This window comes from Hyperoodon ampullatus (assembly GCF_949752795.1).
Source record: "Hyperoodon ampullatus genome assembly, chromosome: 6".
Lineage (NCBI taxonomy): Eukaryota > Metazoa > Chordata > Mammalia > Artiodactyla > Ziphiidae > Hyperoodon > Hyperoodon ampullatus.
Window position 1 is genome coordinate 13,785,677 of NC_136919.1, and position 132,970 is coordinate 13,918,646.

At 42.9% G+C, this 132,970-nt stretch overlaps 2 protein-coding genes across 2 annotated transcripts; both read left to right on the forward strand.

Annotated features, from left to right (window-relative positions):
* Positions 1-1,553: 1,553 nt before the first annotated feature.
* C5 (complement C5) lies at positions 1,554-80,748 on the forward strand (the record flags this gene model as incomplete). Its single annotated transcript, XM_079706669.1, has 41 exons — positions 1,554-1,618; positions 5,949-6,141; positions 7,634-7,796; positions 13,199-13,269; positions 14,498-14,589; positions 17,279-17,361; positions 19,688-19,778; positions 21,778-21,892; positions 23,475-23,601; positions 25,796-25,911; positions 27,472-27,657; positions 28,861-29,064; positions 30,347-30,556; positions 30,678-30,827; positions 31,898-32,027; positions 33,002-33,064; positions 34,171-34,368; positions 36,328-36,418; positions 37,888-37,961; positions 38,858-38,997; positions 42,536-42,763; positions 43,952-44,012; positions 49,275-49,364; positions 50,391-50,603; positions 51,070-51,145; positions 53,731-53,890; positions 55,582-55,677; positions 56,965-57,136; positions 58,963-59,168; positions 60,783-60,935; positions 61,163-61,228; positions 62,342-62,423; positions 63,426-63,474; positions 69,013-69,115; positions 69,482-69,556; positions 69,872-69,977; positions 71,081-71,164; positions 72,086-72,175; positions 74,479-74,562; positions 79,907-80,045; positions 80,610-80,748. 41 exons carry the CDS (start codon positions 1,554-1,556, stop codon positions 80,746-80,748), a joined length of 5,034 nt encoding a protein of 1,677 aa, XP_079562795.1.
* Positions 80,749-103,162: 22,414 nt separating this feature from the next.
* Positions 103,163-122,087, forward strand: TRAF1 (TNF receptor associated factor 1; the record flags this gene model as incomplete). The annotated part of the gene is given in 9 exon segments (XM_079707246.1): positions 103,163-103,302; positions 104,095-104,101; positions 104,103-104,170; positions 105,241-105,325; positions 115,028-115,093; positions 115,593-116,003; positions 117,487-117,664; positions 119,650-119,798; positions 121,869-122,087. Coding segments are annotated over 9 exon segments (1,323 nt in total).
* Positions 122,088-132,970: the final 10,883 nt, after the last annotated feature.

Below are 132,970 nucleotides of genomic sequence, written 5' to 3' on the forward strand. Positions count from 1 at the left end.
GTTGTTGAACTTCAGTTCTATTGAGAACCTTTGAGATCCATCGTTTTTTAAATGTTTTCTATCAGAGAAACATGCCGATGGTTAGTGATTGATACCACCTATCAGTATTGACTCCATAATACAAGCAAGTAAGTGTCCTTCACTTCAGATATTATCTATGATCGTTTGAGTGTTCTCGCTTTCTCCTAAGTATCTTTTCCCGAAAATGATGGCAAAAGTACTTTGTTTGTTTTAACTTGACCCATCTTTCGTAACCCAGTTTAATTATTTTACAAATTTCCTTCTGCAACAACTAGGTCAGATTGTGACCTATTTGTCACAATAGTGGCAGATTTTTGCCATTTCAATAACATATGTAGAGGCACTGTTAGTGAAATTTGTATATCAGATTTTCCTTTGTGTGCCTTTTTTCCCAATAAACTCAATACGAAAGTGGTGGTAAAATAGAACCTTATTAATTCAGAAGGATTGCCAATGTGACCATAAAACATCTGAATTATAGTAAAATGTTTAGAGAAATCTGTTTTACTATTTTAAAATAGAGTACTTATTATATACTAGGCTAGAAATTAGTGCTAATAAAAGGAAGGTAGTAAATAAAAACTTTCTAGTAAGCATAAAGTATCATAAAAATCTTAAAGATAAAATTTTTATTTCATTCTAAATTAATTACTAAACTCATTTGACATAGGAAGCTTTGTTTTTCTTGCGCTCTTATATTAAAATAATTTAAAACCTCACTGAAAAGTAAGTTTATTTTTTAGAAAATAAAAATATTCTGTGCCTGAATGAATGCAAATTTTGAATTTGTGCTGTATGAATTAATAGATATTGCAGGATATCCATTCCCCACTAAAAACTAAAGTATTTGATTGGTCATTTATTCCCTAGAGAATGAGGCAGCATCCTCAACATGATGTTTTCGTTGCCAGTCACAATCTTTTCTCTACCTAACATTCAGCTTCTTCTCTAGACTGGGACAGACCAAGGAATTATTCCATAGGCTTCCTTTGCAGATCTGTCTTCTCCTTCCACCATTTCCAGTGCCAATGACACTACTGTTCAGGTCTTCTCTAGAAAGACACCTCATAAGCCCTCTCTAAACCAGGCCCATTCTAAAATCACCTCAGTGTGAAACTGAATCCAGGTGGGTCTCCATCTGTATCAGAGTGCCTCCAGAGGCATGCTCACAGATGATAAAACATCAGAGCAATTGCCTGGTCAAGAGATGAAAGGCCAATGACAATGCAACTTACTGATTTCTAATTTTGAGCCATTCATTGCAGTGCTAAACTCTTATGTTAGAATCCTTTTATTTGTATTAATCAAAATATATTATCTAGGTGTAGGACTCTATAAAAAAATCTCCTAGTTTTATACCTGGGCAGTAAAGGTGTTTCAGTTCCAATTTTACTTTTCCTACTTTGAAGTCCCTCTTCTTGACATTAATAATTAACCAGTAAACCAATTTACCCAAGTTCTTCAATCTCGGTTTATTTAAAAGGAGAGTAACTTCAGGAGGGTTATATCCATGGTTTACTGCTACCTCCAGCATGGGCCTGTGGGGCATACTTTGTTTTTTAATCTTCGTGGGGAAAAGTTGGGGACAGGAACAAACGTAAGTAAAACAACCCATCTTTATTTTTCAATGTATCTTATTAATGTGATGAGTGAAAAAGTAAATTCAACAGACTGTGTTAATTTGCAAATAACTTTCTACTTCTGGGAACACTAAGTGAATAGTCTCACCTCTGAATAAGAAAGTCATGTAGCATTTTGATTTGATGAGTGGCTAACGACATGACAGTTTTAGGGGATTGTTACTTATAAAAATTTACATAAGTGATTATTCAAATTCCTCTTCAAAACAGCACCAACTAAACTCAAGATAATAAACTTTCTTGGTGTTTCTGGCTTGTTTCTATCTGGTGCAGTTTTCTTTGTGTTTTCCGTGTACTGTACATAGTAAAGCAAGGGTTACTTGGGGTTCAATTCTAAGCCTGTGGTTTGAAAAATCTATTGTTATAATTACTTCCAAATTTATGAGCTAATGCTTCATAAATTTTAGTGTTATTATTGAAATAATATGTATTTTAAACTAAATCTTTAAAATATTGATATCATATCTAGAAATAACATTTTAGTACTGATAAGTAACTGGAGAGTATCTAATCAAACCTACTCATTTCCTGTAAGGATAAGTCCAGACAGAGGAAGTAACTTGCCAAAGGTCACACCACTAAGAGAAACAGAAGTAGGACTTGTATTAAGGACTCCTCTTTACCGCTTCAATGTTTTCCCATTTTGTTATAAATGTATACTTTAAATATGTAAAATATATTATAAATATAAATGTATACTTAGGATGTCATAAATTTATAGCACTCTCCCAACCCTAATCTGATTTGCTCACATGGCCACAATCACTCCATTTCCTGGATAGTTTTCGTTTATTCCTTCTTGAAAGACAGCCGACTGACGTTCAGAGAGATTGGATTAAATGACTTCAACTTAGTGGTAGAACTAGGACTAGAACCTGGGTCCCATGATACTTAATTTTTTCTACTACACTGTACTGGCCCTTAATAAACATCTTCTCGGGGCTTCCCTGGTGGCGCAGTGGTTGAGAGTCCGCCTGCCGATGCAGGGGACACGGGTTCGTGCCCCGGTCCGGGAAGGTCCCACGTGCCGTGGAGCGGCTGGGCCCGTGAGCCATGGCCGCTGAGCCTGCGCGTCCGGAGCCTGTGCTCTGCAACAGGAGAGGCCACAACAGTGAGAGGCCCGCGTACCAAAAAAAAAATAATAAATAAATAAATAAATAAACATCTCTCTTTCTCTGAAAAAGTGAGAGTACGCCATTTACAACATGGGAATCGATACATTTAATTGATTGATTCAACAAAAATTTTTTGAGCACCTACTATGTGCTAGGCACTGAGGATATAGTAGATGATACAGAGCTTGCATTCAAGTGGGAGAAGAAAATGATGAACCAATGAGTGAATGAGTAAATAAATAAGGTCCAGTAGTTATTGGTACCATGAAGGAAAAAAATAAAGGAGAGTAAGAAGATAAAGAAATGATGGGGCACTATTTAAAAGCGTAGACAGGGAAGGTTCTCTAAGGAGGTGACACTCAAACGGAGCTTGAAGGAAGTAACAGAGCAAACCATGCAAATATCTGGAGAAAGAACATTCCAGGTAGAGACCAAACTAGAATTTGTGCCTCTCTGCAAGCTCAGTGGCCATATTCTCTACAACTATTGAAAGAAAATAAGAAAAGTATGAAATACTTTGTAGCTACTAATGTATCAGTAAGGACGAAAGTCTGTATGAATGAGTGGTTCCAGAGCTGTCTTTTAGGGACCTGAAACATGAATTATTTTATATTTCACCACCACCACCACATAGACCATCAAAAGTAAAACAATAGTAAACTGAAAAATATAAAACTTCTAACAATACCAAAATTAAAATAGCTTTTTTTTTCTAAATTTCTCTTGCAAAAATTCTTGATAAATTCAGTTTAGCCTAGCAATTGAAAGTGTTAATTCAGGAAATGGGCTGCTCGGGTTCAATTCCTAATTCTGTAATTTAATAGCTATGTGACCTTGGGGAAGTCAATTATCAGTTTCCTCCTCTGTAAAATCCGAGTAATAGTAAGACGTTTTTCATAGAGGGGTTGTCACAACACAGTGAGTCTCTCTCTCTCTCTATATATATATATATGTCTTAAAATAGTGCCTAACACTGAGTATGATTTCAGTAACTGTACCTTATTATCATGAAAGCTGAACATTCCTCATTTTCTGCTGTTCCTGGGTAAGCACATGGGGAATTGAGAAGATGGCTGGAAATCTGGAGATTCTTTTCCCCCTTTAACAATTTTTCTGTGAATGGTTCCAAATTAGTTGTCATGTAGGAGAATTGCCAGTTGCTTTAAACTATTCAATTGCTTCCAAATTAATTTCATTGTTATTAAAGACGATGATTTAAAAAGACTTTTTAAATGTCATAGTGTTGTCTGAGACTGCAGTAATTCTGCCAGGTGTGCTGGCCAGTGCCCTCCAGGCCTGTTCGGCCAATTGAATTATTCAATCACCTTTTGGGTTGAAGCACACTTCTTCTTTTAATAGCATATGTAGCTTTCACTATTCCAATTAACTATTTTGTGATATATAATTAATAACCTAGTTTATATTTGTAACTTTTCTTTTAATAAAACAATGAAAATTCACCCATTTTAAGATTTCTATTTCAAAAACTTACATTGATTCATGTCCATTCTTTAAAAATCACATAAAAAATAAAACTGGGGGGACAGCTCACAGTTAGGAACATAGTTTGTAACCTTGACCTCAATTATACATGTAACAGAGAGTGAGGCCTGACTATAAAGACCTGCTTCATTGGGCTTCCCTGGTGGCACGGTGGTTAAGAATCTGCCTGCCAATGCAGGGCACATGGGTTGGAGCCCTGTTCCAGGAAGATCCCACATGCCATGGAGCAACTAAGCCCGTGTGCCACAACTACTGAGCCTGCGCTCTAGAACCCACAGGCCACAACTGCTGAAGCCTGCAGCCTAGAGCCCATGCTTTGCAACAAGAGAAGCCACCGCAATGAGAAGCCTGTGCACCGCAACTAAGAGTAGCCCCCGCTCACTGCAACTAGAGAAAGCCCGTGCACAGCAACGAAGACCCAACGCAGCCAAAAAAAAGATCTGCCTCATTCACTTACAAGCCATGTGACCTTGGTCAAATTATCCTCTTGTCACTTATCAATGATGTAAAATCTACATCACTGGCCTGTTGTAAATATTAAAAGACTTGTATGTAAAGCCCTAATACAGCCTCTCAGTTAATGTTATAATCATTATTGTTGTATGATTGTTATCATTTGTTCTTCAGGGACCTCCATCATTACTTTCATTTCTAAATGCATTCCCTAGTTCACTGATAATTATTCTATCCTTTTCTTTATCCACTCACTACGATAACACAATAATTCTAAGATTACTTCCTTTCAACTTATTCAGTGAACTTAATTAATCATAACATTTATTGACTACTGAGCATGATAGGTGCTTTCAGATAGGTATTCTCATCTCATCCTTAGCACCCTGGTAAAGAAGGTGATATTTTCCCAGGTAAATTATTTAACTCTCAGAGAGGGTTAATGACTTTACCATGGTCACTCACCCAGCAGATGGCAGAGCTGGAATTCAATCTCTGGTACCTATGTTGCTTTTTTCTTCATTGGGCAAAAATATTGACCCTCTTTACCATTAAAAGTCTTCCTTTGCTGCAGTAGCTCAGGGAAGGTGCTATTACTACCTTTCTAAATGTTAACTAAATCTTCGGTCTATTTCTCAAGTCTTAATTCCAAGCTACTTCTTCTTGGAAACTGTGCTGAAATTATCATAGACCACAAATAAATGTTGATTTAAAAATATCATTTTAAGTTGAGAAAATGTGCCTATTTTATTTATTTTTATTTTATTTTATTTTTTATTTTTTGGCTGCATTGGGTCTTCGTTGCTGCGGGTGTACTTTCTCTAGTTGTGGTGAGCAGGGGCTACTCCCCGTTGCAGCGTGCGAGCTTCTCCTTGCGGTGGCCTCTCCTATTGCAGAGCACGGGCTCTAGGCACATGGGCTTCAGCAGTTGCAGCACGTGGGCTCAGCAGTTGTGGCTTGCAGGCTCTAGAGTGCAGGCTCAGTTGCTGTGGCGCACGGGCCTTGTTGCTCCGCGGCATGTGGGATCTTCCCGGACCAGGGCTCGAACCATGTCCCCTGCATCGGCAGGAGGATTTTTAAACACTGCACCACCAGGGAAGGCCCCAAATGTGCCTATTTTAAATTGAATCTCTCAAGTGATATTTTAAAAAAATCAGAAGTATAACAAAAAATGTCACATAAATATACTGATCCTTCTCTTTTCCTATTTCAACAGGTATGTCATTTCAGCACCAAAAGTATTCTGTGTTGGAGCATCTGAAAATATTGTAATTCAAGTTTATGGATACACTGAAGAATTTGATGCAACAATCTCTATCAAAAGTTATCCTGACAAAAAATTTACTTATTCTTCAGGCCATGTTATTTTATCCACAGTAAATAAATTCCAAAATTCTGCACTCTTAACAGTATGTATTTATCCTTCAGTTTCTTTATACATATAGAATATTCTCAGTAAAATGTGTACCAAGTTTGAGTATTGATAACATAGAGATTTGATCATTTATACCACTCTACCACTGCGTGATTATTAGATAATGTCAGTCACTAATGAGTCATAAGCACAAGAATATTATACTTACTTTTAGGTTTGTACATATTTAAGTAACATTGTACTAAAAATAGTTTTTATTATGTTGCAAATAATAAAAAGTCAACACTGAGAGTCCTCCAAAACATTTTATCCTTTAAAAGGGATCTGTGTATTACTCAGGTTTGAGAAACACTGATCTAAATAAATTCTAACCAAATGTAGGAATTCTTTGATTAACATTCTTGATGGTAAATGCTCTAACCTCTTAACAAATACTTCCACTTTTTAGGTTTATTAACAAATAAAATTCATTTCCCAAAAGTAGACACTCTTATCTGATGCCATTAGCCACACACATGTGGCTGTTACCTTTAAATTTAAATCAATGAAATGTAACTAAAATAAAAAATTCAGTTCATCACTCATACTAGCCACCTTTCAAGTGCTTAAATAGCTACAGGTAACTGGTGGCACCATACTGAACAGCCCTCCCTTATCACATAGAGCTCTGTTGAGCAGTTCTAACTCAGATAGCTAATTGGAAAAGTAAATTAGGGTGGGGAAATCATAAAACTGATGCATATCTTAAGCATTTAACTTTATCTTAACATTACAATGTATCTTTATTTGCTAATCGTTAAATGTTGTGCCCAGGTCTTTTCCTGGGTCCACTGGTTGGAGCAGAGGTTCTTATTGATAACGTGTCACAGCTTTAACGAGTCATTTGTTCTACAGTTTCTATTTCCTTAAAGTAGAGAAAGAACTTAGATACTTGCAAAGCAATCTGAGTGCAGAATCTTTATAGATTTTTACCATTTTCCAAACTTTTACAGTACTCTCACATATCTAATTCAACATGGTTTGTTTTAGTGATTAACTTTTATCTCATGTTTTCAAAGCCGGAGTTTTCATAAAAACACTTTTCTTTCTTCTGTTACTTTCTGTGTATTAAATGTGCATAGCATGCAGTGTAAAGTGGATCATTACAATTACATAGACAAACTGGAAAGCACATTGCTCAACCCGTGGAAGCAGAAGGATGTAGATAGAATACAAGTGTTCTGAACATCAGTCAGGATGTTGAACTGAGGGGATGGAGAACATGAGCTAATCCAATGAGCTGATGAAATGAAAGTTTAAGAGAGCTCCTATAGTAGTAGTTTTTACTAAATGCATGTAAAATTTGGGAAGCACAGAACCAAAAAGGTTTTTAATTGCTTAAAGCTGAATGTTGATTATGACATTTGATATTGAAGGGCTTTGGGCAAAATTTATTTACTACTTTGGCTCCTATACTACTTTTTAAATAACATGTTTTATATCCTTAAAATTATTATACTCTTTTCCATCAACATTGTCTTTTACAGATACAACCCAAACAATTGTCTGGAGGACAAGACCCAGTTTCACATGTGTATTTGGATGTTGTATCAAAGCATTTTTCAAAATCAAAAAAAATGCCAATAACCTATGACAATGGATTCCTCTTCATTCATACAGACAAACCTATTTACACTCCACACCAGTCAGGTAGATTATAAGATGCTTCTGTCTCTGGTGGGGGGCGGGGAGTGGGATTGGGATTGACACTATACTGTAGAGGTTTTGGGGTTTTTTTTTTCAAGCTTGAGCAGCTGGGTAAATGATGATGGCATTTATTTAAACTGAACTTTAGATGTGGGGAAGAGTTTTTATTTATTTATTTTTAATTTGTATTTTATATTGGAGTATAGTTGATTTACAATGTTGTGTTAGTTTCAAGTGTACAGCAAAATGATTCAGTTATACCTATACATATAACTATTCTTTTTCAAATTCTTTTCCCATTGAGGTTATTACAGAATATTGAGCAGAGGGCCCTGTGCTATACAGTAGGTCCTTGTTGGTTATCTATTTTAAATATAGTAGTGTGAACACTCCCAAACTCATTCTATGAGGCCACCATCACCCTGATACCAAAACCAGACAAAGATACCACAAAAAAAGTAAATTACTGGCCAATATCACTGTAGAGCTTTTTAAAACTTGAATTTAAGTAGAGATAGGTTTCCAACTTGCTCAAAAGAGTCTCAATTCCCAGTGATTTTTACACTTATAAATATCATTTTAACTTTAAATTCATACAGAAATTGTTAAACAATTAAATGGAATTTAATTTTAAATTTAAATTTGATTTTAAATATAAATCTTAAATTCATATGGAAATGAAAAAAATTAACAATTATATTATCTACCTCATCAGTTATTCCCATGTAGAAAAAAAGCTATTTAAGAATTGTGGGGCTTCCCTGGTGGCGCAGTGGTTGAGAGGCCACCTGCCGATGCAGGGGACACGGGTTCGTGCCCCGGCCTGGGAAGATCCCACATGCCGCGGAGCAGCTGGGCCCGTGAGCCATGGCTGCTGAGCCTGCGCATCTGGAGCCTGTGCTCTGCAATGGGAGGGGCCGTGATGGTGAGAGGCCTGCGTACCGCAAAAAAAAAAAAAAAAAAAAAAAAAAAAAGAATTGTGAAATGTAGTGTTAAGTCTTATTATTAAACAAGTTTAAGATGTAACTGCAAATACAATTTTGGCAATGAGAAGATAATTTATTATAAAGCAGTGATCATAAAAAAAGGTCTATTACTTTGGAGCTAATCCTCAAATTCAGAAAACAAATCAAACCCTAAGAATCAGATGTTTCAGCAAAAAATAAACTAAATCACAGATATATATGGATATTAATTTTCTAAGGGGATCTGCCTAAAGAAAGTTCCTATTAGAACACTGTTTTGTATTCTTGGTTTATCTGTTAGAGGGGGAAAGGGCAGGATAGCCAGTCAAAACTCTGGGATTGACGATTGACTGGATTTATTCCCAAGGAAGCAACAAAAAACACAGAAAAGTGTGAATGCTGACCACATATGTTCATGTGTCTGCAAAACCTTCGATTCCTCCATCACTTCCTGTTACCAGAATTAACTTTTAAGCACATCAGAGATGGAATTATGAGAGAACTGTATGTGGAAGGGGGAGGTTATGGAGTTTCAATAATGACATTATTGGTGAAGGAAAGAGGAAGGGAGGCAGGACCAGCCAGCTTTGTTGAAAACATTTCAGGTAGTACGTACCTGCTACATATTGGTTGATGTTGATAGTATGGGGTAGAACAGGCCTGCACCACTACCTTTTTAGCAGGAGCTCCTGTTATGACCAGCTCAGAAAGGAAAGGCCTAGAGAGGGTGGGGTATTGCTTTCGGCTTGGACAGAATATCATAGCCAGAATAGTACTCTCTTGACTCCAAGATGACTTGGTGTACATGGAGATAGTCGCTGCCCGTAAAGCTTGGGCCCTTTTTAAACATCATACCCAGAAACAAATATACCCATACCCTTGTGTTCCTCCTATGTTAGAGGAAGCTTCATTAATTGGGTCCTGTTGACACTGCCTACTATTTAGCATCCTCATCTTTGTCCAACGAGTAGTCTGATACCCAGAGCCTGGGACCTCTCTTAGCTATCAAGGCTTTCCTTAAGAACAGCCTTGGGACTTCCGCAGTGGTACAGTGGTTAAGAATCTGGCTTGCAATGCAGGGGATGTGGGTTCGATCCCTGGTCGGGGAGCTAAGATCCCACATGCCTCGTGGCCAAAACACCAAAACATAAAACAGAAGCAGTATTATAACAGATTCAATGAAGACTTTAAAAATGGTCCGGGCTTCCCTGGTGGCGCAGTGGTTGACAGTCCGCCTGCCGATGCAGGGGACATGGGTTCGTGCCCCGGTCCGGGAAGATCCCACATGCCGCGGAGCGACTAGGCCCGTGAGCCATGGCCGCTGAGCCTGCGCGTCCGGAGCCTGTGCTCCGCAATGGGAGAGGCCACAACAGTGAGAGGCCCACGTACCACCAAAAAAAAAAAAAAAGGTCCACATCAGAAAAGTCTTTAAAAAAAAATTAAGAACAGCCTCATATGTTATTTCTTTGTCGGAACTTTAGATTCTAATCATAGAGGAGAACTAGAGAACTTTCTTCTAAATTTCTTTTTTTAATAAATTTATTTATTTATTTTTGGTTGTGTTGGGTCTTCGTTGCTGTGTGCGGGCTTTCTCTAGTTGTGGCGAGTGGGGGCTACTCTTCGTTGTGGTGCACGGTGGCTTCTCATTGCAGAGCATGGGCTCTAGGCACGTGGGCTTCAGTAGTTGTGGCACACAGGCTCAGTAATTGTGGCTCGCAGGCTTAGTTGCTCTGCAGCATGTGGGATCTTCCCGGACCAGGGCTCAAACCAGTGTCTCCTGCATTGGCAAGCAGATTCTTAACCACTGCACCACGAGGAAAGCCACTCCTCTAAATATTGACTCATTGGGACTTCCCTGGTGGTCCAGTGGGTAAGACTCTGCGCTCCCAATTCAGGGGCCCGGGGTTTGATCCCTGGTCAGGGAACAAGATCCTGCATGCCGCAACTAAGAATTAGCATGCTGCAACTAAAATCCTGCATGCCACAACAAAGATCCTGGGTGCTGTGACTAAGACCCAGTGCAGCCAAAATAAATAAATAAATAGATTTTAAAAAGTAAATAAATCTTTAAAAATAAATAAATAAATATTGACTCATTAGTGAGAAGTAGTGAAGTATAGTGGTTAAAAGCAGACTCTGGAGCCAAATTGTCGAGTTCAAATCCCAGCTTGGGCTCTTATTAGCTCTGTGACCCTGTGTGAGTTAATATTTCTGAGCCCCATTTTCCTCATCTGTATAATGGAAATAAAAATAGAACTTACCTCATAGAGTTGTTGTGAGAGTTAAGTGACTTCATATGTGTCAATACTCCAAACACTGCCTACCACAGAGTAAGCACTAGGAAAGTATTTCCCATTATCATTTAATCTATGGAATAGCATAAAACCTTATTTACACAGAAGAAAAAGAATTACTGAGAAGTAAATCTTTTAAAATTGATTACATCTTGTTGTTTATAGCTCTAATGTCCCAATGCACACATTTAATCTGAAGATCGTTGAGGGATTTTTCTTATAAGCATCTTTAGGATAGAGACTTAAATCTTCAAGGCTTTATAGGACAAAGGCCTTCAGAGTATTGACCAAATCCTTCAATTTCACATAGCCTGTGTCCTGCCTTCCCCTCCAACCTTATCACCCACCATGTTCCCCTTCATCGGTGGACACCAGCCAAGCTGACCTCTTTTCAGTTTCTTTCTCACACCATTTTCCCATCCACAGTAAAGCTTGTGTACCTCTTCCTAGTATATTCATGCCCCTTACTTGCCTTCTTAACTCCTACTCAACCCTTACGTGCCATCCCATAAAGGGCAGCCTTCTCTGCTTCAAAGCTCCCTCTTCCACACTCAGAAAGCCAGGGAGTGTCTTTTATAGCACTTCCTATCCCTGGAATTTTACATTTACTTGTGTCATCTTGTGTTTGCCTCTCTCCTCCACTCCATTAGAGGAATTCCATGTCTGATTTGTCACCACCATATCTCTGTGCCTAGCATAGTGTCTGCACATAGAAGGCATTCAATATACATTTTAAAATTAATAAGCTATATCTTTGGTTCAAAAAAATTATTGATCTTGCCTTTGATACACCATTGCTATGAAAACAAGATTAATTTTCTAACCTAACACAAAATGGGTTAGAAAGTGGACAAGTAGTAGCCGTAGAAATAATATAAAATAAAAATAATAAATATTTATTGATTAGTTATTATGTGCCGGGTTATGCAAAAGCTTTGTCTCATTTAGGCTCACATACTATGAAGCAGATACTAGCAGTCCTATTTTACAGATGCGGGAACTAAGGTGTAGAGGGATTAGGTATCCTGCTCTGGGTCACATTAGAAAGTGGCAGAGGCAGGAGTGAAACCCAAGTTTTGAACTTGAGGGCCTGAGCTCTTAACTTTTATGGCATACTGCCTCTGGCAGCATCCCAGTGATGCTCAGGCCTGGACCAGGTATGTTCATAAAGCAGGAGGGAGGACTCGAGGAGGGAGACAGGGGTGAGGGGACAGCAGAGTGGAGGGATTTACTGAGCATTTTGCTTTGATCTTATGGTATAGTGAAACCAATTTTAGAGCGCTTACCACGTGGCTTCTTGTGTAGAACTTTGCATAATACCGACCCTTTAAAAGGTTTATGACATCGGCTCAATTTTATTTTGTGGTTAAAGTTTTGGCCATGAAATGATTTGAGCATCAGTAAAACCCTAGAGAAATTATATCATGTCATTGGAAGGAACTAGATCAGCATGTCTCAAGCAGCTATGAGTTAAAAGCTAAGCAGATGCTTTTGTTTAAAAGGTGGGGATCTATTAACTGACAGAAAGAAGTGGAAGAGAACTAATTGTTATTGAGCCCCTGCCATTATTTTTTTAACAATGAGAGAACAATTGTAGGATCTGGCTCAATAAATATAACAAAACCATAGAATTCAGTGCTATCTTTAGTAACAATAAGAGACAATTTGGGGCCTTGTTGTAAGACTGTATAATGTCTGACAAACTACTTAATTTTCCATTAAAATCTTCAACTTTAATATGAGACAATTTATTATACTCCCATATAACCATATGGTAGACCTCACTATTTTGCTACTATGAAATTCTTTATAAACAGTGGCCTAATTACAGATATAACTAATTTTGTACTATATATTTGTTCCCAAAAAGATGTATGTAAATATATTTTAATAAAGTGAACTGTACTTTAAATTCACTGGAAAGTAGCTCTTTAAAGGAATCCAAAAGGGTTCTCTTTAAAAGAAAAAAATTATTGGTATGTATATGTCTACAAACTAACTTTTTCTTTCTGTTAAATATGGATTTTCATGTATGACTGTGTATTGAATTTTTAAAATGAAGCTCATCTCTTTTAAGGGTGATTACTGTAAAAAATCAAAATACTGTGCTTAGCAAAGTTTTTGATGATATCAATTATTCTTGCAGTAAAGGTTAGAGTTTATTCACTGAATGATGACTTGAAGCCAGCCAAAAGAGAAACTGTCTTAACTTTCATAGTAAGTATGTTATTTATTTGGATGAGATACTCTGTTCCATAATCCTGCCCTCACACCATATTAACTCATTCAGTGTTCAGGAAATGGTTATTGAACACCTTCTGTGAGTATAAAATTGTAGGTCTATACCTCTACAATATGTAAAAACCTCATGAATATGAAATCTCAACAAGTTATGTTTTTGAATTAAATCATTTAAATATATCCCTCATGATTTATTTCTTGAAGAACACTGATCAATCACTAAGAATTAATTGAATGCCTATTATGTATGAGATTTTTTATTTGTGCAATATACTTGAGCAGTTTAGGCTTTAGTAACTAACATACTAACACATGAAAAATAGTGCTAACCCATGAGATAAAGATCAGCTGTTATCAGCTTTTCATCAGCCATGACATATGTAACAGATGATATGCATGTGTGAAATAAACTCCCATGGTCTTCCCAATTCGTGTTACAACCCTACAAATTTTTGTGGGGAAATAACTTCTCACCTATTAACAGTAGGTGTACTAGTAATTGGTCCTTCACTATAGGTTGCAGCACCTTTCCTCCTACTCAAAAAACTAAAAACCCGAAAACCTTAACAGAACACAAATGAAAAAGAGGATTGTATAGGAGTAACCTTGAATCCTTCATAACTTACAAAAATCATAAAAATTTCACAAACTTTAACATCTGACTATTTTATAATGAATTACTTGAGAAGCATCCAGAGTGTTCCAAGATTGTGGTAGATAACTATTGACATAGACTGCAAACTTACAAAATGTCTACCTAATAAATGCATTTTACAGCATATTTGCTTTGGAAAGCTTCAGATGAACACATAAAAATTTAAATTCAGGTATCTGTAAAGCATGTAAGTTCATATTTCATTCATTATAATATCAGTTTTTGTCATACTTCTTTTTTTTTTAAGTCGTACAATAGAGAGTTGAATCTCTTTTAGATAACTGAGACTAGGATACCCTGGACACTGATTTACTTTTTTTTTTTTTTCTGGTGAGGCAGGAGATGGAACAGGGTCCAAAAAGAGGGAGGGAAGTGGCTTAAATTAACCATATTTGCATTTCACAACATTTAAATGATTTTCCTCCTTCATATTTAATTTGAAGACATGGATATTTGTTAGTAAATATTTCTGTAGATCAAAGACAATATAATCAGTTAATTTTTAAAATGTGATTTATGTGATTTGAAGTTGTTTGTTTTTATTCAAAGGATCCTGAAGGATCAGAAGTTGACATGGTAGAAGAAAATGATTATACTGGAATTATCTCTTTTCCTGACTTCAAGATTCCATCTAATCCTAAGTATTTTAAAGTATTTGTTAATAAAGTTTTATCTAAAAAGCGCATCTGGGGCTTCCCTGGTGGCGCAGTGGTTGAGAGTCCGCCTGCCGATGCAGGGGACGTGGGTTCGTGCCCCGGTCCGGGAAGATCCCACGTGCCACGGAGAGGCTGGGCCCGTGAGCCATGGCCGCTGAGCCTGCGCGTCCGGAGCCTGTGCTCCGCAACGGGAGAGGCCACAACAGTGAGAGGCCCGCGTACTGCAAAAAAAAAAAAAAAAACAAAAGCGCATCTGGAACTTTTGGTTGTGAGGTAGATAACCAGTCAAATGGAGCCACCTAGTGTTAACAAAGAGTAGGTGTGAAGGAAATGAGGATATGCAAACTCTTTTCAAGTCTAATTAGAAGCTAGGCTCAGGTTCTGGCAAAACAAACAAACCACTCCCAATGCTTCCTACCAATCCTCTTTACATATAGAAATTAAAATTTGGAAGAGGCAAAAAACAGTCCCCAGGCCTTTTTTTTTTCTTCCCATCAAAACCGTCAACCCTCCACCCTTCAAGGAATCTAATAGACTATCAGTCTAAAAGGCTGGTATTATCCCATGCCTAGCTCTGAGAGTTATAAAAATATTGGTCCCCTGTAGTCTTTACTGCACAGAACACCAGAAGACAGATTTCAAGAGGGAGGGTGTTATTAATTTCCTCCATTTGGCCACATGCTAAAGGATTAAGAACAGAACCCAATGTGAAAAAAATTTAGTGAACACATTCCTGGTATATGCAAAGTACAATGGGAATGAGAAATTCAAAACAGAAATAAAGAATCCACAGTCCCTGTCTCCAAGGAACTTAGAGGAGGACAAATAAGATAAGTGCACCTATAAAATGGCAACAATATCACTTTAAAGCAAAATCTTTTTATGGTCATTTTTGTCTGCCCTCTAGAATGGAGTTTGCAGTTAATTCACTGTACTGAAGATTTTCTAGAAATTTGGATGAAATTGGGGAACTTAAATAATTTGGATAATTTTTTTTTTTTTTTTTTTTTTTTTGCGATACACGGGCCTCTCACTGTCGTGACCTCTCCCGTTGCGGAGCACAGGCTCCGGACACGCAGGCTCAGCGGCCATGGCTCAGGGGCCCAGCCGCTCCACAGCATGTGGGATCTTCCCGGACCGGGGCATGAACCCGTGCCCCCTGCATCGGCAGGCGGACTCTCAACCACTGCGCCACCAGGGAAGCCCAATTTGGATAATTTTTAAATTTTGTACTTCTTTGAAAATATTACACGCTCCATAGCACAGAATTTATCCAATTATTTTATAATTATTATCATTTCTCCAACTTCATCTTATGTCATTTGCTCCATGACAGATTATGTCAGCTATGACCAGTACTGTCTTACCCCAGTACATTTGCACATGTTGTCCCCTCTGCTTAGAATGTACTTCACCTTGCTCTTTACAAGGCTGGCTTCCTTTCATTCTTTAGGACACAGGGTAAATGCTCCCTTTTCAAAGAGGCTATCCCTGGATGCATGATCTAATGTAGTCTCTCTCTTCCTTTTACTCTCTTGTTTATTTTCTTCATGGCACTTATCTCAGTTTTGTAAGTAATTATTTATTAATTTACTTGCCTTTTATTCCCCACTAGACTGTAAACTCCTTGAGGACAGGGGTCTTGTCCGTATTGGTCACTTTTGAATCACTAGCACCTCAACATAACAGGCACTTGATAAATGTTCTTTGTGTAAATGATGATGATAACCATAATATTAAACTTTATTGATTGCATAACCAATGTGCAAGATAGATTTTATTTTTCCCATTTCACAAATGAATCTAAGTAATTTGCTCAAGTCCAATCTGCTACTAAACGTAAAAGTGGGAATTTGGACTCCCATGGACTAGTAACTCTGGGAAGACAGGGTCTCTTCTATCTTGTTCATTTTTTATCTCCAGTGCTTAATCCAGTTCTCAATTTTTTTTTTTTTTTTTGCGATATGCGGGCCTCTCACTGCTGTGGCCCCTCCCACTGCGGAGCACAGGCTCCGGACGCACAGGCTCAGCGGCCGTGGCTCACAGGCCCAGCCGCTCCGCGGCACGTGGGATCCTCCCGGACCCCACGGGCACAAACCTGCGTCCCCTGCATCAGCAGCATCGGCAGGCGGACTCTCAACCACTGCGCCACCAGGGAAGCCCTCAGTCAATATTTTTGAATGAAGGTTGTTAAACTCAGATCATTTTCCTCTTTAAACAAACCATATTTTGTCCCCAACCAAAATTTCATTTATGTGAAGTGTGAATTTTATCATCTGGATAGGCTTGACCTGTATTATATGTTTCTAGAGACATTGTTATGGATTTTCTACTACAGGGTGGATTTTAGTATTATGTTAGTATAATTAAGCTCCAGGATTAGTAAATTTTCAAGTATCATAAGCTCTTCAAATCAAAGCTATTATATTGAGATAAAAATACCTGAAAAAAAATCACAATGTATGAAAACTAATTACTAAATAATTTCTATTATCTTGAAAATGCTCAGTTATTTCTGTTTATTGCTTTAAAATCTGTCATCGAAAAAAAGTACATAGGCTATATACATCTTTACTTACCTCTCCCTCTTTAAAATGGGAATTGATTAGATTTTCTTTGGGTGAATTAAAACCATTTGATGACTTCTGTAATTATAAATATTTTGCTTCCATAGATATGGTGTATGGACAATTCGAGCTAAATATAAAGAAGACTTTTCAACAACTGGAACCGCATATTTTGAAATTAAAGAATATGGTAATTTCTGACAATTAAAAGTTTACCTATAAAGAGTTAGTATTTTTGCAATAATTCTTTTCATGAATGAACTTAATGCAAAATCACTCCCAGATGAAGATGAGGCCACTTGCTGGTATGGTTAGAAGTACTGCTCAAGGGGGTGGGAAGAGTTGTCCAAATGCCTAGGCTCTAGTTCTAGCTGCCCTTGGTAACCCTGAACAAGCACACCAGTCTCTCTGGACTTGTCTTCCTCTTTATAGAGCCTCAAGAGATGTAGTCCCCTGAGGAACTTGACTAGTTAAGGTCCTTTCCAGAATTATGATTTTAGGAGAAACTTAAACAATCAGAGTTGAGGTGAACAGAACCTGGTTAAGACTAATAGATGATTTACTCAATTCATTACAACCAGTTAGTGACAGAACAAGAACATTTGGATTTCCTTATCCCTAGTCCAGTGCTATTTTCCTTCTAGCTCACAAATTCCTAATACATTGATCCAAAAATTTAAGATATTCTTATTTTGAAGTCAATCATATTAATGGACTAATAATTAACATATAAACAGCTTAACCATTCCATTTCTTGTGGTTGTTTACTAGAGTATTTGTGTGCTCTGATATCAAATTTAACTTTCTTTTTCTTGAAGTCATTTTTTTATTCCCCAGGAGACTCATAATAATGTGGCAAATAAACAACATGAATTTTAACAATTAACAAATGGTGACAAAGCAAATTTATTATAATGAAACTCAACTTTAAAGAGTATAGGCTCTAAATAACATATAATCTTGACTGATCCCCCTTCCTCCAAGTGTTTTTGCTGCTTCTTGTAGATATCTAAGATTCATCCACCTCTTATTATCTGCAGCCACTCATTGATTTTACCACCAGGCTCCCTCCTGGTCTACTGCAACCCCCACTAATTGCTATCTCTGCTTCAAAGATATTCTCGCTTGGTATTAGCCAAAATAACCTTGAAATGCAAACTTTGTCATGTTATTTCTCTATTGAAAAGTTCCCAGTATCTCCTCATTCCCACCTCCCTTTCAGCCTCATTTATACCACTCAGGAATGGTGACTTTGCATTTGATGTTTCACCTGCCTGCAACACCCTCCCTCTCCCTCTTGCCTAGCCAACTGCTGCTCACCTTTCAAGTCTCAGTTGAAAAGCCATTTATTCAGTGAAGTTTTCCCTAAATTCTCTTTCCTGGGAAGGATTCCCTGTACTTATTTATATCAGTTTTCATAACTGTCATCTGTCATTTAGGTGTTTGTGTAATTCTTTGCTTATGCCTGTCTTCCTTGCTTGACTGTGAGCTCATCAAGGGCAGGGTTTGTGTCCTGTTCATTGGTATATCACTGTTGGCAGGAGTATTCAGGCTACATGGCACCTAGGTACTGGATGAAAGGATGAAATATTTTCCTCTACTTCATATCCTGGGGAGAACACATCTGCCTTGATCTTTAATAACATAGGAATGCAGCCCAGAGCAACAAATTGCATTGCTCTTTTTCTTCTGTTTTTCACCATCTAGAAAACACATAAGCCATATCTGAAGCCAACTATCTCACTTACTCTCCTGTGTCAGTCTTTGTCTACAATATCAAGGTCATACAATCAACCAATTTTCTACTAGCTGTTGTGCAGGTTAATAGAATTAGAATCTGTAAGCCTCAGTACACAGTCTGAGTTAGTATAAAGAGAAGACAGTGCCATTTTGACAGGTGAAATTGTTTTCTCTTGGGCAATCACGATACCAAAGAGAGGAAAAAACCCTCCTTCCTTTCTACCCTAATTTTTATTCTTTTACGAAGGTTCTTTCATGTAGCTAATTGTAAGCTCTCTCTTCTTGACTAAAGTGAGAGTTTTATGTTGGAATTTAGAGATTGGATGGATTTTTCTACTAGACAAAAGAAGGAAATATTAAATAAGCAAGAAATTTCTTTTTCCATTTTGAATGTAATAAACATTTGTTGAGCACATACTATATTTGCGATTCATGAGAAGGATGAGAGGGGGAGACATACAAAGATAAAGAGAGAATAGTCTTTTTTGTTTCAATGAGCCAATACTCTAGTGGAGGAAATAATTGATTGCCTATAATAAGTGCTGAAATCAAAGTATAAGTGAAGGGCTTCCAGTACATAGAGGATGGATTGACCTCTGATTGGTAGAACGGGAGGCTCCCCAAAGATAGTGCTGTTGTTGATGATAATGATGACAGGGTGGATGTTGTGCTGATGTAACAGCTTATCCAACTAATCCAGAAATACAGTTGGTTGCTATGATTTAAAGACTACTCTCAATTAAATGGTAATGTTGCCTTTTTGTTTTTATTTTCAGTGCTGCCACACTTTTCTATCTCAATAGAAACAGAAAATAATTTCATTGGTTATAAGGACTTTAATAATTTTGAAATTACTATAAAAGCAAGGTAAGAAAGTTTGTTTTTTTTTTTTTCAGATTATCTAGCTAAACTGAGTTCCAACTCTGGTGACAGTTGACCAGAGTGAGATGTGTGATCTTTTTCCAGTTTTATTGAGATATAATTGACATAAACATTGTGCAAGTTTAAGGTGTACAATGTGTTGAGTTGATAAATTTATATATCGCTGAGATCTGTGATTTAGTGGCAATGTCTTCCATGACTTTGAAACCGACTGATTGAGAAGACACCATGCCTATAGTTTATTAGCTCATACTGACTTTAGCTGATTCTGATTGTAGTTTTGTTGGTTATTCACCAGATGGGGGGGAAAAATCCTAAAGATTTAAGTTCAATGTGTATGTTTAGGAACCAGCATGACTTAGGATATTGGGACTGAGATATGAAACCTTCACTTCTTGTCATTTTTAATGGCTTAATCAGCCAGCTAATGCTGCATAACTACTCTAAGATCCAATGCCTTAAAACCATAGCCATTTACGAGTCAACTGGGCAGTTCTGCTGATCTGGGCCAGGCCAACATCAGTGGGGCTCGCCCCTGTGCCTGCAGTCAGTTGGCAGGTCAGCTGGGGGCCAGCTGGTTTAGGGAGGTCTTACTCACATGCCTGGCAGCTGGCTAGCAGTTGACTGAAGCTACAAGGATGATTGGGCCATGTGTGTTTCTCATCAACCAACTGGCTAGCCTGTAGCAGCAGCAATGCTCAAAGAGAGAAAATGGGAGCATAAAAGTCCTCTTGAGGTTTACGCTTTGGGACTGGCACACCATCACTTCCAACACATTCTTTTGACCAAAGCAAATTACAAGACCAGCACAAAGGAAATAAACTCCATTCACACCCAAGGAGCTGCAAAAGTGGTGGATACATGGGGAGGTGGAGAATTGGGGTTATTTTTGCAAGCAATCTACCACAAAAGCTTAGGTCATTTAAAAATGACGATATATAACTATATGTGTCAGGCAGTTTTTTTTTTTTTTTTTTTTTTTTTGCGGTACGCGGACCTCTCACTGTTGTGGCCTCTCCCGTTGTGGAGCACAGGCTCCGGACGCGCAGGCTCAGCGACCATGGCTCACGGGCCCAACCGCTCCGCGGCATGTGGGATCTTCCCGGACCGTGACACGAACCCGTGTCCCCTGCATTGGCAGGCAGACTCTCAACCACTGCGCCACCAGGGAAGCCCGTGCCAGGCACTTTTGAAAGCACTCTGTACATATTAGCTCATTTAAGCTTTACGAAAACTCTATGAGGTAGATACTGTTACTATCCCCACATTGCAAATGGAAAAACAGAGGTACATAAATGTTAAGTAATTTGCCCAAGATCATACAGCTAGTAAGTCACTTGGCCTGTCGTTCCAGAATCCATGCCCTCAAATGCTACCCTATACTGCCTCTCTTACTAGCATTTGTTCCTCAAATAGAGTGTTTGTCCCTTAATCTAAACCAGCATAAAAGGCTCACTTGACAGAGAATTGTGGAAATTGACTTCTTTTAATGGAGAGACTTACTTTTTTTGTTCAAACTATGACTAAGGAAAGTTAGCTCTTGCTATAGTATTTGCTGTGCAGAAAGTTTTCTTTATTATTACTTTAATTCTAAACTAAAAAAGGAAATATGCAGTTAGAATTTTAAAGAAGAACATATAACTCTGAGATCGGACATGCTGCTTTTAAAGACATAAAAGAAGATAAAGAGCAGCTCTGCACTGGTATCAAAATCATTGAGGAAGTGATGTGTCCTGTAAGAAAGGGGCCCAGACCTGACTCTTTTGATCTCCTCAAGATCAGTTTTTTTCATCTAGCACATAGTAATAAAAATCTGTACTTTGGCTTTATTATTGTAGCTTTATGAGATGAAATATAACAGTGGATGGAAGGCACTTTAAAGTGTATCAAGTGCTTTATGTAATTTTGAATTGTTATATTTTATCCAGATTTTATTATTGTAACCCTGTTAGCAAAACAATTTTATGGTATGATTGTTTGACAGATATTTTTATAATAAAGTCATCAACGAGGCTGACGTTTATATCTCTTTTGGAATAAGAGAAGACTTAAAAGATAATCAAAAAGAAATGATGCAAAAAGCAATGCAAAGCACAGTGGTAAGAGGTTCACTTGTACCTAAAGATCCGTCATGAATGCTAGAGGGGGAAGGTGACTTCAGAATCATCTAGTCCAATCTCTCATTTTATAGAGGTGTGGAAATTGAAACTTAAAATCCTTCGTTGGTTTCTCACTATCCTTAAGATAAAGTTCACTGTCCTTGGCATTAGCTCCCCTCGCCAGCCCATCTCTCCCTTTCTTCTCCCTTGCACTGGTCACTCCAGTTTCTCAAAATTACCCTAGTCTCTCTTGCCTCCAGGTCTTTGAAGAGCTGCTCCTTCTGCTTGAGAATGCTCTTTCCCTTTGTCCCCTCCTGCCTCTTCTTTGCCCAGCTAATTCCTTCTCATTCTTTGTCTCAATGTGGACACACTTTCTACTCCCTCAGGCCTTGAGTCACTCTCAGTGGAGCACGTTTCACACTTTATTGCAGTGGTTCTCAACCAGGGATGACTTTTACCCCCAAGGGGACATTTGGTAATGTCCAGAGACATTTGTGGTTGTCACAACTGGGGAAGAGGATCATTCGGGCACTTAGTGGGTAGAGGCCAGGGTTGCTGTGAAACTCCTTCAGGGCAGTGCCCCACAACAAAGAATTATCCTGTCCAAATGATGTCAGTAGTGCTGAGAAACCCTTCTTATTGTATGGTTTATTTACTTCCCTATCATTCTCTACACAAAGCTCTCTGGGGGTCTGAATCATTCCCATTGTATGCCCAGAGCCAGCCTGGTTCCTGGCAAAACATAGGTGCTCTATGAAAATTTATAAGTGAATGAATGAACTCACTGGGAAGTTATTGGTCCATGGTCAAGGGCTAGTGGTTGCTGGAGCTCAGAGTAGAGCCCTGGTCCCCTTTTCTCTAGTTCAGTGTTCTTTACATTATACTGTGGATGGTAAGGGTTCATGTCATTTTGCTCACTGCTGCATATTCACATAGTTTGTATCATCAGTAATTTAGCCCTTGTTCTTTCAAAATACAGTTTTATTTCTTTAAGATATAAATTAAATGCCTCTTTTTAATGCAAGATTCTATGCTAGACCCTGAGATTTAAAGTTACATAAGACAAAATTCCTGGCCTCATAACACTCAATTTCAGAAGAAAAAAGAAGGCAAAATCTATTTTACTGTTGTGGTTAATAATTAAATAATATCATGTGACTTAACCCCATATCCCATTACCCATTGTGTGTTTTTAAATTAGCGTTTCAATATGTAAGCAGCAAAGTACAAAGTAAATATCATAAAACCCCATAAACTCTCAGTTAAGAGCAAAAGTAAGCTGAGAGGTCTAGAAAGATGATGACTCAGTGATTGGAAGAAGTCATCTTTGCCAGCTAGTACAAAAAAGGCCTGTGGAATCAAATGATGTTTAAGACGCTTCCGTGTCAAAATTCTAAACAAATAGATTAGAAAATAACATTCTGGGCTTAACTGTGGACTCATTTACTCACTTTAGTGGTGACAATAAAGCATTCCTCTGACATTTGTCTTCAATTGAGAGGCTAGTAAAGGCACATTTTGTTCATTTTTTCCTTATAAATTCTTCTGTGAAATAACTCTTTCATTTTCCCCCTTTAAACAGTTGATAAATGGAATTGCTCGAGTCACATTTGACTCTGAAACAGCAATTAAAGAATTGTCCTATGGCAGTCTAGAAGATTTAAACAACAAGTACCTTTATATTGGTGTGACAGTCATAGAGTCTACAGGTGAGTTTGGTTTTTTTTAAACTTTCTCTTGGGAAATATTTAGACAGCATATTCAAGGTATAAATAATTTCTACAGTTCTTTCACAGTTTACTTCCTTTTATAGTTAAGTTTTATTTTTTACATCATTAAAAACTGGGATTAGAGTATAGCTCTGCCACCCCCTAGTCACTGGGTCTCTATTGCCTCACTGGCAAGAATGGGATAACACCTGCCCATTTGGTATTCCAAGTGGGTCTGCAACTTATCTGGCGTGAACATCTGGCACCCCGATTTTCTCACCCAGTAAGAATCAAAATCAAAGAGATTATGTGTGTAAAAACATTAAATAAATTATCATGGAAATGAAAGTTATTACTATGATCATTGTTTTCGTCCCCTTAGCTGTACAATGATGGAGTTGAACAAAGTGCATCCTAAAGCCCTTTTCTTCTGTAATAGTCAGTAATTCTATTTAAAATTGGAGGTAATGTTTCTAAAATAGATCCAACAATAGTAGTATATCCCTCATAGGGTTATGGTGAGGATCAAAGAGTCAGTATATGCAAAGCACTTAAAACAGCACCTCTTCTTCCTCCTCCTCCTCATCCTCCCCCTCCCCCTTCCCCTTCCCTCCTCCTCCTTTTTGTCCTCCCCCTCCTCCCTCTTCCTCTTCCTCTCCTCCTCTGCCTCTTCCTTCCTTCTCCTCCCCCTCCTTCTCCTCCTCCTTCTTTTCTCCACCTACTTCTTTCTTAGTATTCTTAACACCTTGTCTAGTACTCTTAATCCCCACTCCAATGGTTTTAATAGTTATTAATTATTACTCCAAGTTGGGTTACTTTTCTTACTTCTGATATGTCTTGATTATTTATGTAACTTATATTTTCAGGTCTATATTGAATCCCCAACCAACCTTGAACAAATAATTTAACCACAGTGAGGCCACTTTTTTTTTCAATAAAATGACTGTTAGATCAAATTATTCCTAAGTCCCCTTCCACCTCTTTAAATTTGTCCTTCTGGGTAGCAGAATGAAGAATTGAGGTAATTATCAAGTTTTTAAGCACTTTGTATGCATCTGATGCTCAATAGATGTGGGAGAATGATGATAACTTTATACTCCCTGCCCTGGCTGTGTTTTTGACATTGTTTTAATGTTTCTTTCTTACTTTTATTTTTCTCAGTTTATTACAAACGAATTCAGTTTAAGCAGTATTTATTAGATATGCAAAGAGTGCTGCTAAATATGCAGGCTTACAAATATTAATGATGCGTAATCCCAGTACTCAAGTGGCTTACAAACAAGCTTTATCTATAAGGCAAGTAAACAAAAACTCTGAACAAGAAGGAATTCCATATGTGCTCTAAGAAAAGTGCTTAATGCTACTGACCTTCAGAAGAAGATGAGCTCCTAGGTGATTGCTGAGCAACCAAGAACGGTGTCCTGAAGATGATTGGTCTTGTCTTGAAAGATAAGTAGGGTTTTGAGGCAGGGATAACAGCCAGGATGAAGTGGGGCACCCTTCACAGAGTGAACATACCAAGAGTGGGAGGTGAAGCTTGATCTTTGAGAATAGCAGATTATTCCTTTCGCTGAAGTATAGGATATATATGTAGGGGTATTAGGGATGTAATACTGGAAAGGAGTTTGGGGATACTAGAGCTTTGTATATCATTCTTAATAGTTTAGCTTAAGTTTTAGCTAATGGGTAACAAACACTATTGGGGTTTTTCCAGTAGACCCTCTGGGTTCTCTCTACCTCAAGCTCTCCTTTTATGTCTTCTCCACTTCTCTCCATATCCCTGCTCTCTAAAGGTGAATGCCCTGTAAGGCTTAGTCTCTGGCCTACCCTTTCTTCTCTCCTTAATGCCTTATACATATTTAACTGATACTCAGGCCACTGGTGAAAAGTGGTGTCCCTTCCTCGAATTCTTCCTTGGTCCAATCCTATTGCTCTACTTCCACAAGGACCATCTCTGCCCACAAGCCTTGTGTGTAAGGCTTTGGAAACTCCTGAGAAGAGTTTAGACTTTTCTGTGCACTGCCCCTCTGAACCAAGACCCATATCCTACTTGCTGTTGGTAAATGAATGAGTGCAGGAATGGAGTGAATGAATGAATGAGTAGGTCTGTGGAGACATATGAACACAAAATAGCTCCCCACACAGATCAGTACACTCCTAAAAAAGGTCAACATAATCCTTGTCATTTCTTTAGGTGGATTTTCTGAAGAAGCAGAAATCCCTGGCATCAAATATGTCCTTTCTCCCTACAAACTGAATTTGGTTGCTACTCCTCTTTTTGTGAAGCCTGGGATTCCATTTTCTGTCAAGGTAGATGATGGGGGGTAACTGCTAAATGTGATTATCTTTTTCTAAAAATATGGGGGTGACAAATGAAAGAAGGATGATGGAGAGGCAAATCACAGAGGGAACTCATTCTGTGTGTGAAATCTGCCCCTCTGACTATGTGGTGGGTGGTGGGAAACTGCAGGCCAGCTTCAGCCTTGGGGATGATAACAACCCTTAGGGCAGTATCACTATTTAGTAAGATAGCCTGTGTTAAGCATTCCCTAAATGAGCATTGCATTAAATGATATGTAAATAAAACCCCATAAGTCTATAGTTCAAAAAACACTAAAGTTTAAAATTATTTGGCAACGTGCTCTTTAAAAGTCTTAAGACAGAGATAGCATTCCTTGAAAATAAACCCCTCTCTCTCACCATTTTTTACTTCCTGTGTGTCTCTGAGGGCACATTTCTGTGCTTTTCACTCTGCATTCTCTTTGTACATAACTCTGTCTGATCTCATCTCTCTGTATTGTTCTCCATCCTTTCCATCTTGACAATTTCTGTCTGTCCCTGACTCTTTTCTCTGTTTTTTTTTTCTCCTTTACAATATTTTCTCTCCTTCCTCCACTTTTCCTTTTTAAAATGCTGATAGTATGGAGTTAAAACATTCATTTGACCTTTTAATTATATTTTATTGTAGATTAGTGTTCTATATCTTATTATATATAAAACATGCTCTATTACATATATGTTTTATTATATTTATAAAATGGAAATTTTTATTCCCTATCCTTTACAAAGCTAGAGTAGAAATTTTTTATTCTTTGAAGATGTGTTGCTTTTAAAAATCAACTTTAGGATAATTAAAATGGGTTATTTATTACTTACCGTAGGTCACTGGCCTTTAAGAGCAAAAAATTTACTAGACCACAAGCAAGCTTTGGACATGCTTATAACTTCTTAGTATATATACAACATATTTAATAATATATAACATATTACTATATAATGCATATGGTAATTTATAATATATTATGGAGTATATTAATATAATATATAATACAAGATCACAAAATATGTCACTATATAGAATTTATTATTTTAAAATATATTTTATATATTTCATATCACATATACAGATAAATAATATAAAATATATCTTTGTGGAAATTCTATATGTCCATATGCATGGCAATGAGAGGTAGAGTTTGAGAAAAAAGAAGATGCATTTATTGTTTCTCATATCCAAGAGAATCATTCCCAGAAGTGATTGCCTCATTTTTTCCTTTATCCAGTTCTCAACCAGTTGAACACACACAGAAATTAGATAGCAGAAGACCTTATCACATCTACGTGGCAGACCTAATGTGATGATATTTATATTCTGAGTCTTCTCGATATACAGGGGAATCCATTCAAGAATGATTTAACTAAATAAGATTAAACCTTTCTATATATAAGCTGAGAACATGCTTCTTTTTCCTGAATTGAATATGAATAATTTATACATTGGTGAGGAGGAGGGAAAATTATTTCAGAATTGTTATGCTTTAAAAGAAGTGATGAGCTCTTGAAATGAATTTGGACTGTTCTGACAAACAGGTGCAGGTTAAGGATTCACTTGACCATTTGGTAGGAGGGGTCCCGGTGACCCTGAGTGCACAAATGCTCGATGTAAACCAGGAGATATGCGACTCGGAGTCAAAGCAAAGTGTAACACGTTCCAGTGATGGAGTAGCTTCTTTTGTGGTGAATCTCCCATCTGAAGTGATGGTGCTGGAGTTTAAAGTGAGCTGAATTCTTCTGTTAAATTTTCTGGGACAGTGTGTACTTTTGACTGTGTGTTTTGGCCAATGTGCAGAACAAATGCGGCAGATTTTATACATGAGTCCAGTGAACAGTTCCACAATTCTGCATCCAAAAAAAGAAAAGAAAAGCACCAGAGGCAATCTGCAAATTCATTGAATGGTCCTTGAGGAAGATAAATCTATCAGTTTTTTATTTGGGGTGAATTATTTTCTCTTATGTGTGTAAGACTGTATTAGAATCTAGAAGTATCAAAATAGGTATAGCAGTGGAAATCAGTGATAGAAATATTCTCTGTTTCCCACCTCCCAAATTTTTATCTCTTTTCAGGGCCACAAAAAAGCCAAATGTGGAAGCCTCTCTTTTGTCCAGCTGTATGAGTCACTCTACCTTAGAGCTCACTTAATAGTCTTCTCTCCCAGCAAATAATATTTAGGTTTCCAATCCCAAATAAAAAATGAGTAAGTTAGTAATGCATGTCAATGACCCCAGCATGCATAGATTCACTATCATCTACTGAGCCCGTATGAAGTGCTAGGCATTGTGCTAACCATTTTGCAGCTGAGGAAACAGAGGCTTTTAACCTTTCTTATGGTTAAATAACTTATCCAGACAATAAATGATGGTACTCAAGAGGCAAACCAATGCCTATCTCACTCCCGAGCATGGGCTATTAACCAACCCCTCTGCTGTCGAAGGCCGATATTGGTGCCATGATATCATTTCTGCCCCACTCTGTTTGTAAGCCCTTCTCTGTGCCACGACTTCACAATGAAACTGGGCCAGAGAGTCTGTGTGATGTCCATTCACAACTCCTGTCCCCAGTCCTCAGGACCTCCCCACTGCTACCCTTCCAACCCATAGGAAAAGGAGTTCCCAACTCACCATGACACTTCAGGAAGGGTGCCAATATTCCAGGAGCATCTTTCTCTCTTCACTTCACCAGACTTTCCCACCATAGCCCACAATCCCATATTATCCCAATTATTGTCCATAGCCTTTGTAAAGTTACTTGATACCACAGCTGTACAAACACTTTGGAGTAATGGATTTCTTTTTTCTCTAGAATTTGGTGTTGTGAATTTTAGAAATTTATAAAGCAAAGAAAGGAATTGAAAAGGTATGTTTCACAGAAAACATTACATCACAGTCCGTGTATCTTTTTTCACTTTTTTTCCTTTTCAGGTCAGGACCAAGGACCCAGACCTTCCAGAAGAAAATCAGGCCAGCGAAGATTACCGAGCAATAGCATATTCATCTCTCAGCCAAAGTTATCTTTATATTGACTGGACTGAAAACTATAAACTTTTGCTTGTGGGAGAACATCTGAATATTGTTGTTACCCCCAGAAGTCCATATATTGACAAAATAACTCACTATAATTACTTGGTAAGTATAATAATGATAGATTTATATCTATTCCCCCACCTGATTTTCCTTTGCTTATAGAAAAGCGTTAGAATGATCCCTTACATATATTCTTACAAAGCACTTTCAAAAGCATCATCTAATTTGATAATCAGTTTTTCAAAAGCCTTTGAGACAGGGCATGATTTTCATGACTACTTCACAGATGAGGAAACTGAGGGACAAAGAGGTTAAAGACTCACTACAGTCACTCAGTTGGGAAGAGGAAGGTTGTAATTAGATTAGATCTGGGAACCTCTGACTCTGTGTTATATGCCTTTCACCAAAGACAGCCTGATTCCTCCATAGAGAGAGCCTGATTAAATTCTCACATTACCTCTGCTCTACTTCATGGCCAAAGATTACATGCCTAGACCCATTGAAAATATGTGCATTTCATTGGAAAAAAGAGGGGACCCAAATCCTGTTCTTAAGGGTTGAGTCATATCATACTTGCTCCAGCAACATCCCTGTTACATCACTTAAATTAAACGGAGGTGTCAGTCAAGGCTGGCAGTGAAAGGTAGGAAAGAATGTAAAAAAAATGTTAAGGGCTTCCTGACAATTACCCAAGAAATGGAATTAATTATTCTGATGATCAGGCCAAACAGGTGATGATGATTTTTTTCAACAGTTTTGAAGAAGAAATTTAAAAATAAATGAGGACCATACTGACTGATGAATAATTAGGGGGCTTGCTTAGGGACTACATACCAAAACCACATATACAGTCCTGTTCTCTAAGGACAATTTAAGGGATCTTTGAGGACATTTTGGCTTCATATGATTTTTAGGGTGGTTTTTTTTTAACCTCACACCTCCAATTTAGTACCTAATCTCTGGCTTTAAAACTTAAGGCCAGAAATTAGGGAAAAAGAAGATGCACTCTACCTCCTCATCTATATTTTTTAATCAACTAAACAAGGAGATGTTAATGACAGTGTGATGACTTTAAACAGATTTGAGGTCAAATTTTAGCTCTCTGAATTCGTAGCTAGGTGGTTTTGAACTGAAATCAGTATGACATTTAGTTAATTCCTGAACCTCAGTCCCTTTATCTGCACAATGGAGATAGTATTCCTATGCTTCTGGTTATTATGGGAACTAAAAGAGTTAATTAAATGTAAAGTTCCTGGCACATAGTAGGCCCATACAATGTTAACTTTCTTTTTCTTTAACGTAATTTCTACTCCAGCTCCAAGCTCCATCCTGAAGCAAATGTTTTGTTTTTGTAATTACCGTTGCTACTGCTGTTTATTTTTAGATTTTATCCAAGGGCAAAATCGTTCACTTTGGCACAAGGGATAAACTTTCAGATTCAGATTATCAAAGTATAAACATTCCAGTGACACAGAACATGGTTCCTTCAGCTCGTCTCCTGGTCTATTACATTGTTACAGGAGAACAGACCGCAGAATTAGTGTCTGACTCAGTCTGGTTAAATATTGAAGAAAAGTGTGGCAACCAGCTCCAGGTAAGCCACAAACTGTAAGTCACAATCCAACTTTCTTCTGAATAAAGAGGCTGTAAATGCAGCTATCTGTGAAGTTTTTGTGTCATACAAATGATATTTTCTTTTTCAAATGACCTTATAGGTTCATCTGTCTCCAAGTGCAGATACATATTCCCCTGGCCAACATGTATCTCTTAATATGGCAACTGAGTTGTATTCCTGGGTGGCTTTAATGGCAGTGGACAGTGCTATATACGGGGTGCAAAGGACAGCCAAGAAACCCCTGGAAAGAGTTAAGTAGTGCATGGCCTTGGTTACTGGGGTGGTCCTATGCAGTACTTCACAAAGTGTGGCCATTAGGGTAAGTGGTGGGGGAAGAATTAAGGGAAGACTAGACCTGCTTTTCTATAGTCTACTCAAAACAGTGACTCTTAGGAAGGTAAGTCGTCCTCACGTTAGTCTCTAAAGCCCAGGTCTATCCATTTTTACTTTTCCAAGTATGGAATTAAGCACTTTAAAAACATATGCCATGATAGCAATTACATTCATGGGCAAAGTGCCATTGATTGGGAGGGTTTGGAGATTTGGGAGCAGGGAGTTTATAGTAGCAGCAACAGAGAAGAATGAATAGGCAACCACTGGGGGTTTTTTGGGTTTTGTGTCCTTTTTCTTACTCATTAAAATCTGTGGCCCAGAAGAATCTGAAAATGATTCACTTCCCCTAAGTTCCCATTTATCTCCCCTAAGCTCTGCTTCTATTTTCTAGGCTTGAATTTCTTTGAAGGAGGAAGAAAGAACTGAGAAACTATTAAGTTAAAAACATTCAGAAAGGAAAAAACATTTGGGGTCAAAATTAAAACTGGAAAAAGCCTCCCCCCGCAAACAAGTTCTCACCCACTTACAACCTAGAGCCCTCTTCCCCAAAATGCAAGAGATTGTGCTCTTTTTTCTATTAGCGACTTAAAAATTACCTTGTTTATTAATTCACTTATTCATATATTCACTCATTTATTCTTTTTTGGACACTATATTGATTGCAGTATGCATCCTGTGTACAACACAGCATGGGGTCAATTTGAAAGAATCACCTCATCAAAGCTTAAGACTTAGTTCCTGATTTAATTTTGAATAGATAAGTATTTCTAAATACAAAAGGACAAACTAAAGGAATGAAGTTGGGAAATTTGGTCTTTGCCCATCTGATAAATGAGTGGGCTGTGCATTTCACAGATTTGTTAGAACCATGTAACAACTTGTACCTTTAGTTTTTCAGAGGAATGATTTCCACATCTGAATAGGCTCACCATTTTGCCTTTTGTTAATTCCTAAGAATTATTAAATTAACTAACTACCTCTGGACAGGTATTTCAAACTTTAGAGAAGAGTGACCTGGGCTGCGGGGCAGGTGGTGGCCGCAACAATGCAGATGTATTCCACCTGGCTGGACTCACCTTCCTCACCAACGCAAATGCAGATGACTCCCAAGAAAATGGTAAAACACTCAGTACTTTTTGTTTATTCTTCAAATTGATTCCTGAAATTTACATGGATGATTTGCCTCCCAGACCTCAGTTTTGTCCCTCCTCCAGAATATTCTCTACACTGATCTTATAATGACATGACTAGGTAACTCCTCTGTATAAAATGTTTCATTAGCCTTCAAGATAAAGTACAAATTCTTTACTGTAATACTCAAGGCCTTCCATGATCCTCTCTCCAGCTCTTTCCAGCTGTTTCTCATCTCACTCTACATGACCTTATGTCTAAGCCATACAGAACCAAGTTAGTTATGGGTGGCACTATTTTACATCTTTGGGCCTTTCCTTATTAGGACTGCTTTCCCTTTTATTAGCCTGGAGAAGCTAGAAGAAGAATCATCTCCTTAATTTGGCCTCTTCCCCATATAGAATTGATCATTACCTCCTCCTTTAATAGGGGGAATACCATAGGGAGGACTAGATCTATTTATAGCAGTGCATCATTGTACGTTCTTACACTTAATTACACACCTTGTCTCAGTCACTGCACTGGGAGCTCTTTAAGGGCAAGGACCACATCTTAATCATCTTCTTTCTGTGGTTTTAAAATTGTTCATAATTATACGTGATACTATTATTTGTAGTAATATAAACACCAAAAATAATTAAAATACCATACCTAACAGAAACATGGCTCACTCTAAAAGCTTAGATATTTCCTTGTAATCAGTGGATCAAAAAGGTTGCAGGATTAAAAACCAAATTCAGATCAAACAAGTCAAACTGTGTGACAATAGATTGTGAGCCCCTCTAAAAACAAGTCATATTGAGATGTGTAGTGTGCGGTGCTTAGTCGAAAGCAGGTTCTCAATATTTGTTGAATGAATGACGTGAATGTTTTAAAAAGTTAAACAATTTCACGGAATTTTGTGGTTTTTGAGATTTTATCTCCTTTTTCCCCTTCTTTTTCTTTATCTTTTTAAAACAGATGAACCTTGTAAAGAAATTCTCAGGCCAAAAAGAACGCTGCAAAAGAAGATAGAGGAGGAAGGTACTCTAAAAGTTTCATGTGATTGCCAAAAGGTTATGATTGTGTCATTCAAAAGGTGGAGAAAAGTAAACATTATCTAATTTCTCCTAATTCAAATAGAATGGGTGAAAAGAAAGATATGTACAGACATCTAGCTCACCTCCCCTGGAAAGGTTAATCCAAATTAATCCAATAGTTCATTTGCCATAACCTTAATCTGAGGGAAATAAGTCTTTGTTATTTCTATCTCTAAAATATAAAAGATTAACTTTTATTTGTCACAAATATTTCCTCTCTGCAAACTTCATCTAGTAATTAAAATCATATTCTTCCATTTTATTCTAACAAAATCCATGATTTAAGTAACTTTGAGACATACCTGGAAGTCTATCTCTTCTTGCATACACTTAACAGTTAAGAGTATTTTAGATTATTTGGGGGGGGGGATAATCCCAACAGAAATTATTTTTAAGTATTATTCAAAACAGAGATATGATAATTGGCAATGCTATAATAGAAAGAACATTGAACCAGGAGTCAGTGCCCTGAGCTCAACTAATAAAGATGTTTATAGTAGTACAATAATACTTTCCATCTTTATATGAGTCATTTTAATTCTAACCTTCATTCTAAGTTTTAATGATATGAAAAGAGAGATACTGATTAATCGAAGCACTTATGATGAGGAAAGATGCCACTGGTGAAGAAATGTTTGAAACCACAAACCACAAGAAACGTTTGAAAAAAATAGGATTTTTAGCTTGAAGAAGAACATACTTGTATAGTGATGATAACTATCTTCAGATATTTTCAGGCTTCTCAGATCATTAACTTATGTTACTCAAAGGGTGCTGACCCCAAGGTGCCAGTTTCAAAAGTCAGTACTCAGCTTAGTTGCAGGAAGCTCTTAACCATTTAGTGCAAATCAGAGTGGACTACCTTATGAGGCCACATTCTCCCATTCCTAGGGTAGTTCCAAAGCGGGCCTGGACAGTCAACTAGCCATGGCTGTTGTGGGGCTGGGGTCCTGTGACAGCAGAAATCCAGTATCCCTCAAGAGCCTTTCTAAGCGTGAGATGTTTTGACTCTATGCATAATCAAGGGCACTTGAATTATTACCATTTCAGCTGCTAAATACCAATATACAAAGTTGAAGAAATGTTGTTATGATGGAGCCTATCGTAATGATGATGAAAACTGTGAGCAGCGAGCCGCTCGGATTAAGATAGGCCCAAGATGCGTCAAAGCTTTCAAGAACTGTTGTGCCATCGCAAGCCAGTTCCGTGCTAATGAGACTCATAAAAATATCCAATTGGGAAGGCTACGTAAGTTTGACATTTTCTATTGGAAAATATGGGGAACTTGATGTAATTTGACGCTTCCAGAAAAGGTGGTTTACATGCTCTATTTAAAATGGGAAGTAGAAAAGATAACTTGCAAATGCTGTTAAGAAAAAAATTTTGTTGTCATTTTTGGGAATCAGAAGAGGTATATATAGTACAGAGCAGAGTGCACTAGTCCGTAGTCAAGACCCAGGCGAGTTTGAAGCTGACTCATTCTATAAACGTGAATGATTATTTATCCTCTCTGAGCCTCAATCTCCTCATTTTTAAAGCAAGAAGCTTGGGCCAGGTGATCTCTAATATGCCTTTGAGTTCTAAAATTCCATGGTTCTGTGATATTACAACCATTAAAAATTCTGTTTATACCTATACTGACCACATATAGCAAAAGATTTCTAAATGTAGCATAACCTTAAATGTACTCACATAAAGTTGAAATCTTATTTCAATTTCAACCACAATATACATTTTCAGAATTTATAGAACTCTCATTAACATGTTTTCAGAACTTTTAGGACTTTCAACTCATTTATATACAGTCAAAACAAACAAAAGCAGAGTGACAGATCCTGTTTGATTGTTTTGCTTAACAGTATGTCTTTTTTTGTTGTTGTTGTTACTTTTTTTCCTTTTTTAAAATATTTATTTATTTATTTATTTTTGGCTGTGTTGGGTCTTCATTGCTGTGCACGGGCTTTCTCTAGTTGCGGTGAGCGGGGGCTATTCTTTTGTTGTGGTGCACAGGCTTCTCATTGCGGTGGCTTCTCTTGTTGCAGAGCATGGGCTCTAGGCATGAGGGCTTCAGTAGCTGCGGCACATGGGCTCAGTAGTTGTGGCTCGTGGGCTCTAGAGCACAGGCTCAGTAGTTGTGGCACATGGGCTTAGTTATTCCACATCATGTGGAATCTTCCCAGACCAGGGCTCGAACCTGTGTCCCCTGCATTGGCAGGCGGATTCTTAATCACTGAGCCACCAGGGAAGTCCTTAACAGTGTGTCTTAAATGTCATCATTCTGAGTGGGTACATTTCTGCAGAAATAAATTCTTGTGGCCATTTATCAAAACCAGGTTATTAGATATATTTAGGTTGTTTTCAGATTTTTGCTTAGTACACACAGTATTTTTTATGAATAATCTAGTACGTATCCATCTTTTGTGGTCCAGTTTTTCAACTCTAATCATCTGGGTTGGCATCAGCTGCCTGGAATTCAGCCTCTGTAGCTCCCTCCTCTCTGTCCCTTGTTCTAGACAGCTTGGCCTCCCAAATTCCCATGGATGGTGTTGCAACTCTGCCAGGGTCTGTATGGGTTTCTCTCCCTGCTCTAAAGCCTGTAAACTGCCTCCAGACAGTAAACCTGGATAATTTTAGGGTTCATCCAATCTGTCTCCCTTTTCTCAAGGATCACTGTCCTGGCTCACTTATGCTCTAATATTTGAAAGCTCTTGTGTCTGGCTTTCTAGTTTTCTTAAGGCAGAGGTGTAACTCCAGTCCCTATCAGTGCATCTTGGACAGAAGCAGACATTCTGTCCATTATTTTTTTTCTGTCCATTTTTATTAAAGAAAATATAAATAAATTTCTGAGGTAAGGCAGATAATCATATAAACCTCCCTATTTTACAAAATAAAAACAATTATTGCAATTTTTTAAATGCAAATAACTTTATAGACTAATTAGTATCTTGTATAATTTCCCGAACATGAAACATTTAGCAATTTAAAAAACAAATTATTAAACATATTTTTAGGCTTTATTCATTTTGTCAGTGCCACTAGTGGAGAAATCCTAAGGCCTTTATTGTTCTATTTTGAAATCACTAAACAAAATGTTTTATTGACCTTTCCGAAAATGCTTAAGCTATTGATTAATGTCCATATTTTAAAATTCAGCTCTAAGTAGAATTTATGTTGTTTTTCCGTAACCAAATATACTTTTTCCCCCAGATATAAAGACTCTTTTACCAGTAACCAAACCAGAAATAAGGACTTATTTTCCAGAAAGCTGGTTATGGGAAGTTCATCATGTCCCCAAAAGGTATTATATTTCTTTGACATTTCTCTGAAAAATATGGGAAAATGCAAATATTCTGACCAAAAATCTGGAAATTACCCATTTCCCAATATTTTATGTAAGAGTTAAGATTATACCACCATTGGGTCAAATTTTATTTTACTTCTTTTTTTTTAGCGTGTGATTTCTTCTAATAATTGGTTCCAGGTCATGATTAACTCTTGGGGAAGAAGGGTACCATTCCATTCAACTTCATTCCATTTCAGGTAGCCTTTACCAAGCACAACTGTGTGCTTTACACTGCATTATGCAGCTGTTTTCATCCTGAAATATCTGTAACTACAAAACATTGATTAATAGGGAGAAAGGTTCTTTTCTCGTTAAAGTCCTTTATTCAACACATGTTTATAGAATGCCTACTCTGTACCAGGCACTGAAAACAGTGCCCCTTCCCTGAGTGTCATCCTTCCTCAGGTGGGCCAGGGGGTTGGGGGGTGGGGCTCAAAGCACAGACTTTCCAAGGAGCCGTCAAGGCAGTGAGTTCAGGGCCTGACATCCGACTTCTAATGGGTCTCCTGGCCTCTACCCTTGTCCTGCCTGATTCCTCCTCCACAGTGTTGTCCACTTCATCTGACATTGCCCCTTGGCTAGCATTTCCCCTCTCAGACCTTTCCACCACTGTCCCCCACCCAGTGATTGGATGTATTGCCCCTCTCAATGAACTCTGTTGCACATATCACACAATATAATAATGTCCTGTTTACCTGACTGTCTTCCACATTAAAATGTAAATACTTCCAGGACAAGGACTAAATTCAGGTTAGTTTTATATTCAGGACCTGGCATAGGGTCCGGCTTCTAGAGGCACTAAAATAAATTTGTTGAATCAATGCACACTGCCTCTGAACTTTTTAAAAGTTTTATTGGTACAGTTATTACAGTGAATCGCAATTTATATACTGAACTATTTCTTCCACTAGACCGTGAACTGCTTGAGAGCAGGACTGTATCTATGAGTGCTGTGTACGCAGTATTTAGTGCTATGCTTGACACAAAGTTGGTGCACAATAGCTGTTTGTTGAATGAGTATAAGCTTGATCTTAATCAGAAATTTTTAGTTGTATCAACTTCGTTATGAGCAGTGTTAAAATGCATTAGTATTTTGCTTCCCTATTTTAGAACATACTACACAATAAACATAATTTTTTTCTTTGAATTGTATGTTTTGAATTTGCAATGTTTCAAAGACATCCTTCTGAATTTGAATTCTCATAATACAAGTGAAATATCTAAAAACATGGAATGAGTATAAGAGTTACTGAATAAACTTTTCTTGCTTGATTTTTCTTTAATACCTGATGTGATTTTGTTCTGTTGTGATTTTTTTCTTTCTTTTAAAGTAGTATGAAGCAAGAATTCTGTTAATGCAAGCTGTCAATTTGGGTTAATCAATGTTCCGATGTATTTGAATATATCAACATTTTAACTTTCAGAAACCAGTTGCAGTTTGTGCTACCTGATTCTCTAACTACCTGGGAAATTCAAGGTGTTGGCATTTCAAATAGTGGTAAGCAAATTGAAGTTATATACTCATGTAAGGAATGATTTGATTTGGCAAAATGCAGTTTTTTGTTATTGTTTTTTTAGTTTACACAGGACTTAAGTGGTGTCATTTATTAAAACCTATTTTTAATGTATTACAAAGAGACTTAGATGTGCCCACATCGTGGACTGTATCAGTTTCTTCTTTTGTTCTTCTATTAGCCATCATTTTATAAATACTGATGTGAAGCCCCCATTTTCCTTTGTATTTTTTCAGTGAGTAGAAGATTCAGTAGAGTTAGAGAAAAATATATAATTTCTCCCCTGGACTAGTGCCCTTTTGTGGTGGTTTAGTGCAGACAGTTTATAAATAATTTCAGGCTTGGCTTGTTTGCTCGCTATATTTTGTTCTTATAAATCTTGGTTTCCACAATCAAAATTTTATGCCGATTAAACGGAACCAATAATGAATATCTAAAAAAGAGATTTGGTGCTCTAGTTAATAAACATTCTCACGCCTTAAATAGAATTAAATATTTGTTGGACAAATGAAGTTTTCTGTTAATACCAATAATTATTGAATGAAGAACAATGATAAAAGAATAGATCTTAAAAGTTCTTACCACAAGAAAAAAAATTTGTAATATGTGTGGTGGTGGATGTTAACTAGACTTATGTATACAAATATTGAATCATGTTGTACACCTGAAGCTAATATAGTATTATACTTCAATTATAGCTCAATTTAAAAAAAATCAGTGAGTAGAAAATTCAAGGACATGGGGTGTTAGGGCAGAGAAAAACATCATCTAACTTTCATTTTTTCCTTGAAGCAAAGCAAATCTGAGACATTTTAATACTAATAAGGCATTATGGGAATTCCCTAATATGCTTCAACTTTGCTTTCACTTTGGGCCGAAGGTATATGTGTTGCTGATACTCTCAAGGCAAAGGTGTTCAAAAATGTCTTCCTGGAAATGAATATACCATATTCTGTTGTACGAGGGGAACAGATCCAGTTGAGTGGAACTGTTTACAACTATAGAACATCTGGAATTCTGGTAAGTATTTATGGTATGTTCAAATAAATGGAAAAAATGAAGATGTCTCTGATTTTCTGAGAATTCTATTAATGGAATTATCACATACACACACACACAAACTCAACTCAGCGAAGGGAAGAAGAAAAGAAGAAGAGTTAAGATAACTATTCATACAACCCCAATTCAATGAAGAATACAAGTCCTTAAGATAATCAATGTGCTATGGAGGCTCAGAGAAAGATGAGCTTACATTTGGTTCATTCATCACCCAGATCTCCTTATCTCTAACAACCCTTTCCTTTCCTCCATTTTAGCCATTCACACTCTTCACTTTGCTGATCTTGTCTTCCCCCTGGAAAATTTGATTTCAAACATCTCACCAACTGACCACCTCCTACCTATCCTTCTGACTCATTAACCTTGTTACTTTGTAGCTACAGTTCTACAGCATCATTGAAACCTCCAGCTCTTTGACTCCATTACTTTTTATTCTTCATTAGCCTTCTTATGCTAAAGTCTTTACTTCACTCCTTGTTCAGGTTAGAATTCATAAGCCATCATTATAGCCTCGCTGATTAAAAACATGTCAACTCCCTTGATCCCCTTTTGCTCTGGGGTACACTCTGTGAAAAACTCCAGCCATGGCCAGACCCACCATTTGTCTTCTTTTTGCCAACACATTTCTAAACAGAGTTACACATTAGGCTGTCTGATTTCACTTGAAAATCACAATCACAAAATTTTATATAGGAACTCAATGCAGTCTGAAAATCTGACTCTTTTTTTTAAAGCTCTAATTTTATTCTTAGACATGAGTATTTCAGTGGTCTCCAAATATTTCGCTTATAGCTCCCTAAATCTTTTTGGAAAAACTAAGTACCCCATTGGCACATTTTTAAATTGGCATCTAAAATTTTTCATCATAAGTTCAAAAAAATATGCAAATTTATAACTGGGAATACTTGAGTATTGATATTTTAAAAATAAAACTGTTATATCAAACTTTTAAAGGTATACAGCGAATCTAAATACCATAGCAATCCATTTAAAAATACCCAAATAAACTCTTGTGAACAGATTATATACCATTCCTTTTATCTGTGAACTCATATTTCCATTCCACTCTCCTAGTGTTATATATTTTACACTTGAATGTTTTCTATCGATTACTCTCTCATACTTTGATGCAACAAAAATATGTACATATGCTGAAATTGAATTATTTTTAAGTTTTATGATTATAAGCCTCTAAGTGTCAAATAATGGCTTGCTGATCTAGTTAAAAATGTATTCAGGTCTTGATAGGTATTATCCTGAATTTATAAATTACTGTAAGGGAAACTGACTTGTCTACAATATTGAATTTTTTACATCTCTTCATTCTTTTGCTTTATGTACTAGATCAGGGGTCAGCAATCTATGGCCCATGGGCCAAAACTGGCCTGCTCCCTCTTCTTTTATGGCCTATAAGATAGGTTGAGGGGGAGAAGTAGAAGAAGAGTATTTCATGGCACATGAAAATTATATGAAATTCAAATTTCAGTGTCCATAAATAAAGTTTAAAGCCACACCCGTTGTGTAGGTATTATCCATGGCAGAGTTGAGTAGCTGTGACATAGACCGTATGTACTGCTTTCATTGCATTGCATTACTGCTCAGAGCACCACAAAGTGCAATGACATAATTATAATTAGACAGTATTTTAAGTGTCACACATCTCATGGTACTGCCATATTTTATTTAATTTTTAAATTATCAGTGCCGTATTCATCATATCAAAACAAGAAACAAGAACATCTGAGATATCTCAGGATAATTACCGATTAATTACCTTTCCTCTTGAGTACAGATCACACTTTCCTATTTCTTTACATCTAGTAACTTTGCATTGACCCTTGGACTTTCTTAATGAAATGTTATAGAGACTCTGGATTCTATTATGATCCTCTGAAGAGCTTTCATCTTGGTTTGTGTGTTTTAGCAGGCAGTTGGCTGAATTAATCTCAAACTTTGAAATCTCATTTCAGTTCCTTTAGCCTTAGCTGGGATGCTTATAGTCTGTGCTGTGCGTAGTTCAAGGGTTGACCAGGTTTGAGCAAAGTTTATATGCTGAACCTGGAGGTCCTTCACTTTTCCGCTGTGGTGGCTGCGCCATACTCTGTCCCTTGGTTCTTTAAGCCAATAAGATGGAAGGTTCTACTGGAGGTTTAGCTACTCCTTAAGGGACTAATGGTGACTGCCCTCAGGTTAAAACTGTAAAAAAATAGGACCCTCACACAGTGTCCCTCCTTTCGTCTGAGTGTCACCTTCTCTTCCAATCTCTAGTGCCTTCAGGTTGTTTTTGGTTTTTTTAAATATGTATTTTGTCTAGAGCTTATAATTATTATTTGCAGAAGAGTTATCCAAGTAGGAGCTACTTGGCTATTTCTGAAAGCAGAACCACTGCCAGAATTTTGGGGTTTTGGGTTTGTTTTTTTGATATTTGTTATCAGTTTCAAAAGTTGCTTTCTATCTCAATTTACTAAGAGTTTTTATAATGAGTTCTTGTTGAATTTGATCAAATCACTCTTCTGTAACTATCCTTAACTACCCTACCCCAGCTCTCCAGGGGGAATCACTGGCCTCAGGTGACCCAAAAGTCTTCTTTAACTCCTGCCTCACCCACCCTAGTTGTTGTGTTTCCCAAGAAGATAGTTAAGAGGGAAAAGGAGCTTACCATTTTTGAGAAATTCCTCAAAATTAGTTGTTGAATGTTGTTACTCTTCCTTGTTTACCTGCTTGATTTATTCTGGATCTTACAGATTTATTATTTTTGGTATAGTTCTGTCAGTTCACTAGATTTTGGAGAGGAGATGAAAAATATTCACTGTTTGAGCCGGAAGTCAGTAGGTGTCATTATTATCCCCATTACAAAGATGAAGAAATGGAGGGTCATGCAATGTGCTCTTGTCACACAGGAAATGGCAGAGCCAAGATTTGAACCTAGGTCTTTCCGGAGCCAGAGTCTGGCTGTATAATGGGGTACAAGTGGGAAGTTAATAAGAGGCAAGATTGGAAAAGTTGGTCGGGGGCATATTAGGCAAGACCTTAAATGCCAAGAGATGGAGTTTCCAGTCTTTCATAAAACAATTTATTGAATACCGAAGGCTGAGCTATAAGATACAAAGATGAATAAGACACACAGAGTGCCTGAGCCTGGGCTCCCGCTGCCTAAAATATAAACATGTAAAGAGACAGTGTAACAAATGCTATCATGACAACATGAACAAAGAACTTCAGTAGTGTTGTACCCGATTTAGTAGGTAAGAGTCTAAGGAATGTTAGATGTTTCTGAGCCAGTGTTGAGCTTTCTAGACATCCTGTCACATTGCTAAGCTCTGTGGCAACTGGTTTGTGTGTTTTAGAAAATCTGAAATGAGCTTTCTCTACAGCCTTGGAATCTAAGGGATTATTTAACGAGTACCAGGGGAGAGTTTTTGTCCAGATGAATGTAATCAGGGCATGCTTTCCTTATCATAAAATGTTTTGAAATAATTGTTCACTGGTGATATTTCAGTTCTGTGTTAAAATGTCTCCTGTGGAGGGAATCTGTTCATCGGGAAGCCCAGACATTGACCCTCAGGGGAAAAGTTCCTCCAAATGTCTGCCCCAGAGAATAGAGGGCTCCTCCAGCCACTTGGTGACCTTCAGCGTGCTTCCTCTGGAAATCGGCCTCCACAACATCAGCTTCTCACTGGAGACTTCTGTTGGAAACGAAATCTTAATAAAAACATTACGAGTGGTGGTAAGAAAATATGCTTTTTAAAAATTCTTTCAAAAACACTTTTTTCTTTCTGAAAAAAAAAAGTTATCAGCAACTCATGCTTAAGTGATTCAGAAAGAGACACACAGAGAGAAAATGATAACACAAACATAACAAAATGTTAACATTTGGGGGAATCTGGGTGGAGGTTATCTCAGATATTTTTGGACTATTCTTATAACTTTTCTTTAAGTCTGAAACTATGTTTTTAAAGTTTAAATAAAACAATGATACTTGCTCATTGTAGAAAGCATGGCATACTGAAAAACCACAGAGAAGAAAATTAAAACCACCAAAAACCCCTACAACCAGAGATACCCAATTTTAACATTTTGGTATATAGTTTTCTGGAGTATTTTTTCCCCCAACACATTCAGAAAATGTTTTGAAATCTGTGCCAGATATTATGCTAAGTACTGGAGCTACAGCAATAAATAAGATAGGATCCATGCATTTATAGTTTAGAATTTATAGTCTAGAAAATTTTCCATTTTGTAAATGAGTAAACAGGCCAAAAAAGGAAGAAAACTATCATTTCTTAAGTACTGTTTACCCACACAGTCTGTTGAGAGCTTTCATGTTATCTTTTTAAGATTAAGATTCTTGGCAAGAATGTTAATGACAGAACTGGGTCTTCCGAGGTCTTCATTCTCTGAGTTCTGTTTTCAGCCATGAAATTCACTTCAGTAAACATGTATTGACTTATTTTGTGCAAGGCACATTCTATTTTCTATACATCTTTGCATGGTGGTTCCATGCACAGATTCTGGAGCCACACTGCCTGTGTTTAAATCCTGGCTCCACTACTTCCTAGCAGTGTGACATCTGATAAGTTTCTTGATCTCTCTGGGTGTCAGTTTCCTCGTATGTCACATGGGAGCACTACTCCATAGAGTATTTTTGAGATTAAATGAGCTAATACATATAAAGCACTTAGATCAATTACCTGGCTTATAATAATTTTTATTTAAGTGTTTGCTCTGATCATCATGCAAATAGCCAGAAAATCTTATTCCTGGAGGTAGGCATATAAGTATTTAAACATACTTTGCCTTCTCAAAAAAAAAAAAAAGGATTTTTTAATTGGAAAAGTAGTCAAGCTGATTCAAGCATTCAGGTCATATAAATTTAATTATGTTCTTAACTGAACAATTTTTGCCTTTATTTTAGCCGGAAGGTGTCAAAAGGGAAAGTTATGCTGGCACTACTCTGGACCCAAAGGGTATCTACGGTAGGCAAAATGAGTTTGTATTTTATATGTTGTCTTTTGCCCTAGAGAGATGTGTAACCTGAAACACTATTTTTAAAAATGTTAATTGTCTAGAATCAGAAATATCCACTTCTTAGTTCACTGCCATTTTTGATAGCATGTGTTATATTATAATCTGGATGGGTTTAGAACAAAGAAAAATAATCCCATTAGGTTTTTGTTTGTTTGTTTGTTTTGCCGCATGGCGTGGCTTTCAGGATCTTATTTCCCCACCAGGGATCGAACCCAGGCAGTGAAAGTACCAAGCCCTAACCACTGGACCTCCAGGGAATTCCCAAAGTAACCCCATTAGTTTTAAATACAAAGCATTGAAATAGTAATCATCGCATGACTTCCCTTATATATTAGTCATTTTACCATTCTATCCATCACAATAATAAGTTATAATGTTTTCTTATAGAACCATCAGTCCAAAGAACACCTAAGAAAAAGTCATTTACATTCTTATCTAACACACGTTATTTGAAAACACAATAATGCTGATAAACTACTTAACAAAGCCATTCCTTATTGTTCCTGCTTCCTTGCTTTTCCTCCAGTTGAGATATTCTGAATCTTCCTTTTTTTTTGAATCTTCTTAAAGTTAGAATTGTGCAAACATTTGAGCACTTCATCAAGGCCTAAATACCTATGTATTTATGAAATTTAGAATGTTTTCAGTTAACAATTATTTTCACCAAAAAAAGACAGACTACTGTAGTTCTTATTAAATGGTTGAAATTTACCTTATTGTTGCATTGTATCATTCTTCTTTTCTTTCAGTGATACAGCAATGGAAAAAAAAAAAGTTTCCTTACAAATCAAGACCACTATACTCAGAGTGCTATTTCCTCTAGGAAAGCAAAGAATTAATATTTACATTTCTAATCAGCTGAGTCCCATAAACTGAATAAGGATGACTTCATGCAAACTTTTTTCTCTAATTTTATCTTCACACAGACCTCCTCCCAGCCTGTGAAGGATATATGGGGAGATATATGACAAATTCTGAGGTTTTGGCCTCATGCAGTCACATCACACCTCAGAGCCACTGCTTCCTTTGTCTTCTCTTTCTCTTCCCCCTTATGCCTGCTATACTAACATTATTGCAAACAGCTTTCCAAAACAGCCCTGTCTTACCCATCCCAGGTGTGAACATCAGGCCCACAAGACAACAATGATCTTTTATCGGGGAATAGATCTCTCCGTCAAAAATCTTGGTTAAAAAAAAGAATCTATGCCTCTTTCCAATCTTGTCATATGACTTTTTTCCCTTATCATTTTAGACAACTTAGATTCAGGCAGCTTTGTTACTTTCCAGAGTGCTAAATAGGGTAAAGATGACAACCAATTCTGTCTAGTTTATTTCAGAGATTTTATTAAATACTTCCAATCTGTGTATATTGGAATTGCTATACTGCTATGATACTTTACAGAGTTTTTTTTTAAAAGGCTAAAAAAACATATTTGGAAAAGTAAACAGACAATAATGTTAGAGGAAATCTGAGAAAAATATCAGTGAGGGAGAATGAGGTATCAGAACAAATTGTAAAGTAACAGTAATTAAAATTATGTGACATCAGTTTAAAAAGAGACTAAACACAGAAACTCAATACACAAGACTAGCCCTAGACTTTGGTTCCTGCTTTCTCTGCCTGACAAGCTCTCTCCCCCACTTCTTCTCAAATCTCAGATGCAGAGAGTTCAGCTCCTCACCCACCTCAGTTCTCAGCACATCGTCATCATTGGTTTGGGCAGGCCCCCTCATGTTTTATTTTCTCTCCTCATGCCTGACCTCCACTCCCATTTCCCTTCCTTCAAATGCCCCCAATCTAATATGCTTGAAATATGTCTTAGAGTATGGAGGAAAGGTTGTTTTGTGTGTGTATGTTTTTTTTAACATATAAAAGGTATTGTGCTTTAGGTCCTGTTCTAGTTCTTAAGTTTTTAAACACAATACTCTGTTTTAAACAAATATTTCTATTGCTATACATGCATTTAATTCACTGCTTCTACACAGTATTTTAGAGTATATTCTGTTACCAAACTCAGGTTCGGCTGCTTGCCACTCAAAAGGCAATAATTTGAGAGGCAAATGTCAATAGAAAGGAAAGATGCTTTAATCAGAGAAGCCGGCAATCTGGGGAGAAGGTAGACTCGCATCCCAAGACCAGCTCCAAAGTTTCTGCTCAGCCATTACAGTTTTTAAAGGAGAAGGGGGAAGAATCTCAGTGAATCATCTAGGCAGAAGGTTGAATTCTGCATCATTCTCCATTGCGTGCAGACTGGCTGACTCTTCAGATGTTATCTTGCCCACGTGATTTGCCTGCAGGATTTCTAAAGGGGCTGTTGGGGGTAGAGAGCTAGTCATTCTTTTTTATTTTTTTAATTTATTTTTGGCTATGTTGGGTCTTCGTTGCTGTGTGGTAGGCTTTCTCTAGTTGCGGTGAGCAGGGGCTACTCTTGGTTGCGGTGCACAGGCTTCTCATTGCAGTGGCTTCTCTTGTTGTGGAGCACGGGCTCAAAGTGTGCGGGCTTCAGTAGGTGTGGCACACAGGTTCAGTAGTTGTGGCTCGCGGGCTCTAGAGCGCAGGCTCAGTGCTTTCAATTCCCCACTGTCAAACATCATTCCATTTCTATGGGATCAGGGGTGAAGCTCCATCTTCCGTAACTTTCTTCATGCTGACATAGGGCACCATATTCTCAGAGTGGAAAATGTCAACATGGGTCTGTAGCATCTTTGCTGACAATTTTAGTTGCCTGCTTACATATATGGGCAGAGTAAGATACAATTATTATTATTATTTTTTAGATACAATTATTTTGATGCCCACAAAGATATAGTTTATTATGAGCAATAATGTTAATCCCATTCTCTTGAGGCCAGTTCTTGGAATTGTGCTAGCCATAGATTCAGTACTGCTCAAGATGGAGCAGCTAATGTCATGGCTATAGTCTGGTCCCCATGCAGTTAGCTTTTTTCCTCTGGTGGCAGTTACAGTATCTGTAAAACAACTCAGGAATGTGCATCAGACACTCAGTCTGTGACTATTGTCTTAATCATTAACTGCTCATTTTTGTACTTGGGGGCCCTGCAGGGTTCTGCTCAGTTCCAATTCCACCACAATTTTACTTACCCATCCCCTAGTGACAGGTTCCCCACTACCATCAACAATGCTGCAATGAACATCCTTATTCATCTCCCTTTACGAATCTGTGTGAGAATTTATCTGGACTATGTTTCTTGGAGTTGAACTGCTGGGTCAAAGGGCATACCTATACTGAATATCATTTACTTCTGTCACATTGCTCTACAGAATGGCTGTACTATTTATACCTCCACCAGCACTGCATAAGGATTCTCCTCATTCCACATCCTCACCAACACTTGGTGTTACTCACCTCTCTAAAATGTGCCATTTTTGAGGGGTATAAAGTGACATCTCATTATTGTTTTAATTTGGATTCTTCTGATTACAGTGATTTCTAAACATTTCTTCATGTACTTGCTAGCCATTTGGACTTCCATTCTGTGAATTGCCTATTCCTATCTTTTGCACTTTTTTCTATTTTCCACTTGGGTTTTCTTGTCTATTTCTTGTTGATTTTGTCTCTCATATACTTCTTTGAGCAGTCGTAGACCTTAGTGGGTTTTGAACAGTAATCTTTTTTTCTGATATAGTCAAATTCATTATAATTTCATTTTATGGTTATATATCTTAGTTCACAAAGACATTATTGCATATTTTATCCTGTTGGTTTTAAAGATTTAACTTTTAAATGTTTTAATCTCTCTGGCATCTACCTTTATAAGTGATGCCTTGATGGGTCTTTTTTATGATCTCTGACAAGGAGTAAAATTGACTTCTCTTAGTTTTAGCTTTTTTTTCTGTACATTTTCCATCTAGTAGAAGAGTTGATAATGAGAAATGAAATAGTCAAGGGCAGGTATCAATGGAAAAAAATGGTGGAGGATCAAATTTAGATAATCTCAAACAACTTACTGTCATAAGTACCATATATTGAGCACAAACTGTTTGCCATGCTTTGTCTACATTATTTTTATCTTCACAAAAACCCTTTGAGGAAAATACTATTACCTCTATTTAACTGATGAGCAAACCAAAACATAGAAAGATTGTGTCTTGCCCAGTGTCACATCCAGAGTAAGTTCTTTCTGAACTCAGTACTCTTTCATCCACATTGCAAAGCTCTCAAATGTCTTCACTGACTTTTATTTTAATATTATATCCTCAGCATTTATCAAAGGTTGATGAGGAAAGAAGAGGAACATTCCTGTCTCTTCTGCAAAGCCATGTGGTTTGAACATGCAATTGCAAAATGTCACTAGTTTTTTTTTTTAGCATCTACCATGTGCCAGGGACTAAGTGCTTGGGACTACAGCATTCAATAAGAATGGTTCCTGCCCTCAGAGAGCTTTCTTAGCAGGACAGTGGGAGGAGGAGTCTCTTTGTGGTGACTACTATGGGTTCTGCAGTAAAGCTTCCTGAGTTCAGATGCAGCTTCATCTGTACTAGCTCTGTGACCTTGAGCAATTTGCTTTCTAAGCCTCAGTTTGCTCATCTATAAAATTAAAATAATAATAGTAGACACAGTGCATAGGGTTGTTGTGAGGATCCAGTGTAACAATGCATTCAAAGAGCTTAGCAGTGTGCTTGGTATTCTATCAGTAGAATGATAAATACTATCATTTTCATGAAATAAACCAATGATTACAGTAGAAAATGCTCCGATACAGCATGCTTAAACTCTGTTATTGTGCAGAAAGAAAAAGTGTCTAAGTTAGATGGAGAGGAGAAGGTAGAAGGGATTTCAAGGCATGCTTCCCAATGGAGCTAATCTTCACATTACCTTGACTAAGGAATTACTTGTTAGTTATTTTTAGATTTCAGTTCCGGGAATAATTTTCTGTCTTTGGACAAAACAGCATGCTCCCTTTTACTGATGAATAAGATTTATATAACCTATTTATTTCCTATCGTGTAATGACCAGGAAGCTTACAGTCAACTTTAATGCTTTATTTAATGAGATTATATAAGCCTAGGGTTTGATTTTAAAAATCCTTGATTATTTTAAATTTCCCTTTTAAATTTTAATATTGTTGTTATAAAAGAGTCTATTTTTTTTAAAATTCCCTGAAAGTAGGTATACTATAAATAATCTGCAAATAGTCTTCCCTCAAGAACTCTGTGTAAATCTAATAATTTTCTTTTAAATTTCAGGCGTCATTAGTAGAAGAAAGGAGTTCCCATACAGGTTACCATTGGATTTGGTCCCCAAAACAAAAGTCAAAAGGATTGTGAGTGTAAAAGGTAAATTAACAAGTGCCATTTTTATTTCTTATTTCACTTTGTGTTTCAAACAAAAATCAAATATTCTCATGATTATCCTATTTCTCCTCTTCTCTACTCAGTTGCATGTACAATAGGGGACCTCTGGGAGTACCCTATTCCTACTCCCACCTTCAAATCCCGAACCACTCTTCCAACCCTCTTCTTCCAGTGGCCTGATTGGAATGGAGATGCATGCTCCCATGATGGAGGGTGGGGGCTGTCATTGGCCCAAAGACCTCTCTAAAATGAAAGTGCAGCTGCGTCCAGATTTAAAGGACTTTCTATTAGCCTAGTGGCCAGTCCTATTCCAGAGAAGGCTTTATGACCTGCAAATGGCCCCGAGAAAGCAGCTCTGCTCTTTTAGAGTGCTAGTACATTTGTAGAAGTGGTGTCTTTAGCAGGTTTTATCCCTGGTCTCCAGCCATTAAAAATTCAATGACACATCATCAAAATAATAGAATGTCCTGACTACATTTTATCTTAGATAAAACCTTGGAATCACAGAATGTTAGTACTGGAAAAGACCTTTTTAATCATGTCCAACTCTGTAGTTAGATATATAAGAAAGTGTTTTTCCCAGGGTCTCACGATGAGTTATAGACAGAGCTCTCATAGTACTCACAGAGTGTTCACAGTTCAGACTCTTAGCTTTGTTTTGTGGGTGCGATCGATTCATAGAGTTTACAATATCTAAAGCTTTCAGTTTCATGGCAACTAATTTGCCATGTCCTCTATGCTGTAATCTGCCCACTGTATGAAACCATCTTATCCCCATATTGCAGTGGTATTTTTAAGTCTGCTTTTGGTGTTTCTTTTAAATACATCTTCTAATCAAATTTTTTTCCTCTCCCCAGTTCTGAGAAGTAATTCAGCTGCCTAGATAAAAAGGAAAGGAGAGGGATGGTTGCTCTTATCTCCATTTAAAATATACTGTTACTCAGAAGTTGACAGAAATTGATTGTACCTACTATGATTTTTGTTTGTGTGCTTGTTTGTTTGTTTCAGGACTGCTTATAGGTGAGGTCATGTCTGCAGTTCTGAGTCAGGAAGGCATTGATATCCTTACCCACCTCCCCAAAGGGAATGCAGAGGCAGAACTGATGAGCACTGTCCCAGTATTCTATGTTTTTCACTACCTGGAAGCAGGAAATAATTGGAACATTTTTTCTGCTAACTCATTAACTCAAAAACAGAACTTGAAGAAAAAATTAAAAGAAGGTAAGAAAAAACTATTTCACATATTATACATTAAAATCTTGTGATTTTTAAACTAATAGTTTGATTAAACTAATATTTAAGTTATGAATTATACAAAAGCTTATTTGTAAAAGTATTTCAGCCAAAAAAAAAAATCATGAGGTGGACTCTGTTACACAAATAAATACTGTTTGCTGGAGCGCTTTGGCTTAACTTACTGAAACGCCTGGATGAGATACAAGACACCTGCATTCCAAACTCTACAGAGTACTTCCTTCCTTCTTGAATGAGCTCAGAATGTTCTACTTGATAATTCCCAATTCAAGCGATTCATATACTTCCTTTGAGAAGTTCAGTGTTGGCCACAGAGCATGTGCTTGCTGCCCAACACCAAAGGAAGTTTAGTGTTCCCAGGGGCTAATAAAGCACTCTCTGAGTAGAAATGGGGGTCACTGAAGCACTGTGTTCTTTCCCTGGTGCCTCTTAGGGATGGTGAGCATCATGTCCTTCAGAAATACTGACTATTCTTACAGCATGTGGAAGGGTGGAAGTGCTAGCACTTGGTAAGTAGAAAGTTTTGACGTGCATTTTCATACAGTAGTTAATTAACTAAAGAATAACAACCTTAGTGGAAACGCTGTCCAGTTGCTCAGGCTAAAAAGCCTGGTCATCCTTCACTGCCCTCTTTCTCTTACAAGCCACATCTGATCTAGCAAATCCTTTTGGCTGCACCTCCGAAATATATCCTGAACTTGACTACTTCTCACCAACCCCAACCCACCACCCTGGTCCAGGCCATTCTCATCTCATACCTGGATTATGACACTAGCCCCCTCTGGTCTTTCAGCTTCCGCCCTTGCCCCTTTTCAGTCTATACTCAACACAGCAGCCAGAGGGACTCTGTTAAAACATGTTAGGTCACGTCCCTCAAAACCATTCAAGAGCTTCCCATCTTACCCAAGGTAAAAACCAAACTTCTTAGTGTGATCTACCAGGCCCTACATGGTCGAGCCCTACCTCACCTCTCCAACTACATCCCCTACTGCTCTCTTTCACTCCACTCGAGCCCCACTGGCCTTCTTGCTGTTCCTTGAACATGCCAGCCATGCTTCCACCTCAGGGCCTTTGCACTGACTACTCCCTCTTCCCCCTCTTCCTGAGGTATCAGCATGGCTGACTTTGCTACCTCCTTCAAGTCTTTACCAAAAGTCACCTTCTCACTGAGGCCTCTGTTGATCATTCTATCTAGCATGCCATTCCCATCCCAACACTTCGTATTCTTCTCCCCAGCTTTCCTTTACTCTTTAGAATTTATCACTAACATTCTTACTTATCACACTTATTGTCTGTCTCGCCACTAGAATGTAAGCTCTATGTGGGCAGTTTCAAGTATTCCTAGTGCCTGGTATGTACCTGGCATATAGTAGGTGCTCTGTAAGTACTTAATTGGTGAAGCATAATAACTTCCAAAATTCTGATAATTTGAGGGAAAGTCAGTCTGAATTAATAAATCCATATGGCAACTTCTTTTCAAAAAATAATATCATACTTTGACAAAATATTTACTAAAAACACTGTGACAGGTACTTTGTAGGTTCTACTATATGAAACACTTTTAAGGGTTTACAGTCTAGAATAATTGTCTTTTAAATTATGCCCTTTAACTGTTGAGAGTCCCCAGGATTTTATCCTTGACCCTCATTTTCTAGACTCTCTCCTTGTACAATCTCATCTTTGCCCATGACTTCCATAATTCCTATGCACATGATTCTCTAATCACGTCTCAAGGCCTATCTTCTTTCCTTAGTTCCAGATCCACATTTCTGTGGACTTGGGAGCCAAAAGCCCTTTGAACACATTCCATGCCAAATTCATTCTTTCGTTCCTCTGTTCCCCTAATCAGTGCCCAGCAATACTTTGTCCTCTGCTGACCAAGTTTGACTCCTCCCTTTCCTTTTGGCTTTATATCCAACCAGTCACCATGTCTCACAGATTGTACCTTAGAAGTGGGTCTGACCCTGTGTGGGTGGCACATTTGAAAGACACACAGGCCCCTGGAGTATGGCAACCAGAGGATAAAACCCAGGATGCAGGGAGTGGAGGTCGATACAGACTGGAAAACACCACAGCAGGAGCTGGAAACTAAATGCCTGGAGAACAGAAATCCCCACGAGAAGATGCGATAGCCTCTCAGGAAACCCCCAGAGCCTCTCAAGATTCTGGGCAAGACTGAGTGCATGGTGTTCAGCCAGAAACATAGAAACACTTGGACCCAACCACCCCAGGCCCAACTCCATGAGTTCCTTTGGAGATAAACATACATAGAAGAAAATGGCCAACACCTGAATACTTTCCAAAAAAATTTTTTGTAGAAATACAGGGAAGATACAAAAAGTACTAAGAATAATATTCCTCTAAAAAGGAAAAGGAAAACAAAATTTTAAAGTGAGGGAGAGAGTCAAGTCTCAAGGGCTTCTGGCTCCTGGGCTGCTGAGTCAAGGAATTGGAGGGGAGGAAAGGAGGCATAAGGGGCACATGGGGTCATGAAGTATTTAGATCCCCTTTGATATTCTTTGAGAGACAGTAGAGACTGAACTTGCTTTTTGACTAAGTAATCATAATAATTAGAGCTTCCTTGGGAGGTGGTGAGTTCTGCATCAATAACATGGCTCAAGGGGAAGCGAGATAAACACTCCCACGGACGTTGGGGAAGAGAATTCAGACCTCAGACGGGGATTTAGATCAGATAGCTTGTACAAATTTTACAATCTAGAATTTTATGATTTCGCTCCTCCATATCTCATGTTCAAGAGTCAGTGCTTTAACACAAAACTATTTGTTTCAACACTATTGTCTTTAACTTTAGAGAAAGAAGAATTTTTTTTATCATCAGGCATCAATTTTCAGCTTGTGTACAAGCTAACAATGTTGCAGTCACAGATGTGCTGCTCACATTTGATTGTTTTTGGAGATCTTCCTGAAATCTTTCCTGCCCTTGTGAAATGGTAACAACTTACTTTGGAATTGTGCATTTTAAAACATATTTTCTTTTCAAGAATAAACACTGTATGAACTAAAACACACTGCAAGTTGAAAGCCAACAGGGATTCAGTGTCTAAATGTATATTTATTTGATTTTGTCTCAAAGGCTAACAGCTTTTGCTTTAAGAGTACTTGGACAAGTAAGTAAATATATAGATCAGAACCAAAATTCAATTTGTAATTCTTTATTGTGGCTGGTTGAGAACTGTCAACTAGAAAATGGATCATTCAAGGAAAATTCCGACTATCAACCAATAAAATTACAGGTAAGGAAACCAAATGCACAGATGAGCAATAGTTTTATTTACAAGTTTGAGTTGTGTTCTCACCCATTTTATAAGAATGAAAAAGAGAGGGGAGAATATATGCAATCCTGCAAGAAACTTCTCTTGTGTACAAAGAATTTGAAAGGTCTTCTCATTCTGCTCTTCAGACAATTCAGCATAGGTCAGATGAGTGAGATCTTGGACATCTGGTGTAACAGGCATTAGTGGGTCACAGGGTACAAGTGCTAGTGATCTCAGAACGGGTAAAATGTGCTAATTTGTCCACGTACACTTCATATGAATCTGAACTTGAACTTCAGAGCCTTCTTACAGGCCAAGGCTGCAAGATGTTGTTGTGAAACATGGAAGGGATCCTATTTACACTCTGTTAGAAGGAGTGGGGTCAATTTATTAAAAGTACAACAAAGTGTTGTTTGAAATTGGAATCCACTTACATGCTTGAATTGCAAAATCTCTGCAAAATACTGCTACAACATCTTCTACTCCTAGAATGTATTTTTTAGGATCCAACAGCTTTTATTTATTTATTTATTTTGCTGCCCCAATCCAATCCCTTTCATATCAGGCACAAGTGGCCTCTTGGCTGACAGGGGTCCCATAATTAGGACCGATTAGGACTCACACAAAAAATGGGGGCAACTGACATCATCTAGGTGCTATTTGAAGAGTAAAATACTACAACAATTTTTTTTAAGATCCCACCCATCCATCCATCTATTCATATCCATTCAACAACCATTCACTAAGCACCTAAAACATGCAAGGGCCTATTTGGGGCACCATGGGGGAGGAAGAGTGGGAAGGATGGACCAGAGTGTATCCCTGCCACAAAGGAGCTCACACACTGGTAGGGAAAGTGGGGGTATAAATGCTAATAACTCTAACCAAGATTTAAGTGTGTGTGTTCATTTATTTATTCAATAAGTATGTATTGAATGTGTACAAAGTGCTACATGGTAGGGACATAACAGCGAACAAAACAGGTGTGGTCACTGAGGCCATGGCAGTTACAGTCTAGCAGAGAAGTCAGACATTGAGTAAGTGATTTCAAGTGTGTGATTCATGTTAAGAAAAGGGAAATACAGTTTCTTTGAAAGCAGGAAACTCTAACCTAGATTGGGGGAGTTGAGAAAATGGGTTGACCAGGTCCCTGAGAGCTAGGTAGGAGGGAGGCAGGCAGAGTGTTGCAAGTGGAGCAAACATCATGCCTGTTATCTTGAAGTAGAGAGAGGGTGGTTCATTAAAAGAGCTGGAGCCGAGAAGTCCAGAGGGTGAGTGGCACAAAATAAAGCTGGAGAGAAAAGTAAAGGTTACTTACTGGAAGGTCCTGGAAGCATTGCATAGGAACATCACTGCTCTAAGAGGAGAAAATGTGGGAGAACAGAAGCAGAATAGTGCTTCGCAGGGGAGGTGGCATTTTAACAGGGTCTAGAAGGAGAGGGTGAGCTTGAACGTGGTAAAGAGGTATGAAGTGGAGCTACAGGGTAGAGAGGTGGAGGAAAGAAAAGCAAGTGAAAGCATGTAAGACTCAGAGCTTTGAAAAAGCGCAAGCAGTCCGACCAGAGTGCATGAAAGGAGAGGAGAGGAGGTCCAAGGTGGAGATTAGAGCCAGGTCACTTCACTTTAAAGACACCAGTTCATTCTCCTTTTTAAACATTGCTTATTTTTAGGGTACCTTGCGCATTGAAGCCCAAGAGAAAACTTTATATCTTACGGCCTTTGCTGTGATTGGAATTAGAAAGGCCTTTGATATATGCCCTCTGGAGGTAAGTAAGAGTTTTCTTTCTCCAACACCCATGGTCTTTTTCCATACCATATTCTTGGGGGGAGGGGGGAAGGTAAGAGGGGGGTTTGAAAATAACTTTAACTCCAGAATTTAAGGATTTCAGAATTATGATAGATACTAGAGAACATCTAGTCCAACCCACTCGTTGACAGTTGAGAAAGCTGAGGCCTGTACGAAAGGTGAATTTAATTGTCCCATGAATTGTAGAGCTGTGATTAGAACAGATGACTTCTGACTGTGATGAGAAAATGACCCCGTGTCCGCAGCTTCCTACTCTTACCTCTGCTAAATCTTATGCCACGTATGTGACTGTTGTTCTATAACCCGGAATACAGGGTGTTGAGGTACTCTGTATCACAGAACTGTTGAGGATGCCCCATACCACGTTTGCTGCCTTGGGTTGTGCTGTTTCATTTGCTTGGAAGCTGAAGGGAGAAAGGAGAGTATCCACTTAAGTGAATCAATATAGAAGATTCCAAAGGTTAACAGAATTGAGACCCTGATCTGGGAAGTAAATTAGACATGTCCTTCAAACCAGCAGACAGAACCAAGATGGAAAAACCCAAGGGGACTGATAGGACTCGAACCACAAAACAAAATAATTGTTTAGTTTAGTTGAAGAGAATTGTTTTATATATATATATATCCAGCAAGACAAAATAATCAACAAGGAGAAGTTAGCAGTGGTGCTGGGAGAGACTGCGCCAGGCAAGGTGTCAGCAGTGATGCACCATGCTGCCTCCTCATCCACTTATCCAAAATAACTACTTTAGTTGTCTCAGGACAAAGTCATAAAGACTATTTTCCCAGGAATCCTTAGGATCAAAAAGTGCTTTGACAGCTTGGCTTTTTTTCTGCTACTGATGGTTTTAGTTAGTAAAACTCCTTTTGAAAATGTAAATCTGTCTCAGCTATGCTGTGGGGGAACGGAGAAAGCCATGTCTATACTTGCTGCTTCTTCTTCCCAGAGGCTAGGTCTGACATGGGAAGCAGAAATTCAGTGGAAAAACCTCTACCGAGGAGGGGAGGATTCAGAAACTAAAACAACTGGATGTGGACAATCTCGTTTTCACTTTCCAGGTTACACTCTGCTCCTTCTCCTGGAAGGATTTGCTTCAGGGAGACACCATCCATTTCCATTAGGTCATTTCTCTTTCCACCCTTCACCTTGCCTGCCCCAGCGTGGTGCAACCTGGGGGCAGTTCCCATCAGTTGATAGGCCGATGCTTGACAAAGAAACTTAGGTATCTTCTGCTCTTGTTTCCAGAAAGTCAGCACAGCTGTAACTAAAGCTGACACCTTTCTGCTTGAAAATACCCTCTCGACCCAGAGTACTTTTACACTGGCCATTGCTGCTTTTGCTCTTTCCCTGGGAGATAGAACACACCCACAGTTTCGTTCAATTGTCTCAGCTCTGAAGAAGGAAGCTTTGGTTAAAGGTATGACTTGTTCCTGACAGGTACTCGGCAAGTGTCTACTAGGCATGTAGCGTCTGCTAATTGGGGGAGGGGTGGTGGCATGCATAGTGGAGTGAGACACCATCCCTGCCCTCAAGAAACAAATCATCACAGTACAATGGAATAAGCGCTGTTATTCATTTACTTAGTCACTCATTCAGCACATTTTTATTCATTCCTTAATTCAACAAAGGAATGAATGTGTATTGAGTATTGAGTACCTCCTACGCACCAGGCACTGTTCTAGGCTCTGGGGATAAAGCAACAGACCAAAAAAAAAAAAAAAAATTCAGGCCTTCATGAAACTTACATTCTAGTTAGGGAGAGACAAACACGATAACTAGCTAGAACATTTAATATACTAAATAGCTTAGTGATGACTGATGTGAAGAACAGTGAAGCAGGGAAGTGAGACAGGGCGAGGGGGTGGGTTGTAATTTTAGATGTTGTCAGGCTGAAGCCTCACTGAGAAGATGGTGTTTGAGTCAAGACCTGAAGGAGGTGAGGAAGCAAGCCAGTGGCTCCCTGGTAGGGTGTTTCCTGGTGGAGAAACAACTGTGCATATTACTGAGGTAGGAGCATGCCTGGTGCTCGAAAAAAGGCCAGGAGGCCAGTATGGCTGGAGAGAAATGAGATGAGGGTAAGAAGTGATGTCAGGGAAGGAAAGGGTGAGGGAGTGCCATGTAGGACCTTGGAGGTCATTACTGGAGCTCTGCAGGACTCCTGTATACAGTTGTGCAATGTACAAAGCACCCCAGCAAGCAGGTGAATTAAGGCTGAAATCCAGCTTGTGCTCCGCTCCCCTATCCACGCACCCTGGTTTGAGTCAGCTTCTACCCTGAGCAAGGGGTGCCTGAGTCTCATTCACATCAAGGTGCTATGGGGGCCAGTGTGAGCCCCAGGAGAGTGCATGACCTAGCTTGTACCAGGTTGACTACAAAGGTATATATTTCATTTTGAAGAGTAAAGATATTGCTTCCTATGGGTCAAGAGTAAAGAAATAGAGAGGAGCTGTGGTCATTGGCCAATGTGCCTAGACCAGCACTGGCACGGTTGGGCACTTCTGAGCCGTCTCCTGACTCAGGTTTTCTAAAAGTTTAATAAATCTTACATGAGGTTTATCATGATCTACAAAATTTGACTTCTGTCATCATTTAAAAATGACTGATTATTAACATATACCTCGAAACCACTTGTATAATACTTTTCAAATAACACAAAAGAAATGTCTTGGGTATTGTAAGAAATGAATCATAAAATCATAGAATTTAAGAGCTAGAAGGGAACTTAATAATTCAAATAACGTTTGATCTAGAAATATCTTTAAAAACCAAAACTTTCATTCTAAATACAGCCTCCACAAGTGAGGGAAAACATTTTGTCCAAAGTCATGCAAAGCAGGTAATTCTGATGTGTAAATAGATGACATCAAAATTTTGAGGGATGGAGTGGGAGGTTGGGATTAGCAGATGCAACCTATTATATATAGAATGGATAAACAACCAGGTCTTACTGGACAGCACAGGGAACTATAGTCAATTATATATATATATATAATACATATATATTATATATATAAATATATATACATTCTTTTTTAGATTTTTTCCATTATAGGTTAAAAGAGCCCTGTATTAAGGGATCTTGTTTGTATTGGTCACCTTGAGAAAGTTCTTCTTACAAAAGAGTAAAAAATTTCTGGAAACCAGAAGGCCACTACCAGAAGAAACTTCTAGAAACTTGCTAGAATTGTTATGCCAAATTCACACTTTTCATCATATTTACCATTGTGATTTGTTGATGTTCAGGTAATCCACCAATATATCGTTTTTGGAAAGATGATCTTCAACAGAAAGACAGCTCTGCACATTATACCAGCACAGCACACATGGTAGAAACCACGGCCTATGCCTTACTTACCAGCCTGAGCTTGAAAGACATGAATTACGCTAATCTAATCATCAAATGGCTATCAGAAGAGCAGAGGTATGGAGGTGGCTTTTATTCGACCCAGGTAATGTTTCTTTCTCACGGTCCATCCTCCTGGAGATATTTTTAGCGCCTCCCACACCACACATTCCACACTCCTTCTGACCTCCATGCTTCTGTCACCAAGGGAGCATACCAAAGATATGAATAAAGGGCTAGAATCAAGGACCCTAATGGATATCTGCATTGACACCCTTCTTATACAGAGGAGCAAGTCAGCCTCAGGAGGTTCATTCAGGGAGTTAGTGGCAGAGCCAAAATCAGAACTCACGTCTCCTGACTCTAAGCCCAGTACTTCATTTATGATTCTTAATTACCATAAAGGGCTAGGAGAGTTAAATCCTCTGTAAGAAACAGCAGCTGCCATGCAAAGATACTGATGTTCCCTTCCACAAAACAAATAAAAAGTGAGAGGAATATTGATTATTAACATGTTTATCTACCTACCAATGTAAACTCATTTAAGTATGTATATTTTACATTATAACTATATGCAGTTGTTTAGTGTACATCTACATTCAAGTTTATCTCAAATGTTAGCATCTTCCCTGTTCTCTGGATGCTTGGACAATGACGGGGTGTGTGTGTATATGTATATAAAATTTAGAGCTAGAGGGGTCCTTCAGGGTGACATTAGTGATCATCTAATCCGGGGAGGCAAATGGTTTCATCGTGGGTACAACTGGAGGCTTAGAGAAAAGAGGACCCCGCTTATTAGCACTGGCTGCATGGACATGGGCAGAGAGGGTAACCACAAATTTGCTCTCTCTGATCCAGCCACATTTCCTAATTTTGTAGATGAAGATGAAGTCCAGAAAAATTAAGTTCATCCATTTATTCCTTCAACAAATACTTGTTGAATAGCTACCATGTGTGTGTACTTACTAAATGTAATGGATGCCAAGAAAAATATACTACTTGCCCCCATGAATGCCCACTGCAATATACTGCAGTGGGCGATGCCAATGATAAACTCTACATAAAAATATTACCAATTGAGATGAATGCTCTAAAGGGCAGAAGGGAAGAACATTAAAACAGAATAGGGCTTCCCTGGTGGCGCAGTGGTTGCGAGTCCGCCTGCCGATGCAGGGGACACGGGTTCGTGCCCTGGTCTGGGAAGATCCCACATGCCGCGGAGTGGCTGGGCCCGTGAGCCATGGCCGCTGGGCCTGCGCGTCCGGGGCCTGTGCCCCGCAACGGGAGAGACCACAGCAGTGAGAGGCCCGCGTAACGAAAAAAAAAAAACAGAATAATGAGAAGGGGGAGCTTCTTTATGGCTTCACTGTGCGGATATTTAAGCAGAGACTTAAGGATGGGAAGGAGATACATTGTCATGCAAGGAGTTGGAGGTATTCTGCAAAGAGTGACTTGCCTGAAGTCACGTGCTCAGGACAGGTAGAGAACCTGGACGTGAGGCCACACTGCCTTTCTGTCCCTGCTAACAGCAGCATCCTTACTGGGGGAGGGGGAGATCTTCCTTCCACCTCCACATGGGGACCCTTAACCAGTTTCACTCAGTCAGCTGGAGTTTCATCTCCAGGCAATGCTGACTCACCTTCTCATATGAAAAGGTATTTGTAAACAGAGAGTACATAAATAAGTAAACCTATTTTTGTGCCTTGCCGATTGTTGATAGGATACAATTAATGCCATCGAAGGCCTGACAGAGTATTCACTCTTGGTTAAAAAACTCCGCTTGAATATGGATATCAAAGTTTCTTACAAGCATAAAGGTGACCTCTACCATTATAAGATGACAGAGAAGAGTTTCCTTGGGAGGCCAGTAGAGGTAAATAAAGGATTTTTTATAGTATTTTATAATCGATGGGACCTTTGAAATCATCTGTTACAGATGCTAATACGTATTTTTCTAATAACCACATTTTAAATTATTTTAAGGTATATTTAAACATACAAGTAACTGGAAATAGCTCTTACTGTCCACAGCCTACAAATCCGTGTTTGTGCAAAGTAAATAAGCATGAGAAATAATATTGAATACAAAAATCTTTCCAGGTGCCTTTCAATGATGACCTTGTTGTCCTAAGTACTGGACAAAACAATGGCTTGGCTACAGTGCATGTGAGTATTTCATGGAGAGCCAACTTAATTGGGGTTATGTGTGACTTAGTTGGGGTTATGTGTCAGCTTGTACTAAGTAACATAAAAGAAAGTTAGGGACTTTGCCACAAAGTTACAGAAATCTGGGCTTGGGTAACCATGACTGAGGTAAGAGTCATTTATCATTCTTTATAGCTATCTTGGTAGCTGTCCCCACAATTTCTTTTTGAAAATGGTTTTATTAATCTTTATATGTATATAGTCTGTGTATTTGTGGAAATTATATATATATAATCATATAGAGAGATAAATAATTTTTATGTCTATATACGTATATATACATGTGACTTGTATGTATACATTCATACGTGTATATACATGGATGCGGTGGTTAGTAACATAGTCTCACCTCATTTGTCCAGCATCGTTGGGGATTGATGGATATGTAAGGGCTTAAGTTTCTTCTATTTTTAACCATAGATTGCATGGACACACATAAACAGCTTAGAAAAACGTGTAACTGCCAAATGCCTAAAATAAAATAAACTATGTATTCTGAGCATAAGTTAACATTCTATTGATTATTTAATTGTGTGCTCATCTTTAGTACATTTATTCCTTCACAGACTGTTTATAAGATTGCATGAGGGTGGGGAGATGGATGGTCCAGTTTTCTGTCACTTCTGGTCACTCTCACTATACCTACTTCTGGTAGCACCCCTGCCCTTCCACGCACACCTATAATTTGTTGTTACCACAGTGGTTTGTGGGCTGAAGAAAACCATACTTCATGACCTTGTGGTGTTCTCTGTAAAATTAGTGTACAGGCACAAGGGTGAAAGTCTTAACAGCTTTCCTGTAGAGTGAGGTGCTCAGATTTGACTGCGTGGGATTTGGACCAAGGTTCTGACTGGACAGAGATCGTCTTTTGCTTACCTTGGGCTTCTCAGCTATGTTTCAAATTGTGGAGTTTGTTGAAAGTCCAGTTGCTGGGAAAATGGTCTTTAATGTACACCATTTGCACTGGGTGGTGAAAATACTTTAAGCATCTCATTTCCAGCCGCAGTACTGCCATAATACCTTTTCCACTCCCCATTTTAAACAGAATATCCTTGTTTACTTGTTCCAATATAGGTAAAAACTGTGTTTCACAAAACCAGTACCTCTGAGGAAATTTGTAGCTTCCAGTTGAAAATTGAAACCCAGGAAATTGAAGGTAAAACAGCATGATTTACACTATAATTTTGGTTAAGCATAAAGAATGCCAAAGAGCTTCCCTGATTAGGAAAAACATGCCAAATCAAAAAAACAATTTTCTTATTCAAATTCTTTAACAGGTTGACATCTGAGTAAACATAACTGCCATTTATTATAATAAAGGTAACTAATAATAGTTGGAAATTGATATTAAATAACAATATCTAAGCTAAATGTATCCGCTATTGATCCAGAAATTGTTTTGACTAAAAATTACTTTAAGAATGTAACTAGCATTAAAAAAAATGTAACTAGCTGTAAAGCCACAGAAGGGTCTAATTTCAGAAACTTGAATTTCTTTTACTTTTGTGTCAGTGTTCCATTCCTGGGCCCTGAATTTCTCTCATCACTCTGTTGGGTTTCCATCCCTTACCCTTTCTGTATCCCAAGGAGTCTGGCAAATGCACATTTCTCTGCCCCCACCTTCAACTTGATCTCTCCAGGACTTATGATCCTTTCTTAATGTGCCTTTTTTTTTTAAACCTGTGACCCTCTCATCCCTCTTCTGATGGGTGGGTTCTCCCCTCCCAGTCCAGAAGCAAGGCCACTTGCACACCCCAGTTCTCTGATAGCCTCTGCCCTGATAGCTTCTGTTTGTGGCGCAGAAGCCTGTTCCTGCAGGAAATTTCCAACTACCAGCAAATCCAGGCATCGGCTCTTCCTTCCTGCTACCTCCCCCAGACACGTGACCAACACATAATTACCTTAAATGACTCCTTCCTTAAATTCTTGGAGAGCAGAGGACTGTTCTAATGATTTCAAGACTTCCTGGGATTGTCAGTAGCCACGAATCTCCATTAAAATCATCAAAAGTGACAACTTCCAAATCACAAATCATTTTTAAGTGTGTTTAGAGATGTGCTCATTAATGATTCTGTTCTGACATGTTGCAAAACAGCTAAAAACGGTTTACTCTTATTTTTGTTTGTTTGTTTGCTTGTTTGTTTGCTGTGTGTGCCAGCCCGCGGCTACAGCAACTCGGAATACAAACGCATAGTGGCATGTGCCAGGTGAGCCCGTTTCCACCAAGGGGAGAGTAGACTTCAGGGTCTCACTTCTGCCAGAGTATTATTTCTCCAAATCTTTTTGAATTATAAGAATGTCCAGAAGATGCAAAATTGTTCGCTTTTTTAATGTGGAACATAGCAGGTATTCTTTTTTTTTTCCGCATCTTTATTGGAGTATAAATTCTTTACAATTGTGTTAGTTTCTGCTGTACAACAAAGTGAATCAGCTATATGTATACATATATCCCCATATCCCCTCCCTCTTGAGCCTCCCTCCCACCCTCCGTATCCCATCCCTCTAGGTCGTCACAAAGCATCAAGCTGATCTCCTTGTGCTATGCAGCAGCTTCCCACTAGCCATCCATTTCACATTTGGTAGTGTATACATGTCAGTGCTACTCTCTCACTTCATCCCAGCTTCCCCTTCCCCACCCCCCGCCCTGTGCTCTCAAGTCTGTTCTCTACGTCTGCGTCTTTATTCCTGCCCTGCCACTAGGTTCATTTGTACTGCTTTTTTAAAATTCCATATATATACGTGTTAGCATACAGTATTTGTTTTTCTCTTTCTGACTTACTTCATTCTGTAAGACAGATTCTAGGTCCATCCACCTCACTACAAATAACTCAATTTTTTTCCTTTTTATGACTGAGTAATATTCCATTGTATATATGTGTCACATCTTCTTTATCCATTCATGTTTTTGTTTGTTTTGTTTTGTTTTTTTGAATTTTATTTTATTTATTTTTTTATATAGCAGGTTCTTATTAGTTATCCATTTTATACATATTAATGTATATATATCAATCCCAATCTCCCAATTCATCCCACCACCACCACCACCACCACCACCCCTCCGCCACTTTCCCCCCTTGGTGTCCATACGTTTGTTCTCTACATCTGTGTCTCTATTTCTGCCCTGCAAACTGGTTCATCTGTACCATTTTTCTAGGTTCCACACATATGTGTTAATATATGATATTTGTTTTTCTCTTTCTGACTTACTTCACTCTGTATGACAGTCTCTAGATTCATCCACGTCTCTATAAATGACCCAATTTCGTTCCTTTTTATAGCTAATATTCCATTGTATATATGTACCACATCTTCTTTATCCATTCATCTGTTGATGGGCATTTAGGTTGCTTCCATGTCATGACTATTGTAACCAGTGCTGCAGTGAACAATGTGGTACATGTATCTTTTTTTTGCGGTACGCGGGCCTCTCACTGTTGTGGCCTCTCCCGTTGCGGAGCACAGGCTCCGGACGCGCAGGCTCAGCGGCCATGGCTCATGGGCCCAGCCGCTCCGCGGCATGTGGGATCTTCCCGGACCGGGGCACGAACCCGTGTCCCCTGCATCGGCAGGCGGACTCTCAACCACTGCGCCACCAGGGAAGCCCCACATGTATCTTTTTGAATTATGGTTTTCTCAGGATATATGCCCAGTAGTAGGATTGCTGGGTCATATGGTAGTTCTAGTTTTAGTTTTTTAAGGAACCTCCATGCTGTTTTCCATAGTGGCTGTATCAATTTACATTCCCGCCAACAGTGCAGGAGGGTTCCCTTTTCTCCACACCATTCTTAAATAGCTACTTACTGTACAGAACAGCTTTGTTTTGCTCATATATAGTTTTCTCTCCCATTTTTGGCCTTTTTCTAATTCAAACACTAAAATATTAATTTGTCTTCCAGAAAGATAAAGATACGATATGTAAGTATTAGGAAAAGAAAGAGCAAAAGATTCTCTCAGAAGCAGCTTCCACTCTTTTACTTAGAAAAATCATGTTCACCCAGCAAAATCCCTGGCCGTTATCAGCCAGCTGGTGGTTCTCAAGTCAGGTTGCACATTGAATTCAGCTGGAGAGATTTTAGAACTATGCAAAACTCCATCCGGGCTCACCCCTGGAGGTTCTTCTAATGGTAGCCAGGGCTAAGAACCATGGATGCTGAGCCCTTAGCAAACTAACTCCAAGGCCTGAATTGGCCACTATCTTCGTTTCCTATTGCTGCTAGTAACAATTTACCATAAATGTAATGACTTGAAACAACCCAAATGTATTATCTTATAATTCTGGGGGTCAGAAGTCCTAAAATCAAGGCGTTATTGGGGCCACGTTCCTTCTGGAGGCTCTAGGGGAGAATCCATGTCCTAGCCCTTTCCAGATTCCAGAGGCACCTGCTTTCCTTGGCTTGTGGCCCCTCCCTCCATCTTCAAAGTCAGCAACACAGCATCTTCCAGTATCTCTCTCTGACTCAGACCTCTGCTTCCATCACCGTAACCTCCTTCTCTGACTCTCCTGTTTATTTCCCGTATAAAGACCCCTGTGATCACATTGGGCCCACGCAGATAATCAACCAGGAGAATCGCCCTGCCTCAAGATCCTTAACCTTATCACACCTACAAGTCCCTTTTGCTATGTAAGGTAACAAGTTCACAGGTTCAAGGGATTAAGAGGTGGACATCTTTGGAGGCCATTATTCTGCTTACCAAACCACCATCCTAAAATGTTTATGAAAATATAGGTTTTTGAAAATATGTATGTATACTTTAGTGATCACAGAGTGAATCAGTTAATGGCAGAGCCAGGACTAGAACACAGGCTTCTTCCTTCTTTCCACCACCCCTTAGTACCTCCTGTTCTGTTCTGTTTCCTTAATTCTTCCTATTCTCAACAACTGGCTGGTATTTTGCTGTTTTTACTTATAATCACACATGATGCAAAGCACTGAGTATGGGTAACTTAGAAATTCCATAGAGTTGTGTCATAGATTGGAGCTGAAAAGGATTTTAGGGATGATATAGTAATCCTCTTATTTTAGAAGAAACTGAGACCCCAAGAGGTGAAGTAACTGGCCAAATTCTCACAGAGTTAGAGGCAGAGCTGGGGCCTCAGAGCCCAGACCCTGATGCCCAGTCCAGTTTCTAAACCACATCCTTTAATTAGTGTAATCTGAGACTACTGACCTTGAGGAATAGCACAGAATTTCTCACCACCTCCTTCCCAGCATTTCGCAGCCCTCTCTGTGGTCCCTAGCCCAGTCACTCTCTTCTCAGGATTCCTTCATCAGCTAGCCCACTCGAAGTCCCTCCTTCCTTCCTTGGCCAGTCTCTGCCATCTGTTCCCCCTCAGACACCCTTCCTCATTCCCTAAGGTCCTGTTAAGGTCACCCTTTCCCAGGCAGCTTGCTTCCTGCCATTCCCACTCTTGGGTCCCTCTCTTCTAGAAGACAGGGTGTGATCACTGTTTAAACCCATAGCACTTGTCGCAGGGAGGTATGAGCAAACTTGTTCTGGGCAAAACTAGAATCAATGTGTGGGACCTACAGGGAGGTACACTGAGTGGGCACAAGGACTCTATGATAGTGGAGCTGGACACCTGTGGGGCAGCCTCTGCCATGAAATACTCACATGACCTTCAGCAAATCAGCTTACTTCTCTGGGCCTCTTCTGTAAAGTAAGTATATTGGACTCTCTGATCCCAAATTGCCTTCCGGTAGTTCCACAACTCTGCTATACATTAAAAGGCTCTCATCAAAATCTTGTTCATTTGAATACATTGACAGGAGGCCTAGTTCCAGATTGTTAATATACAAAAGATAGCAACAGAGATGTAATACTGCATATTCTACCCTTTGGTTGTTATACACCAGGGACAAAATGTTCAAAAAACCAGGTGGAACATGCTTTTGGCTCTGTGATGCTGAAGCTGGGTTGGATAAATTCCAAATGTAACTGTGCAGTACTTATTCATGTGAGAAATTCTTTGCCTTCAAATATACACTCTCCTGATTTAAAAAATGCCAGCACACAATTTCTATGTTCGGAGGGTCTCTTTCGTGTATTTAGCTTTTTACAACTTCTCTGTTGTATTCATAAGAAAAGAAAAAAGGATTTCATTTCTCTCCTTCTCCTGGAACAAAATGCCTTTGGGAAAGATTGCTGTCTTTGGCAGCAGGCAAAGGGCTTCTTGAAAGGAAGGTTTCTGTTCCACGGTTGAAACAGTCACCATGGCAACCAGTCATCAAGGCTCCAGCGACTTTTCATAGACACTCTTCACTCAGGAGGCCCTTTTCCATCATGTTGACAGAGTATTTGCATCTGTGAGCCAGAGCTCTCTGCTTCTGGTGACACTCACCCATCCAATTAGGGAGATGCTAGATGTCACATTTCAGTTCCAAGTTGCCTTATATTTTGTTCTAAATTGTTAATTTGGTGAAGAATGGGGTTAAATTTTTATAAGCCAGAAATTTTATAATATTTAAATTTTTATGGTAAATATGACATCTAAAACTTCTAGTAGGGTCTGCTTTATATATGTTCAATAAGATATGATTGGGGAAAAGAGGTCCCTTGCCACCTCACTAATTCAAATAATACCTCTCATTGCACTCATATTTATTTCTTTGGGTGAGATCAGTTCATTTTCCCCTTTATGAAGCTGTCTCACCAGGCTCTTCCTTTAATCCCAACTGCTCTCCCAAGCTCCACTCTCAAATGTCCGGCTGCCTCTCCCACATCATAAGGTGAGGCTGGAACCTAAAACTCAACCTTTGCAGAACCACACTCCCATCCAGTCCCTACCCCACCAACCTGCTCCTCTTTCAAGTATTCTAACTTTGCTTAATTGTAGCAACAGGCCTCTCTGCCTCTCAAGATGAAACCTTGGAATTATAAAGATAAATTTAAAACACGAGTTTATACTTCTTCACAGTTAATCTTACAAAAAAGAAAATGAGCTCTAGAAAGGGAAAATAATTTGGGGAAAACCCTCAGCAGAACTGGGATAAAACCCAAATTTCCTGATTTGGGAATTTACTGAAATGGGAATTTCAGTATTATTTTCTCTCATACCAGAAAAACAAAAACAAAATAAACCAAATCTCCCATTTTACCCCCTTTGCCTTTCTCCTCAGCTTCCCCACAAGCACAATTCCTAGATGAAGGATAGTCCTTGAAACATTTTTTTAATAAAATATCTATTATGAAAATTTTAGAAAATAGAGAAAAGCATGGAAAAGAGATAGTCACTTATAATCTCATCATCCAGAGAAAGTAGCTTCTAACATGTTAGTGTGTTTCCTTCCAGTCTTTTCCTGAACATGCTTATTGAGTTTCTTTCCAATATACAATTAATTTTCTTCTTTGAATATTCTCCGTTAGAAAAAGAACTAGGATGAGAATCAAGAGACTTATGCAGCTCTGAGGTGAGCTAGTCATGTGAGCTTGAACAAGTACCTTATCTCATCCTCGGTTTCCTCAACTAGCTAATTAGGAGCTTGGACTGAATGGCTTTTATAATCTCTTCCAGCCCCAGAATGGAGGTCCATTGAGATAACCGGTCAAGTGAGTAAAGAGTTGGAATAGATGACTCAGAAATCTCTTGCACCTCTAAAATTCAGAGATTGCAACACATATATTGTAAAGAAGCAAATAACTAGAGACTCAAATTAGAAAGTTAAAGCCTACCAAGGAACAGGGGCTTTTCTTAAAGAATCTTATCCATTTATTTATTTCATTTCCTAATCTCTAATTTATTTTAGCTACAAGCTCAGCAGTGAAGAATCATCATCTGGGTCCTCCCATGCAGTGATGGATATCTCTTTGCCTACTGGAGTCAATGCAAACCCAGAAGACTTAAAAGCTGTAAATGTTTTCTTTTAAATGTTGTTATGGATACTTGCTTTTATTTATTGCATTATTTTACAAACAAAGCTATTTCCATTCCTTCTAACAGTCACTTTCATAGAATCAGCCAGAATATTCTTTTCAAACCAACAATCTACCTAAGTTTTTAGTTTTCAAAGTGAAATAGGGACGTATACTTGCATGGTCTGAAAAATGTGAGTGCATACGATGACATGTTCAGACTTTTTCAAGAGGAGGAGCTGCTCTTCAATGTCTTTAAATAGTGGATTACATCCCCATGACCTAACATTCCATCACTGGGTGAATGCATTTAAACAAAAAGTCCATGAAATTAAATTTGAGCTTTCCTCTTTGTTCCCTTAGCTTGTGGAAGCAGTGGATCAACTATTAACTGATTATGAAATCAAAGATGGACATGTTATTCTGCAACTGAATTCGGTAAGTTCCACCTCTCACCATTCTTCATTTATTATTACTATTCAAAATTCTCAGCCTAAAATATTATGAGTCTCTCCTCTCCCATAATTTTCTTTTTTTATTAGTTTCTGCTTTATAAAAAAGTGAATCAGTTATAAATATACATCTGTTCCCATATCCCTTACCTCTTGCATCTCCCTCCCTCCCACCCTCCCTATCCCACCCCTCCAGGTGGTCACAAAGCACCGAGCTGATCTCCCTGTGCTATGCAGCTGCTTCCCACTAGCTATCTACCTTACTCCCATAATTTTCTTAAACCTTGAATTTGTCAAACAGATTCCTTCCAATGAGTTCCTTTGTGTTCGATTCCGGATAGTTGAACTTTTTCAAGTTGGGTTTCTGAGTCCTACTACTTTCACAGTGTATGAGTACCACAGACCAGGTAATCAACTCTACTCTAAAGTTTCTTCAGAGGACTGCTTTGTATTCATTATGGAACCTGTAGAAATGCACTAGAGGCCTGCAGATTTTATATATCGCCTCTCCCAGGGCTCATTCCTCACAAACATTCCCCACTTGGACAAACAACTGCTGTGTGACATTGAACAAATCATCTCACCTCTCTGGTCCTCAGTTTCTTCATGTTTAGAATAACTGGATTAGACTGCTCCCAACTTAAATTCTTTGCCTCAAGTTTATCTTTGGTGTTCAGTTTTACTATTCATTGCACCTCTCCTTTTTAGAGATGCCCACTCACCCAACTATTTCTTTAATCCTCCCAGAATCAACTTCTCCTCCACCTACAATCTCATTACATTTTGCAGAGAGCTCTATTATAGCAGTTGCCACGTTGCATTGTTATTATTGGTTTCTCCACAACCCCAGACAGAATGTTTTCATCCTTGTGCCCCTAATCTCTAGCACAGTGTCAGGTACATAATGTGTATCGATAAATGTCAAATGAATGACCCCCATGTTTGATCATTCAGCCACTTCTGAGAATATTAAGTGATTGGAGGGCGCTTTGTTTCACAAGACAGAAGACTTCAATTTGGACAGTTCTACTTGTTACAAAATTCTTAAAGTGAACCAAACTCTGAGACCCATTCAATCTAGTTTTACTTCTGAAATTATATAGAACATAGTTAGCCTCTCTTCTCCTTAAGTGACAGAAAAAAACCCCAAAACTATGTAAATATATAGTTTCTTTTCTTCTCCAGCCTAAATAATTACCAATTACAATTCTTTCAATAGACTCTCATGTAATAATTTTTTTCCTCTCATTCATTGAAGCACCAAATATTTTCATTCTAAGAAATGAATATTGAAGAGTAAAATTTCAAGCACAGAAATGGAGAATATTTTGAGGGTAGGGGGGCCCATGTTAGGACAGGCAATTCATAATTTAACTCCCTTGGGCCTCAGCTACAAAAAGAGGGTTTGGAATAGGTGATCTCCAAGGCCCCGTGGGAGGGACTCATTGATGGGATAAATTGTTGTGCGTTCATCAAGCCACCTCTTCTAACTGCACTTTCATTGCTGCAGATAAACAGTGCACCATGTTTTATAGCATGTCCCATACCAAACTTCAGAAAGTCTGTGAAGGAGTAATGTGCAAATGTGTCGAAGGTAAACTTTGTTTAATGTGTTTAGGCTGCCTGCTTGTTTAAAGCAGCCACTCATAATCTGGAACTAATCTGGGGGAAGTTGTTTGACAAACTGTCGTTTCTCAGAAGTAGAAATGTAATCTCATCTGATTGAAAGCTCATTCCTTAAGCACTGTAAAGCTACTTTTCGACAGCTCCGGGACAACCCGATAGTTCCTACTGTACAGAAGCAGAGAAATACCATCCAGATGGTTGTTGGATATCAGAAGGATAACATAATGTGAAATTGTTACTTTTCACCTGGTCATTTTAGTGTAATAGGACTACAGCCTAAGAGAACAGAGGCTCCAGACTGAGCCACTAGCTCCTCTTTCTTTCCCCTTGTCCTTCCCAGATAGTGACATTCTCCATTCAGTCTTTCATCTATCAAGGCAGCCTTGTTGGCCAAGGAAAAGACCCAGAACTCACCAATAATCAGCAATGGACTCCATGAGGGTCTGGGTTCGTTTTGGTTTTATTTTGTTTTTCAAAATCCTTAAAATCTATACATTTCTTAGGTACTTATTGCTCCATCTTAGAGCTGTAAATCAGTCAACTCATCAACTTGGTTCCTTCAAGGGACTTTTGATTATACTCAAAATGGAAAAATTTCCTCCTTTCTTCAATGAAGCATATATATTTCTAAAGAGCTGAATGTGGAGTGACTACCCATTCTAAGGATAAATCTCTTGTTCAAGATTTTGTTTTTGTTTGTTTTGTTTTGTTTTTGCTTTACATACTGTGTCACTTTATGCAAGATGAGAAAATGGACAGGTCTTAGGAATCTGGTATTTGTAAGATAATATTAGATTGTCTCAGGGCTGATGAGAAAGAACTGTGTTTACTCCCAAAGCTGTCTGTTCCTTACATTAACCTAACTTGTACTGTTTTCCACAAAATCCAGCTGACTGTGGACAAATGCAGACAGAACTGGATCTGACAATCTCTGCAGCTACTAGAAAAGAAACAGCATGTAAACCAGAGATTGCATATGGTAAGTTCAAAAGTTCAATGTATAGTTCCATTAAACATGACATTTTATGAAAACATGATCAGTTAGGAAGATCTACAACTTTACACAGTGATTATATAGATACAACATTCCACATGTTCCCTTGAAGGAAAATGCCATCAATTTTCAGCATTAACATGAAAAGTTATTTATCCTTCAGCAAAGAAATAGGATTTTCATTAAAAATGATAGGAGTGAGGTGCACACGCAGCCAGGACACTTTATTCCAACAGACCCCATTGAATTAAAGGTGCTAAAACATATTCAAAGAGAATATTTGAGAAGCTGCAGAGGTATAAGATTTCACTACTGCATTCTTCCAGTCAATCGAGCAGAAACAGAGACAAAGATGGTTCGGGGGTCTGGGTGCTTTCCAAATCCCTCCAAAGACAAGGTAAAAATATCAGCACTAAATAATTTTTAATATATGCACAGTTGCAATCCATGTTTGAGACTCTCTCCATTTCAAAAGGAGCATCTCCTTCTTGTTGTCCAGACCTCAGAGCTAAATCAAATGCCCAAGTAGAGTTGTAGTCTTGTCTCAAATTCCTCATAGAATTAGATCCTTTATTTTCTGTTCATAATTTCTAATGTTTATTTCTGGCTTTTTTAATAGAGAAAGAGAGAGAGAGAGAGCACACAGATTATACACTATTTCAAATCTTTTCTTGAAAATTGGTAGGGGGTTATTTATAAATAAAAAATAAGAACAGTGCTGTTCGTGTAGCATTTTGTGTTTACCAACTGCTTTCATATATGGTTTCTCACTGGTGTCCCATAAGCCCCCTTGGAGGTAACAGAGAATTATCCTTATTTTACCAATGAAGAAAGTGAGGGTCTGGGAGACTAAATAATTTGCTCAAAGTCATGCCAGAAGTAAGTAATAGAACTAGGATGCATCCTGGTCTCCAGTATTATTTCCATCATATCACGCTGAATTCTCTTAATGGAAATACAGCCATAAGAATGAATTTTGTATGGCTCATGGTCTTTCCTTCAAATTTTTCTTGAGTTTTTAAAAAATGCTAAAAAGTTGCCTAACTCAGCCAAGGCCCACTGCCACTTTTAAAATACATTGAGACTTGAAGAGAATACTATATTGTTTTAAGAATTTTTTCCCTAAAATTTAGAAGAAACAAGTTATTTCTTCCCTCCATAATAGAACTATTTTAACTCTTAAATATAAGAAATCTATTTTAACACAGAGAGTGAATGGAATCTGGATTTAGTTCATTACATTCAAGAAAAAACTTAGCTGTCTTTTTTGGAGCTACAGGTTAATGCTGGAATAATAGAATAGAAACAAAATTAAATAATTCCCTCTATCCACCTATGGCCACAGTAGGTACATTGCCCATATCCACCATAAATACTTAAGAATCTGAAATTCAGGACAGTCTTTAAGTTACTAATTTACACAGCCTTCAGTTCTGCCACAATGAGTTCATTCATTCGTCTATACATCTTGCTAGCTAGCTAGGATCTCAAAAATGGACAAAAACTTTTAGGTCATTCACTTCAACCCCATCGAAAGCAAAAATAAGAGGATTTTTTTTCTCAGGCCATATAGAAGAGATGGTCCCTTCAAGCTGGTCATTTCAGAGCTGAGGTCAAACACACCATAGGTTAAACATTGATGCCATATAGAAGAGATGGTCCCGTCAAGCTGGTCATTTCAGAGCTGAGGTCAAACACACCATAGGTTAAACATTGATGCCTGAATGAAGAGAAAACAGGATTGAGAATGTTTCATGTCAGATAGTTGCCCATCCAAGCAAAGACGGGTTGGAAAATGGAGTCCTATCAAAAACTAAAGATCAAAGCCAGTGGAGGTATCTGAAGAATGGAGGCAAGGGAACAGAGAGTCTCACATGGCAGGCCCGAGTGATAGAGAAGTAAGGGGCTCTTTGAAGTGCCCTGTAGGCATGACTCCATTCATCTCAAAGATCAGAATCTGAAGTTTACATCTAAGGCTTGTTTTGTTTGATTTTGTGTGCTTCTGTCTTTTAATTTAATATTGCTGTTATCCTAACCAGCCTGTTCTATAACAGTGACCAGAGATAGTGATTCTAAGTAGAATGAGTAATTACAGTCATGACCAGTAGAACCACACTGGGAGTATTTGGGAAGGCTTCTTGGAAGAAATGAGATTTACTGCAGGGTGCCCATAAGAGCTTGCCATGCTTCATTTCTCATTTGTTTGACGGACTCTGGCTTCTATTGGACACAGCAGTAGTGGTAATAAGCATGAATTATTGTGTATGTGTGTGTGTTTTTTTAACCAGCTTATAAAGTTAAGATCATAGCCATCACTGAAGAAAATGCTTTTGTCAAATATACCGCAACCCTCCTGGATATCTACAAAGCTGGTAAGAATTCATTCATTCATTCTTTCATTCAACAAATACTTAGTCCTACTATGTGGCAGGCATTATATTAGACACAGAGGATACAATGTGAATAACACAGCCATAGGTCCTGCCTTCATAAAATTTATATTCTATTTGAGGAGACACGCTTTTTGAAAAAGGAGATGGACAAATAAACAATTATAAATCATAAGTATTATAGTTGAAACAGATGCGGAATTAATGGGGGAAACTCCTTTGGAGTGATAGCAGATGGCGTCTTTTAGGAGATGATATTAGGAGTTAGCCATTCTTAAAGGGCAGAGTAGAGGGAACCAGATGGGCAGGAGCTGGGTCATACAGGGGTTTATAAGGCATGGTGAGAAATTTGGATTTTATTCTAGAAGTTCAAAGGGAAGCTAATAAACGGTTTTAGGTAGGCAAGAAACATTTTATGATGTATGGTTTTAAAAATCATCCTGGCTTCTATTGGAGGGCACAAGAGTTGAAACAGGGAAACCAGTTAGGAGCATCTATGAAGTGCAAAATGGCTCAGATGCCATGTGAGTTTTGATAGGATAAGTGAGATTTAGTAACCAATACAAAAAATAAATTCATATGTAAAATAACACATAAAACACTTTAAAATATGTTCCCTTTATTCTTTAAGTAAACTGAGCTACAAATATTGTGAAACTGCTTGTAATGATATAAATAGTAACACAAATGATTTATTAAATCATGTTTAATCCCAAATAAGTTTTTTTTGTTTTTTTTTTTTGTTTTTTTCTTTTAAGAAACTGTCAGTGTTATTTTGCTTGACTCACTCAGTCGGATAGGGGCCCCTGTTTGTGCTTTGATTTGACAACAAGGAACCACATCAAATTTTTCCAATTGTATGTCTACTGATAGTCATTACATGACCTATAGCCTCAATAAGTAATTTCTCCTAATAGCAGCAGTATCGTGCATGGTACTGAACACTTTCTCAGTTGCTGCTGAACTAGCAGTAATTACATTCAAATGTTTCTAGTCCTTATGATACCATCTAACATTTTCATGTATTTAATATATCTCTATTATCAGCTAAATTATAAAAACAATTACTGAAAAGTCATATTTAATTTTCCTAATTTTCTTAATTTTTATTCCTCGTCAACCCTCAGAATTTTACAAACATCACTGACAAAGTTTCAGAATTCACAGGTTTTACAAAACTTAAAAGTTCATTATATTTTTTGTTTTTGTCACTAAAAACAAAAACACTTTCATACAATTAGTTTTTCTCTTAAATTGATATTTTATTTTGTTTTATATCAAACATGTCATTCTTCATTTTGTAACAGCTCTTGCTTCATTTTCATATTTCCTTTACTTATTTTTCTACGATCAGTTTTATCATTCATTCATTAATCTGTCAGCTTATTAAAGCTGAAACATTTTTTTCTTGAATACATAAAGATAGTATTGACATAATTGCTAGAATATCATAGGCAAATCACTAAAACACATATATATTCACTTTCTAAATGTTTACTCCTATATCTGTCAAAGTGAATCTATCAGGCTTGATATGATTTATAAACTGCCTTTGCAGTTCTAGCACTACTGGCTGCCTGTCAAAATCCCAATATTTTTCCAATTTTTATTAACACAATTGTTTGAGGTCTTCACACTATTACTTAATTCTGTCTAGTGTTTATTAGCTATGTGGTAGTGAATATCAAATTTATAAAAACAATATCTAAAGTGATTTTTGTCTTTGATTGCATTATCCAGAGACACTTGATAGGTGATTCAGTCAAACTGAAACAGATGGAAATTTCAGGATTTTCACTGAAGCCCCAGACTTCTCCCTGGCATTACATTTGCACGAATAACGTGTTCATGTAAATATTTGTCATTGACACCTTTTTTCTCAAACAGTTTGATATGCTGTCTCGTTGTTCCTTCCAGTACCTTGAGTTCAACAAAACCCATTAAGCCATCTTCAAAGTCTCTAATTTTTCATTTTAAGTTATTTAAAACACGTTATATTAAATAGTTGATTTTCTCAATAATGATTGAAATTTTATTTTATTACCTTATTTATATTTTTCAAAAAGCTGTGTTCTCATTTCAGTAGATATAAATTTTGCAATAAGTAGGACCATAAATCTAAATTGTGGCAATATGTTTACATTGTTTTTTTTGAAATGTTATCAAGTATTTCAACTCTGAAAATGTTTGATTATTCTTAACCATACACTAGAGTTTAAAATTCTAATAGTTTCCAAATTTTTCTTTGCATGATCAATACTCTGACAACATTTTTTCTGATTTTTATTATTTCAAATGTTTTACTGTATGAAGTTGATTTCTGATGTTATTTTTTTCCGTTGATGATCACAAGTGTTCCTTATTTGAAACACAATTGCCATTCTGACAAAATAGGTAAGCGTTTAGCACTTTGATATTTTCACAACCCAATTTTCAAGCACTTTTTGCATACAACATTCACATCATGAGCAATAATAAGCCATTCCTATTTTTACTGAAATAATCAAGTGCTTTTCATTCCAGAAATACAAATTACTTATTTTGTATCAATTCTTGCCTACTATCAAAAGACATTCCAGACTGTTCTGAATTTTCTGCAACATCAGATGATTCCCAAGCTGCAGTTCTGTTTGTTTTTTTAAAAAAATTTTCGGCTGCACTGGGTCTTCATTGCTGTGCGCAGGCTTTCTCTAGTTGTGGTGAACGGGGGCTACTCTTCATTGCGTTGCGCGGGCTTCTCATTGCGGTGGCTTCTCTTCTTGCAGAGCACGGGCTCTAGGAGCGAGGTCTTCAGTAGTTGCAACACACAGGCTCAGTAGTTGTGACTCACAGGCTCTAGAGCGCAGGCTCAGTTGTTGTGGCGCACGGGCTTACTTGCTCTGTGGCATGTGAGATCTTCCTGGACCAGGATTCGAACCCGTGTCCCCTGCACTGGCAGGTGGATTCTTAACCACTGTGCCACCAGGGAAGTCCCTGCAGTTCTCTTTTTTTATAAATTTATTTCTGGCTGCCTTGGGTCTTTGTTGCTGCATGCAGGCTTTCTCTAGTTATGGCAAGCGGGGCCCGCTCCGCCGCGGTGCGCAGGCTTCTCGTTGCGGTGGCCTCTCTTGCTGTGAAGCATGGGCTCTAGGCATGCGGGCTTCAGTAGTTGTGGCACACCGGCCTAGCCGCTCCGCAGCATGTGGGCTCTTACCGGACCAGGGCTCGAACCCATGTGGCAGGCAGATTCTTAACCACTGTGCCACCAGGGAAATACCTGCAGTTCTTTATTGATATCATTTCGTCTTTGTTCTCCTGTTAGTTCAGAAGATTCATATTTATGATAGTTAAAAGGAAATGTTAAGAAAATTTTGCATATTTTGTTATCTAGTCATTCTGGGTGTTATTTTTTAATATATATAGATTTTGAATTCATATAAGTATTAAAACACCACACACTTACCATTTACACAAGGATTGCTGCTCACTAACAATAAACCAAAATAAAAACTAAACTACTTAGAATCAAGGGCAACTATGTGGTTCAAGGATAATGATGTTATTATCCTATGATTGGTGTTTCTCCTAAAGCACAGGATGTATAGAGTAGGTGAGGGTATAAATGAAAAAAAGGTGAGAGATTGTTGAAACTGAGGTTAATTATTCTCCCTTCTGAATATGCTTGAAGTTTCCCATAACAAAAGGTTTTAAAAAATAATAAGCCCCCCTGAAGCCACACTGCTTACCATGACAGGGGCTGACTTGGCAAATCATGCTGGGAAGGGTGTTTAGATGTTGCTGCAACAGGAAGTCATGTATTAATGGTCACCGGGAGAGCCTAAGAACATTAACTTGAACTAACATGAGTACACTAGAATTTGTAGTACTAATTAAAGTTTACCATTTATGCATTACTATTATATGCTATTTAGCAACAGTTTCAGAATTTTTTCAGGATTTTTTTAAATGTTTTTCTTTAATTTATTTTATTTATTTATTTTTGGCTGCATTGGGCCTTCATTGCTACACGTGGGCCTCCTCTAGTTGCAGCGAGTGGGGCTACTCTTCATTGCGGTACACGGGCTTCTCAATGCGGTGGCTTCTCTTGTTGCAGAGCATGGGCTCTAGGCGCACGGGCTTCAGTAGCTGTGGCACGCAGGCTCAGTAGTTGTGGCTCACGGGCTCTAGAGCCCAGGCTCAGTAGTTGTGGCGCACGGGCTTAGTTGCTCTGTGGCATGTGGGATCTTCCCGGACCAGGGCTTGAACCTGTGTCCCCTGCATTGGCAGGCAGATTCTTAACCACTGTGCCACCAGGGAAGCCCAAGGATTTAATAATTAGTATGACTCTGCCAGAGTTTAATAACTGGATATCAGTCCTGAATTTATAACAATGAATTCCCTGTCCTGGACTCAAAAAGTTTCCAGCCTAGCAGAGGAATCAGGCATGTGGAGTGAAACATTATGATAGAAATTCAAGTATAATGGAGTAAGGGGAAGACAGATACTTTTGACAAACAGCATCAGGGAATGTTTACTGGATACTGTGAGAACTGAAGATGCGTTTAAAGATGGGTAGACATTCAACAGGCCAACACGAAGAGGAATGCATTCCAGGCAGGGAGCCAGCTTCTTGGCTACGTACTAGTTCTCTGGGAATCCCAAAGTTATCCTCCTTAAAATTTTCTAGTCTTTCACATGTCTTGCACTTTTCTACAAAGTTGCCCATTGCCAGCTACCAAATCCTTTTTTATTTTCCTGTGTAACATATGGAGATTAATATTGTTCAACTCTAAAGAGGTTCTTTTAATTCCTGGTTCTACAAGAGTAATAATGAAAAGCGCTTACTGTGTTCTAAGCACTTTTCATATAGTAACCCATTTAATCTCACAACAGTTCTGCAGGGTAGGTTTTACTGTGATGCCCATTTTTTGGATGAGGGGTCTGAGCTTCATTTGTCTGGGGTCACACAGCCAGGAAGTGGCAGAGCTGGGGTTTAGCCTGGGGAGCCTAATTCCAGAGTCTGAAGCCTTTTTTTTCTTTTTTTCACACACACACACTGTATTTTATTTTTACAAGAGATAAATAAACTGACACCAAGCATTGTAAATGGATGACCACAACAAAAGCAACAATGATTGCAATTACCAAACACAAAACACACTCATACTATGTCATAATATTGTGGAGTCTGAAGCCTTAACCACATGGACATTGCCTATAGCCATTAGCCTGTCAATAGAAATTTACACTGAATAATAAATAGCCATGAGGAACTGGAATGCTCGAAAGAGTTAATAATTTTGACATTGTGACAAGAATGTAATAACCTTACTTGTGTGTCTCTCAGGAGAAGCTGCTGCTGAGAAAGACTCTGAAATCACCTTCATTAAAAAGACAACCTGTGTTAACGCTGACCTGGAAGAAGGAAAACAGTACCTAATTATGGGTAAAGAGGGCCTGCAGATAAAATACAATTTCCGTTTCAAGTAAGTCACCAATATTTTGGAGTCTCTGATCTTCCCTCCAAAACGGAGTGCAATTTATTCTTAAACACACTGCGTGTTCTTACGTGCCCTGCTGTTAACCTGCAAACCATTAGGAGCATAAATGAAATAATGTGAGTTTAAAACAAAGAACTCCTCAAAACCACCAGGGTAGCTAAGGACACACTGAGGATAAACCAAATTGAGTGCTCAGGTCTGACAGTGAATCTGGGGGTGCTCATTGACCCCCCTTTACCACATGTGTTCCCTCAGTAAGTTCTCAGGCTGTTGTGTTTTAAAGAGGACAGTGTTTGGATACACGTTTTATTATCTGTTTTTCAAAAATAGACATTGAAACAGATGCTGTTCCTGCCTTTAACCATGGGAGCCCCAAGCAGCTCATGATCCCCAGGGTTTTGTGGACCTTCCTGGGGAGAGACGGGTCCAGAAGTGTTTGGCCGGCAACCTGATCCCTGGGCACCTGAGCAGCCTGGCCTCAGCTGAATTCAGCTCTTCTCTCTCTGTGGCCATCATCACAAATGCTTTGTTTGCATTATTTCTTGGCAGGTACATCTACCCGTTAGATTCCTTGACCTGGATTGAATATTGGCCCACAGACACCGGGTGTCCATCTTGCCAAGCATTTTTAGCGAATCTAGATGAGTTTACTGAAGACATCTTTTTAAATGGCTGTGAAAACACCTAAAAAAGGTCAGCTGCATCCAGTTTTCACTATGGACTCCTGTTGAAGTTTCTTCCTTTTTTTTCCCCAGCGTTCACAGCTGGTCTTATTTGGAGAGCTCACTCTACTTAGAATTAGGGACACTTGCTTTTATTAGAGAACGATTTTAAGAGCAGTAACTCTCTGAAATAACATGTCCTTGGGGGGCATGGAGACAGACACTCATTCCAAGGTTATTGGACACCAGAAGCAATAAATTGGAACCCTCCTAAAACCTACCACTCAGGAATGTTTGCTGGGAATGAAAGAATAGCCCCATTGAAATGTAGTATCTTACAAAAACATGGCCTTTGCTTGAAAGAAAATACCAAGGAACAGAAGGCTGATCATTAAAGCCTGCCTTTGCTTTCAAAATGTGCGAAAAAGCGTGTTATTTTATGCTAGGTCAGCTTCAACCACACAAAGACAGGCAAATTGAGAGAGGTAGAGAAAGCAGCCCGGGAGACCTGAGAAGGCCTCACCTCAGAGCCCTCAGCAACCTGAGAAGGTAGGAGACTTGCCGTTGCCCCCTCCCCTCCTGTTGCCCTCTCCTTACCCTCATGGGGAGCCCTCTACTCCCCTCCCCACCCACCCAGCACATACTCCTTTCCCCTGGAACTTGTTCTCCTGGAAGGCAAGCAACCTAATGAAGAGAAACCTAGTGGGAATCAGGAGCCCTAACCAGGTCTCTGAGCCTCCACTGGGGGTTGATAAATGAGGATTTCTAACAGGAGGCTCATTTTTAAGTGACATTTTGCAGCACTTTAGATCCTATGGAAGAATTCTCACATACATTCCCATTTAATGTATCCAGAATCTCACGAGGTACAGGAATTATTATTATCCCCATTTACAGATGAGGACTTTGAGGCTCAGAAAAGTGAAGCAATTTTCCCAGCCTAGTAAGGGGCAGAGTGGGAGACCAAACCCCAAGGCTCACTCACAGTCTAAATACATCCCTCTTCCACCTCTCTGCCCCATCCTATTGCTCGTCGGGTTTAATTTCCTAAGACCGAGTCAGGATGCAGGTGTAGTTTCTTAGATTTAGTTTAACCAACCCCACTGAAATATTACAAGGAAACATAAACTCTGGGTGAAACGGTAATAGTGACTAAAATGCATTCCCTTTTTGAAAAATCTGCCCCTTACCAGTTAGGTGAAACTACACAAGGCCCTGCAGTGTGCCTCCTAAATTAAACTAAGATTTTCCACTTCCAGGAACTAAGGATTTATTTTTGTTAATGTCAAAACTCACATTGTAGGCGCTCCCTTGGCAAAAACAACCAGTGTGTCCAATTTGCACAAACTCTCTGCCAGCAAGGGATGAAGGGCCCCTCTAGAGCAGGCCTGAAGTGCCTCCTGTCACCTTCTTGCTGAAATCAGGGTGCGTAGGACCACTGCAGCACCCCCGAGGCACCAGTGTCTCTGAGCCATCACATCGCCTTCTCCTTGAGCACTGTTTCAAATAGGTCGGCCACGGCGGCCTAATTAACCCACAATGCAGCAGAGCTTCCAAACATCAAAGCAGGCCTTTGTGAGTGAACCTGGATCCCTGAGAAATCCACCAGCTCCTCTTCAGCAAACTCCTAAGTACTTAAACATACTTGCTTAGTGAGGCTTTCCTGACCCTCCACACAGCAGGGCCCCTCCTCAACCCTGCAGTTCTCTTCCAAGGCACTTGCAATTATTTACTTACTCATATATAATACTTTGGTGTGCCGCTTCCTGGTTCTCCTGTGAGCTCCATGTGGGCAAGGTCTGGGTCCTTTCTCTTCATCACTGTCTCCTGTTCCTGGCACAATGCCAGACACATTCTAGGGACTCAGCAAGTGTTTGTGGATTCACCAGTGAGTGTGGGGCATCGGGAGACCCGGGTTCTAGTGTGGCTGTGCCCCTGTCAGGGGTTTGGGACAAGCCTCTTCACCTTTCTGATGGCCTGTGAAACAAGGGAGTTGAAACAGTCTAATGCCTCTTTTATCTAGATCTCCAAGAAGAAATTTTATAATCTTATGAAACAGAAAACAAGACTACGTGGCATGTAAGCACCCAAATGTTAGGTATGTATTTCTTCCTATAAATGTGGAGGGAGCTCAGAGAAGTGAATGAGTATGTGAGTTGGAGGAGCTTCCAAAGGCTTCCTGGAGATGGACGGCAGGATTTCGGTAGGTAGAGAGGGACAGGAGGGTCTTTCTGGTTGAAGGAAAAAGCACAAGGCAGGTTTCCACAGGGGGTAAGCAAGACAATTTAGGTGGTAAATAGTTACATGCTTATGTTAACATGTATTAAAAAAGTATACAACGAGCACAACAAAGCCATGATATAAAATTCTCTTTGAAAATAAATTTCTTTGTCAAAAAGTCTATTTAAGGAGTTTTTAAGTAAATAAAAGTATACGTTGTTCTTAGGGCAAAAATCATGAGGTTGGCATGTACATACTTGAAGTTTAGGAAACCCTGTCTTAAGAAAATATGTGAAATTGACAACCAGCCAAGCTTAAAGCAGGCAGCTTGACTCCTTATTTCTCAGTGAGGGGTTCTAAGCCAAAGTCATGCTCAGTTTTACTTTCCAGCCCCCGTGATGCTAATTTATTCAGCAACATCCAACAAATATGTACTGATGGGTCATTGCAGGTCAGGCCCAGTTCTAGGAGCTTGCTACCTAGATCCTTGCCCTTGTGGAACTTAGATTCCAGCGGCCAGCGACGTGCGGTAAATAATAAAGTCAATAATTAGGGGATTGACCTTGAATGTTTGCAGGTCATAAGAGCTGTGGGAAAAAGGAAAAGCGGAGCAGGCTAAGGGATATTGGGAGTGGTGGAGAGAGGGGTTGCAGCTTAACAGAGTGGTCAGGTCAAGGTGGGCTTCAGTGAGAAGTGAGACTCAAGCAAAGATTTGAAGGTGGTAAAAGAGTGAGCCATGTGGTGATCTGGGGGGTGAGTGTTCCGGGCAGAGGGAGCACCTAGTGCCCGAGCTGAAAACAGGAGCGCACCTGGTATGTTCTGGGAAGAGCAGGGAGGCTGGCGTAGCAGGTGCAGACTGAGCAGAGGGGAAGTAGGTGGAGACAAGGTCAGAGAGGTCACAAGGACAAGATTGTGCAGGTCATGGACAGGGTGCTGGTTTTACTCAGAGGGAGAGGGAGGCACTGCAAGGTTTGGAGCAGAACAGTGACACGGTCTGTCTTACCTGTTAGAAGGATTATGCTACTGCTCCACTGAAAATGAGGCAAGGGTAAAAATAGACCAGTTAGGAGGTTCCTGCAGTAAACCAGACAAAAGCTGACTGTAATTCAGCAAAGTTGAGTTTATGGAGCTTCTCACTCAATGGATGTTAGAAAGAACTTGTTCTAGGATTTGGGCTTGTGATGGATTATTTGGGGAGGGTTCAGGGAAGTGGGCTTTGCTCTGGGATGGATGCTGTCAGGAAGCAGAGGTAATCCTATGATTGAGTGTATTAATTCTTACCTAACTGGGAGGAAAAGAAGAAGCAGTCACTCACATTAGTCAGGAAAGGGGGATATTTGGTCATTCTTGCGTTTCAGATTATAATCTTGTTTTATTCTCTGCTCAAACATGATTATGGAGCATTCTCTCTCTCTTTTTTTTTTTTTTTGTCTTGATCCATTTTGTCTGATGCCGATGTTCTGTGTCATCAGACACAGAGAACACCACAGCCTCTGAGAACCAGGCCAGCTCCAAGGGACACTAAGGCCCAGCTCCCAGTCTAGCTCCCAGCTGTCAAGGGCTACTCTTCCCTTTCACAGACCCTTCTTCCTAGAAAATGCATACTTGGGACTTCCCTGGCAGCCCAGTGGTTAAAACTCTGCGCTTCCACTGCAGGGGGTGCGGGCTCAATCCCTGGTTGGGAAACAAAGATCCCACATGCCGTGAGGTGCTGCAAAAAAAAAATTAAAAAAAAAATATGTGCACACAATAGACAAATCTGCATACTATTTCAGAGGCCCCTTGCAAGTGCACACATTGACCTCATGACTGAAAACCTCTGTCTCAGAGCTGAGAATTTAGCAGCCAAATCTGGGAGGTTCTAGGTTTTCCCTACTCCTGAAATCAGACTGATTCTGCGAGTTTAATGTGATGTGAGAAACATGTCACCAGGGGCACGATCTTTAACTTTGACTGGAGATTAAAATATCCCTTTATGCCTCTGAATCAGAAAGAAAGAAAGAAAGGAAGACAGGAGGAAGAAAGGAAAAAATGAAGGAGAGAGGGTGGTGGGTGGGAGGAGAGGGGAGGGAAAGAGGACGGGGAAGGGACGGGGTTTTGTTTAAAGATGAGAATTCCATTTCTAAGAACCTTCTGGATTCTTCTTGGTTGGCAGGGTCCCCACCCTGACAGACAAGTTGGCAGAAACCGATCCATTCCTTGGAACATGGTGTCCACTCCTTCACTGTTTCCATCATTATAATCAGATATGTGTGTATTATGTACACCATCATGAGTTATATAATCCTCAAATGTCCAAACCAGGAAGGACCTGGGGAAACAGGCCCAGAGGAGCGGCTTCCAGTGGTCACAGCTCTGCACAGTGCAAGGGCTGGGACACAAGCCCAAGGCCTCTGACTCTGAGCTCAGTGTTCTTTCCACCACACAGTTGAATGGAGGTTACAGAGAAATCAATTTGGGCTCCCTGCAAAGAAGCATTTCCTTAGAGCCAGAGCTGTTCAAAGATAGACTAGACTCTCTAGCAGGGACCAGGTTCCCCATCACTACCACTGCCCAGGAATGTTGCAGGAGCTTTCAAGGTAGGAGGTTGGCCCCAATGACGTCCAGTCTCCCCACAACTCTAAGAGGCCATTAATAGAAAGGAAAACATCTCTTTTCCTTCCTTACACCTCCATTTTCACATCTGAAAATAATTCCCACTTCAGAGGATTTCTGTGAGACTTAAATAACACAGGTCATGCACATAAAGTGATGAGCACAGGGCCTGGCACAATAAGTGTAACTTGCCACTGTTAATAATACAGCCCTGGCACGTGATAAGTGATGAATTCAACAAAGTTCTTGCCTGGCATCATGCTGATTGCATTCGTGGACTATTCTGTTGACATATCACACCCATCCTGTGATGATTGTCATCATCCTTACAGTTAGGAAGGAAACAGCTGAGGCCCCGGGAGGCTCAGTAATTTGCCCCAGGTCTCAGACCCTCATGAGCAGTAGGGCCACAACTCCAATGTGCATCTTTTGGGCTCTGGCAGCCATGCTTCAGCGTCTGAGCTGACCGCCTTCTCACACACGGGAAGGGTAGGAACATGGTCATCGTGTAATCCTAGCAAAGTCTCCACCTCCCTGGGCCTCAGCAATGAGTGTGTTCATTATATGCTCTCTAAGCCGTCCCTGTGCTAGGACCACAGGTGAGGCAGAGTGAGGCCGACGAGGGCTCTGGGGACAGGTACTGGGGCAGTGGGAACACTGGCGTTGGTGTAGGAAAATGAAGGAAGGTGGCATCAGAGAGAAATTTCATAGATTTGCAAAGTGGGTCCTGAAATCATCTTCCACGTGTATAGAACACAATTTGTAAAACTCTGAATTGACAGGTCCTCCTACCTCCCCTCAAAAGACTCTAATGTGCCAGTAGAGTTGAGGTTTTTTTTTTCCTTTGTGAGCCTCCTACATAGAATCATAAAATACTGAAGATAAAGATTCCCTAGAGATCATCTCATCAAACTCTCCCCGTTTCACAGATGAGGAAAAAGGCCAGGAAAGAGCAGGGACTCTCCAAGGGTCCCATGTGGGAATCAGGGCTGGAACCAGAGTGCCAAGCTCCTCTTCCCCATATTAGTGCCTGGTGCCTGCTCCCACCAGCTGGGCCTAGGGGCAGATGGGCAGAGACCAGAGCCCGGGGGGTGGGGCCCAGGGCTAACGTTGCTAGCAGATGAGATGGGAGAAATCAGACCTGTCCTGGAAAGAGTGATTTTTGTTTGGCTGTAGTTGTGTGTGTGTGTGTGTGTGTGTGTGTGTGCGTGTGTGTAAAAGACAGACACAGACAAAGGAGTGGTTACTATGGGGAAGTGACAGGGGGAAGAAGTAAGACCTGCCCTGGTTAGGGACCTTGGGAAAGTTCCTGAAGCTCGTCCAGCCTCTCAGTTTGCCTCTCTGTCCAGTGAGAGTAGGATGAGCAGCCCTGAAGGGATATAAGGGTTAGAAATGACACCTATGTGCCCACTCCGGGAGTGCAGCCCGTGGCGGCCAGCTGGCTGTGACCGCTAACTCCCACAGCTCCCTGTGCCTCTGTCCTTTCTTTTGGAAATGAGGTAGTAACTTCTCTGGGCCCAACATACAGGGTTGTTGCAGGATGAAATGAGATCAAACAAGTGAAAGAACTCTTAAGCTGTAGAATTTTGAACAAATATGGAAATGGCATTAATAATCAAAAGTATCTTTGTGCTGATACCACAGGCAGAGACTGCCTGGTGTGGTTTTAAAAGATTAGGAAAGTGTCCGCTATCTTGAAAAACAATCTCCCGCTAGTCCCTCAAATTTCTCTATTAAAGCTTCATTCCTTTGGTCCTGTAGGCTGGCAGTCTTAGAGCAGTGCTTCGCAAAGTGCTGAAATGCACATTCTCAGGCCCCACCTCAGACCTACTGAATCAGAAACTCTAGAATTGGAGCACTGAAATCTATACTCTAAAAAGATCTCCAGGAAAAGCATAGGCACATTAAAATTTAAGAAGTATTGTTTTAGAGCTTGTGAAAATGCAGGCTCTGATTCTGTTGGTCTGGGGTGGCCAGAGATTCTGCATCTCCCAGGTGATGCCTATGTTGCTGGTTCTTGGACCTAACAAGGCTCTAGATTGTTCTATAAAGCCAGGGATTCTAACATAAAGGGAAGCAACCCTTTAACAGCCAACACTTTAGTTGAGAGTCGTGCACAAGGCCTTTCAGGAATGGGTCGCAGAAAAGACTGAGGAATTCTGGGGACAAGAGAAACACAGGGCAGCAAAGAGAAAGAGGTCTCAAGAAAAAAAGAGGGGGTAGGAGGTGCTAAAAGAAAACTAAATTGCCTTTGTAGAATGTGGCCCGAGCAGGTCTGGGCATCAATTTATCCTTTTACTCACCAAGTGCCGGCTACACGTTAGGCACTGTGATATGTTCTTTACGTTCATCGGCTCAATTAATCCACAAAACAACCCCATGAGTTGGGTACAGAGGAATAAACTGAGGAACCCAAGTCACTTACCCAAGTCACTCAGCTAATAAGTGGTGGAGCCGGGATTTAGAACTCAGGCAGCCTGACTCATTAGCACTAATTCCACCTCAAATTTGGCCTCTGCCCTCGGGAAGCTTCCAGTCCCATGAGGAATATGGGCGAGGACTGATAATGGCCCACACTTGGATGATGCCCGTCACGTGCCATATTCCGAGCACCTTATATACAGCTGCTATTTTAGCTCTTGTAGCGGTTCTACAAGACGGGGGCAGGGCGCTGCTGCATGGGCCTGGCTGTGTGTGGAAGTGCATAAGACAGGTCTCCCTGTTCCTGTTGGTTTATGTATGGAGGTACTCATATCGCCCAGTGTTCCATGTCCTAAGCAGGAAAGCTTCCGTCCAGAAACAGCCTCTGCAAAGGGGCCTCCAGACCTGGGTCCAAGCCCCACTTGGCATCCTCAGCTTCCCACCCCCTCACCACTTCCCAACACTGCCTCCAGGGTGGCCTGCTTGTGCTGAAGAGCAGGGGAACTGCTCTCTTCTGCCCACCTTGGCTCCTATAGCCAGACCCAAGTTCATGCAACAGAAGGCCCTGTCTGCCTCAGGCAGGCCTGGAAGACCAGGCTGTTGCCCCTCCAGACAGGCGCTGGATGAGGGCTCTGCTGAGCTGGCTGGTCACTACTGCTGCTTCTGCTGTGGGCCCTGACCCACCAGAGGCAGCAGCTCTGACCTGCACCCCCTCCCCTGCCATTTCTAGCATATGCCCTCCCCACCTCCCTCCCCCACATACCAGAAATCACTACCTTGGCACGGGGAATTCAGAAGGTTGCCTAACAGATGAAAACTGACCTAACATCTTTGCAAACCTATTTGACAATACACTTCAAGAGCCAAAATATGTTTATATCCCTTGATCCGGTAATCCTCCTCCTGATGGATTATTTATATAAATTCCCAAAAGCAGAGGGGGCAGGGAAGTTCATACACAAAGATCTCCTGTGCAGGATTAATGATTTATTCAGTAAATATTTATTGAGTTCCTCCTATATGCCAGACACAGTTCTAGATGGTGTAATCAAGATAAACAAGGTCCCTGCTCTCCTAGGGATTATGGGCAGAAAGACAATAAATATCTAAATAAATGAGAAAAATAATCTATTTACTAAATTCTCTGCAGGGAATTAAAATAAAGGTCTGCAACTGAGAATAACTGGGTGACTGCTCTTGATGGGGTGGTCAGGGAAGGTTTCTCAGATGTCACTAAATAACATGACATTTAAGCTGAGATGCTCAGGCAAGAAGGGGCAGCCATACCAGGGCCCAGAGGAGAGCATTCCAGAGGGGAGGCCAGTGGTTCAGGAAACTGCATGCAGGCTGATGCGGCTAGATCAAAGAAAGCAAGTGATGGGAAATGAGGTCGGAGGAGTGGGAGGGGCCAGATCAATAGGATTTTGTAAGCATGGATGAAATGTCTAGATTTGATTCAGTAGAGAGTACTAAGCAAGGCAGGTAAGACCACATTATAGATAAGAAAGGGGCAGGGAGACCAGTGGGGAGCTATTGCAGCTGTCTTGGCAAGAAGTGATTGTAGCTTGAACTAGAACGGTAGAAATGGAGACGAAGAGACATGAATGGATTCAGGATATTTTTGGAGGTAGGGCTGAAAGGGCTTGCTGAAGGAATTGGGATGGGGGTGATGAAGGCGAAGGACTCAAGGTTTACTCATGGATGCTTGGCTCGAGCTGCTGCAGGTGCCATTTATACAGCTTGGGAAAGCAGGAGAAGTTGCAAATTTAGGGAGATAAGAAAGGAAGATGTTATGGTTTGAACTGTGTTCCCCCTAAAAGATATGTTGAAATCCTACCCACCAGCGTCTCAGAATGTGACCTTATTTGGAAATAGGGTGGTTGCAGGTGTAATTAGTCGAGGTAAGATGAAGTCATACTGGAGTAGGGTGGGTCCTTATTTTAATGTGACTGGTGTCCTTATAAGAAGAAGGAAATTTAGACGCAGAGACAGAGGCACCGAGAGTGAAGAACACAGACACATGAGAGAAGCCAACCACGTGAAGAATTTGATTCACACAGGAACTAGCAGTAAAGGCACATGGATACTGAGTCTCTCGACCTGTGCATGTGAGGCTCCTTCAAATCCCCACAAGGTAGGGACCTGAAGCCTGAAGCACAGCTGAACGTTCGGGTGATGGTTAAGTGGCTTTAGCTGAGGGGAGCACAGGCACTTAACTGCTTCGGAAGAAGTGATAGAAGCAAACAGCACAAATTAGAAAAATATGATGGAAGACAACAACCCATTTTACAATAGCAAATATAATCAATACACTGAGTAAATAAGACTTGAAGTGTATAATCATAAATCATCTTTACTTTGTCTCCCACCCCCCTCTAAAAATTTGTTCAGAGGAAGGGAGAGAAGCCCTTTTTCTGACCTTTGATGAAAACTCAAGCTTCCTATGACTTTTCTGATCATCTGATCATTCTCAGGACATAAAAACTCCTGTGACCACTTCAGTCACCAAACAAATTCTATTTTATAAATCGGTCCCATACAAAAGCAAAATCCAGGGACTTCCCTGGCGGTCCAATGGTTAAGACTCTTCTCTCCAGCTACAGGGGGCACGGGGTTCGATCCCTGATTGGGGTAAAATCTCACATGCCGCACAGCACGGCCCCCCCACCAAAAAAGCAAAATCCAAACTTGATTTAAAGTTCAATCTTTTCTCCCAACCAGGGCTTGCTGCAGGTGGAACCCCTATAGCTGGAAATGGGGGCATGGACAGCTGCTTTTCTTTCCCCAGACTGCCCTCCCCAGTTTGCTAATTGTGGCCTCTGACCTCTCCAGGGCTAAGGGGTTGGTAGTGAGGAGACAATAAAGGGGAGCGGGAGAACCCTTACTCAACAGCACTGTCGTAAGATGGCTTTAAAGCTTACTTCTGTGCGGGCACATCTAGAGAATTTTCAGACACCGCCCCCCAGCTCTGAGGACCTCTCACCCTTACACAAGCATCACATTACCTTGTATCCCACTGGTAACCCCTCCCGCAGCCCTAGGAATCCAGCGGTACCTTCAGTTTGTCCCCCTGTTGGACAGACCGAAGAGGCCTTCACACCAGTTCTTCCAGTGTGTGGCCCACTTCTCGTCCGTGGGAACAGCATCCTTTGCACAAACCAGCTTTGGGAGTTCAGGCTGATCTGAGCAGTGCTATCTCTTCCTTGTCTTATTTGTCTATAATGACACCCATCTCTCATCCTTTCGATTTCTCTGGTGGCTGTCAGATGAAAGTCTACTATGTCTCCCCATCTCAAACCACCGTAGACACGAATTATGCTCTCTAAGTAGACTTCATGAAGTTCTTTTCTCTTGGTTTGAGAAGGGGGAAGCACAGCAGCTCTCTCCAACACATTCAATCTTTATTCAACCCTAATCTCCTAATGACAGAGCAGAGGGTCTCAGGATCTTTCTATAGCACCCTACTGCCAGGTAGTATAAAGGGTGTGCACACACACACACACACACACACACAGATGCATGTGTGCCCATATAGGGGGATCAATGATGAATCCAATGCTGTTTCTCAAGGGTCTCAGTCTGTTAGGGAGACTAACACCTGCATCCATCAGCACAAGGCAGGATGGTTCCTTTTGGGCACAGTGGAGAATGCTCCATGGAGAAGGCAAGTTCTGAGCTGGGTCTTGAAGAATGACTAAGATTTGGACAAGCTGAAATGAAGTCTTTTCAGAGAGAGGTAATAATGAGAGCAAATGCCCAGCATAGGAACAGAGGGAGCTGTGTACAGAGACCCCTGGGTGGCTTATTTCAATGAGACGTGTAGAAGATAAGGCTAAGCCAGACCAAAAATGAACAACACCGGGGTTTGGATATTTTCCTGCAGGAAGTGAGAAGTTTTGAAGGTTTGGAAAGGGTAGCAGGATGGAGGGTTGGGGAGGGCAGTGACTAATTCTTGGTGAAATGTGTTCTTCATTTCCTTGAGTCATTAACCAGGGCCCCATTAAGAAGAAAAACAAAACAAAGACCTTCCAGGACCTGCTTTCTTTTCCAGGAAAACCCTTGCCCTTTGGAACCTCTCACAAGTTCAGCTTATAAAGACATCCAATCCTGTTTTTACTGTTAGTTAAGGGGCCTTGGCACAGCTGCCAGGACCCTCCTCCAAGCTATGGGACCCTCAGCTTCAAACCTGATGGGGCTGTTCGTCCCATCTCCCCATGGTGCCCTGGAAGGGGCTGCCCTCTGGAAGAGGCTGAGGAGAGGGGCTTCCCTTTCTGAGCAGGAGGGCTATGGAAACCTTGCCTTTATGAGCCCAGCCACAAAGGCTCCGCCCTGGACCCACTGGAGCCAAATGGGAAAAATCCAGGAGGTAGCAAAGCCAAGAAAACAGCAGGTTTGGATTCAATCCCAGCTCTCCCCTTCTTTTCTGATCTTGAGACCTCACTCAGCTTCTATGTCTTAATCTGTAAAATGGAAATAAAGTCGTCTACCTCACAAGGTTGCTGTGAAGATTAAATGAGAGTCTGTGATCATAGCTAGCACATAGCAGATGCTCAATAAATATTCTCCCTCCTTCTTCCCCCAGCATCTCTCTATGTCTCAGTTTCTTTGCCTACTAAATGTGGTGGGGATTCAAGGATAAAGTTGAATCTGATGAAGTTCCCAAACCTCTGCCATCTGTCCCACAAGAGGTCCTGGGGAGAACAGAGGGCCTTTCGCTGCCATGTCTGAGCTCTGGGAGCTATTTCTTCTTTTATTATTTTCAACAATCAAAAAAAAATCACACACACACAAAATCACAAAACCACTTAGTAGTAGTGCACATTGGCACACACTTGGAATGAGCCCACACCCCCCAACCTCTCCCCAGTACCACCGCCTGACTCAGTTTCCCCATCTGTAAAGCAGTTGTGTCCCTTCCCCCTCTGCAACTGCCCACTAGGTCGGGAGGACGGTGCCCAGCAGAGGGCGCTCTGAGTGTGACCTCCTGGCCACCGCCCTGGGGAAAGGCACCCGGCCAAGGAAAATTCTAGTGAAAAAAACGAAGAAAGGATTCCAGGTTTATGAGTCCCAGACTTTGAAAAACAAAACTGCTGAGTTGTCTCCTGAGTTAGGGAAAAAGAACACCACAGCCGCCTCAAGATTTCCAGGAAACAATTTGTGAAGGCTTTGGGCAAGGCTGGCAGGGAGAGCTGGGGAGGCCTGGCTTGGGATGCTGTGGGAGGTGGGAGATGGGGGTGGGCGTGTGCCTGTGGGAGCTTGAGAGTTGGGATGTTCCTGGGCAGTTCTTGGGGTGGAGTTACATGACTGTGTGGGTTTACATCTGTATGTGTGTTTGTGTGTCTGTGGGCAATTCCACAGGTATTTATTGAGTACCTTCTATATTCTGTTAGATGATGGGGATGCAACAGCAAATGAAGCACAGCCCCTGAACTCAGGGAACTGAGTTTACTGAGAGATGCAGAGTAGCAGACATTTCAGTTCAGAGTGCAGGCATCCTGGAGGTGAGTGAGGGGCAAATGCTGGCTTTGTGGCCAGGCAGCCTGGGATGTGAGTCCAGCCACACACCAGCTACATGACCCTGGAGATCCCTGATACTCAGTCTCCTTAGCTGGAAAGTGAAAATATTAAAAGGACATCCTAGGAGATAGCAAGTGTGTGTAAATATTCGATGACTGGTCTCTATCAGGTGCACACAAGGTCTAAACCTGGATAAGCATATATGGCGTGTGTAGTCCCAGTGAGCTACGTGCAGGGCATTAGCTCACCTGCTTAGGTCATGTGTGTGACATGCCAGGCTCTACCAGAGGTTGTAAATCGTGGCCCTCAGACACGGTTTGTGGGGATGCTCATTTGGTTAGGATTTGTTTTTTGGAGCGTTCTAAAAATCAAGACATTGCACATAAAAATCCAGATTTCCAGGTTCTCTTGAAGCCTTGGAAGATGTGGCCATCCTGCAAGTATTTGCATGTGTGTGCCTGTATGCCACGGTCTCTGCTTCCCAGAGATGTATCCTTTCCAGGAGCACCCTCCCTCCTGGCTGGCTTCCAGGCCTGTCCTTGGAGGGACTCCAAGGTGGCTTGGGAGGGCTCGTGTGCAAACACATTCTCTGTGAACAGAGAAGCAGGACCAGGCAGGGACTGATGCCAGGGCCCTGGCCTCCCCAGGCAGCTCTGGTTTCAGCAATCAGAGGGGATGGAGGCCACTGTGGGCCCTCCCCAAGGCTCTCTGGCTGTGTAGCTGGATGCTGGTTACAGAAGATAGCAACCAAGGATGGCAGCCAGACAGACTAACTTTTCTTGCGTATTTGATTTTGCATTTAAAAAATTCCTGCATCCTAGCTCCAAAATGATCAAGGCAATGATCTCCCAGAAAAAGAAGAATTTTCTAGATGTCTATACTATGGTTCTTCTAAAAATGAGCAAATAGCCTCATGGTAGAAGCTAAAAATATAACGGTTAAACACATTTTGGGAACCCACAGATGTGAAAGGTAGGATGGATGTTTTTCTAATATTCCTGGATCCTCTTAAGATGGCAAATCAGTCTCTCTTAATAGATACTTACTAGTGTGCGAGATGTAGGCTGGGTACGAGGGGACTACAAAGATGAATACACCCTGCTCCCTGGCTCTCAGGAAACTCAGTCTTGTGGAGAGATGTCCAAGAAGAAATGAATGCAGGAACAAGAAAGGACAGGGGTATTATTGAGACATTAGGGGTCAAAAGACACCAGAACCTAGAAGAAGATGCCTCTGGACCTCTGATTTACAGTGCAAGCTCTTTCCCCAATCTGAGCCCCCGTTTCCCCTTATTTAGACAAGAAGCTCAGACGAGATGAACCAACATCAATCCCACGTTCACAGCCCCAGCCCCCAGCTTGGGTATTCTTTGAGGGAACACAGGCTGCAGCCCTTTGGTTCTTAGCCTCTTACTCCCTGCCCCACATTCTTGCTCCTAAGTCTTGGCTTGTGCTGGGAATTCATCTGGCTTGAGTGCTGAAAAAAATCCATCAGAGGAGGTTTTTCTCATTGCTTTTTCTTGAAAAAAAACAAAGTCTGGAGTCCAAAGAGACCAGGCATCTAGTGGAAGCTTCCAGCATCCGTTATAGGGGTTCCTGGTCCAGGTGAGGAGAGCAGCCCCTCAACAGGTAGGAGAGTTGTACCCCTTCCCCAGCACCAGGGTTTGAATGGTTAAAGAATTTGCCCTGAAGGATTGTTCTGAGGTCATTCTCCCACTTTGCAGATGGGAAAAAGGAGGCCCAAGGATGGGACAGACTTTCCCCACAGTCCTGAAGTCAATGTCAGAGGCAGATCTCTTGATTCCTGAGTAAGGGCTCTGTTCACTCACTGATTTTTCTCTCTCAGGCTGAGTCCTCAGGACGGAGGGAGAGGAGGACCCCCAGGATGCATTGCTCCTCAGGCAGATATCAACTGCTCTGGGGCTAGAACATCAAGATATTCTTGATCTGCTCCAGCAAAGAGCCCGGGAAACCCAACCTCACAAATGTAAGTGTGAAGGAAGAGCAATAATTCTGTAGCCCAGCAAAAGGCATTGGAGGTCCAGGCACCCACCTTCAGAAGAGTCTTTATTGCCAGAGTCCATGAAAGAAGGAATTTGACACGTAGCAAAAGCAAACTTTTAGAACAAGGCACACGAGTGGCCAGAGATGGCAAAGAGAAGCAGCAGGTTGACTGGCATTGACCCAAAGTCGTCTGCCTTCCTCATTATTGGCCTCTTAAGAGCTTGTCTTTATCAAAGGGTCCATCTGCCAAGCTCTTTGCCTGGGCCACTTTACCATCCCCGTGAGTGTCATTGGTACCCCCATCACAAAGTCAAATCCCCATGGCACTTTCAAAGTGGTCAGCCCCACAAATAACTGGAAAACCCCTAGGGACAGCTCTGGAGCCTACAGTTCAAAAAACTTCTGAGGTGCTTTGTTTCTTTCCTTAAAATCTGGAAATCTACTGAGATAGGGAAAATCACCAGACATAGAAACTCCCTTCAAAAAAGAACCCCAGATTTCTTTTCAAATTTTCGTTAGAATGTTATTTCTAACTTCACAACACCCTGAAAAGGGCCAGGCCAAAGATACTTAATAAACACTTTGTGATGATGGCGAAATCATCATTAATGATTATTACCTTAAGTAAATATGATTATGGATAGTGTCTTGAGTATTAGTCATTCACTGAACAAATGTTTATTTACAGCCTCCTCTGTGCTAAGTCAGGGGAAAGAACAATGAAGAAATCAGACACAGCTTTACTTTAACACCTTTAATTAACTTAATTTCTCATGTTCATATAATTCACATAGTCTAGTGGGGCAGAAAAAAAAGTTGTAAACAGGCACATTTTATAAATTTCCAGTTATAATAAGTATAGTAAGAACCAGATGGAGATTAACAGAAGGAAACTTGGGACATTTTATATCATCACAGCAAAGCGGAGAAGGTGTACTATAGGCTACAGTTTTTACAAGATCATTTGGTATATTTCTTTGTTTTATTGTTGATATCAGCTGTGTGTGAGTTACCACGGGGAGGTATTGAATTTGGGTTGAGGAACCCAGGTCAATTTGGTCTTCTAATCTACTAGGTGACTGATAACATGTAATCATCTGTTTAATTAAATTTCCTGGTTCAGGAACCAGAAGTTTACAGAGATTTAGATGATGCTAGCAGGAAAGCTGTTCACTAATTGTTTTTACTAAACACAAGCTGTATGACAGGGACAAAGCCTGCAGCTGGCAATGAAAAGAAGGAATATAGGGGCAAAACAAGGAATGTTCGGTATTTATGAGTAGAGGAAGTAGTAGCCCATTATGGGCTCCACGTTTTAAGGGTTGCTGACAAACAGAAGCAGCCCAAATGGCTGGCATTAGCTGACTGGATATGCTCAGCTGGTGCATTCATATCTAGGAGGCAGCTGTCATGAGAACAGGAGCTCGGCCTGCCTCATTTACTGCTATAATCTGGGGCCTGGCTTTTGGAAAGGAGAAAAACAGTTTTCTCACCTCTTCTTGATGATCTTAATAAATGGAGCAAGGCATGTGATGTGCTTCGATTAGAGCTGTGTCACTGTGACTGATATTAAATAAAGTATGGCCACTATTACTGTCACTGTTATTTTTACCATGACCACTGACCTCAATCCTCTAGATGCTTGGGCTCCAATCTGGTCCTGCCCTCACCACCTGGAAGGCTAATGACCCAGGCCAGTGTAACCTTTCCCTCCTCCAATGCCCATCTGGACTATAACACATGGAAAGTCACAGCTATTGAAGAAAAGGGTGAATGGCTGGGACACTAGAGGCAAGCCAGCCCAGGAGAGAATCCCAGTTTCCACCTCTGAGACCTGGGAGCATCTCATTAGATCCATGATTTTTTAACCATGTCCCTAGAGCCTAGAGGCCCGGGTGGGGAGGAGAGAAGTCCAGCACACAGGCTCCCAGCAGCCTGCTCCGTTTAACAGAAAATCCTTGCTTCTAGCTGGTTTGTACGTTTGGGCTCTATGTGAAAAACCATTTGAAGACACGGTCCCACAGCTAATACAAATTTTGAAAAAACCCAATGCATTCTATGATCTTTAAGGTCATGTTCCACTAAAAAACAAACAAACAAAAACAAAAAAACTATGGACTATTATTTCTTGAATTATTGCTTAAGCATTAATCTATTTATCTACCCACCCCCCCCCAAATACTTTAGTGGCAAGAAGGAAAAAAAGAACACAAGTATCCTGACTCCTAGTCCAGTGCTCATTCCAAAATATAAATATGTCCTTCAAAATATCACTATGGATTTCAGATGGGGGCAGAGAAGGAAGACACAATTCCTTTCATTCCAGTACTGAACTGTCAGCGTCTTGTCAGTTTTCACCATTTTTCTCTTCTGCGTCTTAGAAGGGATGAAAAATCTCTCCTCTAGAAAACAGGGCAGGCCAGGAGGTGGTCAGACACTTACGGGGCTTGTCACACGTGCTCTACCATCTTCAAAGCAGAATGGCTCACCAAACTTTAACTTTCCATAGTCCTCCTAGCCACTCAGTCCTTAGTTCCTTGCAGGAGCCACAAGCTCAAAAGGCTACAAGGCTAGCAGGCAACTTCAACGTCAAGAGCCTGACAGCTGAAGGATTGGGGCAAAACTGGAGAATGGAAACCTTTTGGTGCTTCGTAGAACAAGCAGAGCCGATTATGGATGTGAGTGGGACCGCTGAGGCTCAAACATTCCCTACTTCCCTGTGTGTGCTTTCTTGTTCCGCAATCATGGCCCCAGGTTCATACCACCAGATCTTAGGCCTTAGCCAGATGGACTACTTTTCTTCTTAAACTTATTTTTGGAAAAAAATTTTTTTTTCTACTGGGTAGAGATGAGTGGTCTCCAAAGGGTTTCGATTCCTTTCTGAGTCAGGTTAAGCCTCACTGGGCTCAGCTTTCAATTTCTGCAGGCTTGCCACTTGCTGAGTGCTCAGAGGTCCTCTGGTGATGCCCCCTCTATTTCAAGAGCCCCCAAAAATAAGTCGAGTGACTACAGATAAGTTTTTGGTACTTTCCAAAATTAAACTATTTCCCTTGGTAAATTTCCACCAAATGAGCTCATTAATCTGAAAACAGGATGTGGCACATGAAGACAGTAAAGTCAGGTTGCCTGCTCACTTACAGTGGCCTGGGGCAGGGAGGAAGGGGGTGGGTGGGAGCAGAGAAGGGCTTTTAGAGGTCCCACTGCACTGAGAATCAATGAATTTTTAAATCAGAGACTCAAAGTTCTAAATCCTTTTCTCTTAGAATTGAACCTGACCACAGAGGCCACCTCTGGTCAGTGTCCCACAGATTGCCTGTCTTGGAGGCCCTGAGACCCTCTGCTTGTCTGCAGGCAGGCGCCTCCCCTCCAGGTAGGACCGAGGCCCTCCTTTCTCCAGGAGGAGTCTGTCCTGCAGCATCAGCTCCTCAGGCAGAAGCTGGGAGTTCTGCCCCAGGTGAGTGAGAGGCTTAAATACATCCCAGGTTAAAAACAAGCAACACCAAAGGAGTAAAACACAGTTCCCAACTCCAGTTGGTGTCAAGACAAAAAATGGGACCCTAATACATAGAGAATGTAATGGGTGCCTCTGAGCAACAGAAAGGAAACAAAACCAACAAAGTAGGCAGGCTCACTGCTTCCTCAGCTAACAGTCCTGCAGATGTTAGGTCTTGATGGAGAAGGAGCCTTTATCAAATTCGCAAAAATAAAGGTTGTTTGTACCTTTTAGACAAAAATTCTATCCCAACACTAAGCACCATAACTATTTTGATTGATATACACAAAATTCATAAGGAATAAGTGGCTGTGTGTGTGTTTAGACAAAACCAGAAACAGTTTCTGAAAACACCCAGGGCTGTGGAAGCGCCGTGCCTTCAGAACCGCTGTGTACACCTCTTCGCTGATTGCTCCAACCCAATAAGCTTGGACGAGCCTGACACTGTGCTAGGATCTTTGCAGGAATCTAAGAGGGCTAAGACTTGGGTTTTGCTGCTGCTCGCCCCACCCCACGCGGGATTGCAGGCAGGCAGGGGACAGGATGGGGGTTCAAGTCCCAGGTCCGTGTTCGTTTAGTCTGCGAATACTTTGAGTCCCACACACGTGCCAGGAACTCGTGCGGGGAGAAGGAGAACAGAAGGTCAGTCTTCAGTGGAAAAACAGAGTCTGCGACGCCGTGGATACCGCCCCGGGCCTACTTTCCCCATCGGGGAGCGCTCGCCCCGCCCCCGAGGCCGCCTCGGAAAGGCGGCTCCGGCTGCAGGAACCGACCCCGGGCTTGCCCTCCCCGGTTTCCGCCGCCTGGGCCGAGTCCTCGCGCCACCGGAAGCTCCCGCCGGACCGCTGGGAGGCGGCGGCGGCGGCGCCAAGGTTGGTTGCACTGCACCCCGCCCCCACCCGCCCCGGGACTGCGGAGGCTCTGGGCCGCCGCCCCAGCGCTCCCCGCCCGGGACAGCCCGGCTCCAGCTCTCTGGGGCGGGGGTTGCCCAAGTGCGGGCCACCCCCCCCCCGCGCGCCTCCGGGACCTGGAATCCCGGCTGCAGAGCCCTGCCCGGGACTCGCTGCCCCCGCCCTTCCTGCGGGCGCCCGGGGCAGCCCTGCGGTGGCTTATCCTTGAACAGTCGCGGGCGCCGCTCTGCTCCCATCGCTGCGCACGCATCCGGAGATGTGGCGGTGGCGAGACGGCCGTCACCAGCCCGCGGGGGGCGCACGAACGGGGCTGGGGGACACGGACAGGTCATCCGGCATCACTGAGCCGGGCGGGGGGGATTGTGCTCCAGCTGCGGGACGCGGTAGGATCGCAAAGCTGGGAGCCCAACCTCATCCTGGGGCGGCCCACCGGGACTCCCAGGGAAAGTGGGGTCTGGTCCCGCTGCGCCCCGAAGGACAAGTGGAAGGCTGGGGAGACGCGGGTGTGCAGCGCAGAGACTCCGCGTCTTCGGGCCCCGCGGGTGGGGCCGCGGAGATGGGGCTGATGGCGGTTCAGAGTGGAAGAGAAGGGGGTCAAGGAGACACAGGGAGGAGCAGCCACAGAAGTGGGGGCGGGGGGGAGCACGGAAGGGGTGCAGGAAGCCACAGCAAGGAAGGGAACTGGAAAGGAGGCGCCAAGAGGCGTGTCAGGTGCTGGCCACAGGGCTGGTTGGATAGGAACTGGGACAAGCCCCGGGCATTTGGCAACCTCGACCTTGAGAACCTTGGGGAGATGGTTCCATGGAGATTGGAGTGATGATGCGGAGCGCCCGTGTAGACAGTATTTTCTAGAAGTTATGTTAAAGTGAGAAGGTGTAGATGCTGGAGAGGAAGGTGGAATGAGGGTAAAGGGCGTTTTAAAGCACCATGTGTGGTTAGAACACAGGCTCAGGGCTCCCGAGTCCCCGCTCACTATCGGGGAGTCCTTGGGCATGTCACTGAAGCTCTTGGGGCCTCAGTTCCCTTTTCCGTAAAATGGGGATGAAGATGACAATACCTGCCTCATAGGGTTCACGTGAAGATTAGATGAGATGGTGCCTGTAAAAGCACTTAACACGGCACTAAAAGTACCTGTTACTTTTCACTTGTAATTATCAGAGCAGCTTGCGCATATTTTGCTGCTGATAGGAAGGAGCTGGGAGGCATTGAAGACAGAGGGGAGAGAAAAGGGAGCAGAGAGAAAGGGACCCAAGAACTTGGATGGAGAGAGAAATCTTGGGTTCCTGTGCCAAACCAAGGGAAGGAGGGAGCAGGTGGGGACGCAGGGAAGTTTGCAGGTTTGGGGTATGTGGTTAAGTGAGTGGCTTTCTGATAGTCTTTCTCTGAAGTAGGCCTCAAGGTCGTTTGCTGAGAGGGCCAGGTCAGGGCTGGCCCAGGTGAGGGTGGAGGTCCTGATTTCCACTGCAGCAGTAGGGTAGGGTGTCATGCCCTCTTTGCCAGCAACCCCTGGCAGACTCAGCATCGCTCCCGGGAAGGTGGACAGTTGAATTTACTAGGGTCAGAGGACGACGTCTGACCTGCCTTGCCCACTTGTGAGGCTCATCTAAAGTTGATGGATGTGAAAACACTATATAAGCATAACTTACCATTTGAATCTTTCTTCGTGACCTTGAGGAGCTGGAAGGGCTGTGGCCATCATCAATATCAAAGCTTTTCGAGCACTTCACTTGGGCCGTGCACCATGCCATGCTTTCACCCATGATCTCATTTAGTTATTACAAGTCAGGTGAAGTAGGTATTAATATTAACCCCATTTTGCAGATGTAGAAACCGAGGTGCAGAGAAGTTACTGACCTTGTCCCAGGACCCACAGCTAGTAAGTGATGAACTCAGGATCCCAACTCAGATCTGTTAGACCTCAAAGCCTGTGATTTGAAACTACTATGAAAGTTTGCAAAACCCTTAGTAGCAACCCAGCAGAATAGAAAGATGTGGAGTGATCATCTTTTCCATTTGGTAGGTGAGAAAACAAAGGCTAGAAGCTCTGACTCCACCCTGGGCTCTGTAGGCTCCACCAAGCTGCCTTGTTTTTGCCTCTCTTGAATGGGAGGAAGAACACAGAGCTTAGAGTCCTACAGACCTGGTGGTCATCGTGCTGTACCACCAGGTGCTGGGTGACTTTGGACCAGGCATCTTGCTCCTCTGTGCCTCCACATGCCTGCGGAATTCCTAACAGGTTGCTCTAAGGAATAGGAAGGAAAACGTTGCCTGGGGCATGGTAGATGTGCCAGGATCCATGCTTCCCACACAACCATGGATCTGCGTCCCACTTGGCTGCTGAGACCAACTCCTCGTGACTTTGTATTTATTTAGACCTTTGTTCTCCTCAGGGCCAGGAAGTGGTGGCGTCTGATCCGAGTCTGTGGCCACCTATGACTTCCTGAGTGGGGCCGTGGAGGTAGGGCCCTGAGCAGTCCATGGTCCTGAGGCCTTGGACTTCAGAGGGGAGGGCCAGGTGTCACACATACTGATGAAGAACGCCACGGGCAGGGCTGGGCCATCAGAAGCCTTCCTGATGGCCTTGGCCATGGGGTCCCAGAAGTTTAGACCCCAGAGAAGTCTTGGAGAGAATCCTGTTGCAATTCCTCTTTTATTTTTTTTACAGATGGGGTAACCGAGACCCGCTGTGCAAAAGTGACTTTTACCTAAGATACTCTGGACAGGGCAGAGCTAATATGCATGGAACTTGCATTTTTGGACCTGACTCCAGAACCCTGGGGATTTCCACTGGGGCAGTGAACACCCACACCGAGTATCCTAGGCTGCTCGGAGGTTCCAGGGAACATAGACAAGTCACCGACTGGGGCTCTCTCTGCCCCTTTCCCCTGGGGAGGAAGTGGAGGAAGCCAGTGGCAGCCTGAGGTCCTCCGACAGGGGAAACTCTAACTGTGGTTCCTGAAAGTCCGTGACATGGTTCTTTTTTCTCTCTGACTTGCCCTCTGCTCCCTCTTGCTCAAAAGAATGACTGGACACTCCTAGAGCCTGCAGTCACCATCCAGGGGATTTTTTTCACCACAAAGGGTAATTCCTGTCTCATCCCTGCTGTGACTCAGCTGTGACGTTGAACCACACAAGCCAGCGAGAAGATAAAATCATCAGACTCCTGCTCATCAGAGAGGCCAGCATTCACCTCTTCTCCCAGCACAGACTCCACGGAGCTGGTCCCCTCCCCAGAGGAGCTTGAACAGGGCCCCCCCACCAGCCAGCCTGGGACCCCGAGATGGCCTCTGGCTCGGCCAGCAGCCCCCGCCCGGCCCCCGATGAGAACGAGTTCCCCTTTGGGTGCCCCCCCACCGTCTGCCAGGACCCACCAGAGCCCAGGCCCCTCTGCTGCGCCGTCTGTCTCTCTGAGAACGTGAGGTGAGGGGTCGGAGGAGAAGAGGCGGGTGGGAAGGAGGTGCCAGGGAGGGACCCATCACGGGAGGCAAGGGTGAGAGGAACCGTGGTTGTGGGCAGGTGACTTCACCTCTCTGGCCTCAGCTTCCACACCTGTTCCTCGCGGTCCCGGACACTGCCCCGTCTGGCTGTTGGTGGAAGGAGAAGTAGCCACAGAAAAACGTCAGCTCCCTTAGCAGAAGGCCATATGGGGTCAGGGGGAGAGCCTCTGGGTCCAGCTGGGCTACTTACTGTGTGGCCTGTGCAAATTGCTTGATGTCTTGAAGACTCAGCCTTCTTGTCTGTAAAAGGCCTGTAAAGTGATTTTCTACCTCCCAGGATTGTTACAAGGCCCAGTCAATAACATTCCAAAAAATTCTTGTAATAATGAATATAAACTCCCTGGTAAATGACAAACTGCTGTACAAATATATCTTCTTCCACAATATCACCCATCACCTCAGATTGTTTGCTGGGAATGCTTTTAAAGGGGACAAAAATATCTAGTATATTCATGTATTATATATTTATGTATGTATATATAAAATATGTATATATTTGCATATAAATATCTATATATAATGCACACACTTTGCATGTTTATAAAATATACGTATATAATTTACATTGTATATTATATATTAAAATATGTGTATGTTTATATTTAAAATATAAATAACTCAGAGAGGTGTGACATCAATATGATCATCAGTATCCCACCTTAAGCAACTATTATGTACCAACTGTGTGCCAAGCCCTCTTTCCTTGTGTCTTCAGAAGAGCCTTGGAAAGGTGGATACTATTATTACCCTATTTTACAAATGAGGACAATGAGGCCTAATGGACAGATGAGGTCAGTTTGCCCCAGGTCAGTTTCCTGGCAGATGTGTTCTTAAACTGCCGTGCACCCCCAGCATGACCTTTGTTTGGGACTTTACAGTTTAAGAAGGTGGGAAACTTCTCAGGCAAGCTTGAGGAGTTCCAGTGCTTTCACAAAGGAGGAGGCTGAGAGAAGGAGGGGAGAGGTGGTGGTGAAAAGGGCACGTGTGGGGGAGGAGAAAAGCTTGACTGGTTTTACCATCCTGGCTTCATCTCAGGCTTTTGCAATGGGTCTCTTGGCTTCCTTCGCTGTTCTTCCAAATCCTGGCAGAGGCGGGAGAGGGATCCAGGCCTGAGGCCTGAAGAGCTCTGCCCAGCTCTGCCCCTGCCTCACTCGACCTTGGTTGATCCATACGTCTTCTGAGGCCTCATTCTCCTTCCTGTAAAATGGACCTGACCAGTGGCTCTCATTGAGGATCAGATCGCTTGGGAGCTTTGCTAAAGCACATAGGCCCATGTGTCACTCCATTCAGAGTCTGGCACCCACTCCTGGTTAAGAACCTCAGGCTAGGTGTTCTCGGAGGTCCCTTCTTATTCTGAGAGGCCATGGTCATCTGTAATTACTAAAAATAAGAGACCAAAATAAAATAGAGGAAGCTGAGAAGAACTAATATAGCTGCACATCCACAATCCTTTATCTGAACCCCTGGGGTCAGATGTAGTTTGGAATGCAGAAGTTTTTCAGATTTTAGAAAAGCAAGTCAGTGCATTACTATGTAATTCTTCCAGCAGGGATTGGGGATGCACCTTATAATTAAGTAATGAATATTTCTGCAAACATAAATATTCACACTAAGTGGGATAAGTAGGGGCTTTAATAGCCTCTAGTCAGTTCAGATCAGATTTGGCTGCCAGAGAAGCTCACTGCAAACTACAGGAAAACGTTGGTTTGGGAATGCTGGGTCTGGGATTGTGGAGCTGCGTGCTCATTGGTGTCAGCTGCCACACTGGGCAAGGCCTACGCTTTTGGAGCTCTGGGGATGGAGGTTGGTGCCATGGAGCCATGAATGCCTCACTTAGTGGCATTTGTTCATGTGTCCCCAGGAATGGTGAAGATCGGATCTGTCCCAAATGCAAAGGGGATGACACACCATCCGAAAGGCCTGGAAGCCTTCTGTCTCAGGAGCAGGTAAGTTGGCACTGCCAGGAAAGACTGTCAGTTGTTTCTGTTGGCAGGGGAAGAGGCCAAGTAGGTATCTGCCCACCTAGTCCCTGCCAGATGGCTCCTTCCTTGTCTGAGTCTAGACTGAATTCATTTTTGTCAGCAGTGAGGAGACTGACACTCGCGGTGGCGAAGCAACTTGCCCCAAGCCACCTGGCCAACCTGTGACAGACTCAGGGTGAGAACAGCATCTAGACAGGGGTCAGACTCAGGGTGAGAACAGCATCTAGACAGGGGTCAACACACCACAGCCTGTGGGCCCAACTCAGCCTGCCGCCTGTTTGTACAGCTTACGAGCAAAGGATGGTTTTTACACTTCAAAGGTTTCTAAAAATTGAAAGGAGGATGAGATTTTGTGACACATGAAAATTATAAGGCGTTCAAACTTCCAGGTCCCTAAAAAAAGTTATATTGGTTCACAGCCACAACTCACTCATGTATATATGCCTTGTGTGTGGCTGCTTTTCTATTTCTAATATTTATTTATTTATTTATTTATTTATATTTATTTGGTTGTGCCGGGTCTTAGTTGCAGCAGGCAGGCTCCTGAGTTGTGGCATGCGAACTCTTAGTTGCGGCATGTATGTGGGATCTAGTTCCCTGACCAGGGATCGAACCTGGGCCCGCTGCATTGGGAGCATAGAGTTTTATCCACTGTGCTACCAGGGAAGTCCCTGTAGCTACTTCTGTCCTAAAACAGCAGAGGTGAAGAGTTGCAACAGAGGCCTCACAGCCCAAAATATTCACGATCTGGCTCTTGACAGGAAAAGTTGGCCAACTCTTGACCTAGACAGTTCTTTCTGGCCCTGTTTGCCCTCAGACAGGGACAGGCCATCCTCATCTCACTTCTCTGGCTCTGCCAAACCATGCTTCCAGGAATAAGATGCAACTCTGGTAGTGTGAGGGGACAAAGAGATACCCTCAGGCATCAGTTTAGAACCCCAGCTCTTCTGAGCTGGGGAAGAACCCTCTCAGGTCATCTGTCCAGCCCAGAGGTTCCCACATGTTTACCAGCCCTGGTCCATTCCCACCAGTTCATGACAAAAATGATAAAAAAAATATAAGGAAATTGTCATGAGTTTTTCTTATAAAACTAAATTCTTTCCATTTATAGAGTCAACCTTTACTCTGAGATGATGCCCTTCCTATTCATGTCTTTGTATAAAGGAAATGATCGTGATTGGTGATAGAATTCGGGGTAAAGCCTTTATTTAGTAAAATTTTAAAATGGCAATCTTTATGTTAATCTCCTAATTTAAAAAGCAAACAAACTGGTATTGGTCTGTGAATCCAAAGCTTTAAGAATCCCTGCTGTAAATCTAACCCCCTCTTACACATGGGCCCCGACACCCACAGGGGCGTCTCACTGCAAAGCTCCCTCGTGACCAGGGTCTCGCCAACTTGGCCACCAGCACTGTCCACACTGTGAGGCACCGGCTCCTTTCAACCAAAGCTCCACCCTTGCCTGAACCATGGCCCAGGGGTCAGGAGCCTGGTGTCTGAGGATGGCTCTATAATTCAGTGCATGGCTGAGATGACTCCCCTGTCTCCACCTGTAAAATGAAGATGCCAGGTTGACTGTGCAGGGTCTTTCCAGCACCTGCAATGTCCCACTGCCAGTCAGTGGCTGACAGGGCGGCTCTCCCTCCCGCTGTGGAACCAGAGGCAGGCAGGTCTCCACACCTTCTTACCCCTTCTCCGCTCTGGCCCCTCTCCTGCGGAGAGTTGGAGGAATTTCCTGTCCCACCAGAGCTGTTTTGTTTTTTTTTTTACAACTTTATTGGAGTATAATTGCTTCACAATGGTGTATTAGTTTCTGCTTTATAACAAAGTGAATCAGTTATACATATACATCTGTTCCCATATCCCTTCCCTCTTGCGTCTCCCTCCCTCCCACCCTCCCTATCCCACCCCTTCAGTCGGTCACAAACCACCGAGCTGATCTTCCTGTGCTATGCAGCTGCTTCCCACTAGCTATCTACCTTACGTTTGGTAGTGTATATATGTCCATGCCACTTTCTCACTTTGTCACAGCTTACCCTTCCCCCTCCCCATATCCTCAAGTCCACTCTCAAGTAGGTCTGTGTCTTTATTCCTGTTTTACCCCTAGGTTCTTCATGACTTTTTTTTTTTCCTTAAATTCCATATATATGTGTTAGCATACGGTATTTGTCTTTTTGAGGGCTTTCCTGTCTTCTTGTCAGCAACCCTCTCCCCCTGCAGGTCCTCAAGGGAATAATAGTAAGGATCCAGTGCATTTCCCCAGAACTTTCTACTCTACAATGTGGTTACGAGCTAATAGGATTAACACCCATGGAATAAATTTCCAAGCCTCCCTATTTGAGCATCTTTGTACTCCACCCTCGAAAGAGAGGACATGGGCTAGATGCTTTCTAAGGCACCTGCCTGTCTGAAGGCATCAGGACTATTGTTTTGACGTGTTTTATTCTTGCCTCTCAACAAAATGAATACAGATTCATTGTACAAATCTTAGATAACATAAAGATGAGATATTTTAAGATCTCTCAACCCAGTAGTCTTAATTTTTTCATCTTTGTTAATGTGAAATCAGATGAAGGTAGAAGCGTTCTGATTAAAGGGGAGCCTGGAGCCCTGTCCTTTTGGTTACCCCACTTCCTTCTCCTGTCCCAGCCCCTCAGAGACACTGGGGATTCCTAGGGCCCTGCAGAGCACAGTTTGAAACTTGCTGCCTTAAACCAAATGAAGTGACTCTTACGATGGAATTACAGGCACTGGAACAGGCTACAGAGTGGGAGGAGGGTACACCCCCAGTGGAAAGCTGGGGGGTGGCGTGAGCCAGTGGTCTGACACCTGCGCAAAGCCACAAGTGGAAAGACCAGGGACTCCTTCAGCTTCTGACCCAATGGGAACTTTGGGGGGACTTTTGACCAAAGGAAAGCAGCTGATTATAAATCAACACTTTGCATACGTGGTGATTCTGCAGTTTGTGCATCTGGAGAAACCTGGGAAGTGAAGGTGCGGTGGACAGGCCAGGCCGGAGACCAGCTGAGCTAAGCCCCAAGGTGCCCATTCTTGCAACACTTTCCATGCCATCTGCTTATCAGTTTGTCCCCCTCCTCTGACTTCATTAATGTCTCTCTAAGAAGTGCTCAAAGCCCTAGACCGATTAGCTCATGTAAGAAGCAGGTATTAAAGGATAACTGTTGACCTGGTTAGAGACTTGGTTCTTGCCTAGAATGACCTTCCTACAGAAGTGACAATGAAGTAGGGGACGACCCGGTGGCTGGGAAATAGCAGTCAATTCTGTCTGCCTGAGACCCTGTGAATGGGATTGTTTCTCTCACTCTCTTCCCTCTGAGGTCACTCAGGAAGGTCAAAAGCAAGCTGGCATCTGCTGCCAGTGGCTTACAAGAGCGCCTTAAATTATTCTAGAATCAGAAAATGATAGGAGGTCAAGCTGTCTAGTCCATTTTCCGTTCTGTACTGGATTCCTGCCAAGTGGCTTTGTGTCCTTCCAGTGACGGGGAACTCATTACTGCACGAAAGCACCACTTCCACCATGGGGAACTAACTGTTGTACCATTTTCCTCTTTGTTTGTACTGAGCTGAAGTCTGTCTCCCTTGGGGCCACAAAAAGTAAGTCAGTTAGCCTCCTGTCCCCTGAGGCAGTCCTGAGTCTGTGGAAGGACGTTGACCACGTCCCTCTTGAGTCTGTCCTCAGCCTCTGTGCATATCTGTGTCCTTTGAAATGTAATGCCTGGAAATGAACCCCCTTACACTTCTGAGCTTGACGATTGCATCTGTAACCTTATCGATCCCGTGACATCCTGTGTCATGGGCAGTGGTGATACCCCTATTTCACCAGTGGGTAATATATCGAGGTGCAGTGAAGAGGTGTGCCTGCACCAGTCATACAGCAAAGGGGAGGCAGAGCCAGGCTCCCACTCCTGCCCCTTAGGCTGCTGACATCTCCTCTCTGCTGCCTCCAGATGGTGGATCACCCCCAAATGTTTTACACAGGTTTAAATACACAGTCAGCCTTAAGTGCTGGAATCCACCAAATGCTGTGGAAACAGGAATGGGCAAGACTACTTTCAACTAGGGGAATCAGGCAGGACTTCCTGGAGGAGGTGGCAGTCGAGCCAAGCAGAGGTTGCCAGAAAGGAAACTGACTCAGGTACAGAGGTGGGCAGGAACTGGCGAGTGGACCGAGTCCACCCTGTCACTGTAGAGTGCCTCCCCCTCAGCACTAGCTGAGACCCAAGCAAAAACAGCCCCTCCAGGCATCCAAGACCTTGGCCAGCCTCAGTGCCCAGCACAGCAGCGTGGGAAGTGCCTGGCACATTGCAGACCCTCCGCTCTGTGCAGTAGCTTCACGGAGGCAGCTCTCATGCTCCCGGCACCCTCTTGACACTCACATTCTTGGAGGCCCCCAGGTCCCCAAGTGGGGGCCCTCTGATGGAGCTCTCTGCTGACCCCGTCACAAAGGGCCTGGGTAAGCAGGGAAGCTGGGAACACCACACACCCCCAGACTTCTCGGACGTGGACAGAGGACAAGTGTTCCCTCAGGGCTGGGATTTTGTTTTCTCTGTTTCCTCCTCAGAGGAAATTCCACTGTGAATTTTATTTTTAGCAGTTTGCAAGCAATGAGACCGCTCACACAGGGGCCTCCTGTGGCACCAGACAGGCACAGGCTTGGCTCAGGACAGATGCCCCGTTCTTCCTCTGCCACCCCAGCCCCTTCCCTCTCCAGTCCCCTTGGTCCCTGGGCTTCAGATGAGGCTACCCTTTAGTCAAGGTGAGGACTCCTGGTGAGGAGGAAGGACCCTGGATGTAGATTCCTGGCCCCTGGCCTCTGCCACAGCCTCACCCCAAGCTTGCATCCTGCAAGTCACCGGCCAGCTCTGAGCTTCAGCTTCCTCACCTACACGAGAGAGGCAGAACCTCAAAGCCCCGACTCCTCCTCGTGGCCCTGGGAGATCTGATGGGGCCATGCTCACGCGGGTGTGGAGAGAGCAGCAAGCCCGGAAGGGCTCGTAACTGGGGGACAGGAGACCCGGATTCAGTCGGCTTGTCACATGTGCAAGCTTGGTGTGCCGTGGAGCAAGATGCTCGCCCAGGTTTCCCACCATGTATTAAGGTGAAACTAATCCCCCCCTGCCTGCCTCAGAGGATTATTGTAAGGATCCTATGAGGTAACCTGCAAAAATGCTTTGGTCCTGTATAAGTACAAATGCATTTAGGGATGTTCCTTACCCCTACCCACCCCCAAGGAAATCCAGTGGGAAAACAGGGTTTTACAGAATTAGTTATTAAGAGTTTGAGATGGGAGGATTAAATGAGATGCGTGTATGTGACAGCCATTAGCAAAAGGAAAAAGATGTCCCAAGGGCAGTGCTTAATCCATAGGAATAATTTTGCTAATAATAGTACTACTACTACTAATCATGGGTAACATTTATTGAGCGCTGTGTCAGGCAGAATGTTGCTCCCCAAAGATGTCCACACGTTAATCCCCGGAACCTGTGAATATGTCACCTCACGTGGCTCTATTAGTCTGCTCGGGCTGCCGTAACTAAGTACCACAGACTGGGTGGTGTGAACAACAGAAATCTGTTTTCTCACAGTTCTGGAGGCAAGAAGTTCTAGACAGAGTTGGTTTCTTCTGAGGCCTCTCTCCTTGGCTTGTGGATGCCCTCTTCTCCCAGCATCTCCCCATCATCTTCCCTCTGGATGTCTGTGTCCTAATTTTCTCTTCTTATAAGGACACCAGTCATATTGGAATAGGGCTCACCCTAACCTCATTTTTTTTAAATAAATTTTTATTTATTTATTTATTTATTTATGGCTGTGTTGGGTCTTCGTTTCTGTGTGAGGGCTTTCTCTAGTTGCGGCAAGTGGGGGCCACTCTTCATCGTGGTGCGCGGGCCTCTCACTATCGCGGCCTCTCTTGTTGTGGAGCACAGGCTCCAGACGCGCAGGCTCAGTAATTATGGCTCACAGGCCTAGTTGCTCCGCGTCATGTGGGATCTTCCCAGACCAGGGCTCGAACCCGTGTCCCCTGCATTGGCAGGCAGATTCTCAACCACTGCGCCACCAGGGAAGCCCCCCTAATGACCTCATTTTAACTTAATTACCTCTTTTAAAGACTCTGTCTCCAAATACAGTCATGTTCATGGGGGCTAGGACTTCCCCATATGAATTTGGGGTGGGGAGACACTACTCAGCCCATAACAATGGCAAAAGGGACTTTGCAGATGTGATTAAATTAAGGATCTTGTGATGGGGAGATGACACTGGCTTATTTGGTGAGCCTATTGTTATCACAAGGGTCCCCAAAAGAGGGAGACAAGAGAATCAGAATCAGAGCGAGATTGGAAGATGCTCTACTGCTAGCTTTTAATATGGAGGGAGGGACCCTGAGCCAAGGAATGCAGGCGGCCTCCAGAAGCTGGAAAAACAAGAAAACAGGTGCTCACCTTGGACCTCCATAAGGGGCACGATCCTGCTCGCTTTTCAGACTTCTGATCTCCAGGTCTGTGAGATAATATTGGGCTGGCCAAAAAGTTCGTTCGGGCCTTTCCATGACATGAAAAACCAGAATGAACTTTTTGGCCAACCCAAAAAATGTGGGTTGGCTTTTTGTTGTTGTTTGTTTATTTATTTGGTTGCGCCAGGTCTTAGTTGCGGCTCACGGGTTCCTTAGCTGTGGCTCACTGGCTCCTTAGTTGCAGTACGTGGGTGGGCTCCTTAGTTGCGGCATGCATGTGGGATCTAGTTCCCTGGCCAGGGATCAAACCCAGCCTCCCTGCATTGGGAGCGCAGAGTCTTAACCACTGTGCCACCAGGGAAGTCGCAATGGGGGTTGTTTTAAGCCAATAAGCTTGTGGTATTTTGTTATAGCACGATAGGTCAGTCATGTCAGAATTTACATGTATTGTGGCATTTAATCCTCACCATAACTCTATAAGCGGGAGTTCTGTTATTATCCTCATTTTGCAGACTGGGAAACTGAGACATAGAGAAGTTAATAACTCTCCCAGGGCCACACAGCTAGTGTGTGAAGTGACAGAGATGCACTTTGCACCCCGACAGGCTGGCTCCAGAGCCCACCCCCTTAACCCTGGAAAGCACCCCAAGGAATGAGAGACTGTGTGACTGATGGTGGGACTCTGGGCAGCCTGGCTGGCCACCAGCGGCCTCTCAAGTTACCCCCTTCCCCTCCTCTGCCAGATGTGAGAGGCTGGTCCCAGCCCACTCCCATTGTACACGGTAATAAGGATGCCCGCTCCACCCATGTAGCACTTGCCAGCCTGCATGGGCTTTCATTGCACAGACACAGCACCACAGGGCTCAGCTGCCAAAGGAACACGTGCCCCTCCACCTGTGGGCGATTCTGGACTCCCACCGTTAGTTTTATCACTTTCACTTTTTACCTCCCTCTGACTCTCACTTCAAGCATATACCGTTAGAAACTGCAGAGGATTTGAATCATGGGCTCGTAGGGAGTTTCAGGGCCTGAGAGATGACCCCTCGTGCATTCGCCAGGTTCCTCACTGGCCTCAGGCCCTCCATCCTTCCCTCATGTTGGGAAGCTACCTGCTGGGAGAGGCTGCATCACAGGGCACTTTCCAAAGCCATTGCAGTCTCCCTGACAAGGCTACCCACCCCTCCCCAGTAAAACATCTGTTTTCTATTCTTTATTGGGAGTAACTTGTGCTTGAAGCCCGGGGCAATGGGGCAAAGTGGGGGGTGGCCTTTTGCTGGGCTGTGCTCTGTGTCCCAATCCAACTGTACTCATTAAGCCCACAGCTCTCACTTATTTTACTTTTAGAGAATAATAACTAGTGTGGCTTTGTATTTGCTCAGCCCAAAAGACCTCTGTCCTCCCGTCCTTTCATCCAAATCTCCCTTCACATCACCCCATGAGGTTATTCTTAAAAACAACAACAAAGCTCTTGGAAAATCAAGATATTATTTACATGTAATAAAATTCACTCATTTTAAGTGTACAGATTGATGAATGCCGGGAAATGTATACAGTCGTGTGACCTGCAGTCAGGAGGGTGAATGATTCTGCACCAGAAAAAGCTTCCTTGTGCCCTTGTTTAGTCAGTCTCCCCCAGCTGCAGCCCAGGAAGCCACTGGTCTATTTTCTGTCACTATAGTTTTGCCTTTTCTAGAATCTTGTAAGAATAGAATCCTAGTATGTAGTCTTTGGTGTTTGACTCTTTTCATTTAGCATGTTTTGAGGTCCCTCCATGTTATTGCACATATTAGTCATTTAGTCCATCTGACTGCTGAGTAGTGTCCTGGAGTATGGATATACCACACTTTGTTCATCCATCCACCAGTTGATGGATACTTGGATTGCTGCCAGTGTGGGCCTATTATGAGTAAAGCTGCCGTGAAAATTTACATACACCCGGACATATTTTCACTTTCTCTTGGGTAAATTCCTAGGAGTGGAATGTGTGGGTTGTCCGATAACTTGATAGGCACGGTCTGTAAGTAAGTTACTTTGTAAGTACGATTTAACTTTATGAGATACTTCCACAGATTTTCCCAAAGCGGTTGTACCATTTTGCATTCCCACTAGCAACCTATGAGTGTTTCAGTTCCTCCACATCCTCACCAAAGCTCGATATTATCGTTCTTTGTAAATTTTAGCCATTTGGTGAGTGGACAGTGGCATTTCGTTACAATTTGCGTTTCTCTGATGACCGGTGATGTTGAACATCTTTACATAGGCTTGTCAGTTGTATATCTCATTTTGTGAAGTATCTGTTCAGTATTTTACCCATTTTGTATTAGGTTGTTTGTCTTATTGAATTGTAAGAGTTCTTTATATATTCTGGATATAAGCCCTTTCCAGGTCTATGTCTAGGAAAAAATGTTCTCCCAGTCTCTCCTGGGCTTACACTTTTTTTTTTTTTTTTTTTTTGTGGTACGCGGGCCTCTCACTGCTGTGGCCTCTCCTGTTGCAGAGCACAGGCTCCGGACACGCAGGCCCAGCGGCCATGGCTCACGGGCCCTGCCGCTCCGCGGCACACAGGATCCTCCCGGACCGGGGCACAAACCCGCGTCCCCTGCATCGGCAGGTGGACTCCCAACCACTGCGCCACCAGGGAAGCCCTGGGCTTACTCTTGATAAGAGATAGAGATATGGGGTAGGAAGATCCCTGGAGGTGTGCTGCTTCCTAGCTGTTCCTCCTTGAGTAAATCCCTGCCCCTCTGTGAGCTTCAGTTTCTTCATCAATCAAATGCGAACAAAAAACCGACCCTGCTACCCCCAAGTGTTGTTAGGGGCCCTAGGAAGAATTATGACTATGAAAGCATTTTGTAAACTCCTCAGACTTATACATAGGTTAACAGTATTGTCAAGTTGCTTGTTAGGGGCCCTCACCGAGCCCCCAGACCAGTGGGGGCAACCAAAAAGTAAATGATGATTACAGGGCTGAGTGGAACATGTACCCTCAGGAGAGGTGGCAGCGCTTCCCAGGATCACAGCAGGGGCCCTGCTCTTGTTCTGAAGGAGGGTTACAGGACGGCTGAAGCAGAAGGAACAGCATGTGCAAAGTTTTGTGGCCTAGCCCAGCTCATGCCTGGTGGATGCTGGTGCTTTGCAGAGAGCCCCAGTGCCACTGGGACCCCCATAACATCCAGTGACATGGTTCTTATTTCCAGGATCACCCTGAGGTGGCTGAGGCTGGAGTTGGGTGTCCCTTTGCAGGTGTTGGCTGCTCCTTCAAGGTAAGCATCTGAGTGTGAGAGAGGAGGTCTGTACACTACAGTCTCAGACCTTCCCACTCAGCCCCTCCGGGATGTTCCCACAACATCAAGCTACGCCTCTGGATGTACCTTACATGACTTTCCCGAGCAACAAAATCACTGGTAAATCATCTTCGTACTCAGGGGCGTTCTTCTTAATGTCTCACCTGGGCATTGTAGCATCACAAAAAAGACCACCGCCCGCACCCCCAAAAACCCCTTTGCTTCTCTCCATGGTCCTGAATCATCAGTGTGCTCAAGGCCATGGCAGAATTGTTGCTCTGGAGGCTGGGATGGACACAGCTCACCATGGGTATGTCTGATGCCAGGGTCCTTCTCCAAATCCCTCTTGCTGTACACTTCCCTTGGCCGGGTGAATGGATATGACTTCCCTTGGCAGCCTTTGGTGGCAGGAGTCTCCACTGCTCCCTGGTCCTCCCTCCCCCTCTGTTTTCACTGATCAGCTCCACTCTCTTGGCAGGGGGGCCCAAAGTTCATGCAGGAGCATGAGGTCACCTCCCAGGCCACCCACCTGAACCTGCTGTTAGGGTTCATGAAACAGTGGAAGGCCCAGCTGGGCTCTGGCCTGGGGTCCGGACCCATGGCCCTGGAGCAGAATCTGTCAGACCTGCAGCTGCAGGGGGCTGTGGAGGCAGCTGGGGACCTAGAGGTGGACTGCTACCGGGCCCCCTGCTCCGAGAGCCAGGAGGAGCTGGCCCTGCAGCACTTCATGAAGGAGAAGCTCCTGACTGAGCTGGAGGGGAAGCTGTGCGTGTTTGAGAACATTGTCGCCGTCCTCAACAAGGAGGTGGAGGCCTCCCACCTGGCCCTGGCCGCCTCCATCCACCAGAGCCGGCTGGACCGCGAGCACATCCTGAACTTGGAACGGAGGGTGAGCATGGGAGGCACGTTTACCCCCAAGGCAGCTCAGGCACACACACACCCGCCGCCCCATCTTGTCTCCAGAGCAGAGGACCAGCCTTCCTCCTAAGTATTCTCCCTGCACAGACCAGTCACTCCTCCTCCAAAAATATCTCTTCTGAATCCCAAAACCTTCTAGGAAGAGGACCGAGTCAGGAGTTGTAGTCAAGGTCAAACTCCCCCGTCCAGTGCTTCCTTTCCTTTGCTTGAACTTCTGCAATAGACTATTCCCACCCCAAGCATCTCATTCCACAGCTGGACGTTTTGCACCGCTAGAAAGTTCTCCCTCATACTTAACTAAAATCAGCCTCCTGTGTCTTCCCTGCCCCTCGGGGCCCCCAAAACATCTGACTTCTAGCCCCCATGGAAGCCCTTCAGAGATGAGCAGTCAGTAATAATATCCTGATTGTTTCCTTCTTTAGGCTAAACACCCCCAGTGCCTTCAACACTTCATCAGAGCACATTGTTTCATGCTGTCCTCATATGTTCTGGCTCAGCCTCTAAAGGATTCCACACACTCAGAGTGGTGGTCCCAAACCACCAGATAATGCACCTCTCTGACAGTTCTTGGTTGTGCCAGACTGTCCCCTCCTTTGTTCCAGAGCTTATACTTTTCTTAATATAACCAGTCACAATGTTAATGTTGCTTTTTGGGGGGGGCGGGCAGCAACATTACTTCACCGTCTCATGTTGAGTTAGGCCTGGATTTTAGTTCCAGGTCCACCATTAACTTGCTGTATAGATCTGAGCAAGTCACAGGACTGCAACTTTCCCATCCATAAAATTAGGGATTCAATTTTCTTTAAGGACACTCACTTCCATTCCTGACTTCCCTACCTGAGTACAGCCAAGAATAAATTTGTATTCTTTCAAATGTCAGTTGAGGAACCTACCAGAAGAGCCAGGCACTGGGTTTGAGTGGCGAAGTAAAGGATTTATTTATGTAACTCTTGCCCCAGTTGGAAGGTGATGGCCTCCCCGAGGGCAGTGACTGTGTCTTCAGTTCATTAACAAATTTCCTGGCTCTACTCTTACGTGCCAGGCACTGTGCAAGGCATGGACACAGATAAAATGAGCATGGACCCAGCTGTTGATAGGGGAGACCATCTATCCTGTTGGAAAGGCAGAAAAATTTATCTCAGATGGTTGTAAAGCCTCTATAAGATCGAAAATGAAAGAGAGAAACCAGCTGAGCTAGGGCAGTGGTTAAGTGTTTCGCAGAGGAAGAAGTCTGTGAGCCAGGCTCCTGATGGACGAACAGGAGTTGGCCAGTGGACAAGGAAGGGAAAGGAATCCCAGGCAGGAGGGACAGCATATACAAAGGCAAATGCACATGGCTGAGGGAGGCAAGGAAAGCAAATTCAGGGGCAGCTCTGTCTCTACATCCCGCTGTCCCCATCCCACCGCCAAGCTGGGTTCTGGTGCTCCTGGCTGAATGGGCTTCCCCGCCCCAGGTGGTGGAGCTGCAGCAGACCTTGGCCCAGAAAGACCAGGCCCTGAGCAAGCTAGAGCAGAGCTTCCGCCTCATGGAAGAGGCCTCCTACGACGGCACCTTCCTATGGAAGGTCACCAGTGTCACCAGGCGGTGCCATGAGTCAGCCTGCGGCAGGACCGTCAGCCTCTTCTCCCCAGGTAAGGCCTCCCCGGGGGTACAGACACCAGCTGGGGGAGGCGGGTGGGGGTGGGTGGGTGGGTGTTCCGCTCTGACAGGCGGGCTGTGTCCAGTTAGGCCAGCGTTCATTCAGGTCCCTGTCCATACCAGGCCCGCAGAGGTAGTAGGCCCCTCCCCGCTCAGCCGCGTGGATCAGGGGCTGTTTGCACCAGGCATACCTGGACATCCGTCTCGGTCTGCAACTAGGAATAAAATGATCTACGTTGTGTGGGTATCTGTTGTGAAAGAGAGTGTGCTGTGAACCAAAGTTTGTGTAGATGCGAGGGAAGCCCAGGGTGACTTTCACAGGTAAATACCATGGGGCCCTGCCCTCAGAGACCCCAGTGGTCTGAAATAAGACAAGTGGAGAACTCCTGTGTACCACTGTGGGGAGCTCGTGATTGAGTGTTGTGTAAACTGGGGCAGTTCTTAGTCATTTCTGGGGCCCCTGGGCCTGGCATGATGTCTTGCATCAAGTAGACAGTTACTGGGCTGTTGTTTCTCTTAATTAACTGATAGCTGTCTATGTAACAATGTGTATATTTGTGCTCCGATCTGTGTGCTTTTCCCCTGGCCTCACTCGTGTGCCTCTAAGTAAACGGGTGGGTCGTTGTTAAGGAGGATTTCTGCCAATGGCAGTTTTAACCACCACTCACACCTGCTCCAGCCTCAGGCCTTTCCTGGCCATCTGCTCCTCTGACACACCCAAGGTCAACAGTGCTGGGATTCAGAGGGGCATGGGAGCTTGCCCCACACCACAGAGCAGGCTGGGTCCCAAAGCCAGCCCCCTTTCCTCAGGAACAGGGACAGCCCCTTCAGGGGGTGGCCTCGCCTCCTACACGTAAGCTTTTTTGTCCTGGCTTCTCTCCAGAGAGGGAAAAAGCAAGCAGTGTCTCTGGCTTCCTGTTCTACCAAAACACAAGGGGCACAGATGAGTCAGACTGTCAGCCTGTCCCTCCCCCACTCCTTCCCGCACGCCCTCCACACCCTGTCCCCGTTCAGCCCCTCCCAGAAGGGCCCTCATGGTGACGGCTACTGGAACCCACACTCGGATGGCTCTTTCAGCTGCCCAGGGAGAGAGCCCACAGGCCCCTGGGCCTAATCACCAGGGGATGATTCATCCTGGGGGCCTTTGCCAGCGGTGGCCGGCAGCACTGTGAGCCGCCGCACTCTCTCCCAGCCTCCAGGAGACCCCAGCCCCTTGGCCTAGGGCAGCAGAAAGAAGTCCGTGTTGGGAGGTAGGAGGCCTGGCCCCTAATTCTGTCTCTGCCCCCAGTACACTGTGACACTGTGGCCAGCCACTTCCCCTTGCTGGGCTTGGGTTCCCGACTACAGAATGCAGGTTGGTTAAATCAGAAGCATGATCCCAGGGCCAGCAGCATCTCTATCCCCTGTTAGAAATGCCAGTTCTCAGTCCTCACCCCAGCACTACTGAGTCAGAAGCTCCAGGGGCAATCTGTGATTCTGATGGCCTTTGACAGCCACCAGGCCAGATGATCTCCAAGATTTGATGCTCTATAACGGAGAAGAACGCTGAGCTCCATCCCCAGATTTCATTTTTTTGTTTTTATTTTTTGGCTGCATTGGGTCTTCGTTGCGGTGCGCGAGATTTTCATTGCGGTGGCTTCTCTTGTTGCGGAACATGGGCTCTAGGCACGCAGGCTTCAGTAGTTGTGGTGTGCGGGCTCAGTAGTTGTGGCTCGTGGGCTTTAGAGCTCAGGCTCAGTAGTTGTGGCGCACAGGCTTAGTTGCTCCGCGGCATGTGGGGTTTTCCCGGACCAGGGGTCAAAACTGTGTCCCCTGCATTGGCAGGCAGATTCTTAACCACCGTGCCACCAGGGAAGTCCCAGTTTTGTAGTTTTGAGCCATGACTTGGGCATGCCTAACTGCCAGTCCCAGTTTCCTCACCTGCAAAGTCCAGCACTCTCCAGCTGCCTCGGCGCTGACTCTGTCTTCCTCATTTCAGCTTTCTACACTGCCAAGTACGGATACAAGTTGTGCCTGCGGCTCTACCTGAATGGGGACGGGACGGGGAAGAGGACCCACATGTCCCTCTTCATCGTGATCATGAGAGGGGAGTATGATGCTCTGCTGCCGTGGCCTTTCCGGAACAAGGTATGGGCCTGGGGGACAGTGGGGGTGGGGTGGAGGAAACTTCGGTCCTGGTCCTGATTTAGCCATGAACTTGCCTGTGTGACCTCGGCAGTTCCTTTGCCCTCCGTGCTGTCAGTTTCCCCTCATAAAACAAGAGCCTGAGTTCACATCTAGTAGCCAAGGCTCTTTGCTGCATTCTGAGTCTAGGAGCTAAAGTGTTTGGACCAGCGACCCTGGAAGACATGTAGAGATGAAGTTCACTTGGTGGCTGAATAAGGCAAACTTCTTGGAGGAGGTCCTGTGGGGATAGCCTGAACTGACAGCATTGTCAGAAAAAGGGAAGGAGGAGGCAGATGCCACTGCACACCTTTTAAAATGGCCAAAATCCCAAACGCTGACAACACCCAGTGTTGGCAAGGATGTGGTGCAACAGGAACTCTCACTCACTGCTGGTGGGACTATAAAATGGTAAAGCCACTTTGGAAGATAGTTTGGCGGTTTCTTACAAAATTAAACATACTTGTATCATGTGACCCAGAAAATCAGACTCCTTGGTATTTACCCAAATGCGTTGAAAACTTACATCCACACAAAACCCCTGCAGACAGATATTTACAGCAACTTTATTCATAATCGCCAAAACTTGGAAGCAGCCAAGATGTCCCTCAGTAGGTGAATGGATAAATAAGCTCTGGTAAATCTAGACAATGGAATATTATTCTGTGCTGTAAAGAAATAAGCTACCAAGCCATGAAAAGATATGGAGGAAGCTTAAATGCATATTACTGAGTGAAAGAAGCCCATCTGAAAAAGCTAGATACTGTATGATTCCAATTATATGACATTCTGGAAAAGGCAAAACTGTGGAGATAGTAAAAAGATCAGTGGTTGCCAGGATTTCATGGAGGGGAGGAGAGATGAATAGGTGGAACGCAGAGGGTTTTTAGGGCAGTGTAAATACTCTGAATGATATTATAATGATAAGATTCACATCCTTATACATTTGTCCAAACCCATAGAATGTACAATGCTAAGAATGAACCTTAAACTAGGGACTTTGGGTGAATATGATGCATCAACATAGGTTCATCAACTGTAGCAAATGTACCGCTTTGGTGTGGATGTTGACAGTGTAGGAGGTCGTGTGGGGATATGTACTTGGAAATCTCTGCGTTGTCCATTCAATTTTGCTGTGCACCTAAAATTGCTCTGAAAAATAAAGTTTGTTAAAAATGCTTAAAAGGGCCACCGGAGGTGGGACTGTGGCAGGGATTCCCCGCAGGTGAATGGTGGCAGCAAGGGAGTGGGGGAGGGAAGGGGAGGGTGTGGACTCCACACCTCAGCTGGGGTGGAGGAAGATAGGTCAAGCGGGTGGGGTGGAAGCGGTAGTGCCACAGTGGTCTGGCTATGAGTCAGAAGGTCAGTGGTTCCCATATGTGCTGGGGGGATTTTCAAAATACTAATGACTGGGTCTCACTACCATAGATGGTGAGGCCTGAGCATCGGGAATTTTCAAACCTTCCCAGGGAATTCTAAAGTGCAGCCAAGTTTGAGAACTGCTGCCGTGGGCGATGGGCATTTCAGTGACGTGTGCCAGGGAGGAGGCTGTGTGTCACTTTGAGATCGTTGGCTTCTCGGAGGCACATAGGGCCCCTGTACAGACCAGAAGCTGGGTTCGTGTTTCAGAGTGTTGATTGCCATCCGCTCAGTGGAAGGCTTGTCTGCTCTTGCCTGGGAGGGTCCAGCTGTGTTTGAAGGATCAGGCAGACATCTCAGTGCAGGAAGGGACATCTTGGGTTATGGAGTCCAGCCTCTTTGTCCCGGCTTAGTCCCCCCTTTAGCCCCCAACAGCCACTGGCAGTGGCATCTGAATTCCCCCTTCCTGTTAGAACACCTGAGCTCTAATCATGGGACACCGCTGAAGCCTGCTCACGTACCAGGTGCTTCCGTTTCCGGGCTCTTCCTGTACGCCATGTGTGGTCCTTACGTGTTTCTTTGACTCCTGATCCGTGTGAGCTCAGGGTTAGAGGGGCTGCACGGGTGACAGGCACAGACCCTGCCCCTGACCTCCCACCGGCCCCCGCCCCGCAGGTCACTTTCATGCTGCTCGACCAGAACAACCGTGAGCACGCCATCGACGCCTTCCGGCCCGACCTGAACTCAGCATCCTTCCAGCGGCCCCAGAGCGAAACCAATGTGGCCAGCGGCTGCCCGCTCTTCTTCCCCCTCAACAAGCTGCAGTCACCCAAGCATGCCTACGTGAAGGACGACACCATGTTCCTCAAGTGCATCGTGGAGACAAACGCTTAGGGCAGGAGGGGCCGAGCAAGCCGCACCCGGGTCCCGAGGGAGCACCCACTCAGACGGGGGTTCAGCAAGATGACTGAGGTCCTGCCCTTGGTGCCCAAGATCCCAAGGCACCGTGATGGGCCGCGGCTGGCATGATGTGAGCCGAGCTGACAGATTGACCGTGGCTAGCTATCACCTTAGTGTGGCAGGACCTTGGACTGGGCCCACAAAGGCAGAGGGTCCCAAAGGAGGTGGTGCAGGACTGATCCCCCTGCACTGACCATGCAGCACTGGAGCTCTGAGAGCCACCCGGCCCTGAATGTTGAGATGGACTCCGGCCAAGATGGGGAGGGTGTGGGGACCAGGCTGGGGCATGGATGGGGAGCTGGAGGTGTGGGACCTCAGCAAAGAAGCTCCAGGGATGGGAAGGCCTCTGCAGGCCGCCATGGAGAGTGAGCTTGCTCTCGTCCTGCTTGGGATCAGAACCAGGACCAGGGGGTGGAAGTGACAGAGTGCCAGTGCGAATTCAATCTGTCCCTGCCTGGACCGAGTTCCCCAGCACTGGAGGTGAACAAGCAAAACCAAGGGGCTATGCTGCGGGGAGGGCATCAAATGGGGGGAGGGGTGGTTTTGAAGACCTTCATGGTTCCTTCCAGCCCAGAGTCTCTGACTCTAGGCCTCCTGGGCCAGATGAGGCCTAGTGCCGCGGGGGGTCTGGAAACATTCAGGAGCCCGATGCCCTCGTTTCCTGATTCACCTTCAGTACTGCCAGGTGGGCTGAGCTGACCCGCACGGCACCTGCCACCCAGGGCCCGGCAGTCTGCTTGCCCTCCACGCAGAGCCACGCAGAGGCCCTGCATCCTGCGCCTCCCCCAGCTGAGTGCCCCTCCACCTCCTCCAGGTGAAACCAGGTCCCTAGCTCCCAGAGGCAGCTGGAAGGAGCATGGAGAAGGAGAGGGGCACAGACTCTCCACACTGCCTGCCTGGGGGCCCCACTCTTGGCCATTTCCAGAATGCTGTGTCGCCCGATGAACAAAGGCAACCACATCTCTAGTTGATGGATCAGGACCGCTGAGCCACCCGCAGATGTTGTCCTTTTATATGTATAAAACCAAAGAAAGAATTTTTAAAAAATCTCTTTTGCACTTTTCATAAAGGGTCTGGTTGTGGGAGTTGGTGGTGACTTGTGAGCTCTGGGTGGTGCTGCCAGTTTTGCAGGTGGCATCCAAGGCTGGTGTGCTGGCAGGAACATGCCTCTCTGCCTCAGTCTTCTGTCTGTAATGGGGGAACCGCCCCAGCCTGCCTCCCTCGCTGAGTTCTGTGACCTCAAAGGAGATGCTACACAGGAGAGGCTAGAGAGAGAAAGGCCCAGGCACCACTGCCCACCTGGCCTGGCCTGGCTGCGGCCCATGCTTGTCTTCTCACCTTGGAGGTCCCTACACAACCAGTTCCTGTAGACGGGCGAGGGTCTTTCCAGAGCCCTGAGGCTGCACGTTGCCGCTCAGAGATGCATGGCAGGTCCCCCACTCCTCTCCCCACCAGGCTTCCCTGCAGCTTACTCTTCCTCTATTTGCCGAGGCTATGATGGGCTTCACGCCTCACACCCTCAGGGTTCTCATCTGTGAAGTGGGTCAGCAGCCTTGCCTGTCCTCTCTAGCCCAGCATTTGTGAGGATGCTGCTCACATAAGAGGTGACGGAGCAGCACGGCCCAGTGGGATCAGTATATCAGAAAACCCAGACCCACCCCTAGTCCAGACCTGGTATCCCATCATGCCTCAGCCTCTTCATTTACAAACACAGGGAAGCATCCTGCCTGGCCCTGCCCAGCTCACAAAGTTTTCACGAGGCCCAAATATGATACCCGAGCCCTAGTGCTTTGTAGTGTAATGGCATCTTGCCACACGTGATAGGCTACAAACGTGTCAGGGCTTCTTTTTCTCGTCCCCGCTGCTGACAACCTGTCATGAGGCTGACTTGCTTCCTTGATGTGTGTAGAAAGAAAGGTCTGGCCCAGCTAGTGATGGGGACATCTGTCTCAAAGCTGGTGTCCTGGCCAAAAAAAAAAAACAACAACAAATCATCCCTACTCACTAAGCTAACAAGCGATTTGTGGGACAAGCACTACTAGGGACAAATATCTCTCTGTGCCTTTCATCGCTTATATCTGATGGGAAAGGACACATACTCTCTTCAGACACTGTGAGCTGCAGCCAGTCTTTCGGTAAAGCTTTATTGAGACCTACTGTGCTGGCCCCTAGGGCGTGGGGAACGGTAAGATGTGCAGCCTACACTCAAGAAACTCTTAGTGCAGTGGGTGAAACAGGTATATAAGTAGCTCATTGAAACTGATAGATAAGAGAGGCTCAGAGACAGCACAGGAACTCAGATCCGTTGGTTGAAGCACGGAGGGCTTCCTGGAAGAGGTGGCCTGTAAACTCACCCTTAAAATATTTTTGAGGTGCGGAGGATAGGGGTGTGAGGGACAGTAAAGACCCAGAGATGGGATGCAGTCTTGCCCTCAGGTAAGGTCTGGGAGGCGGAACCGCAGAGAGGAAGGCAGGAAGGCAGGATGGGCTGGAGCACAGAAGGTATCTAAGGTGATCCCAACTGCCTGAAAGTAGCAGCACTGGGTGGGAGGTTCCCAAATCAACCTGCGTGTGACCTTTCAGGCTGTTAACAGCGGGATGAGACGATGATTTGAAACTGTTACTAATTTACCTTCCACCAAAGTCCTATGTTAAGTGCACCAAACACCTGATGTCTCACCTCTTATAGACAATTCAAGAGGAGGGGAGGCAAGACGCAGGCAAAGCTGCTGTTTCATTGGATCCTCACAAAACCCTTGTGAGGCAAGCATGGTGTCATCCCCTTTTAGAGACTGGGAAACTGAGGCCAGAGAGGCCAGGTGCCCTGCCTAATGTCAGGTGGGAGAAAGGGAGGCAGTGGAATTAGAAGCCATGTCTTTGCTTCTAGTTACTTTCCTTCTTTTAGATTGATGAGGAATCTTCAGTTCCTTTTGTGTCTTCAGCCAAGATGAGGTCACATCTTCAGGGGAAGCCCTGGGAGGCAATGGTTCCCTCTGCTCCCAGCCAGAGGTCCTGCCCGTGGGAACCACAACGTCACCCCAATGGTGCCCAGGAGGGGCGTGTGAGCACAGTCAGCAAAGGGAACGTTTGCTGTCACCCAGCGGCTCACAGGCCTCCTCGGGGGTGTCCACAGGTGATCCTTGGACCACCCTGAGCCATATGGACGACTATTTATGCCTTTAATTGTTCATTTCTGATTGTAAGAGACACATACTCATGGTAGAAAAACTGGAAAACTACAAATGTAATATACAAAAGGAAGTAAAAATCAGTCATGAGTCCAGTGTCCAGAGAGTACTACTAGAAACATTTAAATAAATTTTCTGTCTTTTTGAAGCAGTAGATACAAACACACACACACACACACACACACACACGGACTTTATTTTATTTATTTATTTTTTTTTGGCGGTTCGCGGGCCTCTCACTGTTGTGGCCTCTCCCGTTGTGGAGCACAGGCTCCGGACGCACAGGCTCAGCAGCCATGGCTCACGGGCCCAGCCGCTCCACGGCACGTGGGATCCTCCCGGACCGGGGCACGAACCCGTGTCCCCTGCATCGGCAGGCGGACTCTCAACCACTGCGCCACCAGGGAAGCCCCACACACGGACTTTAAAAAATGCATTTAAATCATACTAATTACAGCTTTATGCTCTCCTTGTTCACTTAACACCCCCTTATCCCATTCTTCCGTTAGCCCCCGTTCATAGGCGAAGCCACGGAAACTAAGAAGAGAGAGATACTGTGTTCAAGCCCAATCTGAATCAGTGGTGGATCAGGATTCACACTTTGGATGTGATTCACACTCAGATGGAGAAACGGAGACCCCAAGAGGAGCAGCCTCTCTGAGGTCACGTGACTGCAGGGCTCCTGGACTCTTCTCTGCCTTTCATCTGGTGTCTGGGCAGGGTTCCCGGAGATCTCAGGAGAGGATTTGCTCTGTGGGTCTGAAGGAGACTGTGGGTCCAGAAGCCAGTGGGCGGGACGCTGTGCCCACCTGGGCCGGGGAGAGTGATGCTTCCTGTGCTTTCAAGCGGCTGTACCCCAGTGGAGCAGACAGGACCCACTTCCCCTTAACGACCCCTGCTCCCCTACTGAGCTCCAGAGCAGAGACTTGCTAAACCTCGGTTTCCACTTCTGCATGAAAGTGAAAATCCTAGCCTCACAGTGTTGCTATGAGGATGCCAAGGTTGTGGAAACCACTAGTTTTGGACACTGTGGGGTCCCAGTCTAATAATAACAGAAACAAGAATCCAAAACAGTCATGGACTGCCGAGCCTACCAGTAGACACTGAGCTGAGGGCTCACAGGCATCATTGCATGAAACTAGCATAAAAACCCCAAGAGGAGGTGTGATTATTATCACCCCTATTTTTTTTTTTTTTTTTTTTTTTTGCGGTACGCGGGCCTCTCACCGCTGCGGCCTCTCCCGTTGCGGAGCACAGGCTCCAGACGCGCAGGCTCAGCGGCCATGGCTCACGGGCCCAGCTGCTCCGTGGCATGTGGGATCTTCCCGGACTGGGGCACGAACCCATGTCCCCTGCATCGGCAGGCAGACTCTCAACCACTGCACCACCAGGGAAGCCCTATCACCCCTGTTTTATAGAGGAGGAAACCCAGGCTCTGAGGAGTAAAAACCACCCACCCAAGGTCACACAAGTGCCGGGAGCCAGGACTTGGACCCAGATCAGTCTATGCCAGCTTCAAACCCTTAGCCCATGACGTGATCAGCATAATGTGAAAATGGTACGGAAAAGTGAGATCAGTTTTAGGTCTGCACAGACTGCAGGTTCATTTTTAAACACGCATAACTATGATGAGAACTACAGCTTATTGAGCACATATTTTACTTGCATTACCTGCAAGTACCACCCTTAATATTGATAACTAACCTAGGAGGAAGACACTGTTTTCCTCACTTTATAGATGAAGAAACAAGCTCAGAGAGGCCAGGCAACTTCCCCAAGGTTACACAGCTAATAGGCAGGTCTCTGCCTCCACAGTGAGAGATTTTACCCACGGTGGTGTCCTCTCCAGTGCTTTGGGGAACAGGAGAGGGTCAGATGGATGTGATGTCCCTTCTGGACCAGCCACCAGCTCTTCTCCTCCAGGGGAGATGTGCCTGCCTGGAGCACTCCACCTGGCGGGACCTCTTGGGTAGGATTGACACAGGCCATGGGGAAGGGGAAGGACGAAATCAGGGCAGCTGCTGGTGGGCCCCTGAGCCTTTGCCAGGAGCTGGATCTCATTTGCTGCCTTGGCATCTGGAACTTGTGTTCGTTTAAGCAAAGCACATTCATATGGCACAGAGTTTGGGGACCATTCCAGAGAGGCTGGGATATTACAGTCATCTGGCTGATGACATTTCTTCCTTTTCAGGTTCTTTCCTCAACTCCCACCTGTCTCAAGGCATTTCCTCCGTAGAAAATCCGGGGTGTATGGTGCGAACGTCATCATAGCTGTCCCAGCCAATCCTGGTAAGGCAGGGAGGTGAAGGTCACCCAGCAGGTCAGTAGCTCGGCTATGGTGGCCTGTGATTCCTCTCTGGTAGGAGGAGGTCAGCTAAGCCATTGTCCCTCCCCGCCTGTTGCTCTCACCCTCCTGCCGCCCTCTGGGCAGTTGGAGCCATTCTTCCAGCAGTAGGGCCCCTGTTTGCTTTGTACAGATGAAAAGCAGGAGCTCAGAGAAGAGCAACTCCCTTGGGGCAGCCAGGTGACTAGAGGCAGAGCCTCCTAGGACCTGGGTCTGCTGCCACACACCCCTGCCCTTGGGCTGTACCCACTAACTTGTCGATTTCAATATTGAAGGTTCTCTCTGTGCAAACAACTGATTTCTATCCCCGCTCCCTCTCACAAGCACAGCTCCATCTGGGGAGAAATCCCAGGGCCAGCAATGGAGTGGAATCCACCTGGGACACAGGTGTCTGGGACTGGGGGGGGTGGGAGAAAAGCTCCTCTCTGCTGCTACTGTGCCCCCTGGGGAGTTGCCTGCCCCTCGGATGTCTCCTGGGGGCGGGGTGGGGGTATGAGTTCACTCCCAACCCCGTAGACCATTGAGTGTCCGGTGTTCAGCCTGCCAGGGACTCTGTACTCTTGCTGTGGGACCTTGGGCCAGTCACGTGCCATCTCTGAGCTCACGTTCCCAGGACTTCCCTGGCGGTCCAGTGGTTAAGACTCCGCGCTCCCAATGCAGGGGACACGGGTTCGATCTCTGGTCAGGGAAGATCCCACATGCTGCATGGTGCGGCAAAACAACAACAACAAAAAACCACACAAAGGCATATCTGAGCTCACGTTCCCATGTGCATAGTGGACAGGTGGGTGGGGAAGGATACAGCGCTCACCATGTGGGATTCTGGGCGCAAAGCGTCAGACCGAAGGAGGCCCTTTTCCCCACGGCACGTGAGCAGCATGCCCTGGTCAGGGCGTGCAGATCACTTCAGACTGTCTCCCCCCAGCCTCGCACTTGCATTTGGTCAAGAGCAGGTGTTGGAGTCCAATAGTCCAGTTCAAGTCCCAGCTCTGTCACTTAGTAGCTGTGTGTCCTTGGGCAAGTTCTTTAACTTCTCTGTGCCTCCATTTCCCCAAGTGTAAAAAGGTGATGATAAATTCCTACCTTGTAGGGATGTGTGGGAATGAAGCAAGCCAACACATGGCAGGAATTTAGACGGAGCCCCTAGTGTGAGCGGCATGTAGCATTCCTGCTACAATTATTATCAAGGTCTTAACCCGCAGGCTCCAGCCCACTGAGGAGCCATGAGTCAAGGCCATACAGCTCTCTTCCCACTAGCCCTGGCTCTGTCTCCGATCACTGACCCACCAGAGGCCAGCTCCTTACCCTTGTGGTGGCTCAGTGACCTCACGTAGAAAATGACACTTGGACTTCACTCTGGGTCACGAGACACAGCACAGAGCTGGCACTTAGGAGACAATCACGAACAGATCTTCCACAGTCTGGGTGCTGTGCACCTCTGAGGGTGTTTCTGCAAAGCCCAGCAGCATCGGGACTTGAGGAGGAGGGAACATGCACCCCTTCCTCCCTCTGGCATGGAACCTGCCTAAACCGTGCGTTGGGTTGTTAAGATCCAGAGGGTTCCTTTTTGCATTGCAGTCAGGTGTTTTCAGAGCCTCACCACTCACTGATGCCGGCACCAGTTCCTTCCGGCCCAGAGGCCTCTTTGTGGCTCCGCAGGACAGCCCTGCCCTCTGCCCAAGGTCCGGGGTGGAGCTGGAAGGCTGGCAGGGTGGTAGAGCCTGACACAGATGGAGGCCACCCTGCGTTCCTACTCTACTGCCTCTCGCCCTGGCTCCCGCCAGCCCGCTGGCCCTGCCCACCAGTGCAGGTGAGAGTTTGAATCGGGAATAGTTTGTCTTTGGGCTTCTGTGAAGACAGTGAAGGGATCCCCAGAATCTTAGGTCTCAGGGGGCTGTGAGCATCTCTGGTCTAACCCCTGTCACCCACTGTGCAGATGGGCACAGGGAGGCCAAGGAACGTGCCCAGGTTTGCACAGCCAGCCAGCAGGGGACCCAGGCTCCTCCACCCAGGCCCCTGCCCCGACCAGAACACGGTCCCCACAGGAGGAGCGGAGCTTAGGGAGGGCCAAGCCCAGAGGAGGTCACTTTTCAGGAAAGGGCTAAGGGCCCCTTGTCAACCAGGGGAAGGCCTGCCTCCTGAGGCTCCGAGACTTGGTTCTAGAAGTGGGAAAGGGGAAAGATGGAAAGACAGGACTGACACGAGGTGCCCAGAGCACTGCAGGCCAGGGAGGTAGAGGGTGAAGCCAGCCTTCGCCCTAGAGGGAGACCATAAACACCTGTGCCCAGGTGTCATTGTGACCTTCTTTTACACAACCCTTTAGCTGTTCACAGAGCACATTCACACCTAGGAGGTCCTTTGATCTTCACAACAGCCCTGATAATATGCCATCACTATTTGCATTTTATAAGTGAGGAAACTCAGACGGATAGGCAGTGTGATGTGGCAGGGAACAGTTTTCCCACTGGATCCCCTCCCTGGCTCAGCTACCAACTCACTAGGGACCTCTGGCAAGCCTCTTCTCTACTCTGGGCCTCAGTTTTCCCATCTGTAAAATGGGGCAGCTGAGAACCCAATGGCCTCTGAGAACCCTCCTGGTATTCAATTCTCCTACCACAGGGCAGCAGCCCCTCCAACCTGCCAATTGAACTGCCCCCTATTTTACAGTTAAATAAGCATGGATGTGCCTCCTAGCTTGTTGCATTTTCCCAAGCTTAGGTTACTGTCAACCTCACTTTACACGCAAGGTAATTATGGACAATCAGGGACGTGAGTTGACTTGCCTGAGATCCCACAGGGGCTTAGTGACTGAGCAGGAGGGGGAAGGTAGAAGCTCTAACTAGATTTTTTCCCCTTACTTCCCTAGAGCAATACTGTCCAGTTCAGCAGCCGCTGACACGCGTGCCTGTAAAGTGTGTGTGGCCAGCTGAATAACACTCTCCAAAGGTGTCTACACCCTAATCCTCGGATCTGTGAGTATGCTACTTTACATGGCAAAAGGGACTTTGCAGATGTGATTAAGGATCTTGAGATGGGGGGTTATCCTGGATTATTTGGGCAGGCCCAATATCATCATAAGGGTCCTGTAAGAGGGAGTCAAGGGTCAGAGTCAGAGAAGGCAAAGTGACAAGTAAAGCAGAGGGAGAGAAGATGTGACAACAGAAGCAGTTTGAGATATGCACTTTGAAGATGGAGGAAGGGATGGATGGATGGGTGGGTGGGTGGGTGGATGGATGGATGGATGGATGGATGGATGGATGGAAGGTGGGCTGGAGAAGACAAGGAACGAATTCTCCCCTGGAGTCTCCAGGACGAACACAGCCCTGCCAACATCTTGATTTTAGCTCCCTGAGACTCATTTCCAACTTTCTAACCTCCAGACTGTAAGATAATAAATCCATGCTGTTTCAAAGCACTAAGTGTTAATGTGTTACAGCAGTGGTTGAAAACTAATATGGCACTTGACGTGACCACTCCAAATTGAGATGAGCCATGAGTCCTAAAATACATACCATATTTTTTTAAATGAATTTATTTCTTTATTTATTTTTGGCTGCATTGGGTCTTCGTTGCTGTGTGCGGGCTTTCTCTAGTTGCAGAGCACGGGGGGTCTACTCTTTTGTTGTGGTGCGCAGGCTTCTCATTGCGGTGGCTTCTCTTGTTGCAGAGCACAGGCTCTAGGCGCGTGGGCTTCAGTAGTTGTGGCACACGTGCTCAGTAGTTGTGGCTCGCGGGCTCTAGAGCGCAGGCTCAGTAGTTGTGGTGCACGGGATTAGTTGCTCCGCGGCATGTGGGATCTTCCTGGACCAGGGCTCGAACCCTTGTCCCCTGCATTGGCAGGTGGATTCTTAACCACTGCGCCACCAGGGAAGCCCCACATACCATATTTTGAAGACTTAGTATGAAAAAGAGAATTTCATTGATTTCCTTAATATTTTTATATTGATGACATGTTGAAATGATCAACATTTCATTACTTTAGATTAAATACAATTTATTAAAAGTAATTTCCCCTGATCTTTTTTTAATGTTCGTATTAGGAAATTGACAATTACATGTGTAGCTCACATTATATGTCTACTGAACATCCCTAGAGGACTTTTCTCGTCGTCCTGATGAAGGAGCAGTCTCCACCCCTCTGTTGTAGCTGGGGATGGGGCCTTAACTGAGTAAGGGAATCACACACCCCCAACACACACACACACACACACACACACACGCACACACTGCAGGTGAGGGGCCTTGGTGGTGGGCGAGTGTCCTGGCCCCCTCTCGCCACTCCCATCTGCCTGAGCTGAGCCCTGCCTCTGGGCCAACCCATGTCCCTGCTAGATGTGACTTCTATTTTTAGCAGCTGTACTCGCTGGCTCCACATAGCTAACTCTGAGGCTTGCTGGGTGGGGGCCAGCCCCAGGCCTGCCCTGTCCCTGCCAACGGGGATCTCAGGAGGAGCTGACACCCTGGTGCTGGGGCCTCTCAGGGAGCATAAGTCAGCCTTGCAACATCCCTGGCAAGGAAATACTATCATAATCTGCACGTTTTCTGTGACGAGCCCGAGGCTCAGAGGTCTCTCCAAGCGGGGAGGGGGGAGAGCTGAGTCTGAGTCTTCCTCCCCAAGGCCTGACCTGCTCAGGGACCGGAGGAAGTCACCAGTTCGTGGGTGGCATTTCTCTGGAGCGTTTTCTACCTTGGAAAGTATTCTAAGCCAGAGAAAAGGAGAGAATCCATTTGGAAGGAGGGAGGGAGGTGGATGAAGCTTCCAGGTGTGCAGCTGACATCTCCTGTTGCAGTGGGTCCCAGTAATGAAAGCACCAACACGTATGGAAAGGCAACACGACACGAAAACCAGGATTGCCCTGTGGTTAGAACTCAGGTGCCGGCCTCTAGAACACCCGGGTTTCGATGCTGCCTGTCTGCTGGAGCCCTCAGCCTCGGTCTCCTCCGCTGCACAATCGGCGTAGGAGGGGTCAGAGGACAAAGTGAGGTCATGAACATAAGTGCCCAGCCCCGAGCCAGGCACTGGGGAGCCCTCCTCAGTAAACAATCGCTATTGTTAGTATTTACCAAGAACTTACTGTGTCCTCTCAGCAAAACATCCCAACAATTCATGAGGTCACTGTTGTCATCATCCCCATTTAACAGATGAAGAAACTGAGGCTGAGGGAGGTGAGGTCACTTTTCAAGGTCACACATCTGGTGAGAGACAGAGCTAGGAATTTTTTGGTAACAGCTTTAGGAAGTTATAATTAAGATATAACGCACATACCATACAATTCACCCATTTA